Consider the following 138,134-nt stretch of genomic DNA (forward strand, 5'->3'; position numbering starts at 1 on the left):
TATGTCAAGTAATTTTTTTTACTGGATGTCAGACGTGAAATTTTTGTTTGGAATACTGAGTGTCGTTGTGTCCCTTTAAAGAGTGTTGGAGTTTTTATGGCAAGCAGTTAATTTATTTGCAGATCACTTTGATCTTTTAAGACTTGTTTTTAAGCTCTTTCAAGATTGGTCTTGCCTTTCCTTTACGGTGAATTTAACCCACTTTTACGGTGCGGCGCCTCTGGGCTCTCTACCCAACACCTTATATATTCAATGACATCTCTTCACTTTGGCTGATGGCAACACGATTCCTAGGGCTTATGAGCTTGGGGAACTGTTCAGCTTATGGCTCTGCAGTAACTATTCTTTCCCTGGAAGGTGTTTTTGTCTGGCCCCATGGCATTTCCCCCCATGCATGCACAATTAGTATTTAGCCAAAGACATGGGGGACCCTATGCAGATTTCCAGAGCTCTTCATCATCTTCTCCCTCCTCCTGCCTGCTCTGTCAGGTCAGTTCTGTCTTGACCTCCCCAAATTTCCATCTCTGGCTCTTCAACTCAGTGAGATTACTGGGTTCTGCTTGGATTTCCCTTCTTTGTGCCAGTCTGGATTTTACCTCCAGGCAAAAAGCCTGGGAGAGTGCAGGACTCACCTCATTTCTTCCCTCTTTTACTGAGCTTCCTGCTTCCCAGGGTCAGTTGAGCATTTTGTCCAGTTTTCTAGTTGTTTCTGACAGGAGTGCATGGGAGGATGGTCTGGTGCTCTCAGGGCTGGAAGCAGAAGATTCTATTCTTCACCGGAGCCTGCAGCTCCGTCTAATTGTTTTAACCTTTTAATGTAAAACAGCTTTAAAGTTACAGAAAAGTTGCAAGAACAGGACAAAGAACTCCTGTAGGTCCTCCAACTGGAGACTATTCATGTGTTACCAATTGTCCCAGTAACATTGTTTAGAGAGAAGATTCCAGTTCAGGATCACACATCACAGCCAGTTGTCTTGCCTCTGCAGTCACTTTCCATCTGAGTCAGTCCCTCAGTCTTTCTTTGACTTTCAGGACTTTGTTTTTAAGAGTCTAGGCCAGGGCTTTCTAGGTGGCACAGGGGTTAAGTATCTGCCTGCCAATGCAGGGGACACAGGTTCGATCCCTGCTCTAGGAAGATTCCACATGCCGTGGAGCAACTAAGCCTGTGTGCCACAACTATTGAGCCTGCGCTTTAGAGCCCGTGAGCCACAACTATTGAGCCCATGTGCTGCAACTACTGAAGCCAATGCGCCTAGAGCCCATGCTCCGCAACAAGAGAAGCCACGGCAATGAGGAGCCCGTGCACCACAACGAAGAGTAGCCCCCACTCACCGCAACTAAAAGAAAGCCAGCACACAGCAAAAAAAAAAAAAAAAAGACCTAACACAGCCAATTAAATAAATAAATAGATTAAAAAAAAGTCTAGGCCAATCATTTTGTAGACCGGACTTCGATTTGGATTTGTCCAATATTTCCCCGTGGTTAAACTCAGGTAACGTGTATCATAGACCCAGGTATCACATGCACTGTGTTCTCTCCCTTGCAACCGGGTGGGTGACGCCTGAGGTTTCTCGGTCGCACAGCTGGTGGCAATACCTTAGTCCCTTTGATGAAAACAATTCAGTGTCAGGTGTTTCCAATGTAAAGTTTCTTTTCTTCCTTTTGTGTTTAATAAATATTTTGTGGGGAGATGCTTTGGGACCATGTAAAACTCTGACCCTCCACCTCCTTTTACCCACTCACTTTAGCACGCCTGAGTGTTTCCTGTTAGAATTAGTTCTGTGGTGGCTGCCAAACAGTGATATTCTCATGTCTCCACCCCTGTCGCCACCATGTCATGCACTAGATTTTAATATGTACATTAAAGTTGTGGGGGGGGGGGTGCTACTTGAAGAATCATTGAAAAGTGAAAGAAATTATCGCGCAGTTAGTCAAAATTGATGTCGAGGAGTGGCGGATAAGTGGGCCAGAGATCCAGAGCAAAGCGGGGGAGGAGGTGAGCTGTGTGTAAGCCTGTTGAATTGGGGGTGACAGTGAAATCTGTGTCTAGTGGTAAGAGGAGACGAGAGCCTAGACACCCCAGGTGACACCCATGTAGCCCACGCCCTGCCTGTCCCCTCTCAGCCGGCTCCAGAGTCCGGCGCCGCTGGATAAAGGGTCCCTGGGGTCTCTAGTCCTCAACCAGCTCTCATTCTGTTCCTGCGCCGGGCGTGGGCCGAAATGTAGCAAGGCAGAAAGTGACCGCCAGAGGGCGCCGCCGCGCCCCTTACAATTCCGCCCTGTGGATCGTCCGACACAAGGGAAGATCTCCCCTCGGCATCAACGGTTGATAGCGATAGCGGCGGTCCACCGATCCCCTCCATGTCCCGGGCACTGAGCTGGCTCTTCGGGACTTTAGTTTACTTGATGCTAAGGGAACCTCACGGCATAAGAAATTCTTACTTTTCCAGAGGCGGACCCGAGGCTCAGAGAGGTCTGGTGACTTGCCTGAGGTCACACAGCTAGCAAGCAGCAAAGCTGGCCTGACCCCACAGGCTCTATGTACCCTGCGCACCTGCCCTGCACCCGCCCTCCCAGAGCTTAAATTTCCATGTTGAAGGTGTTTTTCTCGATACTCAGGAGTCCTAGACAAAAAAGCCGTGTTCCTATGGTAAAGGAGGGTGGGGGACCTTAGGGTCGTAGTCTTCAGGACTTGGTCCCTAACTCTTTAACACACCCCCAAGACTGGGGTGGGGGGCTGCAGCTCAGTGTTTGGGTGTCTGACTTCATCACCAACTGAGGAAGAAAATGGGACAAGAGACAAAAGGAGAACTGTGAGACATCCAGGGAGCTGGGACACGCCCTGGAGGGAGGGGTCTGCTGAGGACGTTAGGGTGCCTGGTGCATCCCCACCTCTTCCTAGGCTCTGCAATTAATAGATGTCCAATCTGGTAAATTACTTCCTTTCTTGGAGCCTCAGCTTCCTTATCTGTAAAATGGGATCACAATTGCCTGGCTGTCAGAGCTTGGAAGAATAGAATGAGATTATGTATTAAAGGCATAGCTACACACTGGTGTCAGTGCTGGTAAGAGAATGAATGGGTGCCAAGGGGAAAAGGCAGCCATGAGAAGCATGTCCAAGGAAACTAACATGGCCAAGAGGGGCACCAAGGTTTCTGAGTCCAATTCATGCAGGCAGAGAGGGAGTTTCTCTTTCTTGGGGAATGGTGGGAAATGGGAGATTGGTGATGAAAATGATACAGTTATCTAGCTGGAAAGACCCAAAGAAGCAACCACCCTCTAAACACACACACATCCTACAAACTCAAAAAACATTAGAACTAATAAGCTGGTTTTCAGTAAAAGGTGGTTATAAAGGAGAAATTTACAAAAACAATACCTATTCCCTCCACTATAACATCAGTTTAAAATACAATGAAAAAAAATCTATTCACAATAACAACAAGATAGAAAGTACCTTGGAATGAATTTAACAAACATGTATAGGACCTAGATTTAAAGATAAACAAAAATAAAAGTAAACAATAAAACTTTGCAGAGAGACATAACAGACTTGATTAGAGAGAGATACACATACAGCATGGCCTTGAAAATAATATATGATGTTATTAAAATATTCAGATTTTAATTCCAGACTCAGTTTAATCACAACATAAAAATAAATTCCAATACATGTATGAACATAGGCAAAAATTTTCTGAAAAAGAATTATGATAGACTTTCTTACTGTTACTAAAACATATTTTTAAATTATGGTTATTAAAACCATTTATTATAGACATAGAAATAGCCATTCAGGTCCAAGGAACTGAAAAACTGTTATTAAAATTAATGCAAAAATAAAATTAATGCCTTTGGTGACAGCAAAAAAGTTGGAAATTAACATCCAGCCACAGGGACCACTGAGTACATTATAGCAATTTACCTAAGGAATCATTACACTGACATCAAAAAGCCCACAACACTGCAGAAATGTAACCATTGACAGAAAGATGTCCATGATACATTGTTAGAGTTGATTACAAGACAAAACAGTGCAATTGTGCCAACCTTGGTTTCCTGGTTTTGATACTGTGCTATCTTTGTGAAAAATGTTACCACTGTGGGAAGCTGGGTGAAGACTGCTCCCTACCTCTCTGTACTATTTCCACAACTCCCTGTGCGTCTACAATTATTTCAAAATAATATGTGAAACCAAGAAAAAGAGGACCTACAGAATAATCCCATTTGTTTGAGATCTCTAACATGTATATGATAAAGATTTCATGCCTTGATAGTAAGAATGTTTTCCTGAATAAGTGAAATAATGGATTTTTTTTTTTTTTTTTTTGCTCTCTGCATACTTTCTATCATGGGGCAGTTTTAGATTTACAGGAAAAAATTGAGCAAAAATTACAGTGAATTACCGCCTTCCCCAATTTTCCTTATTTTTTTTTTAAAAAAAAATTATTTATTTATTGTGTTGGGTGTTCATTGCTGCGTGCTCAGGCTTTCTCTAGTTGTGGCCACTGAGGGCTACTCTTCGTTGAGGTACATGGGCTTCTCACTGTGTTGGTTTCTCTTGTTGCAGAGCACCAGCTCTAGGTGTACAGGCTTCAGTTGTGGTGCACGGGTTTAGTTGCTCTGCAGCATGTGGGATTTTCCCAGACCAGGGCTACAAACCGGTGTCCCCTGCATTGGCAGGCGGATTCATAACCACTGTACCACCATGAAAGCCCTTCCTTATTTCTTAACATCTTGTTTAGTGTAGTACATTTGTTACAATTGACAAGCCAATGTTGATACATTATTATTAAACAAAAGCCCATAGTCTACATTTGGGTTCATTCTTGGTGTTGTACATTCTATGAGTTTGGACAACTGTGTAATCTATTCACTAGTACAGCATCATACAGAATAGCAGTTTCACTGCCCTGAAAATCCTATGTGCCTCTCTCCCCTTAACCTCCCCTCCCTCTTGCAACCACTGATTTTGTTTTGTTTTGTTTTGTTTTTTGCTGCCTCCATAGTTTTACCTTTTCCAGAATGTCACGGAATCACACAAGTTGTAGCCTTTTCAGGTTGGTTTCTTTCACTTAGTAATATGCATTTGTTTCCTTCATGTCTTTTCATAGCTTGATAGTTCATTTCTTTTTATCACTGAATAACATCCCATTGTATAGATATACCAGTTTGTTTATCTAATGAGCACTTTTTAGAATAAGAAAAAAAAAACCCTTCCCTTAGAGAGGGATATAAAGCACTTTTGAGGGAGATGAGGGAGGATGAAAAGGTGTGTTCAGAGAGGCACCACATGATGGTGCTGTGCGCTGGTGAGGAGGGAGCGCAGCTGGGCATTCCAGGGTGCAGGCATCAGGTTGCCTGGACTGGAGAGGGGCCTGCGGAAGGAAGGGCACTGGCAAGAGGTACTTAGCGGGAGCCCTGGGCCTCTGGGTCCTGGGAGAGAAGGCCAAGGCATGACAGGTGCAGGAGCGGTTAGATCTTATGTTACTTCATGTTGACCTGTATCTTGAGGAATTTCCTGCCTAGCTCATGGTGGGTTTCAAACCACTCGTCTACTCCTTCCTGGCAGCTGCAGTCTGGAAAAGCTCACCACTGAGCCATCATTTTATAAATATGCCGCAAGAATTTCCCAAGAGGCCAGGGGCTCAGAGCTGGACATTTAGCACCTCTGTGGCCAAACTGGCAGGCTGCTGGTTGTTGCTGGCGCCAGGGTGTAATTCACCAGCCAACAGCTGCCTAAAAGCCTGATGCTACTGCATCCCCAGAACCAGGGTAACTGTGCGAGGCAGCAGGGTAGCTGCCCCTTCAGTTCTGAGACTCTCATATCCAGGGATGACTGTGGCCTTAAAGGCCATCTGGGCTACCCTTGGGTATGCCACTGGGATCCCTAAGGTAAATCCCCCAGGAGGTGACCTCTGGCCTATGCTTGTTCACCTTCACTGCCTGAGCCAGTGTCTCCATTTTTAGACAGCTCAAATTATTAGGAAGCTTTTCTTAAACTGAAATCCTGTCTCTATCTCGTCAGAGGTCCTGGTTTCATGGCACAAGTCTCCACAATCAGTGAGACATTTGAAGCCATTCACCTATCACTGTTCCTTTCTCCAGACTAGAGGACTTCCGTCGCCACTCTCCTTCCCCTCAGACCCTCCATCTGCATTGATTAGCCCTGAGTATAGTTAGCTGAAACCTCTCTTCTTCCAGAGAATTGAGATTAGGTTTCCTTGTCTCCTGTTTCCTGCCTGGGTTAGTGCTGGGGGAACCATGATTTCCTGGGCTCTTTTCTGCACCCATGCTACTGGGCCCAGCCTTTCCATGCTGGGGACACAATTCCATCTTCCTCTGTTGATCTCACACCAATTGCCCCTTGTTCCTTTTATGCTCTGATCATCAATTAAAAGGTCATTTCGGGACTTCCCTGATGGTACAGTGGTTAAGAATCCACCTGCCAATGCAGGAGGCATGGGTTCAAGCCCTGGTCCGGGAAGATCCCACAGGCTACGGAGCAACTAAGCCTGTGTGCTACAACTACTGAGCCTGTGCATTAGAGCCCGCAAGCCACAACTACTGAGCCCACGTGCCACAACTACTGAAGCCTGCCTGCCTAGAGCCCATGCTCCACAATAAGAGAAGCCACCACAATGAGAAGCCCACACACCACAACGAAGAATAGCCCCTGCTCGTTGCAACTAGAGAAAGCTTGCACGCAGCAGCAAAGACCCAATGCAGCCAATAAACAATTTTTTTTAAAAGGTCCTCTCTATTGCCCATGGTCATTCTGGCGAGCCTCCGCTCATTTGGAACTTACATCTTACCAATGGTTACTCTAGAGACCCAGTCTTGGTATGATCCTTTTCCCACATTTTCCCCCTGTTGTGGTTAACCTGTGACCACCTTACCAACACTTAACTTGGGAGGAGACAGTCTTACCATTGGCCCGTCAGCTGGTGGGGTGCCCTCTGTCATTTTGGACTCCAGCCTTGTGTGGACCACCCAGAGCCCACTCAAGTGCACGGGGGAGAATCATGTGGGGCTCCTTGATGGGCAAAGTGGGTTGTGCCTTCCTGCAGCTCTCACCTTGTTCCCTTTCTGCTGGTCTCTCAGGAGCCACACCTGCTCTCTGGGGCCCCTTTCTTTACCACCTGCTACTGTGGGTCTTACTGCTCCTCTTGCCCCTGGGGTTGCGGTGACAGGGGGTCCCATTCCGCTTCATAAGCATGAGCTCTTTGACCTGAGCTCATGAAAATGTTTCCCTTGTGTCAAGTGGGGCTCATGTTCATTTATTGTCAGGCCAGGAACCTAAAGCACTTGCAGACTGTGTGGTGACATAGGACAGGCACTGGGGAAGGTGGAGCCTTGTGCATGGAAAACAAGCCAAGTATCCCTGACCAACAGGCTTGCAGGCGTTCCCCTGGTGCTGGCACTGATGGAGCTTCTGGAAATTGCTCTGGGGAACAGGAACCTGGGTCCCACCTTAGAGCAAAATCTGGGCATTCAACTCAAGCATTGCCCCCTCAGGGTTTATATTTTGAAATAATTTTAGATTTATGCAAGATTTGCAAAAATAGTACACAAAGTTCCCACATAGCCTTCTCTTGGCTTCCCCTAATTTGAGTGTTTATATAACCATGGTACATTGATTAGAACTAAGAAATGAGCATTGGTACATCACTCACTCTTAACTAAACTTCAAGCTTTCTTCAGATTTCCCCAGGTTGTCCACTGGTGCCCTTTTTTCTGGTCCAGGATCCCACATTATATTTGGTAATCATGTCTCCTTCATTTCTTTCAGTCTGACAGTTTGTGGATCTTTCCTTGTCTTTCATGATGCTGACACTTTTGTGTCAAGTATTTTGGCATTTTGTAGAATAGCCCTCAGTGTGGGTTTGTCTGATTTTTCTCAAGTAGACAGGTTATGGATTTGGGGGAATAAGACCTCAGAGGTGAAGCGTCCCCATCACATATCAGGGCACATGATGTCAGCATGACCCAGTGATGCTATTAACCTTGATCACTTGGCTAAGGGGGTCTCTGCCAGATTTCTCCACCATAAAGTTACTATTTTTCCTTTTCTACACTCGCTAATTAGAAGGGAGTCTTCTTCCTTATTCCTTTTTTCTCCTTCCCCTTGAATTTTGTTTACTTATTTATTTACTTATTTTATTTGTTAGCTGCATTGGGTCTTCATTGCTGTGCTCGGGCTCTCTCTAGTTGCGATGAATGGGGGCTACTCTTTGTTGTGGTGCTCGGGCTTCTCGTGGCGGTGGCTTCTCCTGTTGTGGAGCACAGGCTCTAGGAGCACAGGCTTCAGTAGTTGCAGAGCATGGGCTCAGTAGTTGTGGCTCACGGGCTCTAGAGCACAGGCTCAGTAGTTGCGGTGCACAGGCTTAGTTGCTCTGCAGCATGTGGGATCTTCCCAGACCAGGGATTGAACCCATGTCCCCTGCCTTGGCAGGCAGATTCTTAACCACTGGGCCACCAGGGAAGCCCCTCTTTCTTCCCTCCTTTCCCTCTTTCTTTCCTTCTTTCTTTCTTTCTTCCTTCCTTCCTTCCTTCCTTCCTTCCTTTCCCTCTTTTCTTTCTTTCTTTCTTTCTTTCTTTTTCTTTCTTTCTTTCTTTCTTTCTTTCTTTCTTTCTTTCTTCCTTCCTTCCTTCCTTCCTTTCTTTCTTCCTTCCTTCCTTCCTTCCTTCCTTCCTTCCTTCCTTCCTTCCTTTCTTTCTTTCTTCTTTCTTTCTTTCTTTCTTTCTTTCTTTCTTTCTTTCTTTCTTTCTTTCTTTCTTTCTTTCTTTCTTTCTTTCTTTCTTTCTTTCTTTCTTTCTTTCTTTCTTTCTTTCTTTCTTCCGCACCTCATGGCTTGTGGGATCTTAGTTCCCTGACCAGGGATTGAACCCGGGCCCTGCCAGTGAAAGCACTGGATCCTAACCACTGGATGGCCCAGGAATTCCCGGGAGTCACTAAATTCAATCCACACTCTTGAGAAGGTGAATTAAGCTCTACCTCCTGGAGGGCAGGTAGCAAATATTTGTGGACATATGTTAAAACCATTGCTGTAATTAATACATATTTGAGGGGGTATATCCTGTTCTCAAAGTTTTGCTCTGGTTTTCACATTCATCACTGTGAATCACTATGGAGAAATGATGGCCATTTCTACTCCCCCCTTTCCTTCTATATTCATTGTTAGGAATTGTTCTGTAAGGAAGATGTCCCCTCCCCCTCATTTATTTGTATTAGTATGGAGCCATGCATATTTCTTGTACCCTTCGCATGATAGTGCAATATTACCTTATTTTGTTGCTTAAATTGTTCCAGCTTTGGCCAGTGGGATCTCTTTCAGGTGGACGCCTATGTCTTTTTTGTTTGTTTTAGTAGACTATGATTTTTAGGACAGTTTTAGATGTATTAAAAAGTTGAGGGGCTTCCCTGGTGGCGCAGTGGTTAAGAATCCACCTGCCAAGGCAGGGGACACGGGTTCGATCCCTGGTCTGGGAAGATCCCACATGCCGCGGAGCAACTAAGCCCGTGCACCACAACTACTGAGCCCACATGCCTAGACCCTGAGCTCCACAACGAAAGAAGCCACCCCAATGAGAAATCCGTGCATGGCAATGAACACCCAACACAGTTAATAAATAAATAAACGAATTAATTAATTAATTTTAATAAGACATAACCATGATTCCATTTAAAACAAAATTGAGACGATAGTAGAGAGAACTCCCATATTCTCCACACTCTGTTTTCCATGTTATTAGCATTTTACATTATGATGGTGCATTTGTCACAATTAATGAGCCAATATTGATACTTTGTTATTCACTAAGTTTATTCAGATTTCCTTAGTTTCTAGCTAACCTCCCTTTTCTGACCCAGGATCCAACCAGGGTCAGTCATTTTGTCTCCTTAGGTTCCTCTTGGCTGTGGCAGTTTCTAGACGGTCCTTATTTTTGACGACCTTGACAGCTTTGAGGAGTATTTGTCAGGTATGTTGTAGAATAAATACCTCTGTACTGGAATTTGTCTGATTTTTTTCTTAGGGTTTAACTGGAGTTCTGGGCCTTTGGGAGGAGAAACACAGAGGTAAAGGGCCATTTTCACCATAACGTATCAAGGAAACACGCTGCAACGTGACGCATCCCTGTCCTTGGTGACCTGGGTCACCTGGCTGAGGTCGTGCTTATCAGGTTTCTCTCCTGTAAAGGTTCTCTCTCCCTCTCTCTCTCTCTGTCTGTCTCTCTTTTGGGGGTGGGGGGCTGCACTGTGTGGCTTGTGGGATCCCAGTTTCCTAACCAGGGGTTGAACCCTGGGCCATGACAGTGCTGAGTCCTAACCACTGGACCACCAGGAAACTCCCTAAAGATACTGGCTTTATCCCTTTTCCATACTGTACTCTTTCGAAGGAAGTCACTATGCACAGCCTACACTTAAGAAGAGAGGAGCTGGGCTTCCCTGATGGCACAGTGGTTAAGAATCTGCCTGCCAATGCAGGGGACACGGGTTCGATCCCTGGTCCAGGAAGATCCCATATGCCGCGGAGCAACTAAGCCCATGTGCCACAACTACTGAGCCTGTGCTCTAGAGCTCGTGAGCCACAACTATTGAGCCTGAGTGCCACAACTACTGGAGCCCACGCGGCTAGAGGCTGTGCTCCCCAACCAGAGAAGCCACAGCACTGAGAAGCCCACACGCCACAACAAAGAGTAGGCCCTGCTCTCCACAACTAGAGAAAGCCCGTGTGCAGCAATGAAGACCCAATGAGGCCAATTAATTAATTAAAAAAAGAAGAGAGGAGTTATTCCATATAGTATTTGGAATTCTTCTCCACAGGGGATTTGTCTGTTGTCCTCCATTTATTTATTCATTAAATAGTGTATTTGTATGTGTGTGGACTCGGGTATTTATTTTATGCTTTGAGTTATAATCCTGTACTACTTTATTCTTGTTGCTCAAAAATAAAGTAATGCTCCCTTTAATATAAGGTTTTGTGGGGGTTTTTTTCTTCAGCTCTTTATTGGAGTATAATTGCTTTACATTGTTGTGCCAGTTTCTGCTGCATAACAAAGTGAAGCAGCTGTATTTGTATATATATCCCCATATCTCCTCCCTCTCAATCATGAACATCTTAAATCAGGCTCATCTTACCCCCTAAGCTATTGTGGGGTTTTTAAAAATGCTTTCTTACTTTCAGGCACATCAAGATGCTCCAGATTCATCTTGTATTTTTCCTGCCTCAGCCCTAGAATCAGCTATTTCTCCAAGGAGTGTGGTTCTTTTTGTTGGAGAATGGTATTTAGACACTAAGATCTGGCTATAAGGTGTGCTTGCGGCTCCTGGGGTGTCATTCCTTCTGGTCCATCTCAGAGGATAAAGCCAGGGAATACATGTGTGTTAACACATGTTTACACATGTATCTATTTTCATTTTTGTATCTATGTATGTGTGTGTATTAAACATGATTTCACACTCTTTCCTACTCTAATCCAGCACTACAGGGTTCCTTCTAGCATCTCATCTGATTTTAACAGGTTTTTTTTATGGTAGTAATACATGTTGGGTGTTGCAGGAAGGCTGTAGTGAACTGCAATCATCCCCAGTGACTTCATCTTTAGTCTTTCATCTCGACATGCCCTTTATCTGCCAGGCATTTTGCTTCCTGGCATTGGTCTCACCCATCAAGATGAGTTGGTATGCTGCCAGAATGACCCTTTTGAGCTCCAGCCCATGCCTGGATCCACTCTGAGGCTGCGCATGATGGAAGCTAAGGACTAGGGAATCAGGTCTGGCCCTACTCTGGGCTGTTAGCACTCTAAGGTTAAGGCCTCAGGCATAGGTTAGGAAACCCATGCGGTTAGGTCTCTCTCGACACTGGTGAGTATAGTACACTGTTGGGGCTGAGATATGTCAAGTTAAGAGATGCTGTGGGCAAGCTTCACTCCTGGCTTTGATCTTCTTTTGACATCAAAGCCCATGCACCTTCCCCCTCCTCCGTGGTTCCTTGGCCTCCCTGCCCCCCTCTCTTTGCCATCACCTGGGATCGCTCTCTTTCTGGAATCCTGTACCTGCAGCCCTTCCCTTTCAATCTTCTTTGACTCCTACCCCACCTGCTGTTTGGCCTCACTGGGGCCTCCAGCTCTGTCCCTGTTGCTCTGCTGTGATTCACCTTCTTCCCTGCAGGCCTTAGGTCTCTTGGCCAATCACTCCAGTTACTGGTTGCCAGCACCCTTCAAATCATCTGCAAAACTACCATAAACAGCAAAAGTGTATTGATTCCCAGTGAACAAAATTTAAAAGTAGAAGTCAACCGTCTCACCGACTGCTTCAGGATGATGCGTTGCTGGCAAGATCAGGAAACTCGAAGAGCATGAGCCCTTTGCTGCCCTGCACTTGCTGTAAAATGCTCTCTGTGTGCTGTTGGAAGCTGTGCTGTGTGGTACATCACACAATGACTATGGCATTCTGTAACTTTGCTTTTGGCAGAAGTTTTTTGGGCAGCCATCATCAGGGTGCCTGCTCTAAGCCAGCCCTGTTCAGAGATGAGGGAGTGGCTCCTGCTGTCATGGAACCCACCCCCAGTAGGAAAGACGGGCAAGGGCACTGACATGGACCCCGTGCTGTGGCAAATTAGGAAGTGCCTGTAATTCAGACAGAAGGGGACCAGGAGGGCTCCCTGGAGGAAGCAGCATCTGAAGGGTACTAAAGCGGAGTGGAGAGATGTGCACGGACCACACAGCAGGATATGAGCTGTCGGAAAGCAGGAAGAACAAGGGTGAATCTGGGGCACACCAGGAACTCAGTCTGGCCAAAATACAACCAGGAAGGGCATTAAAGAAAGAAATGCGGGCAAGCCTTCAACAGTGCCAGGCTTAGTAGAGTGAGCTACTGCATGCGGTGGACAGCAGAGCATGTTGTAGGGGGAGGTAGGAGGAGCACACTGATTAGATGAGGGGAGATGCTGGGGTGTTGAGGGGAGATGTCAGGTCATCAGAGGCCAGGGCATCTTGGGGAGCAGGAAGGAAGGGGGAAGGAGGGTCCCTCCAAGGCCATGGCCCTGACCTTGGCTGTTGCCTACAACAGGGGTCCCCAACCCCCGGGCTGCAGACTGGTACCACAGCCTGTTAGGAAACTGGCTGCACAGCAGGAGGTGAGCGAGTGAAGCTTCATCTGCCGTTCCGTCACTCGCATTACCACCTGAACTATCCCCTGCCACGCCCCCATCGGGGAAAAACTGTCTTCCAGGAAACCGGTCCCTGGTGCCAAAAGGTTGGGGACTGCTGCCCTAGAACCTCCCAAGAAGCACCAAGCTAGGGGGAGGGCAGGGATCTCTCTACTGAGGGCCTCTGGTCATTCTATCCTGTAGGGCAGACCAGTCACCTGCCCCGTGTGAGGGGTCTTGGAGGTCAAGGGGCAACGTGGGAACTGTCAGGAGGCAGAGGGTGTGTGGGGGGCGGGGAATGAGCAGAGGCAAATAGGCAGCAGGATTAGTGACACGGGGTGCCTGGCGATGGGTGAGCGGGCCAGGACTTCAGCCAGGGTGGCCAGAGTGGGTGCTGCGAGCCGGAGAGCAGGGAGGACAGACCTGAGAGAACAGACAACCCCCAGGAGCCCCATGCCAGGTGGTGCCAGGCTAGCCCAGCCACAGACGTGCTCAGCCTTTGTGGGACTCTCACCACCTTCCAGGAACTGTCCTGGGTGGGGAGTGAGTGGGGCCTGGGGAGTACAGAATGAGGCCAAGGCGGAGATGGGCCTCTGGCTGTTGGGCCACCAAGGTTAACAGTCCTCTGGTCAGTGACGGGAAGATGGACTGGCCGAGGGACATCTGAATGATCCACCTGCCTTCTTGGGCTCATGGGAAGAGCCCAAGGTCAATTCAGGTTTCTCTGTCCTTTCACGTCCCTAGTTGAGAGTGTGGCCGATGGGGGAGTTCCCCGCCCATACAGATGGAGGTCAGCGTGGGGCTCAAGTCCCGGGATACAAAACCTCACTGTCTGTGTTTATGGGCAGAGGGGCAGGGGTGGATTAGGTAGAACATTGGGCATTTGCACCCAGGGCGGGAGATGTGCTTCCCAGGCAGCTGGTGGAGGGGTCTATGAGACAATGGGCCTAGTGGACTATGGAGAGGATGATTTGGGCAGAGCGACTCTGCAGGACAATTCCTGGTTGCAGAAACAGAGAATGGAGATGCTGAGAACCTATATGGTATGGTCTGGAGTGAGTCCAGTACTCAGGCTTTCTTTTTTCTTTTCTTGTTTTGGCCACACCCTGCAGCATGTGGGATCTTAGTTCCCAACCAGGGAACGGACCCGTGCCCCCTGCATTGGAAAGTTGGAGTCCTAACAACTGGACCGCCTAGGAAAGTCCCACTTAGGTTTTCTTGATGTCAGAAGGATGCTGCAGGATGAGGAAAAGATATAAAATGTCACCTGACAAGTAAACCAGTGTGCCCTCCTGCCCCTAACAGGGACCGGATAGGAAACTATCCTGCACAGTTATTGTTGATCCTCTGTAGCCAGTTGGGTGGGGCCTCTTGCCCCTTGGGACCACCCTGAAGTAGCAGGGATCATTTTATAGCCAAAGGACCCAGGTTCACTCTGGAGACCATTGTTCTTATCCATTCAAGTAACTGCAGACTAGGTGAGCCCTCCGTTCCCTGCCCTAGAAGGTTTAGGCGTTCAGGACTCAATTGACCCAAGGTAGAACCCCATCTCTGCTCTTGAAGTGTGTGACTTTCTGCAAATTGCTTACCATCTTTCTGTCTGTTTCTTCATCTGTAAAACGGGGACCATAATAACCTACCCATAGTGCTGCTGTGAGACTAAGTGAACTATACACATAAATCTATCACAGCGCCTGGCACTGAGAGTGTTTAATAACTGGTACAATTTTCTATATGTGATACCAGTCTCACCTCCAGCATGAAGCCCACTGGTCTCACATCTGCATTTTCTTTCTTTTTTTTTTTTTTAAGCTCTTTATTGGAATATAATTGCTTCACACTGTTGTGCCAGTTTTTTTCTGTACACCAAAGTGAATCAGCTGTATTTATACATACATCCCCACATGTCCTCCCTCCTGCGACTCCCTCCCTATCCCAGCCCTCTAAGTCATCACCCATCATCGAATTGATCTCCCTGTGTTATGCAGCAACTTCCCACTAGCTATCTATTTTACATTTGGTAGTGTATCTATGTCAATGCTACTCTCTCATTTCGTCCCAGCTTCCCCTTCACCCCCCGACCCCATGTCCTCAAGTCCATTCTCTACATCTCCATCTTTATTCTTGCCCTGTCACTGGGTTCATCAGAACCATTTTTTTTTTTAGATTTCATATATATGAGTTAGCATACAGTATTTGTTTTTCTATTTCTGGCCTACTTCGCTCTGTATGACAGACTCTAGGTCCATCCACCTCGCTACAAATAACTCAATTTCATTCCTTTTTATGGCTGAGTATATATATGCCACATCTTCTTTATCCACTCATCCATTGATGGGCATTTAGGTTGCTTCCATGTCCTGGCTATTGTAAATAGTGCTGCAATGAACATTGTGGTACCTGTTTCTTTTTGGATTATGGTTTTCTTTGGGTATATACCCAGTAGTGGGATTTCTGGGTCATGTGGTAGTTCCATTTTCAGTTTTTTAAGGAAACTCCATACTGTTTTCCATAGTGGCGGCACCAACTTACATTCCCACCAGCAGTGCAGGAGGGTTCCCTTTCCTCCACACCCTCTCCAGCATTTATTGCTTCTAGATTTTTTGTCACATCTGCATTTTCAAAGTCCAGGTGCACCGACCCACTGCACTGGGCCCACACCAACTACATTTGAACCCCAGATCCTCCGGGAGGACTTTCTTCCTCCCTGGCTCCCCAGGATGTTAGAGCTCCACCCAGTTCTCCCACCACCCTCTGCACACCTCACTTGCTGTGTTCCAGAGCTTCTCCCCTCCAGCCTGAGCTCCTCCAGGGTACAGCCCCAAGCTTCCTGTTCATCTATCACCATAGCGGGAGTACTGCCCAACCCCCCATCCCCACCCCCAGAAGGCGAATGCTTGTTGGATGAACACCCTGAGGACAGCAGAAACCTCCTGTGGACGCTGTTCTCTTGGAGCTGAAACATCAGCTAGCTGTACTTCTATGAACTGTTGGAATGGAGATGGGTTATTTGTCCAGGATATTTAAGCTTGAGTCAAAATGATCTTGGAGGTGAGCTCAGTGTACGGCCACATGGAACTAGGCCTGAGGGATGTGATACTTTACACCAAACAGGACCATAGCCAAGGGAAAGTGGACCCCATGGGCAGAGATACGAGATAAGAAATACCAAAATGTGGACCATCCAGGGGCCAGAGCTCAAAGGAAAAAAGCAGGGCTGGATTCATTCCATCGCCCTTCGGCAAACCATGAAAGTAGATGCATACTCTGGATGTGGATTTGCACCCCTGCCCATGATGCTTTTCCCAGCACGACCACCTATGGACTCATGGAGCGCCTTATTCACCGGCATGGTATTCCACATATTACTTTCAATCAAGAAACTCATTTCACAACATATGAAGTGAGGCAATAGACGTGTGACCATGTGATTCACGGGTTTTAATTCACATCCCTCACCACGGCAGAAGCAGCTGGATAAACAGAAGATTTGGAATGGCCTATTGAAGACCCAGTTATGGTGCCATGTGTCCCGAAAGGACAGAGGTGTCTTAGAGGTTGCAGTACATGCTTGCACAAGTCTCTCCCATAACTGGAATCCATGTGCCCAGGAATCAAGGAATAGAGGTGGGACTGGTTCCTCTCACAGTCCCCTCAACAAGGAGGTCTGCACCTACCAGGGGACACAGAAATGGCTCCATTGGACTGCAAGTTGAGGCTCACCTGGCTATTCTGGGCTCTTCAGGACACTGAACCAACAAGCGAATAAGGGGATTAGTCTACTGCCTGGGGAGGATCCCCAAGGAGAAACTTAGGTGCTGCTACACAATAGGGGTAGGGAGGACTGGTTGGAATCCAGAGAGTCCTCTAGGGCCTCTTTTAGAAACAGCAAGAATGAATGGAAAACTGTAATGGATGGACCTAGAGACTGTCATACAGAGTGAAGTTAAGTCAGAAAGAGAAAAACAAATATCGCATAGTAATGCATATATGCAGAATACAGAAAAATGGTACAGATCAACCAGTTTGCAAGGAAGAAACAGAGACACAGATGTAGAGAACAAACACATGGACACTAAGTGGGGAAAGCGGTGTGGGGGGGATTGGGATGGGATGAATTGGGAGATTGGGATTGCCATATATACATTACTAATAAGAAAAAAGTATCAAATTGTACACAATATATGCAGTTTATTGTATGTCAATTATATCTCAGAAGTTCTAAAAAAACAATAAAAGGTAATTAAATGAATAAAATACAAGCATACCCCCCCAAAAAATACCAAGAATGAATGGAAAACTGTGATAAATAAAGGCTGGGTGATTGATTCAGATCCTCTAAGAATAAAGCTCGGATCAACCATACCAAATAAAGAATCTTGACCAGCTGAGATCCTCACTGAGATGAGCGCAAAGGAAATAGACTCGTAGAAAAGGAAGTTATAAATAAAAATCAGCTCCAGCCTCATGATGGTTACAGACTCTACATATTTGTAGACACACAATAATTTTCCTCTTTCCTCATTATTTCGTGCAAGTTTTTGGGAAGTTTTTACCCTTTAGTTTTGTTGTTCTGTGTTCTATTCAGATGAGCCTGTGGCTGAATTAGAGGAATCAACGTAGCCCAGAGACCCATGCTGACTGCTGAGCTTTACATTTCCTATTTGGGGAGAGGCTAGGAACATCTTATCATTAGTTAGTTGTACCTTGGGCAGAAACAGAGTGTTTTTGTAATACTACTAAAGCCCAAATATGCGTAGAAGGGTGTGTATGGATGCTGAGTTGGCTAAAGAGGAGGACTGTACCAGTGATTCAGCGCTTATCGCTCAGTCTCACACTCACCATTTTTAACTCTGTTTTTGTGATACTGGGCATAGAACTGCACACATTTCTACTCTGCCAGCTGGCAGACCACTGGATTTCTCCAACAGGGTGCACTTCAGTGCTGGAGGAAGAAGGGATGAGATCCAGCCTCACCTCTGCAACGACAGAATGTTCCCGCAGCTGAATCCAGCTGCAGCTCCCAACAAGCTCAGACCAACTTCCCTTCTTTTTTTTTTAATATTTATTTATTTATTTTGGCTGTGCCAGGTCTTAGCTGTGGCACACGGACTCTTAGTTGCGGGATGTGGGATCTAGTTCCCTGCCCAGGGATTGAACCCAGGCCCCCTGCACTGGGAGCACAGAGTCTTACCCACTGGACCACCAGAGAAGTTCCCCAGATCAGCTTCCTTTCGCCCTCAGACACAAGCACCAGGTGACCAGCATCCATCCTCAGAGGCACCTCCCCCTGGAGTCACTACCTCCCCATTTTTGTTTTGTTTTAAAAGAAGAGGAGTTAGATTTGACCATTTCCTTTACTTTCTTTTAAAATTTATTTATTTATTGGCTGCGTTGGGTCTTGGTTGCTGTGCGCGAGCTTTCTCTAGTTGCTGAGAGCAGGGGCTACTCTTTCGTTGTGGCACGTGGGCTTCTCATTGCAGTGGCTTCTCTTGTTGCGGACCTCGGGCTCTAGGTGCACAGGCTTCAGTAGTTGTGTCATGCGGGCTTCAGCACTTGTAGCTCATGGGCTCTAGAGCACAGGCTTAGTAGTTGTGGTGCACAGGTTTAGTTGTTCTGCAGCATGTGGGATCTTCCCGGACCAGGGATTGAACATTGGCAGGTGGATTCCTAACTACTGTGCCACCAGGGAAGTCCTCCTTGGCTTTTTAGTGTCTCCTTTAGGCCTTTTTAGTGACTGAGTCAACAATTCTATTATATTGTTAAAATAAGTTGCCCATTTCCTGTCTCCACTTGGACTGTGGCTGGTATACACAGAAAGGAAATTTCTATCTACTGAAATGAAGTCTCAAAACTACGCTGGTTTTTTTCCTTAGAAAAGAAATTGTATTTTACTAATTACAATACCAAATTACAATACCAATAAAGTAATCATAAAACTACGCTGTTTTAAACCTTTTATAAACAGTCATTGAGGCTCTGAGTAAGTTTCATTCTCCCATGGTATTTCACACGGGCAACGGTCACTGGAATGCCCCACTGCCCACCTTTGGGCTAAATAAAACATTCCAAGGTAAGGCCTGGGGTGATTTCTTACTTCCAAATCTAAATCTTGAACTCCCTTCCATTCCAGTATTCCTCATCCCAAATTTAGAAGAATTAACAACTATATTTTGATATTAAAAATGTAAAAGTTTTGGCAATGATTACTATCCATCAGAGAATAGTTTTGTGATACATTTATGTCAATGACACTGGGAGTGTCTAGACTATCCCACATATTTTGTTCTGGAATGCACTTAAAATGAAGACCCATGCAACTGAAGGCAGAAATAGTACCAACAAACTACCAGTGTCCCCATTTCTGCTGTATTAAAGAGTCCACAACCAGGTTCTTGCTGATTATTTTCCATTTATTACTGCAGTAGACAATTGCTCTGAAAGTGCAACAACCAAATCACTCTCATCACAGCCTCTGCTCCTCCACTGGCGAGTACTTGGAAATTCATTCTTGGAGCATCGTGGACCACAAGCTTCTCTCGGTGGAAAATTGTCACTGCCAATGTCACAGGGAAAACACACACACACACACACACACACACACATGAATAGAAGGATAAGATGAGAAGAGCACTGGAGAGGAGTGGGGACCAGTTTCTGAGGGGTCCTGGGAACAGCCTACCCATGCACAGTGGACAGTGATGACACCCCATCTCCCAGCAGCAACCTAACACATCTAGGTTGGCCCTGGTACATCTTTTCCCCTTTGTCTCTAGAACTGGTGATACCATAACTGTTAACTGTATCCTATCTCAGTGTAGCAGAGGCCCATGCAGTCAGAAAGAACTGAAAAGGCCTTGCAAGCTAATGTGGAAAACAGGTGGTTCGGAAAAACTGACTCTTCAGTCTCTGATTTAAAGCTGTTAGGCAGAAGATCTGGAGAGCTCTGGGGGTAAGATGCTGCCTAGCAGAAGTAATTCTTGTTCTAGCCAGCATATTTTTGATGGGAAAAAATAACCTTTGAATACTGCAAAGACAAGGGGGATGGCAGAGGACACGAGCAGATCTAGAAAACATAAGAGATTAAAAAATTTAAACAAATGAGACCAAAAAAAAAAAAAAAAGCAAAAACACAAATATGGACAATATACCTAAGCACTCGGCCTGACAAAACCCTCACTCATGAACACATTATACACATATGCACCCACACGCACACACCGATATCAGTCGGTAGATGCCCAAAGGAGGGCAAATTCAAACGTCTGCTCTCTTTGGAATTTTCATGGCAAATCTGAGTTTAGGCAAAAGTGAAGACCTCCCTGGGGTCTAAACTCAGAAGGCAGCCTTTGCTCCCGATTTTAGCCAAACCGTCTGGGCACTAGAATTTATTCTTCATGTTTCTGGAGTTTAAATCACTGCTAGATCTGGTCTAACTTCACTTGTAATGGAAGCACCTCCCTTTTGGCCCCTATACTCCTGTTCTTTTAGGAAAAAGCATCCCAAGACAGTGGTAATAAGAGGGTGTTCAGGAGCTGGAAAGTAGGAAGAGAGTAATATAAATACAATAAGGATACGCCTGCTACTCTCATATGATTTCTCTGAGACCAGGTGGCTAAGGCCCCCTGGCCTGCAAGAATAGGTTTTAGGAGAGGCCTTAATTTAAGGTACTGCGATCTCTGCTCACAAGAGCCAAGTAAGAGTGCTCCTTGGAGGTTGCCGTAGGACTGGGGTCCTCGGTACTTATTTCAACCCTAGGTGCTCTTTGACCTCTCTGACTTCAGTCCTTCTGGAGTCAGATCGCCCAGCTTCTCTGATGTATGCCTGGTCATTTTTAGAGCCTGCCTGCAGCGGCCTGTACAGTTTCTGTCCAGGAACCCTGGATCAGCACACATCTGCTAACACGTACACCAGGTGACGAGGACTGAAAGCAGACTTCTGCAACCACTGCAGACAGGCATAGCCATGCAAAGAAAGCCATCTATCATGGGTCACCTTTTCCTCAGATGTCTCAGTTTCAGGATCACAGGTTTCACCATATTAAGTGTTAATATCTGGCAACAACCAGCTTACGCTTGCCTTCCTCAATGAGGGCATGCGAGCACCCACAGAATCAGGCTGGACACACAGGTTCTGCTCAACTGGGAAAATGGTTTCAGAAATTGCCCTCAGCTCCAAATTCTGCACTTGGAACCTCTATTATAACCTAGCTCCTCATCAAACTGGATTCTGCTCCGGTTTAATTTATAAAGTTATACCTTCTAAGCCGCCTCAGTGAAACCAGTGTGGCCCACTGGATTAAATTTCTAAGTGCAGCAGTGCCTGAAAGGAAACAGTCCCACAGGAGGGAAGGCTGGAGGGCATAAGGCAGGAGACTATACAAAATCAGTAACATTTTCCGAACATGGTGGGCCTGGGGGACAGGGGGTGTGAAATAAACAAAATGTCCCAATAATTTAATGGCAAATCTAGAAGAGAGCATTTATAGCTATTCTGGGACTCTCCAACAAAAAGCTTTTCCTGCATGCACAAACATTCATAATACTGATCACTCTCAGTTGACAGCTCTAGCTTGTACACGTGGTCACGATGCCCTTCGTGCAGCAGAGGAGAGCACGACAGAGTGCCCGGGAGGCATCTCGACAGCACACAGCAAAACGAAAGGCTGAACTCCCCCCACAGAACCCCGTTAAAAAAAAAGTTTTTCTATTACAAAGTCACGTTTTCCGTTTTTTCCGCTTTATAAAGTCAGCGATGCTGGAGGGTGTCTAGCGGAATCCGTCCTCCAGGAATGAGTGCAAAAGGGGAGCACACGGCTCCGGGACGGCCCTTCAGTGAGCAGATGGAAGGGCCAGCCGGAGACCTCCCATCCATGTCGGACAACACACACATACAGAAAAGGATTATTGCCAGCTTGTGTACTTTCACAATGTAATTTTTGTATTTCGAAAGCTTGAATTGTCCCTGAAAGAAAAAATTGGAGAAAAGAGAATATTCAATACACAGGTCATCTCTAGGCAACACACACACACAGGGGGAAACCTGGCCTCGGCAGCTGCCAGGCCTTCCTGACACCCCAGGACCTTCCTTCCTTGCTCATCCAATGCCAGCGCAGCAGCCTGCCTCCCAAGTCCCTCCAAACAGTTGGACTCAACTGGTTGCAACGGCACAAGGTCAGAAACACCCAAATATATGTGAACAGGGGACTAAATATTAATGGGACACTGTGCAGCTTAAGGGAAAAAAAAAAAGGCAAAGAAGCTCTCTACTAACACAGAAAGATCTCCAAGAGAAATTGATATGTTAAGGTGCAGAACAGTGTGTGGACATGATATGCGACCTTCTGTGTAAGTGGGGGTGGAGGAAATAAGGCTTGTATTTGCCTCAAATAAGTCATACATAATAACACGCTGTTACCTGGGGCAGTGTGATGGCAGGGGAAGGGGACACTGTGGAACTGGGCAGATGGAGAAAGAGTGGGAGGGAAACCTCTTTCTCTCTTACCCACACACACAAACACATTTAAAAAAAAATTGAACCACAGATTGTATTACATATTCAAAAAATCAACCAACCAACCAAAAATCCCTTGGTTCAAAACTTATAGTTGTTTACAAAAGGATATTCCAGAAGTGAAATCTGGGTATCCTTCCCTGTAGAAACTGAACACGTGTGTGTGTGTGTGTGTGTGTGTGTGTGTGTGTGTGTGTGTGTGTGTGCGCGCGCGTGCGTGCATGTAACACATCATGTCTACTTAGTTGCCTTCTATTGGATGCAGACAGGTTTGGCCACCCACTAGTAACCTCTCCTATTCCAGCCTAGAAATCCAACAGCACCTTAGCAGTTCACATCGCCATTTTAATCCCAAAATCTCAGGGCTGGAAGGGGCTTTAAAGGTCACTGCATCTACTGCTCTAGCCCAGTGCTTCAGACTTAAATTTGTCTGAAATTCTGAGACAGAAATTCTCATTAACCTGATTTTGGAAAATTTTCTTCCATTTAATTTTTTTAAATTAATCAATTAATTGGCTATGTTGCATCTTCACTGCTGCATATGGGCTTTCTCTAGTTGCAGCGAGTGGGGGCTACTCTTCATTGTGGTGCGCGGGCTCCTCATTGCAGTGGCTTCTCTTTGTATTGGAGCATGGGCTCTAGGTGTGCGGGCTTCAGTAGTTGCGGCACATGGGCTGAATAGTGGTGGCTCACAGGCTCTAGAGCGCAGGCTCAGTAGTTGTGGCACACGGGCTTAGCTGCTCCGCAGCATGTGGGATCTTCCCAGACCAGGGATTGAACCCGTGTCCCCTGCATTGGCAGGTGGATTCTTAACCACTGCACCACCTGGGAAGTCCCTCTTTCATTTCATTTTAATGGAACATTCCAGAGGCTTTGGTTTTAACTGACCTGTCTTAAAATTGCTACAACTGATTGGGTAGCTGGCAATTGGTCCAGAGTGAATTAAAACTGATGAAAGAATATGCTCAGCACAGGCAAACAGCAGTTTCCATCCCGCTGCTGGCTAACAGATTCTCCTGCATGATGGCAGCAGGCTGACAGTAACTCATAGCTCTCACTGCAGAGAATAACTGCAGGCAAGTACACTGAGAAGGAAACTTGAGCTGGCATGGGGGAACTCTGGCTGAGAAGAAACTGATGTGATCTCAAAAGCCCACTGGTATGTTTGTAACTGACATGCATGACTACGCAGCTCAATGATCAATGCTACTGAGAATTTCAATGATTTCCATCTAAGGAGTTGAAGACTGACCACAAAGAGAAGTTAGTGGGGTAATTATCTTTTTAAAGGGTCTTTCAAAAGGGCAGACCCCACTGAGGTGCCACAAGTAGCTAGCAAAGAATAAGAATGCATCTGATTATAAAACAGACAAAAGCAGGCATAACTGAGGTGAGCTGTTTGAGTCCCCTTAGGGACGCTGTGCTGTGATAACGAGTCTGCACGACACAGGACACCTCTAAAAACTCAGAAGTGGTTAGGAAGGAAGGGTTTGCTCTGTTTCCTTCTTCCCCCTTGATGCCATCTCTATCCCTAAAGATCAACTGGATCACAGAAGTCAATCTGCAGGGAAACCAGCAAGGCAGGGGTGCAGGAAGGTAGAATCAGAGAATCTTCTGGTTATGGGAGAATTATATGTCTTATCTGGAGTAAGAGAGATGGCAGGCAAATACCTGGACTCAGCCCTTTCCTCTCTTTAGTGATGTAAAGAAGGGAATTTTCAGGATTAATCATCACTGTAAGCAGGTCATCTTATCTTTTGGAAGAACTCCAGTACTGTGCTGGGGTTGGGCCAGAAACAAATTCTCTCAGTGGCAGGTAAACTGAAGAGTTCTGTAACACTTTCCCATTCAGATACGTAATATTTATTCTAATTCTATTGTCATAGATCTCTTCATAGTCAGAAATCCTAAGAAGTCAGAATCATTCTAAAGTTTATTTGTAAAACAGAAATGGGGAGGAACAGAGTAACGGAGCCAGGAGAACCCGGCTGAGTTCTCCAGAGTCTGATATAAAGAGAAACAAAGAGCAATAAGGGTAGGCAACATTGCTCCTGACAATGACAGGCTGAAGCAGGCTGGTGGCTACTGGCGGCTCAGGTCCAGCCTTTCTAAAAAAAAAGGGGGGGGGGGCGGGAGGGTTGAGAAGAGCTTGGTGCCAAATTTAGTCTGAGGAATGTGTTCACCTCAAGCCAGCTGGGAACTAATCCTTGGTCACGTCCCTTACCCCAGGCTGCAGTGCACAGAGAGATTAGGAGACGGGGAAAGGGAGAAGGTAGACAGGAAGTGGCAGAGGCCACAAGCAACATTTTTTTTTTTTTTAAAGATGGGGCTCTGTTCTTTTAAAAGCAAACTAAAATTTAGACAATCTAGACTGAGCTCCGGAAAGCTAGACCCTCCAGGCACCCAGCAATGTGCAGACTATTGGGAAGGTTTTTTAGGTCTGGTTTTTACAATGGTTTTCAATGATATAACATTTTTACATCACAGTTTTCAGGGAAACATTCTCTGGCTACTCAGCTGTCCAGCCCATGCCAGCTCTGGATTCGTCCTCTCTCCCTCCCTGCATAGTAAATAAAACTGCAAACCTCCTAGGTTCACTAGGGCAAACTTCAATCTCTTACCTCCACCAAGTGACCAGAACTTCACTCCTCATCAAGAGAGACCACTGCTCTGTGCATGCCAGCCTAGACCTGCAGGGACCCAGAATCTCTCCCCCTTCCCCACCCACCTCCAGCAGCTAACTGGGACTTCTACTGAAGCCACGGTTAAAAGGGCAATGTTTATTTGTAATGGTAATAGAGGTCAAATGACATGGTCCTAAAATCTTAGCAGCCACATGTAATGGCACAAAATAGATAAATTGAGGGAAAATATTTGTGGTTCAAGAATTATTTAAATAGCAGTTTTTTAATTTCTTCATTGATCATGATCTACGTGGAAGGGAGAAAAGGGAAGGAGGACGAGAAGGCTAAAGTTTGGGGCCTCTAAAATGGCAGCTCAAACCACCACGTCACCACTTTCAAGGTTAAATCAATAAAGGTGAAACATGAATCCTTCTCAAGTCTGTTAAGACAATGAAGGGAGTCCGGCTTTTTCTTTCAGACTCTAATACTCCTCTCATTCTCCCAAACCTGTGCTTCAAGGAAAACACCTAACCCATGAACGCTTCCTTCAATCTGCCCTATAAAAAAGATATTGCAGGGGCGGGGTGGGGGGGAACAGGGACAAAGAGAGACTACAAAATTGCAATTATGCAAGTATACGGCTTTTCAAAGCAACTCAAAGATATTTTTCCTGGGGAATTTAGTGTTAGCTAAGGGGAGAGGGAATAATTTTAAGTTTTCTTCCATTCTATCGATTTCAATTTCATTTTAAAGCTGTTTTTTCTCCCACGGAACCTAAGATGCTGTTGAATTTTAAAGGTGCCACCACTTAATGTACTTTAAGAGGTAAACACTACCAATTAAACTATGACAAAAACCTTTCTTATTACATTCACTGTAAGCATCCCAATTTTAGGTATACCAAAAGCAAAAAAAAGGCAAAAAAAAAAAAAGGAATCTTAGAATTAAATATGGTGATGCTAGTAAAACAAATCCATTATAGCACCAGGTCTCTGGAAATTTAACTTATCGATTTATTTTGAATATCTGTTATTTTCCAGCCTACAAATCAATGTATCAATATTAGAGCTGACACAGGTTTTCTATCCTTCCTTTTATATACTAGCAATCATCTCAGAATTCTACACTGACTACACTTTACAGAGAAAACTCTTTAAATTGCAGTTTGAAAATCTAATGTTATCATCTAAAAACTGTATTTATAATAAAGGAACTAAACTATTTAAACAACAGATACGAGTGGCATGAGTGTATAGAATTCTGGGACTGTTTATTACTCAGACCCCTGGCCACCTGCTTCTGTCCCTCACAGCGTCATACCCTCTCTTTAGCCCATCTGAGGAATGTATGTCTCCTTTTCTTGAAAAAGCCTCACTTCCTTCCTGGGAGAGGGGAGTTCTGAAGCAGCTACTACAGCTGACATGTTCTTTTTCAATTTTAGAAATTCTCCATTTCTTAGGGATGGGTTTGGGGTGGGGGTGGGGGGCTGGGGAGGTGGGTGGGGATAGTTAATGTCCAGGAATGTGCTCTTGCACCAGGCAGATACTGTCCTTTTATCCATTCCTCTCATCCAGAATAAATTTACCCAAATCCTTCTGCTAAAGAGACAGACATGGACTTGGAACTCCCTTAACTTGAAATACAAATATTCTTAAAGTGAATGCTTCAATTGACCCAGCCTCCATATCCCAGGGCCACTCTCTGCCAGCAAGCATGTGATGTTCTAGCCACAATATCACCTGGAACTGTGCCTCCTGCACAGCCCTGACATCTATCCCCTGTCCACTTTAACCGCTGAAACTCGGAAGTTCCACCACTGTTTCCTCACAACAGACAAATACCACAAACAAACGAGACATACCTCACACCTAACCCATTCCGGGGCCTGTGGAACTGCCCTACTAGTCACAGGACATTGCCAGATGGCTTAAAAATGGCCACATCTGGGCAAAAGAGAAAGGATCTCTGGTCCATTTATAATCATGAGATTTCAGCATCCAGAGACGTGTAAGTTCATGGAACCTCATTTTCCAAATCAGAAAACAGAGGTGTAATGAGGCTCATCGACCTGCCCAGGGGTTCAGCAAGTAGACATGTGACCCAGGGAGGATGATAAGTCAGTGGCTTTGGACTCTGTTTTCCTCCGAGACAGTGGTATCAGTCAATGAGGAGCAGCTGGAGCAGCTCACTGCTGGCAGAGGCAAGCGTGGGGGCAAGTGGGGAGAGGGCACCCCCTCGGGAAGAGGGTCCTATGGCTGAGCGGTATGTAACAAGGTTACAGAAAAGATAGACAAGGCCCTACCCTGAGTGTGAGAGACAGAGGGGGAGCGTCCGATCAGCGGCCGCTGCTGTTCACCAGGCCATGAAACTCCTCCCAGGCCCTGGCAAACCAGAGACAAAAAACACAATAGTACATTCAGATCAAAGGCTTTTTAACAAAGAGAGAACAGACAAGATAACCCCATACCCCATTTCGGATACCCTCAAGGTCAAGTGGAGCCCACCGATACCTGGAAGCACAACAGTGAGGTTCCTCACCTAGACTTTCCTCTCAGCTTAGCAGGGTGGCTGGCACTCTTCAGGGGCCGCTGGCACCTCTCCTGGCTCCTGCTACTGGCAAAGTCTGGCCCTCACTCCTCCCTAGAGGACTTGCACATTCTTCTAGCCGCTCCCTCAACAAGTCTACCAGGGAGGCCAGTAAGGGCAGAGCTAAGCTCACCCACCCTGGGAGATACCTCCAATTCACTGAGGCGAAGGGCAGCAGTGCTTTCTGCCTTGGGGACGTGAGGACAGGTGGCAGAAACTATCTTTCTTCATCAGGCCTCACCCTGAGGGTAAAGGCAGGTACCTTACGATGTCCAAAGATGCAATGAGGAAATTACACCACTTTATCTGCTTTCATATTTCCAACCTTCTGACCTTCTAAACTCAGACCCCAAATTCATATCAGGTTCCATCTGTTTCTGATAACACCCAAATAACTATTATTTTAAAATTTAAATCGTATATGTCACAGCAGTTTGAAATATCCAAGGACCAATGCTCATCACAACTTTAATGCTTATTGACTTAATTTAGAAATTGGAGTTAAGGGATAAGAAATGTGACTGAGGGATAGAGTCTCTTGGAGTGATGCTCCACAAAGAACAGAGCTTTGGTAACTGTTGGCCAAAAACCAGGGGAAAGCTGGATTCCCCGTGTATCTGGAAGCCCTAACCCACCTCAAGTCTTCTGAGAGGAGCTGATGTCCTTCCTTTCTGCCTTAGGCATTTTTCAGCCACTCAGGGACAAAGTGTCAGGTAACTTCTCTGGGAATTATATATAAAACGGGTAATTTGGTGCCTTTAAATCTAAAATTCCTTATTGTCAATTATTCCATTCTTGGTTTAAAGGGATGAAATACCCAAGGTGACAACATATAGGGTTTAATATGTTAAATTATTAGCTCACTACAGGTTTAATACTATGGCCACTAAAATATACTTCATCAGCAGGTCTCCTACAGATAGCTTTCCTTTTTTTAAAATAGGAAGGGATTAAATACAGAGACCTGGCACTACAAATTCATTCTTCTGGGCAACATTCACATCAGTTTAATTAGAACTTCCCTCTTTTGAACAGCAGCATTTATACGTTAATGATGTCTCTCTCAGAATACGAGACTGATGGGCAGTTAATGGTTTCTTCACAGAATACTGCCAAAATACTGATACATATATGTTAACTGAATTTTGAAGGAAAATGTAAGAGCACCCAATAAGCATGCTAGTCTTTGTCAGTTCACAAACTCAATTCCCACAGAAAGACATCTGCTTCACAGCTCTTTCTGGAGAGATGGTAACACGATGAACTTTGAGAGTCCATGAGTGATGTCAGAAGGTCATTTCACTCTTCACTCCAAATGAAGATAAGGAGAAAGCAAAATCTGATGCTTGGGCAACAACCCAAGAAACCCCTCTCTTGTTCTAAAGGTGAGACTTAAATCCCATTTAAGCTATTTAGGTGTCAACAAGAAATTACATGGCTGTGTTGAAGCTTCACCTCACTTATTCTCATTTCCAGAAAGGCCTACGCTAGTCCAAACAAAGGTTCTCTGTGTCAAGAATCTACAGAAATATGGATTTCAGAGTTCCCCTCTAATCCAGTTTAGTATTAAACTGCCTTCCCATTTTCTTCAGCGGTATTCACATGTAAAACTTCAACATGAAGAATCTGGGCAAAGAAATTTCTTCACATGGATTTAGTGGAGATAAAACAGCTGATCATAGTTATTGGTACAATCGCTGGTTCTCACGGGCCAATGCCTGACTAAGAGGCAAATCAACCGCCTAAAACTAGGTGCAAATGTTCTAGCTATTTTCCATCTGGCATCCCAGGCATATTAGTAATACTGAAACTTGTTTCTTTTAAAGATAAAGAAAGAACAAGTTAAATGTTAAAACTGTCATATAAATTGAGTTTCTTAAAAAAAAAATTTTTTTTTTTAAATCACCCTAAGGTTAATATAGCCTATGGGGAATTCTAAACAGATTCAAATGACAGGATAACAATGAGTCCTTCAAAGACCACTTTTTACCAGCTCACTTACCAGAAAGCAAATTCTGAGAGCAGAGATCTCATTTCTGTGTAACTCTGTACTTGTCCCCACTCTGGCCTTCATACTCATGGATGAGCTTGGCCTCCTGCTAGTCTGGGCTTTACCTTGAACATCAGCATGGGGGAACATTTCACAAATGCAAAGCCCGGCCAGCAATTATGCTGGTATGACCCGGGGCCACCTGGCTATGACTTATCTAGCCATGGCAGGAGAACGGATGGTCATTCTTACCTACGGAGTTCAGTGTTTAACTGCAATGAAATCTAGACATGTGAAGTCCCCATGATTTGACCCATTTCTCCTCTAGAATAAGTGAATAAAGAGAAGTCACCTGCCCTCAGCTCTCTCTGCAGAGAGGCCTGGTCAGTCTTCCCAATACTGTGGTCCACCGAGTGCAGCTGGCCCTGTCTTCCCTCTCCCATTCCAGGCCAGCGGCACGACGGAACTCAACAGACTATTTCAAAAAGGAATTCCTCACAAAGGACACTGCTGCTTTCTACGGCTCTGTGCCCCAGGTCTTACCCTGATGGTCCCATGATCCTGGGTTGCAAGTCTGGCTGTGTTAGGAGGTTGTCCTCAAAATGGAGGATACAGTGGATCACTTGATGAATTCAAGGACCCAGATCTCTGAAACCTCAGCTACGATCGGCCTCATCAGAAAGAGCCACACATCTGAGCCAGTACTCAATCTGACCAGTTTCCTGTTTCTCAGTGGGACCCAGGCACCCTTGAGGGGCTGACTGCTGGCAATGAGCAAGGGTGTGAGGAGCAGGCAGCACCCCCCTGCAGCAAAGCAGCGCGTCAGGCCCTGTGCGCAGCAGCAGCAGCAGCAGCAGCAGCAGCAGCAGCGGCGGCGGCAGCTCACCGAGGAGCGCAGCCGGGAGAGGCCACAAGCAGCGTGATGAGGGGAAGGCTGGGAAAACCAGACAGCTGAAAAAGGACACCGGAGAACGGACTGAAACAGAGCAAGGTGGAGGTACGCTTGACTGAGAAACCTAAGCCACCCCTAAAAAAATTCCCCTCACCATTTCCAGGAGCCCTAATCTCCAGAGTACGTGGGGGAGAACAACTATTGGCTCTTTCTTCCTTCATTTCCCTTGAATTCTCAAGTCCAAGCAGCTGCTGTTCCTTGGCTCAAAGCCACACCTGTGGGAGAGCCACAAGGAGTAGAACAAAGCAGAACAGTTCCGGCTTCTGTTCAGATGTGGCAAAGATCAGAGGGGCCTCAAAGTCAGTTTGGTGCTTTCTGATCAACTCTTACTCTGGAAGGTGACATCAAGCTCATCCCCTGGACCAGTTACATTAGCTGGAATTAAGGTCAATACATGTAACATCACAGTGGAAGGCAAAAGGGAAAGAGCCACAGAAGGTAATTCTTTGACAAGTGCTGAAAACACAGAAATAGGCATTTCCATACATCAACAAAATCTCCATCTTCTAGGTACTTCAACCAGTTTGCAGTATGTAATAAAAAAAAGAAGCAACAACATGAACACCTCCAGAATGCTGAGCCCAGGGTGTTTGTCCCAATGTGTGTTCTGTGGGATCCCAGGCCGCGTGGAAACTGATGGTTAGTCAGGATGGTACAGCTCAGGGTGTTGCTGCCAAAATGGAACAGCACAGCCACTTTGGAAAACTCCACGTTATGCCCACAGCCACCTTCACAGATGCTATCAGGCAACCTGGCCTCGTGTGGGCAAAACTGGTTTATTTTTGGTTTTGGTGGTAGCTCCTAAGAAAACCTCAAGTAACATAAGGCTTGCTGAAATACTACATGCAGGTTAGGGTCCTGAAGGCCAAGCTGCAGCACATACACGCCAAGCCACAAAGCACGTGAGGGGCTGGTACGTGCTATGTATGGTCAGATGTCCTAAGGAGCAAATTCACACAGGACAAAGACATTTCCCCACCCCAGGTCCTGATGCACAACAACTCTGGGGACTGGCAGAAAGGGAAGGGCTAGAACCTTGAGACCTTGCAAGCAGGACAAGTTCAAAGAGGAAGATGATCTGGCTCTAAGGGGAGAGCAGAAGGGAGAAGGCTGGCAAAGAGCTTGTGGCTTGGGTGGCTTTGGCACAGTGAGAAAACCTCGATTTACACAAAGCAAGGAAGCTCTATACGTACAGCCACACACAGACGGAAGCAGGGCTTTACCTCCAAGCAAGAAATTTCTCTGAAGTAAGGCAAACGAAGTTAGCAAAGCAAAGGCCAAGGATCCCCCTTTCCAACCTTACGGACTTTCAAGCTGAATTCTAAATCAGAAATCACTCTGTTCTTGTCATCAGCATGACTAGACGGAAACTAAAATTCAAATACCAAAAAAATGGGGTCTCATTTTGAGAGCTAGATGTCACCTCATTATATCGGACCTCAGCAAAACTGGAACAAAACACCATGTAACGTTATACAATGGGCTTTTGGAAATGAGGCTGCATTCCCCGGATGGCCCTCCACAGAAAAGTCTGTGCCATTCTTTAATACGGTGACAGTCAGTCTGAAAAGCCACTTCTTTGATGCACCATAAAGAGCAAGAGCATGAGACAAGCTAGTTTAGCACCATTTATTAAGTGATCTCAGCTGTTGTTGTAGCTGCTGTGTGTCAGCCTGTTCTTAAAACATAAAATGCTCTTCCAATTCCTCTTGTCCAGGACAGAAGGATCTTCCAGGTAGCACGCCAACAGAACAAGAGACTCCGATGATGCCAGCTTCAATGATGGTGCCATCCAGAGAGGGAGAGGGTCATGGCACATTCAACCGCGGCTTCCAGAGGTTTTGAAAAAGGAGCCTTTGGGGGCCCAGTCTGCCTGGCATTCTAGTGGAAGTGCAAAAGGTTGGCACATTGGGAGAGAAAGAGAGGGAGATGCAAGGGAAAAGTAGCACCTAGGTATCAAGGAGGGTTTTCTGGTCCCAGTGGCTGCAGGACTGGAGTACTAGGCAGACCTCTGGATAAAGCAGCAAGCAGCAGACTAAGGCAATAAACCCAAAGGCTCTCCTAGACTCTAAGGACTGGTACATGTTTCTACAAAAGTCAGGAAGAACTGCTTCAGGGTATTAGAGAGGGAGAACAGTGGAGAGGGGAGAGTTGGAAAACACCTCTTTCCCTTTCCTATCCGGGTGAAAAGGTTGCTTTTGTGGGGGATCAGGGTGGGGGGGTGGGGATTTAGGAACCTTGAACACAAAAGTCCTAGAAAAGGTAGGTGTGGATCTCTCCAGCTCAGACTGAGCCTGGCTGGAGGGCAGAAACTACTTGTATTCCAGAACAAAGAATAGGAAAAATCTGCCTAGAGAAAAACAATGCTGACCCAGGACTGCAGAGGCAAGCAGTCATGGCCACGGCTGTCTAATAACTATCGGGGGCTGTGAGGAGCCACACCCAGCCGCGTGACACAGACCACCTTCTACAGCAGCTTTCCCAGTTAAAAACTGGCGCTTAGCTAGTTTAAGCCAGTTCCACCCACAACATGATCTGTAAATGGAGGGGAAAAGATTCCCCAGTGGTCTGCCTGCTGAACACCACTGCTGGGCTCATTACTAGTAATGTTTTTAATACGCATGAGGACGACGTTATTACTAATGATGATGATGAGAGCACTCATAACACTTGGCCCTGTAAGGGCATTCTCCTTCTGAGGACCGTCAGTTACAAAGATTAAATTAGCCTCACAACAACCCTGTTAGGTAAAGTGTTATTTTCCCCCATATTATCAATGGGGAAACTGAAGCAGAGTGGCAGAAACTTTTCAAAGGCACACACTGATATTAGAGTCAAAGGAGAGAACTAAACCTACAAGCCCTGACTCCTAGTTGACTCACTCTCCCTCTAGTTGCGAGAAAAGGCTAACAGCCACTCCCCACAACGTCTTCATAATAACCTGCATTTATTTATGACATGGAATCACTGAAGGAGCAACCCTAGCCAGTGATTCTCATCTGTGGATGTCCAGCTCCACATCCCCGAGTCTTAGGGAGATTGCAAAGCTTATTTCTCCTTTGGCATTCATGCTCCCCTTAGATTCTACTCTCACAAACACAGTATTCTGCTTCCTCTACAACTTCAGCTCCAGACACAAGGAAATGGAGTCATCATTCCTGATAAGAAGTCAATTTCCCAGGACAAAGAAAACAGACGGAAGCTAACAGGTTAAAAAGACATGCAGAAGTGGAGTGAGGGGCAGACAGGGAGGAGGGCCTTACTGTTGAGTAAAATTATTTTAAAAAACAGCAAGAAAAAGAAGAGCACTTTGTCTTTCACTTTAAGACAGTGGTTAGTGGAGGAAAGGCAAGACAGCCTATGCAAATAAAGCAAAGCCCAGGCAACGGGACTGGGATTCTGCAGAACGGTGCGCTCATACGAAGCGCCCCACCGTGTAGGTGGACAGGGAACCTCGCCAGCACAGAACTGCTACAAGTGGCCAGAAGCACTAAGGGAAGACTGGTCTATCCCTTCTCCTTAAGTCAGTCTCCTGTACGACCATATTCCTCTGGGCCCAACTAAGGACCTACTTTTGCTAAATTTAGGGACACACCCCCCACCAAGCCCCCACAACACGTACTTGATGCTGTCGGTGTGGGTTTTGTATTCCATAATGGTGTTGGGAGGTAGGTTAAGCACTCGCCGAAGCGTATCCCGGATTCGGGCTGTGGTGGCTTGGTCGCTAGCAGTCTTATTCCATATGGAAATAATGTCCTCCTACAGGAGGAACGACAGAAGGAATCATCTAAGCAAACTGGAGGCAGTGAGAAGAGTAAAGGAAACGTGAAAGCAGACCCGCCCACGGGGTGGCTTACCTGAAACCGGACAGAGACTACAGCCCCACAGATCTCCTCCCCAACCATGAATTGCTCCCCCAACATGGCCAGGATGAGATTCTCCCAGCAACGGGATGCCAAGCCCTTCCGCAGCCGAATAATCCACTTGCCACCATTTTTATTTGCATCATCCTGTGAAAAAAGAAAAAGCATTAAAGTTAAAATATGGTTTCACAGCTCTTTTTCTTTTGCATTAGGGCCAAGGATCCCTTGATCACTAAGAAGTCTTGCCACTTTCAAATTATTCAACTTTATAGGAAAAAATGGTGGTAGGACTATGGAGAGAAGAAACGAGAAAAAAGAAAAACAAAGTGTGGATCCTTGGGACAAGCCATTAGCAAAAAATGGCCAAACAGACCATTTAAAAATAATTCTCCTGGGCTTTCCTGGTGGTACAGTGGTTAAGAATCTGCCTGCCAACGCAGGGGACATGGAGCCTTGGTCCAGGAAGATCCCACGTGCCGTGGAGCAACTAAGCCTGTGCGCCACAACTACTGAGCCTGCACTCTAGAACCCATGAGCCACAGCTACTGAAGCCCTTGCATCTAGAGCCCTGCTCTGCAACAAGAGAAGCCACTGCAATAAGAAGCCTAAGCACTGCAATGAAGAGTAGCCCCCCACTCTCTGCAACTACAGAAAGCCCACGTGCAGCAACGAAGACGCGATGCAGCCAATAAATAAAAAATAAATAGATAAATTAAAAAATAATAATAATCCTCTTTTGGGAATTCCCTGGTGGTCTAGTGGTTAGGGCCCAACTTTCACTGCCAGGACCTGGGTTTGGTTTCTGGCTGGGGAACTAAGATCCCGCAAGCCATGGCGTGGCCAAAAATAATAATAATAAAATCCTCTTTTTTCAGAACTACACCAAAATGAAAACCAGTTCTATGGGAAGAGTAATTAAATGGAATCAGTGCCTTTTCCTAGAGGTCTCATTTCCAAAGATGGACCAAATAGTGATGTAGCTTTCAGAGAAGACTTTAAAATACTTTAAAAAAACTTTTTTAAATTTATGTTTTGGCTGCACTGCAAGGCATTCAGGATCTTAGTTTCTCAACCAGGTATCGAACCTGTGCCCCCTGCAGTGGAAGGGCAGAGTCTTAACTACTGGACTGACAGAGAAGTCCCGAGAAGACTGTAAAATACGTTTTGCCTTAATGTGGCTTTGGGAAAACAAACAAATAAACAAACACATAAAAAACCCACAACCCAAATCAAACAAACAAAAAACTTGCTCAGAAAAGCAGTCTGAGGCTTTCAGTTCTCACCTCCCACATGGGTTTAATTCCCTCTTTGAAGAGATGGAAGTCACTGTGGCCTGTCAGGTCCCCGGGACGTACCATGTGGCTATAAAACCTCCAGAACTGCTCCACCTGCAGAGAGAAGATAGCAGAGTGAAAAGATGTTTCTTATTCTTCTTTGAATGAATGTGAGATTTATTTAAGAGAAGAGCATAAACACGGAAGACACTCTGCTTGAGGCTCTACTTTTTGAAGGATAGGTTTTCACTCAGGGGATTGTATGGGAAGGAAGGCATGTTAGAGGGAAGCACACTGTATATTTTGATAAAAGAATAACGTAATATTGTTGATACAAGAATAAACTCTAGGTGAGAAATGCCAGCCTCAGCTAGGAGCCTTAGTTGCTGAATGTCAGCACATACCCTCCTGCGGAAGTCGCAGGATAATCATCACAGTGTAAGAGGACCTTGTTTTACACATAAAAACTTGAGGCAGATTAAGTGCCACATAACCTCAGCCTGAATGTATTTCTTTAGAACAAATCACTTAAAAAAAAAAAAAGTATTATTAACTGTGTGAGTTAACTAGTCATTGTGCTGTACATTACATGCCCATAACTTAATTACAGCTGCAAATTTGATCACTTCTTGATCAAAGATGCTTATTACTATCAAATATAGCATTAGCTACAATGAAATACATTTTATTTGTTTAGCTACTGAGCATTAAGTGACAAATCAACCACATATACTACTCCATACCATGGTGCCCTTGCTAAGGCCAGGATAGTCCAAAAACCAAGCTGGACTTAATCTCTCTCACTTAGGGTTTAAGTCCCTTTTCTTAGCTAGAAAATATCTCTTTCCTCCTCCTTCACAGTCCTGTTAGAAACATATTTCTCTATCAAATGTATGCTTATTTATATTCATCATGCTATTTCTGTGTCTCTTACTAGTGATTCGATGGGAGAGACTACTTTCCTATTCCTCTGCAATTCACAGAGAACACACACAAAGTACTGGCCAGTGAAGTGCACACGTTAGGAGGAAAAAGAAAATATGGAACAGTCTGAAGAAACAGGTGGTATTTGCCAGCACACTGCTGAGAAGCTCTAAATAAACATGAAGCAAGATTCCATAATGTGCAGCTGAACATGGGTACCAAGCAGAGAGAGATTCAGGTCATACTCCCAGATCTGGGTAGCAACTGAGAAACAGACCTTAGAATCTGTGAAATGGCTGTGCTTTCCATTCCTGTAGAGAACATGGGAAACGTCTTATGTTACAAAGAAATTAGGAATGAACGCCATCTGTAGGACTTCAATGCAGTGATTCATCTCAGCCATTGCCATGCTTAATTACACCCAGTGACTTGGGACAGTGCGTGGTCATACGCATACAATGGGCAATAATCCTTTCCCACCCTAACACAGCACAAAGAGAGGACGTACGCCTACTAGAAACTGTGGCTCATTGCAAATCAGGACTTGAGGGGAGCGGTGGGGACAAAGTACACCAACCACCCCCAATCCTCCACTTGAGCACTGCTTTATTACCCGTTTGGTCTCCACCAATCTTAGAGCCATCCAATACAATCTTATAGCCAGAATCCTATACCCAAACCACAAGAGAGATGAGATAATAAGCAGGTCAAGAAATAGTATTAAACATTTATTTTTCTTCCTTCTTTTAAGGGAATTTCATTTTTGAAACTTCCAGCTGAAACCAAAATATAAACGTTTAGATTCAGAATATGAAATGCAGCAAAGACCCCAGAAATCATCTCAACTACGTTCTTCATTCTATAATTGAGAAGATGCTTTCTGAATTTGCCTTAGCCCACAAAGTCAAGCAGCAGAATAGATGAGATTTATGATCCCCAAGTCCAATGCTCTTTCCACTTCAAGACACGGCCTTCTCAGTCACCTTAACGTCAAGAACTTCTAAATGTTGTCAAATACTAGGACTGAGGACCAATGGGAAATACTGCTTTGACATCACTGGTTTCACAATGTAATTATTTCTTTTGTGAGGAATTTAATATTGTGAGACATTTCCCAATGCCTTGAATTATAAGACACTGGTGAGTATAAAGAATCATTAACCCAAGATGATGCTAATGATGGACTGTTCAACTCAGCATATATGCCCAAACAAAAAACCAAAACCCTCCTCACACAAGTGGGTAAATTCATATACGCTTTTCTTAAGAGGGAAAGAAAAATGCTAGAAATAGTTATAATGATGCTAAAATAACTGCACAAATTCCTGAAGGAAAACTTACTCCCCAGTTCAGTTTCTTCTCTGATCCTCTGAGCACTTAACCGTTGTTCATAACATAATGGCTACCATTTTACCTGTAATGTCTAGCAAGCAATCAAAATTTTTGTGGATTCAGGAGTGCTGGGACTACATGGATATTTTTAAGTTTAATTCTATTGTTCTGTCTAAGAATTCCTTTCTTCTTATCACATGTTCAAATTCTTTAAATTCAATCTTAAACCCATTTCCTCCCAAACAGGCTTTCTCCAAGCTGAAATTAATTCCTTTCCTCTGAACTCCAAGAGCACTCTAGCCATGCCCTCCTTACAGCACTTCCCACTGCCTCCCTGTATTGGAGATTCCTGGGCATGTTTTATTTCCCTGAGGGCAAAGTCTTTTTTATTCATTTTAGAACCCTAATAGTGCCTTGAATTCATTCAATAAACATTTCCTGAACCAAATGTGTACCAGTGCACAAGCTATTTTTAATAATTCAAAAAAGCCTAAATTTACTAGTGAAAAGAGAGCACAGGCCAACTAAAACAAGATCTTTGCTTTTGGCTGAAATTATATCAACTCAGCACAGTAATCAAATGATCTGATTATCAGTTATATATGTGTATCTGATTAACGATAAACAGATACATAAATATAGCTTGTCTAGTAAACAAAAGTTTTTAAAAACTGGAGCCTCTTGGTATGCATTTTGATATGTGGAAGAGCAAAAGAATCTAGGCTTTGGAAGGTGGTTTTTACAGTCCACACAACCTGAGTTTCAATACTGGTTCCTCCACTTAAGTAAATTATAGCTGACGTGAGACTTCAGATCAGATACTTAAGCCAAGCCTCATTTCTCTCATTTGTAAAATACAGATAACATCACTGACCTCACAGGGCCGTCATCACGACTGAAGGAAATTATACAAAGTGCCTATTACTGTGTCCTTCCTCTTTACTGATTTATTGTAAAATTTACTTTCTATTATAGTTTCCTTTTCCAGTGTCCTATCTATCTATCTGTCTATCTATCCATCCATCCATCTGGCTGTACTGGGCCTTCGTTGTGGCATGTGGGCTCTTAGTTGAGGCATGCACGCAGGATCTAGTTCCCGGACCAGGGATCAAACCCGGGTCCCCGGCATTGGGAGAGTGGAGTCTTAACCACTGGAGCACCAGAGGAGTCCCTGCATTTTATTCCTGATGCATCTGTGGAGAGAGATGCACTGCACATCCTTCTACTTTGCCACCATCTTGCCTCCTCTGGTTCCATCATTATAAACAGGACGAATACCTCAATAATTTCAAGAAAATAACAAATCTTGCATTTGGCTCTGCCCAGAGATCAACTATGCTGCATATACAAAATATATAATAATTGGGACTTCCCTAGTGGCGCAGTGGTTAAGAATCCACCTGCCAATGCAGGGGACATGGGTTTGATCCCTGGGCTGGGAAGATCCCACATGCCTCGGAGCAACTAAGCCCGTGTGCCACAACTACTAAAGCCCACATGCCTAGAGCCTGTGCTCTGCAACAATAGAAGCCACCGCAATGAGAAGCCCGTGCACTGCAAAGAGTAGCCCCTGCTCTCCACAACTAGAGAAAGCCCGCGTGCAGCAATGAAGGTTCCAGGGCAGCCAAAAAATTAATTAATTAAAAAAAATATATATATATATATAAAATAATATTCACTGAACAAGACTGGTTTTAGTTGCAGACAGCTTCTCAGGGTTCACAGCTCTAGCTACCTGTGAGAGAAATGAGAGAGAGCATGGGCTCTACAAAAAAGAGACTTCCTTTTCTTTCTGAACACAGAAAAAAGATGCTACTTTATGCATAATCACTACCATATCTGGAACCCTAATGGGAGGTTATTAAATACAAAAACTTTCTAATTTTATTCTCAATTTTATTGTCAAGCTTCATGAGAACAGATACCACGTATGATAAAATTTTGTATCCCCCATGACACTGCGCACAGTGTCAATAAACACCTACTTAAACAAACCTGTATTTCTGTATTGTCCCCTACTGATCAATTCCACAATTCACATACTTGTTGATACCAACATATGTTACCTACACATGTGTAATGAGAAAGCGAAGAATGAGCCAATTTGACTTCAGAGACGCAGGTCAGTCAACTAAGGAAATCAGACTCCTAAGCAGGTTACCAAGAGGGTAAATAAACACAAAAATGTAAATACAGGCATGACTATACTACCAAGGCTCACTACATGAAACCACCCAGTACTCACAGAGGCAAAGGTGCCAATCTGTTTGATATTCTGTTCATAGCTCTGTGAGCTGGTGGGACGGCCGGGGGTTCTCCTGGAGTACCAGAAGGTGTAGTTATACTGCAGGGGGTGTTCTGCCGGCCCAGGGACAACAGCCTGTGAATTAAAGAAGGTGTGTTAATCTGGGCATTTTTCTCACGCTCTGAGACTGAGAAAACATTTTACAGTGTCACCCCTTAGCACCTCCACAATTAAAAAGCATACATCCTCAATTACTTGCAATGGGCTCAAGATTCTGCTTACACAGTAATAAGTGGTTAACTGACACTAAGTTCCTGTAACATTTTCTTTGTTCTTAATGCTTTCATAACTTTCTATTTCCTACCATAGGTGTTTATGTTTGTATCTTATCTCAACATACTCCCAGGCCAAGTCTGCCTCCTCTCTGACACCCTATCACTTACTGGCTAGTGATGTTGGGCAAGTTGCTTAACCAATTTGTGCCTCAACTGCTTATCTGCAAAATGGGGAAAATAATAATAACCACCTCACGGGGCTGCTGAGAGGATCAAATTAGTTGACAGATGTACAGTGCTTAGCACTGTGCCTGCCACACACTAAGTACTCAATAAATGACAGCTACTAGTATTACTGGTACTGTTAAATGTAAGCTCCTTGATCCAGTCTCATTCACCTTTGTGTCCTCTTAGCACCTAAAACACCTGCATTTGGAAGGTACTTAATATTGTGGGATCAATCAGCTCAGACTATTACTAACTAAAGAGTCGAAAATTCTAAGTGACGTGCAGGGTTTGAAATACTGAACAGCAGCTTCTGAAGCAACTAACATCCTTGTTAAACTCCAGAGTTACTCTCCCCTACCTCAGGCTAGGAGAATGTTGGAAAGTGAGGAAGCGTCTCAAGATCCTGCGGCAAGGGAAAAGTTCTAAGTCCCAAAATGAACTCCATTGATTCAACAATCTTTTCTGAGAACAAACTTAGATATAACAAAGCAGGATGCCATCAAGTTAATCTTGCACCTTCCAGATTTCACAAGATAACCAAGTCTCAAGTCCAAAGGCAACTCACCTATGCGGCACAAAACTCACCTTTCTCTTGCTGCTGCTCTGACTCTTGTCTCGTTCCGTTTTTTCCTTCTCACCATCTTTCTGTGTGCTGTTTTCTTCATTCTGATCATGGTCCCCACTGTCATCATCTTTCAATCTAAATGGGAAGGCAAAACAACGTTATCCCATGATTGAGCTGATTCCTGTTTATCTAACAAAGCCACCAGGTCAAATGAACTACTATGTAATCAACCTGAAGTCATTCAAGATACAGGTGATGAGGTGCACATGAGGTGAGAGAGGGCAAAGGAATGCAGAAAGGCAATTAGGAGGATTTAAACAAAAATGAAAATGCCCATCAGCTAACTTGTGAATTTCAGAAAGCACCATATTTTAATTTTCTAAAAGGCTGCGCAAAGAAGCAAGAGGTAAACAGTGTAAGGGACTGTTTTCTTTGCCAAAAATAGTCAATAATGAGAAGAATTTCTGGATTAAATGACTGCTTTGGCATTTCAAATGAACTTAAAAAACTTACTTTTCTTTCTTGCCACTTCTAACCATCTTTCCTACCCTCTCTGCTGCTACTGCTTTAGTTTAGGCCCTCTTCTCCTGTCATCTCAATTACACTGCCACCAGCATGATCTTCCTAAATGTAAATCTAATCATTTAACTTCCATGCTTAAAACTCCCAACTGTCCCTTTCCCTTTGATGCCCACCATGCAGGATAAAGTACAACGAAATGTAAGATCCTCTAGAATCTGACTCCTGTCAACTGGCATCCTCTTTCCCTCCCCCCACCTCCCAAAGCAACCTATATTCCCACATCTGTGCTGTCTGCAACTACCACCCCTCAGCCTAAGGCCACCACTCCTCTCACAACTGTTTTTTCCTACTAGTTAGAGGGGGCCCTTAGAACAGTGTCTTATTAATCATTCTATCTTCAGCATCTAGGACAAGAAGATGCAGCCCTAACATGCAGCACAAGAAGATGCTGAATCAATGTTAAAGGAGAAGGAAAAGAAATGAAAGAAGGTAAGATTGTCTTCTTGCCTTGTAAGTACAGTCAAATGTACTTTAGTTGCCACGCTTTTAGGAGCAGTGAAACCACCCTAAGTGTTGTATACTGGTTTGCTATGATTTCAAATTTACTTATTTATGACTTAAATGAAGATATTTTAATTCACCTGTTTATGACAAAGACAAAAAAAAAGTTTTTTTTAGAAGTAAAGCTGTTTTGATATAACAATGAAGTGTGTCAGGATGTCACCTCATCTGTTGTTGATAAGCACTAGTAGCTCAGTTGCTAAGTGACACTTGCTGGGGTCTTATCGATAAAAACAAATAAAGAAGAAACTACTGTGAGAGGACATTTAGACTATAAAGACTGAGAGCTGTGTGAGGAATATCCAAGAGTTTCCATCAGGACAAAGCTACCCTTTGCTGATCTTGGTCTCTGAAGGTCTCAAGCCACTGGCTCCTGCAGTGGCCAAGGTGACTCACTCTTTGGTCGGCAGTGGTGTTAAACCCTGCAGCAATCTCAGGAAGAGAAGGGACATAAGCGCCTGCTGTGGTAAAGGTGACTCCTTTAGCAGTGTTGACAAACTGTGTAGCGGCCCCACAAAAATCAGTCTGCCCATCAACACCAGTGCTGTGGTTTCCTAGCAATGTGCTCTAGCATCAAGTGATTTTTATTTTTGAGCTGTTAGCTGGACTTCAGCTATTGGTTGGCAAAGCCATCTCATCCAGTACCAATTCACATAAAGGTACAGTTGAACTAAATTTGGACTTTATTCCTTTCATCTCCCCTTGCATGGAACAAGTGTGTGATTAATCTACCATTGGTTTGGAGTATGTTACTTCTTTATTAGCTTAATAAGAGACATCTGCATGCTACTGGCTTATGAAATTATTGTAATTCCCACAGTGAATCTGTGTTAAACTATTGGCAGAGAAAATCTGTCTCTGAGCATAATTTGCCACCCCCCAAAACAAAATACTAAGGCTTTCAGTGAACCTAAAGTTCACTGGATCTAGACAAAAAGATAAATGGAAGGTGAATTCACAAAGATAGTAAGAACGCTGTTTAGTCTAGAGCAGGGCCATTAACTTACAGATCTTCCTTGAAATCACTTTTCCTGTCCTATCCAGTCAAATGGGATTTGGCAATTCTCAGGAAAGGTACTAGAAGCGGTCAATCTGTAACTCAGATACAGGAATACCTCAGAGATATTGTGGGTTTGGTTTCATATCACCACAATAAAACAGATATCACAATAAATTGAGTCATGCAAATTTTTTGGTTTCTTGGTGCATATAAAAGCTGTTTACACTATACTATAGTCTAGTTAAGAGGGCAATAGCATGATGTCTTTAAAAAGTATGAATCTTAATTAAAAAATACTTTATTGCTAAAAAATGCTAACCATCATCTGATTACACAGGGTTGAAATAAACCTTCAATTTGTTTAAAAAAAAAACCCCAATATCTGCAAAGCACAATAAAACAAGAGGTATGCCTGCATTAACTTATACAGATACAGAAACATGCTGCAAAGTATTTTGCACTGTTGTTTGTTATTTGTTTGTTTTGCCCATGAATCCCCAGTGTCTACCACATAAAAAGCATTCGAATGTTAGAATGGATGAGCTGGGCATGTGTCTGCCCACTTCACAGCCCTAGCTGTAGGATATACTTCCAAGGTCATGTGACCATCCCCAGCCCCACCCCTGCCAAGACACGACTATGAAGGGCACCGGACCAAAGGGTGGCCCAGCCTGGCCAATAAGCTATGCCTCTGGACCTGGCTTAAAATTATGAGCAGATTCTTCCCTCAGTTTTTATTCCAGGAGATGAAAGGTCATACAGATTCAGGAACTAGGACAGTCCTGTGAGTCTCACACAAGAAAAGACATGATGGAACAAAGACAGTAACCAAAAGCAGAGAAGAGCAGTAGGGGCAAAGGGAACAGAGCAGATGAGCAGAGAGTGGAGAGAAGAATGGTTTTGTTTGTGATGCTGCCATCTCTTTGGCTTGGTTCACCCTCCCTGAACTCCTGGGAGACCTAATGGTGCTTATAATACCCCTTCCCCTTTATTAAACTTGACTTGGTCCGGTTTCCTTTTCAAGAGGAGCCTGTCTAGCATGCAAGTCCCACAACACTTACAAGCATACTGTGTGTATCAGATACTATGGAGTACCTGACACACAGTCGGGCCTCAGCAAGGTACAACAAACTCCTTTCCCTCTAGTGGTATCAACCTACTTGCAGTTCCTGACCCCACCCCTCTGTTGTGCTCATCTCCCAGTCTCTCCTTAGACAGCTCCTCTTGCCCTACCTAACTTGTCCTTCCAGACTCAAACTAAGGTCCACGTTTTCTTGAAAATCTTTCCTGATCTCTCTCTAGGCTGAGTTGGGATTCCCTCTTCTGAACATCCCCATATAAATGTTTGTACCTCCCCCAGCTATACTGTCATGGCCAGTTTTTTGTCTCCTGATTATGAACATTTCATGAGGTTTTTTTTTTAATTGCTTAGGCCCAAGACAGCTCCCAATTCTCTCCTTTAGGGCATACCCCAGGGCCTCAAACCATCTCTCTCTTCTCAGTTCTCAACTCCCCACTATATCGTTTGGGGTCCTTTCCCTTCAATCTTGGTTAAAGAGGGGCACAATCACCCCAGCATCTCACATTTTGCTAGCCCCAAGTGAAGCACATAAGTTCTTTTCTTTTTAGTGCTTTTGCTGCTAACCACTACTAGGGAACACAAAAATAACAAAAATAATTATGCCAGAGAAGAAACAATGCTACTGTGATCCCTGGGACACCATCTCCCAACTCCCTTCTAAAATAGTAAATGGAAATCCTAATGGACCTTCATCTTATGCTGTCATTTTTTGAGGGTGGAGCTAAGTAACCACTCTGTTCTCTGAGCCTATACTTAAGGCAAGTCATTTGCATCCTGTCTTCCACAGGCTACTCTTAGCCTGAAGCTGGATTTGAGCAGATACAATCCAGATGGAAAAATCAGTGCTCAACAGACTCAGGCAGGCAATTAGCATTTGCAGCTGTCCAGGCTGGGTGGCACCTAATCAGCTTACCAAGCTTCTGCCCAGGTATGTCCTCATACTCTGACTAGACGATTCACTGCAGGTAGGAATTTGGTCTAATTCATCTTTAGATGTCCAACAGTGGCAGAAAACAAACATATTTAATGAATGGATTTCTAAAATCAAAGCAATACAAGGCAGAATTGGATGAATGCCAAATAAGTGGTTAAGAATGGGCCAAAGCTAAGAAAGAAAGAATAAAGACAAAAGTAAATATGGCATCTACATTTGAAAACCAAGCTCAACTCTGCAGGGACTATAGTATAGTGAAAGCATCTTGGCTTTTACATCTGAACAGGATCAATGGCAATGGTAGCTAATGACTTGTTGGGGGGGGCGGGGGGGAGAATTAGTTTACATCTACAGAAGTCCACACAAAAAAGGAGACTAGAGCGCCTCTTTAATTTAAGCCCAACAGACTAGACTACAGTACTCAACTCCAGGCACCAGACTTTTAGGACTCTGGCAAACTGGAACATGTCCATAGGAGCCACATGGCAAAAGCTGCAAAGATCAAATATGCAGCAGTAGTCTAAAAAAACTGCACACTTTTTTGCATGAGACTGGAAACCTAAGTCTTCGGAAAAGAAGACAGACTTACTGGACTACTGGAAGAAAGCCAAGAACGTAATCTACCTCCAGATGCAATCGTCGGAGGGAAATATGCAAAAGCATCCTGCACCTCCGAATTGTTTGATGCTGGAACTAGGAATCAAACGACAGACAGGGCACATACATAACTGCAGGAGGAGACAACAACAAGTATACCCGTTGGACAAGAAACTGAGCAGCTCCTAGAGAGTGTGTTGGAAGAAGGGAAAAGGAGGGAGAGGAGAAAGGAGTAGGAAGGAGTCTCAGAAAGATGATGAGAATTCCGTAACTAAGCAGCCACTGCGCTGAGCGCAGCAGCCACATTACCTCATTGCATTTTCGCAACTCTACGACACGGGCTCTGGTACCGTCCCCACCTCAGAAAACTGAGACTCAGGAGAGGTGACCTGCCTAGGCCAGAGGGAGTGTGTGAGAAAAGCTGGATTCAGAAGCAGGGCTGCCAAGCTGCGGAAACACCCAAACCGCCGAGGTCTCCGCCCCTCCACGCCGTTGGCAACCCGCACCCGCCGGGCGGGGCGTCCGAAAATCTCCTTCCGGGCGGCACGGCCACCTCCTCCTGCCCGGATCCCGCGCTTCGCTCAGGGTCCCTACGACCCTGGGGTCCGTGAGACCCCTGCATTCCTCCTCCCCACCCCCTCCTCCCCGCCGGCCGCCCAGGCCCGGCCGGCCCGCAGCCCGAGCCAGCGAGGAAGTCCGGTGCCGCAGTTTGCGCTGCCGGCGATACCGGCGGGGGCGGGCGGGGGAACGGTTGGGGGAAGGGGCCCCGGGGGGCGGCCACGCGCCACTCACGCGTCGAACTTGTTGTTCATCCTCTCGCCGCCGCCGTTGCCACTGCCTCACGGAGTGACTTCCGCTCCGTCAGGTCCCTCCACCTAAGGGTCCGGCCACTTCCGGTTGCACGGGGCGCAGCGGAACATCGTTCGCGCTGGCAGGGTCGGGGGCGGGTGTTCTGGGGCGCCGTCTTCGGGCGGCTGCGCCGGGGTAGTCGGATTCGGCGGCTAGGGGGCCTGCGGCTCTCCTTTCTGTTCTCGTTCCAGTCCGTGTCCTGCCTGCCGCCCGCCCGCCTGCCCTGCCCAGGGGAGCGCGTGCTGACCCCCTCCCGCGGCGGGCTCACGAGAAGGGCAGCTCCGAGTAGCTGACGGCGCAGGCTCTGGACTCACGGCTTGGTACAAATCCAGACTCCACCCGCAGTGGGGCTGCACGATCCTGGACTCTCCTAACCTCCCTGAGGCTCATCTTTGGTACTGGCCATACTATATCATAGTACCCGCCTCTTCAGGTTGCCGTGTGGATTGAACAGGATAATCAGTGTCAGGCGCCAGACACAGTAACCCTCAATACGTGGTAGCTATTGTTCATCTTTGCTTACTTGTGCCGGGAGCTACAGAGCTAATCTCCGCCTTCTGAGGAGATTAGTTGAGTCAGAGAGGTTGAGACTCAACTCCAAGTGACTAAGCTGGTAAGAGGTTTACGGGAACCGGAGATGGTCCCACCATCATCAAATTGCTTGCCGTTCCGAATACACAGCGGCGCGTGGGTACACACACACACACACACACACACACGCACACACACACACACTGGAGTAAATGAAGTGAACGTGCTGGTGATTGATCCCCAAAGCCAGCAACCCTGTACTTGGGGGAGGCCCTTACCACCACCCCCCCAACGATGTCCCATTGTCAGGTCTTTGTGTGACACTTCAACATTTTTTAATCACCTTCACCCGCACCTTCGATCCCGTGATGAGGGTAGATAGGAACTGGTACCTGTGCCCATATTTACAGATGAGGAAACAGGCTCAGGGAGCACAAATGACTTGCCCAAGTGGTCTTGTCACCAACAGAACTCAGGCCCCAGTTATACTCTCAAAGCATGGCCTTACTCCCCACCTCCCCCCACCCCCAAAGACCAGCTGGCTCTCTTGTTCCCTGAGTGGGTCAACGGGAGGCTGGTCAGGGTCTCCTCCCAGCCTCCCAGCCTCCCTGCCACCCTGCCTAGCTCTTCCTTGTCTTAATCATCCTTTGAGACCAGTGCAAATTCCCTGGCCTTTGAGAAGAGAAGGAAGAGGGGTCTATTTTCCAGGCTATAGAACTTTCTTAGAGTGTCTAAGATTGGGTCAGGGTTGGGGATTGTGGACTCCAAACCTCATTTAGCCACCATTGTTCTGGGAAGCCCCTCTTACTCTAGGCCCCAATTTTCCCATCCTAAATATGGGGCAGTGGTGACTCTTGCTTATACATGATGCTGTGAGGAGCTGTTAACAATGAAAAAAGATAATAAAACTCATAAAATGTTTGGTGATCGATGACAAAAAAAATGCATCTGAATGGAAAGGTCACTGGTGCACATGAGTATTGGGTGCTTACAGCCCCAAGAAAGCAGGCAGATGCCAGCCGGAGTGGGCTGTGGCTCCCCTTCTTTTGAGAGCATTGGCTGCTACTCTTCATTTCTTTCTTGACTTGCCTCCTTCAGGAGCCTGCAGGGAACTTGTAAAAGGAAAGGGAGGCCCAGGCCTGCAGGCATAGGACCTTGTCTAGTTGGGGACAGGATAAAACAGAGTCCTTAGGGCTTCAGAAACGATGGGTGTTGATAACACTTAGCTGAAGTGAGGGGAGTGCCAGGACCAGCAAGCCAGTGTCACGTGGATGCTGATCCCATCAGCACACCCTGCCCACATCCTGTCCCCAACCACTCAAGGCCTCCAGCTCTGTCTCTTTATTTCCCCAGCTTTTCTCAGGACCTGTTGGCTCACATGGCCCAGAAGGATGCTTCCCAAAGAGCATACTCATGACCTCAGCAGCAAAACACAGCTGATAAGACTCCACATGGCCAGCTGCAATTGGTTGGCTCAGTCAGATGCGGGTAGGTAGGAGCGGGGGTCTCCAGGGAATGGCAGGGCAGGCACCCGGTTGTAGTGGGCTGTGAGGAAGATGCCAGCAGTGCCACAGATGAAGAGTGAGAGCATGGCCAGGAAGCAGACTCGGTCCAGCACTCGGCCCACCAGGAACCACTCCTTGTTCCCCTGAGGGTGAGAGGCAGGGTATGAGATGACTGGCAGTGACCCCAAGCTGGATGGCTGTACCATCCCTGGCCATCCAGCAGGCCTCTGTTCTTCATGTCCTTGAGCCCTTCTCACCTACTTCCAGGCCTCAACCTGGCTTATTCTGTGGTCCCCTGGCCCCACTCCCAATTCCAGTTTTCCATTCTATTGTCCTATCATGGCCACCCCACTCAACCTGCGCCATCTCAGGTCCATGTCCCTTACCAGGTATTCACACCCCTACCCCACCCCTGACTGTCTTACACTGTCAAAATGACTCTGCTGGTGCCGGGCGTGGGCAATGAGGTTGCAGGCTTCTACACAGCCCTGGATGGCCGGGGCAGCCTGCCTCAGGCTGCCACACAATTCCTGGCTCTGCCCTGACTCCGGGCCTTTCTCTGTTGAAAAGAAAGGGTAAGGTTTGGGAGTAGAATGGAGGAGAAACAGTCTGAGAAAGTGCCTATCCTTAGGGACCCCAGCCCCTCTCCCCAACCTGAACACTTGCCCAACACTCATCTGCTGTGCCTGGCACCTTGGCCCACAGACAGCCCTTCCTGTCTGGAGTCCCTGGGGAGGCATGTCCCCAGTGTCACACCACCTGACTCACTCAGCTTCTCCAGCGCTGCCCTCACCAGCCCATTGCGCTGGCGCTGCCGGAAGAGGAGTTCACTGCGGGGCAGGCGATGGGCCACCTCCTCCCCAGCTGTGATCGACCACCCCGAGGAGGAGCCATTCTGTAGCTGGGGCCGGGCGTCCCGCACAGCCGCTGGGGCCAGTGGGCGAATGTGCATCCTCAACAGCTGGGGCAAGAGCCGCAGGAACACCTGGAGAGGAGATGTCGTGAGTGGCTTAGCTTAGCGGCCAGCAGACCTTCCTGGGTGATTGGGCAGCCAGACTGGGCTTCGGAGCGGAAGGTGATGGTTGGCACAAAGGGCTCATGTGCTGGGGTCCCAGAAGCAGCATTTCAGGGTCAGTGGCTTGGCCCTGGTACTGCTTACCTGTTCTGTGCTAGACACTGAGCCTGGGCCCCCAACCTTTTGTGCACATCAGAATCACCAGGGCACTTGTGATAAACACATGCTCCTGGGCCCCACCCCTGGCCCACGATGCCTGGGTGGGGCTGGGCATCTGCATTTGTAACAAGGGCCCCAGCTGACGGCTGCAGTGGGCTGCAGGTCACACAGGCACTGGAGCCAGACTGTCCGGGCAGAATCTTGCCTCCACTTTCTAGCCACGCGACCTTGGGTAAGCTACTTAACCTCTCTGTGCCTCGGTTTCCTCATTTGTAAACTGGAGATGATACCAGTACCCACTCCATGGGGATTTATGAAGGTAAGTTAGTATACGTCACGTGCCTGCCACATGCAGCACTTGATATTATTATTGATCCATTTGGGCATGAGCTTCCAGATACATATAAGACAGGTTTGCTGCTGAATGCGGTAGGTGAGGCGTTCACCCAGGGACAGGAGTGCCGAGGAAGGGGCATGTGAGCGGACAGGGCAGGAGGATGCTGGAGTGGGCAGGGGCGGGGCGCTTGCCTTGCGGACCCCTCGGGCCATGGAGTGTGTGTGGGGGGACCGCAAAGACACATTGAGCACGACCACAGCGTTGACAACAATGAGGATGGTCACCACCAGGAGGAAGGTCAGGTACCTGTGGGCGGGGTAGGCAGGAGGCGGGGCTGGCCCATCCCCAGATACCACCCCCACTCCTAGTGGCTGACTCCCCGAGATCCCTTGGTGAGGGGCTGGCATTTAGGGGGTGGGGGTGGGGTGGAGGAGGGCAGTCCCCTGAGTTCCTGAGAAGGGAGGGGAGGAGGTGAGCGCAGGCATGAGGACCGGCCTTACTTGCTGATGAGCGGAACCGCCTGGGAGGTCTCAGGCACCTTCTTGGCCACAAGGAAGAGGAAGACGGTCTGGGCCAGGAGCACGTTGATGGCGACGGTACACTTCTGACCACCCGCTGCCCGTGACCAAGAGGCCCTCAGAGCAGATCTCAACCTCCTCACCGTGGGACACCCCCCTCCCCACAAGGAGTCCATGTCCCTGGTCCCAGGTGGTGGTGCCATTCTGCCCTTCCAGCTCTCCCCTGTGCCCCGGCCGGGGCCGTGGCTCCCCTCCCCAGGCACTAAGTACCCTTGGCAGGAAGGAAGTAGATAAGCATGGCCACAGAGGAGATGAGCACACAGGGTGCGATGATGTTGATGACGTAGAAGAGGGGCTTGCGCTGGATGAGCAGGTAGAAGACGACCTTCTGGTGGCCAGCCTCCTCGGCGGGTGCCGCCTCATCCAGCAGCATCTTGGCTGGCCGGTGCCGGATGGCCCACTCCCCGTTTTCTGTGGGCAGCAGGCTGGGGTGGGCACAGGGAGTACGGGCGGGCAGCGGGCAGATCCCTGCTGCCCACGTGACCCAGCTACACGTGCCCAAAGGAGCACCATCGAGGGATGGGAACAAGTGTGGGAGGGTAGATGCTTGATCCCTCCCGCCAAAACTGGAGCAGTTATCATGGGGAAAATCAGAGCTTTGCTGGGCCTTTAAATATACTTATTTTATGGTTTACTGTAGTTTTCATCTTGAGTTACATGGAGAGGGGCATGATCTCGGTCTGGCCCTGCCCCCACAGCCAGGTCCAGCTGGGGCCTTGGGTGGAGGTTACCTGTGAAGGCCTCAGGGTCGATGAAAATCCACTCAATGGTCTGACCGTCTTCCTGGCTCAACTGCAAATTGATCTCGTTGGTGCTGTAGGTCTGGGACCTGAGAGATGGGGACAGAAAGAGGATAAATTTGAGTGTGTGTAGACCCACCCAGGAGGTCACATAGATGGTCAGTTGAGGGCTCCTGTGGGCAGTTTTGCTTCAGAAAGTGCAGCCAAGAATTTCTGAGTTCTCCAAAGAACCCTGGCATGAGATGGGGCGGGGGCAGGGAGTCAGGCTCTTTGGGGCCTGGGGAAATTTGAATTGAAGGACCAGGAGACTGCAGCTCAGTGTGCTCCCCTGGTGGCAAAAGCCCAGGGCCACCCGTGTTTCTCCCCTCCACTTCCTCCAGGGCAGGAGGGGCCAATGGTGAGAACAGAGGAGACAGTCTGTACCTCTTGGGACTGTTTACTGAGGAGTGTTTCCTGACAGGTTTTTCATTATAAGAAGACTAAACCTCTAAAATATGGGGACACCCTCACACAGACCCCCTTTCCGCCATTAAAGGATGAGAACACTGAGACAATGCCGGCCTCTCCATGAGGCTGCAGAGTGTAGTGGTCTAGTGTGTGTGCATGAGTGTCGTGGGTGTGTGTGTGCCTTCTCACCCACCCACCCCAGTCACTGACGTCTCTCCTTGGGACACAGGCAGGGAAACTCAGGCAGTGAAGGAGGTTGAGTGAGGGGACCAAGGCTTAGCAGGGAGGGACGTGGGCATCTTCAGGCATCTGGGCCTGAGATGGACACAGAGGCCCCAGGGAGGTGGAGCCAGGCCCCTGGCTGGAAACCTCAGGTCCCCACCCAGCCAGGGCCCCTCTTCGAGTGGCTCCCGAAGTCCCCACCGCAGTCAGTGGCCTCACTGGAAGATGAGGGAGCAGTTCTGCCAGTCGAAGGGGAAGTAGGTGACGGAGACGGGGCAGGAGGAGCGGAAGATGGCGGGCGGCAGCCAGTAGACGCAGCCATCGGGAGACACAAGCACGTTGCAGTAGAGGGCCACCTCGAACACGCCATCCACGCTGCACACAGGCCAGGCCATGGGGCTGGGGGCTCGCACCCCAACAGCCCCTGCTGAGACCCACACCCAGACCAGCCCTCTGCCTCGAGTGGATGGGGCCTGGGGACACCAACCCTTCCCAGCCTGCCGCACCCCTGCCTGGTCCCCACCTGGCCTCGGAGACCACTACCTCCCCACAGCCACCTTCTCGCCACACCCACCCCACCAGGCCCCCTCACCCCAGATCCTAATCACTGCCGCTTTCCCCAATGCTCTTTCGAGAATGGTCAAAACAGCGACTGACAGCAGATAAGCTCCCACGAACTGCCAGAGCCAGAGCACAGCCCTTTCCATGCCTGTCCTGTGGGCTCCCGAGAGAGCTGTCTTCGCCCCTATGGTAGGGGGAGAGCGGCCCACTCAGGCAGCCCAGCCTGGAGGTGGTGGGGCCGGGTCTGGAACGAGGTCTGCTGGCCCGGGCCCTGCCCTCAGCACCCGCGCCCCAGTGCCCGCAGGGTCGCCGAGCTGCACCCTCTGTTCACCTGTCTCTTTTTCCCAGAGCCCCCTTGTCCTACGGGCCCCACCTTATGTGCATTTGTCCCCCAACCCCGTCCGCGCCCTGTCCTCACTTATTCTCGAGCACGATGTCTGGCTGCCACACCATGGTGGACGGCACCCGAAGCACCCACAGGCCGTCGTAGTCACGTGGGTCCCAGCGCAGGCGGTAGTCACACCACTGCTGCAGGGGGAGGGGTTGCCAGGCCCCTGCTCCCTGCTACACCCCACCCCCACCTCCAGAAATGGGGGCCCAGCCCCGGGGGCAGAGGTGGTGGGAGGGAAACAGGCAGCTCTGAGTGTCTTGGGGCTCCAGGGTGGGAGCTGATAGAGGGAAGGAGGGCAGCAGGGTGGCTTCTTACCATTTCTATCCAGACATTGGTGGTGAGGGCCTCCTCTCGCTCATTCTGGGGGTGCAGAACAGAGGGCTAAGCCCCCATCACTTACCCGCCCCAGATGTTAGTCCCTGCAAGACCCCAGCCTCTTGCGCAGCCCCCATGGGCGTTTTCCAGCTCCCTGGTCTCTGCTCTGTGGGCCCCGCCTGCTCCTGGCCGCTGGAGGCAGTCCATTCCTCTCCCCCGCTGTCCTGTGGGCCCGTGCTCACCAGAGAGATGAGGTTGGTGAGGGTGAGCTTCAGGCTGACGTTGACGACGTCCGACTCGTGCTCCGCGGGCCGCAGGTGGGGGTTGTAGTTGTGCATCAGGTCCCTGAGCAGACGCTCCTCCTGGTTCCGGCCCTGGGCTCCTGCAACAGACAGCGGTGAGCCTGGGTACAGGGGCTTTGGGGCAGAACGAGGGGGTGGCCACAGGAGGGTGCGACATGGGGAAGTAGAGAGCCGGGAGTGGGACACAGGCTCCAGTAGCCCCCCAGACCCTCTGCCCCTGAGGCCTTGGACCCCTGCTCCTGGCCTCTCTGGGCCCCAGACCCCCTGTGCCCACACCCAGGCAGACAGCCAGCAGTGGCAGGAGGAGCAGCGGCCTCTGCCCGCCGTGCATGGTGCCACAGCTCTCTGCAGTGAAGGGGTGGGACTGCAGCTCCCCCGGTCTGGGGCAGAGAGATACGGACGCCGGGTCTCATGTAACAGCCCACACTGCCGCCCCGGCCAGCCCAGCCAGGCCAGCCTGGCCCCACCAGCTGTCTGACCACAGCGTCGTCAGCTGTTCTGGGATGGACACAATGCCGGGCTCAGGTTACCCAGGCCGCGGAGGACAGAGGGGCCCCGTCTGCCCCAACAGAAATGGTCCAGCCTCCGTCCCCACTCTCAGGCTCAGCGACCCCATCCTCTGACATTGTTCCAGCCTCGGGGCTGAGGACGCAGATGGGTGTGGGAGAGAAAGGCAGAGCGCTGAGGAAGGGCCCGGACCAAGACCCCCTCCTCCTGTTCCCTCCAGCAGGTCAGGATTTGAGGAGGCGTGAAGGCCTTTGGGTAGCACGTTTTGTCCCTGAGTTTCTCTGTGACATGGTTGAGGACCCCGAAGCTGTCCTTGACATCCTCATGGGTCACTCCACTAGGCCGAGACACTGGAGGGTCAAGTGCCTACAGGAGACATGCACTAGGTCCCCCAGGCAATGACGTCTCAACTCAAATGAGGGTACCAAGTCAGGGTCACCCCAGTCTCTGAGGCATGGGACTCGGGCCTGGTAAGCTTTAAAGGAAGGAGGGCCAAGGAAGATTTGGAACATGGGCTCTAGGGAACAGGACAGCCCCTGAACAGGGGCTCCTCCGTGGGCCCTCAATATTTACTAAATCATCCACAGACCTATGGAGTCCTCAGCATGTGACCTGCTCACATGAACTTACAGTCCAAGGGGGGGCAGGTCAGCAAGATCAAGGTGTGGCCCCTGTGCAGTCAGATGAGGGGACCCAGAAGGGCCAGAAAACCATCTCCATCCGTGCTGTGGTTTGTGGTCAGGGGGAGGGTGGGGCTGAGGCTGATCTAGGAACTGAGGGCCCTGCTGCCAGCTGGCCATCTGTCTTCTGACCAGCTATTCCAAGCAGACAGTTCAGTATGACCCGTACGTGGCAAGACAGAAAATGCAGGCTCCTGCATGTGCTGCCCACCCTTCAGCATCCTGGAGCACAGTGTGGTAGAGGCCTCTGCGGGCTGGGAAAGCACCATTTCAAGACGTGCCCCCTTCCCTGCAAGCGAATGGTGCCTGTGGCATTTCAACACGTGTCAGTAAACCAGAAGTCAGCCCACGTGCCCTGTCCTTGGAGATCCAAATGAGGTTGGCTCAGACCCCAGCCCCCTGCAGCGGGGCCACGCGTCCCTCCTGTCCTCGCCAGGACTTTGGGGTCAGGGCGGATGACAGTGGTGGCCCCTGCCTTCCCTGATCTACTTTGATCTTTGCATTCAGTCCTGCTCTGGGCTCCACACTCAGTTTTCCTTGCCAGCCCTGCCTCCAGCCCCCCAAGCGTCACTATCACCATGCACCAAGGTGTGTAGCTCCCTTTCCCGGGAGTTTATAAAACCAATGGCTCCTTCTTCCCACTTTGCCCTCTTGTGTCTCCCAGACTCAATCCCCTCACCCGTTTTGCAGAGCAGTATCTCTCCTCCTCCCTGCTCTCCTCCAAGACGCTTTGCCAAGGATCGGTAATGGCTTCTGCTAAATCATGGACCACCTGTTGCCCTCCCCGCTCCACACCACACCCCGCCCCCACCCCAGGCATAGGTGTCAGCTAATGCCCAACATCTCAGACTTTCCCTTTCCCTTTCTTTACAAACGTCTGGGAGGGAAAAGGAAGACTCTGGAGAGTGACTTCCCTCAGGGAGGAATTCTACCACCTTCCTCTGGATGCAGATTTTAACTCCTGTTTTCTCCCCTCTTCTCTGTTCTGAGAGGTCCCCTCGGTGTTCTCAGGGGTGGGTCATCTCTGAGGAGTGGCAGTTTCTGCCCTGGCGGGGTTAAGGGGGGAAGTATGGGACCCATCAGGAGAAAATCTCCTATAGTCCTCACACACTGTCTAACAACTTTGCTGCCTTCTACTCCAGAGGCTGAAAAATCCAAATGCTCATTTCCCAGGCTCCCTTGCACATGGGGTGGCTGTGTGATAACATCTTGACTAATGGGGTGTCTGCTGAAGTCAGCTGAGGGGTTTCAGCTTTTTCTTCCTGTTAAAAGGGTCAGAAATGGCTGGCCCATTGCCTGCCTTGAACATGATGTGACGTGTGGAGCTGTGGCAGTCAAGGTGCTACCCGAGGCAACAAGCCAGATGACAAAGCCAATACGCTAAGGAGGGAGGGCTGGGCAGAGAACACAGAGCCAAGTCCCTCATAGCTTTGTGGGGCAGCTGAGCCCATGCAGCAGCCACCGTCTTAAGATTCTTACTATGTGAGAAAGAGGACACCTTATTTGTTTTAACCACGGTTCTTTGGGTTTTTCTGTTCCTTACAGCCCTGTGCATTCCTGATGGAATCATTGCCCTTTGAAAGAGGGCGGGTGGCCCTGCTGGCCTGGGTAGAGTGTGTAGGGAATCCCTTTGGTTTCATGGGAAGCTGGCCCCAGTGTGTGTGGCTCCCTCGGGAGGGAAGGACATGGGGTTCCATGTCACCCAGAGGGTGGGCCAGTCCTGACGGCACCCTGGGGCTGGAGTGCTGGGGGAGTGGCTGCTGTTGGGGGACTCACTGTGACCCTGGGAACCTGCTCAAGAGGCAACCTTGGCATTGGGGGTTGTTTGCTCTGGGAGGTTTACAGCCACCTGAGCAGGCCTGACACTGAGGCCTATTAGGCTGTGTAAGACCTGCTGCCAACAGTGCCACTATGTGGCAAAGAGAAGTAATGACAGTGGTTGAGGGATCTGGTCTCTGCCCTCTCCGGTCTCTGCATGAGACAGGGACCCTCCCCGAGTTGGTGGCAAATTCCAGAGACGACCTGAACTACCTGCTCCTCTGAAGGGTGCAAGTCTAAGCTAGTTTTCCTACTTAGAGGGGAAAAAAAATTAAAGATCTGTACCTTGAATTTTTGGAAGATTCACATTGGAAAGCAGAGTGAGTAGGGTCAGTTTTGATTTTAACTGGTTTACCTTCCTCAGTGCCACAGGAAGACGGAACGTCTTGCCTTCTGCATGCCTGAGCTCATGAGGTCACTGCGTCCCTCTGAGGGACAAGGGTTCAGCTGTGCGACTCAAGCCTGTGCGCTAAGGAGGTGAAGAGTCAGGTTCTCCCACCTGCTCCAGTCTCCTCTCAGTCACCACTCCAGGCTTGGACACAGGAGCCCCTGTGAGGGCCCCAGAGGCCTGTCCTCAGTAACTGAGGCCTACGAATGAGAAAAGAGACAAATAACCACCCCTAAAATTTGAAGACACATGTGACTACCTTTACTCCTACTAGCAAATTTGGTCTTCAGAACACCGCATGAGCTGGACTTACACACACGTTGCAGATGAGAAAACTGAAGCTGAGAGATGAGGAGTGGTTCACCCGAGGTCACATTGCGAGTGCAACAAACCACCCCAAAGCTTTGTCTCTTAACATGACGAACATTTAATATCTCACACAGTTTCTGAGGGTCTGGAATCCGGGAGCAGCTTAGCTGGGTGGTTCTGGCTCAGAGACTTCTGTGGGGCTGTGATCTCATCTGAAGGCCCCACGGCAGCTGAAGGAGCCGCTTCCAAGGTCACTCACAAGGCCTCAGTTCCTTGCCACCTGGGCCTTCCCACAGAGCTGCTTGTCATGCCAGCCGGCTTCCCCAAAGTCAGAGAGCCAGCTGAGAGAGAATGAGGGAGTCAGAGCAAGAGAGAGAGGGAAGGAGAATATGCTGCAACATCTTTACGACCTAATCTCGTAAGTGACACACTGTCACTTCTGCCTCATTCTAGCGGTCACACAGACCAAGCTTGGTACCGCGTGGGAGACACTACACAGGGTACGAATACCCGGAGGTGGTGCTCACTGGGGCTGCCTTGAAGGTGGGCCGCACAGAACCACGTCCTCCGACTTCTGCGGCCTCAGCCTTTGGCCCTTGGGATAGGATGGCGGGCGGCTCCCTTTGGGGTGGTGTTGCCAGACTTAGCAAATGAAAATACAGGATTCCCAGTTAAATTTGAATTTCAGATAAACAATGCATCATCTTTTAGCATAAGTATGCCCCAAGTCTTACCTGGCAACCCTACTTTGGGGAGGAGGAATCGGTGCCCAAAGGGACAGTCCTGGGGGGTTGGCTGAGTTCTGGGGCTTTAGGATGGTGTGTGTGACCTGAGGTCGGCGGGCTGACCTCTGGACTCTGCAGATGCTGAATGTGACCCCTCCCCCCCCCCACACGCTCATCTTCAGCTTCCCAGAGGAACTCAGCCAGAGCAGCCAAGGCAGAAAGGGCTGGGGAAGGCCACTCTGCAATCCTAATGCTCCCACACCTGCCAAAACACTCCCTGCCTAGCAGGCCTGGAGAGAGAGACATCCTCAACATCAGGTCCAGGTGGGGCCTCAGAAGCCCAAGGCTAAGGGGTTGGCAGGAGCAAGTGGCTGGGGGAGCTGGGAAGTTAAGGCCCAGGATCCCACCTGTTCCACCCCCACCTGGGGAAGGAGAAGGCAAGAAGGTGCCTCTGTCTTTCTGACCCCTCACAGAGGGGTCCCAAAAGGCCAGCCTGAGTGGCATCCTCCTAGTCCCTGAGCCAGCCCCCTCCTTCCCCCCAAATCGTCCTGCTCCCCCCTCCCCGCTGATGTGCACTCTCAGACCTTTTCCGGTGGCTCCTGGCTTTATTTGCAAAGGAACAAGTGTTGAGAAGTGGGGCTTCCTTCTCCCTTCCTTGACCTCAGCTTATCTCTGCCCTAGCCTTGCAGGACCTACTGGGCTCAAAGTCTCAGAGCTGGGAGTTGGCCTCCCCAGGAAGAGCTGGTCACCTCTCAGATACCCCTGTCCACACAGCTAGCTACCCGCCCCACCCCACCCCCTGCAGGCCCATCCGTTTCAGGCCAACCCCGCCCCTTCACCCCCAACCCTGAAACTGCCTTGCTTGCTGGGCCAGGCTGGGCAGGGCAGGCCCACTCTAGATGAAGCGTTTGTCCTGCTTGCAGTAGGAGAAGGGGTCCCCAGGGAAAGGCTGAGGTGGAGGCTGGTTGTAGGCGCCCTGCAGGAAGATCCAGGCTGTGCCCACCACCATGATGGGCATCACCACAAACAGGCAGAGTCGGTCCACTGTGCGGGCTACCCGGTTCCAGCAGTCCTTCTCCTGGGCACAAGGGTGACACAGACAGTGGTGTAAGAAGGGCCCTAAAACCACAGACTCACGCCCCAAGCTGGGGCCCATGGCTTCACCATATCTGTGGGGGCTGCCTCGGGCTTGCAGCAGATGGAATGTGCTGGCGTGTCCCCCAGCAAGGGCCCAGGGCCCCCTCCAACCATAGGCAGGGCTGGTCATTCTGTCTGTCCAGGAGACAGACAGCAGGGCCACAGCCTCCCTTCCAGCCACTCAGTGCTGCCACTAGCCTGTATGTGAGCTGGAAAAAGTACCCCTTTCTCAAGAGAGAATGTTTTAAAGTTGTATAGTATTGAACAACCATAGAAGGCTGTCTTTTAAATGTCTGGCTTTGTCTGGAGTATCAGGCTTGGAGTTGAGCAGGGACAGAAAATGATTGGTAGCTGAGAGAAAGAAGGGACCAGAGTGTGGCCCCAACAGAGCAGAGCTGTGGCCTGTGTGTATACCTGAGTGTGTGCCTGGTCCCATGCACTGCTGTGGGGTTCTAGGCAGGAGCTCCCCCTCCCTGAGGGGCCTGGAATCTGCAACCACTGTGAACTCCTTCATTTAAGTTGGTAGGTATCTCTGAGAGGAACTGTGCCCTGCTAAGATAGGCTATGCTTGGTCAGTGCACTACTTGAACAACTGTACTAGGCAACCCTGTGGCTACTCACCTCATTGTAATTGTTCTGGTCCTTCATGTGGTTGACAATGAAGTTGGCCCCATCCACAGCTGGCTTCAGCTCACTGAAGAGCTCCTGCTGGGCCTGCTCAGAGCCTGCTGGGGGCCGACCTGTGGACACCAGGCCAGAGGTGCGCATGGGGCCTTCCCCTCCCCACGTCCCATGGATGGGCCAAACTCCAAGCCACTGGGGACCCACGTGCGGTGGTGAGGCGCTGAGCCAGCCCATGCCGCTCTGACTGCTTCTCAAACATGAGGTCACTTCGGGACTTGAGCGAGAAGTATTCCTCTGCCTTAGAGATGTAGCCCAGGGAGCTGCTTCTCCGGTTCAGGACCCCGGGGTTGGGCCCATCTTCTGCCGGACGGGACATGTGCAGGACCTCGGGCAGGGTCTCCAGGAAGAGCTGTGGCAGGTCAGAAGGGCCACTTTACAAATGTGGGTCTCATTCACACATCCAAATATCTGTGGTTCCATTCCTGGCTGCCACAAAGTGTTCCTCAGACTGATGCTGTCATTTATTCCCCCGATCCTCTACTGATGGACACTTTGCTTGCTTCCAACTCTCTGTCGTTACTCTCAGCATAGAGAAGAACTCATTTGTTGAAAATGAGTTATAGGGACTTCCCAGGTGGTGCAGTGGTTAAGAATCTGCCTGCCAATGCAGGGGACACAGGTTCCGTCCCTGGTCTGGGAAGATCCCACATGCCACGGAGCAACTTAGCCCGTGAGCCACAACTACTGAGCCTGCGCTCTAGAGCCCGGGAGACACAACTATTGACCCTGCATGCCACGACTACTGAAGCCCGCATGCCTAGAGGTCTGTGTTTCACAACAAGAGAAGCCACCTCAATAAGAAGCTTGCGCACCACAACAGAGTAGCCCCTCTTCTCCACAATTAGAGGAAGCTGCCCCGCAGCAATGAAGACACAACACAGCCAATAAATAAATAAATTTCTGTTAAAAAAAAATGAGACCAGTGAGACTTTAAAAAAAAAAAAAGAAAATGAATTATATATGAAAAACAAAAAAGAAAGAAAAATGCCCCCAATGCAGAGCTAGACCAAAAAATTGCCAAACTACCCTCAGCTGTCCCAAAACAATCGGCCGTGCAGAGGCCAAGAGGCAAGGACAGCCCCCTCCCAGGCACCCTGCCCCCACAGTTTTCACCTTCCTTTGAAGGTGAACAGCACACAACAGAATCAACAAATCATAAGGGTGTAGCTAGGTGAAATTTTACAGATGCATTCAGCTGTGTAAACACCTCTCAGATAAGAACTTTATCTCAAAAATGTTCCCTCCTGCCTCACCCCCCCAGCAATTTCTACCCACCCCCAGAGAGAACCACCATCCTGACGTCTAGCATTAAAGATTGATTTTGCCTATCCTTGAACTTCACAGAAAGGAAATCTTGCAGGCTCTTTAGTGTTTGGCTTCTTCTACGTAACATGCAGCCTGGGGCGAAGGGAGCAGCAGGGGCACTTTTGCCACCGCCGGGTAGCATATCCCCACCACCCGGTGTGTGTGTGTGTGTGTGTGTGTGTGTGTGTGAGTGAGTGAGTGTGTGAGAGAGTGTGTGTGTGTATACTGCCGTGGCTTCTCCCATTCCCCTGCAGTGAGGCACGTGGACAATCTCCAGCTTTTGGCCATTGAGCCCTCACCTTCTTGACCCCCTCCGACAGCACGTGGGTGCTGGGTGTACGGAAGTGGACGTTGAGCACGATGACACAGATCACCACGACCACGGCCACCAGCACCATGCCAAAGAGCAGGAACCTGTGGGCACAGGTGCAGCCTGCAGCCCCTGCCCAGGGCGAGGGGCGGAGGGGTGGGGCGGGCAGGGCTGGCACTCACTTGCCGATGAGGGGGATGGCCATGGACGTGGCTGGCAGCCGCTTGGAGATAAGCAGCAGGAAGACAGACTGGGCCAGGAGCACCGAGATGGCCATGGATGTCTTCTCGCCACCTGGGGAGCACATCCTTAGCTGTGCCCTCTGGCCCAGGGCCCGGAGGGTCCCACAGGGGCCCCTGAACTACTGTTCACAGTGCCATGGTGCCCCGGGCCAAGGAGCTAGAGCACCTGGGTTCAAATTCCGCTCTGCCACTTACTGCTAGGTGACCTTGGGCAAGCAGCCTAACCTCTCTGTGCCTCAGTTTCGTCACCTGTTAAATGTTGGGAGGGCAAAGTGAGAGAATGTGTGTTAAATGCTCAGACTCTGCCTGGCACTGGGTGAGAGCTCAGGGGACACCCGCTCTCATCGTTAGCCAATCCCCTGCCACTCAGCACGCCTACCACACAGATCTGCTGTGTCCTCCCCCACGCAGAAAGCCTCAGGGCTTCCTCACCCAGATAGCACTGCCACTCTCAGCCCTTTGCTCAGAGACCCCAGCCCAGCACAGCCCTGCTCGTCCCACCTGAGCTCCTGAACATGCTGTGCGGTGGCCACGGTGGTCTCCGGCCCACGGCCCCGCCCCAGCACCCCTACGCGGTCTGCAATGCACCTCATAGCCCGGCTCCAGCTCCCACGCCACCGCCCCCAGGCCGCACTCCCAGTCCTGTAGACTCTACCCTGTCTGCCAGCGTCAGGGGTTGGGCCACATTTGTCTCTGGACGTACTGTGCCCTGCTCATAGAAAATGTTCTGGAGCCAAGTGACCAGAGATGACACGTGCCCTTCTAGAACCAAGTGAGAGTAGATTGCAGGCCCCAGGCCCTGGCTTCCTAGAGACCCTGTTATCCATCCATTGGCTCTACAGCCAGGCCCACGATCACACAGTGGTGACCACACAGATCTGATCTCCTCCCTGACAGAGGGACACTCCAGTGGTTCTCCCCAGGGTCCTTGGGAGGCCCATCATGAGAGGCAGAAGTCAGGTCCAAGAGGGATGGAACCCCCGGGGGCCCTGTCCACTTGGGGGGTGTCCAACAGGGTCACTGAGCCCTCCTGCTGGCAGGCCACGTGCCCCTTGTGCCTGGAACCTGGGCAGGGAGCTCCAGGAGTGGTGACCCCCAAGGGGCTCCCAGGAGGAAGTGAGGGGCAGGGCTGGGGCAGCGGCGCTCAGGAGCCCTGGGGGCGGGGACACGGCGCGGGGCTCACAGTCAGCCGGCAGGTAGAAGACCAGGTTGATCATGAAGGAGATGAGCACGCAGGGCACCAGGATGTTGATGACGTAGAAGAGCGGCTTGCGGCGGATGATGAGGTAGAAGGTGACGTCCTGGCGGCTGGGGCTGTCCAGCGGGGCACTGGGGTCCACGTTGACCCTGGCAGGCCGGTGCACTATCTCCCACTCCCCGTTCTCTGAGGGTGGCACGTGGATGCCTTGGGGTCAGACCAGGCAAGGGGGCCGGGGGGCCCTTGGGGCAGAACCGGGGGCTGGATGGAGGGAGCCGGCCCAGAGGCGCAGCCAGGCCTGTCTGCAGTGTCCTAAGAGGGCTGGAGGTGGGGTGGGGGTACAGAGGAGGGTTCATGTTTGTGGGTGTCTTTCCCGGGGGTTGGGATGGAAGTTTCACTCTACAAGGGGGACGTTTCCTCTGGGACCAATTTTTTTTTTTCTCCTTGAAAAAATAGAAGCTGAAGCCGCATATGTTTTAAATAAAGAGTCTTAGGGATACCAAGGCAGTGGGAGGAAGAACCCCCCTCCCTATGCTGTACTAGCCTTGGGACCAGCGGGACGTGTTTCCCCTCTGACAGACGGGGCAAGCGGTAGGGCCCGGTAAAAGGTCTGAGCCTGGTTCAGAGAGGGGAGGGAGGCACTGGGAGGGGCAATAGACACCATCAGGATGACAGCCAAAGCCCCAAGCGTCCCCTGGGCCCTCTGGGGAGGGGAAGACGAACCACCCCCTCCTCTGTCAGCCACATCCATCCCAGGGACCCTGCTCCGATCAGCAAGGGTCTGTCTGTGTCTATCTGCATGTCTGTGTACCTGTGAGTCCAGGTATATGTACGCACACATGCATGTCTGGGGTAGTGGGTGTCAGTGTGACTGTATCTGTGGGTGGGTGTCTGAGGGGCCGGCCCACCCAGCAGCTGCTGCTTCCGGCACCTGTGAAGCTCTCACGGTCGATGATGATCCACTCCACGAAGTAGCTGCGGCCGTCTTCTTCATCCTGCTTCAGGCTCAGGGTGATCTCTTTGGCCGTGTACTTGAGTGAACTGGGGAAGGCAGTGGGCAGAGGGTGGTCCTCAGCCGCTGGCTGGGGCCACGGATGGGGGAGAGGCTGGCATCGTTGGTTCATGGTTGGAGAGGCCACCATGGGGATGGGAAGCTCTAACCCCGGCAGAGCAGGGGCCTCTGCCTGAGAGTGTTTACCTCCCGCGGCCCCTGGCAGGTGCCCTGGGGGGAGGGGTGGCTGGAGAAGTGGGTGCACCTGAACTTGAGGGAGCAGTTCTGCCAGTCGAAGGGGAAGTAGGTGACGGAGACGGGGCAGGAAGAGCGGAAGATGGCGGGCGGCAGCCAGTACACGTAGCCGGAGGGGTAGATGAGCACGTTGGAGGAGTAGGAAATCTGGAACGAGCCATCATTGCTGGCGGACAGAGACAAGGGCCACAATGAGTGCTGGCCAGCTTGGAACTGGCAGGGTTGGGAGAGGCAGAGGAGGGAGGGCAGTCAAAAGCTTGAGACTGGAGGCGGAGGGAGGCTCAAGACGCCTAAGGAAGGGAGGCAGAGTGGTAGAGGGGTGGCCAGGAAGGGCTGTGGCTCAACTTGTTCTCCAGCACAATCTCTGGGAGCCACACCATGTCAGGGGGCAGACGCAGGACACTGATGTTCCCAAAAGCTTCAGCATCCCACTGCAGCCGGCTGTCTGTCCAGCCCTGGAAGCCCAAAAAGAATGTCAGCAGTGGGCTCTGCTGTTGTCTGGGCTCCCCCACGCCCCCCACCCTGACCACTTCCCTGGGGAAAGACTGGACCAGGCTGGGGCTGGAACAAAAGAGGTTAGGGGAGGTGGGTACAGAGTGAGGACTCAGGTCTGCCATGTACAACCATGTAGGATGTGCACTGCACAACTAAGGGAGCGTTATTTCCATTGTGGACATAGAAGACTTACGTCTGTGTTATGAGTTTCTGACAGGTAGCAGACAGTGTCTTCAAATAAAATCAAGATACTGAGATAATTTTTCTCTAGATGAAGATCCTAATCCCCTGAAGGTTCTATCTGGGCTTGTGGGAAGCTGATAGGAAGAGCAGTTGGGCCGGGGTTTCCCTGTAGTCAGGAGCCAGTCCCTCCAGAGGACAGTGTCTGAGGCAGGTTGGGGATCCCCAAGCAGAAGTGAGCACAGGGGAACCTGGGCCCTGCACCCTCCCCCCCCCACTCTCCCGCCCCCACTTCCCTGCTCTGAGTAGGGTGTTCTCCTTACGTGCTCAATCCACACGTTAGTGGTGAGGGTCTCTTCAACTTCTTTCTGTAATCAAACAGGAGGACTGTTCCCCAGGGGCCTGCACCCATTCACCAGGCACCTACTCCCGGCAGTCACCCCAGGGAAACCATGACAATGACCTGTCCCAAGCAGTCAGAAGTGGCTGGACAGACCAGGAAGCAGGGAGGGCACACAGCCTCTCAAGTGTGTTACGGGTGCAACACAGGGGCACCCAGAACTGAAGCTGGAGGGGAAGGGGCATCCTCAGCCCGAGGTCTGCGGGCAGCATGGGGCATGGAGAGGGCCTGACCACGTTTCCCGGGGAGAGGAGCTACCAGAGGCCCAGCTGGGGCCTTGACCTTCCTCCACGGCCATCCCAGGCCAGGAGACAGTCAGGCCTCCTGGAAGCCATCCCTGCCGCCCTTCCCCAGCCCAGCCAGGATGGGCCCCTCACCAGGGAGATGAGGTTAGAGAGAGTGAGGGCCAGGGAGACCTCCACGCTCTTCTCTTTGCGCACCGCGGGCCGCACCTCCTTGTTGTAGCGCTTCTCTTCAAACAGGTGCCTGATCAGCCGCTCCTCCTCGTTCAGGCTCCAGCTGCCTGGGGAGGGTTGGGGCCAGGGGGCCAGGAAGGATGCTGCCCTGAGGTCCTGCTGGGCACGGCACGGGGCCCCGGGGGTTGGCCCCTCCATGGAGAAATGGCCAACCATTTGTGGGAGGTGGGGAGGTGGGCCTGGTGCTGAGATAGGGAGCCCCACGTAGGAGGGGGCGGGAGGGACCATGCAGTGGGGGACCTGGGTAGGGGTCCCGAGGGACCCTTCAGGGAGGGGTGATGGCCATTCTTACCACACACGACCAGGGCAGCCAGCAGTCCCAGGGTTAACACAGGCCCCTCCATCCTGTTCCTCTGACTGGGTCTTGGGTCTGGCCCTCCTGTCAGCAGGGCTGGGGAATGTGGGTGGGTGCTGAGGGGACAGGTGCAGGCGGGTGTGGGGAGGCCAAGGGAAGAGGCGGCCGGAAATGCAATCTGACACCCCTAGGCTCTGCAGCAGGGCGGAGAATCTGGGGCAGGTGATGAGGGGGTGGGAACAGGGACTGGCCAGCCGGGCAGGAGCCCAAGAACATGAGGCAAAGATCCCAGGCTGGGATTCCCCACAGCTAGTGGTGAGGGTGGGGGCTGAGTAGAGAAGCCGAACACTGGGGGCACGGGTCAGCCATGGATAGGGGAGCGGTGACAGGCAGTGGTGCTGCCATTTCTTGGGAGGTAGACTGATATGCTGAGATGGGGGGCTTTGCAGCCCCTCTGCAGTGTCTTTGTGACCTCTCTCAACTGCTTCTGGACGCTGGGCCCTACCCCCAGAGATCCAACATCCACCCACCCCAGTCCCATCCTAAGAAAGCTCTGGCGTGGTCTCCGTAGATCATAAATAATATTTATTAAAGCAGCTGTGATTTTCTGATGGTACATCTGGGAAGACACGTTGGACCCAGGACCCTTGCCCTGCCCTCCCCCCCAACTCTGGCAATGACAGCTGGTCATCATGTTCTCTGAACCCCTCTCAGGCCCTGGGAGAAGCTGGGGCTGGAGACACGGCTCAGGGCCACCTGGCTGGGGGAACCTGAGGGCTGAGTGGGTGGTGCCCCTTCCTCCCCAGCCCTTGGCCCTGCCTTGAACCCATCCAGGGTCCCCAGGGCTCTGCCTCTGCCAGGGCTGCCAAGCGGAAGGCCTGCAGGGCCTGCACCAGCAACCGGGGAAGGCTTCGTGCCAGCGTGGCTGGCTCCAGACCGACCAGGCCGCCGAAGACCACGTGCCGGCCCCCCAGGCCTGCCCAAACCCAGGCTTGGAAGAGCCCGGTCAGTGTCTTGGAGCCCAGATCTGCCAGAACCTGCAAAGGGAGGAGGCAGCTCAGAGGCCCACAACCCCATTCTCAGTGCCCCTCCTCCTTGCCCAGAAACTCACTCAGACCCACCCCTTCCCCATCCCCCTCCCCCCAATCCTGCACACTTCCTGCTCACTTGGACACCCCCACAAGCTCCTCCACTCACACCTCCACCCCCTTCACACCAACCTCACACACATCCACCCTCCCCATCCCCTTCCCCTTGGACAGCACCCCCCCCCCAACCAACCTCCAAGCCAGGCTGCTGGGGAAGGGTCTCTCCTGTCCCCCTTCCTATCAGGGCTGACCCACATTAGCCTTCCGAGGTCACCGTGAAGGAGTCTGGGAGGCCTGGGAACCCACCTCGTGAAAGTCCATGGCCAGGCGCTCCGAGGGGACCTGCAAGATCCAGGCATGGGTGCCCTGGAGGGCGGCCAATTTCTGCCGTAGGGACTCCAGCCCAGGGCAGCCTGCAGGAAGGGGAGAGGCATCGAGAATGAGAGAGCTGACACTAGCATGGAGCCGCGGTGCCTTCCCTCCAGTGCCTCTGGACACTTCCCAGTGGGCAGACCTCTCCTGCTGCAGATGGAGCCGCCGAGGGGCAGCCGAGGCTCAGAGAAGTTAAATGATAACAAAGCCCAGCATCTGTTGACACTGATGAGGGCCCCAAATCACCATTTCCCCCAAAGAATCATCCGCCCTGCTGCGAGGGAATGGGAGAGCGGGTCTGACCTTTGCCAGATGGGGTGAAAGTGCTTCCCAGCGCGCACCCCGAGAACCCCGTCCTGGCCTCGGCCAGCCCTTGGCCTACTCCACTGGCGACCGCCGGCAGAGGGCGTCATTACCGTTCGCTTCCCCGCGCTGCTCTGACCCCCGCTTCGGGAACTGAGTGCCTGCAGCCCGCGATCCTGGGGAGATGCAGGGTTAGGGGAACGCCTGGCTGCGCTGGGGTGGCGCCGGGGCTGGGCTGCGAGGGCTTGAGGTACCTGAGTGCAGCCGCTGCTCGCGGGAGGGGCGCCTGGGAGGATCCAGGAGCGACGAAGCGTGGCGAACCAGGGCCGGGGCCAGGCGCCGCACCCCTGGACGCGGGCCGAACAGCTCCTGGGCGCCCCGCAGCAGCTCCAGTAGGGTGTGCGCCAGCGAGCGCAGCTCTGCGGACGGGACAAGGGGCCGAGGGACGGTCAGGCATGGGCCAGACCCTCGGGCCCCCGGCCCAGCCCCAGGAACGTGACTGACCACATCGCCGCCGGCGCTGCAGGCACTGCTGGTGCGCCAGACGCTCACAGGCGCCCGCCGGCCCCAGGCACAAGTGGGCGTAGAAGGCACAGGGCGGGGTGCCATCTGCCAGCGGCTCCTCCGACGGGTCCCAAGCCAGAAGCTCCCTGCAGCTGGGCTCGCGGCTGAAGGGGGAGGCTGCGGGGGGCGTCAGGGGCTAGCTTACTCCACCCCCGCCCCCGTTTTAGGCCCTAGCTCCCAAAGCCCTCCTAGGGAGGAAGATAGGCTTTCCCCTTTCCGGATGCAGGAGGCTGGGCGCGGGCGGGGTGGAAACGTGCTTATCTCAGGGCAGTTAGCGGGACACTCTGGGGAGGAGGGAATAGGGATGAAGTGCTCACCGCTCATCTGTTCCCGGAGCCAGTCCTTGAACACAGCCACACGGGTGTAGACCCCAGGCTTCCCTGGCTCCCCGCATCCATCCCCCCAGGAGGTGACTCCATACAGGACCTCCCTGGGGTGGGGGCCAGGCTCAGAACAGGTCAGGGGGCCTCCAGAGTCACCCTGTGAGGACCCGAGCCAAGAGAGAGGGCACTGCATGGACCCACCCCATCCCACCCCACCCGCAATGACAGCCTTATGCCTGGCAGGGTAAGACAGCTCTGAGCTCTACTGGGCTTACCGCTCTTGTACCCATTTTAGGGAGGAGGATATAGAGGCTCAGAGAAGTTGAGTGACAGCCTGATTGTAGAAGTAAAGGAGACTGCCCCGCTCCTTGGGGAGTGGCCCACTACCACCTGTCCATCAGTTGGGGCTCATACCTGGCACGAGTCAATGCCCCCAGCCAGGTAGCCAGCACACAGCATGCTGCTGGGGCGCAGCCCTGGTCCCAGTGCCCTTCTGCAGGTGTCAGCGCTGAGCAGGGGCACACGGGCCTCCCTCACCGTCTCAGCCTCAGGTCCATCTACAGAGAAGCAGTGGAAGGGGCTCAGGCCTGGAGGGCAGAGGTCCTGCTTTGAGGGTCCCTGCCCTCCTTGATCCCCTCCCCCTCTTTGTGAGAAGAGCAGCATTTTGCGAAGACAGCTGGGTGTAGGTCAGAGTCCTTACACCCCAGTCTTCCCAAATTCCATCACCCCAGCCCACCAATCTTGCCACGCACACGCGCGGCTCCCCCAGGCCCTGCCCTGCCTAGTACCTTCGAAGAGGGCACCCCAGCCCGCGATGGCACAGGAGGTGCCTGCGGGGGGCTCCTGGGGCTCCTGGGGCAGGCACACGGGGCGCGCCGCCCCTGTCAGGCTCACCGGCGTCCACAGCTGCACGAGGGCCAGGTCGTTGTGGAAGGTCCGAGGGTCAAACTGGGGAGGGGTGGCGGCGCACTGTCAACGAGGCGTTGGGTGGAAGTGCTGTTCCCAACTCTGAGGGCCTGGGGGCTGCCCTCTCACCTTGGGGTGGGACAAGATGCGGTTCACCGGCACCTCCTCCGCCTGTTCCCCCCGCGGCCCCTCGGCCAGCGTCACCGTCCACAGAAGCTCATTCGGGGCGCTGCGGCGCGAGCGGCGGGAGACACGCAGAACAAGGATGCTGAGACGTCTCCTGGAGACCCTGCCCTCCCGCGTGCTGGATTGCTTCCAGGCTTGGGGGCAAGGAGGGCGAGCCGAGGAGAGGCCGCGGCGCCGAGAGGGCGGAATGTCTAGGACGGTGCGTCCGCAGAACCTGCGCCCCGGCTGGGCGGCCAGCGCGCCTCGAGGAGGGAAAGGGGACGGCCGCCGCCAGGGGGCAGCAGAGCCCGGCCCTCCCGCGCGCCGCCCGCCCGACGACCCCGGAACAGTGGGACCCCGCGTTGGGGATCGGGGCTGGGCCGGGGCCTTGGGCCCGACGTACCCCGCGAAGCAATGCGCCGCCGTGAGCACCCAGGACGCCGCCACCAGGACGCCACCGCACAGAGGCTGCCCGCCGACCTGCAGCCTCACCAGCCAGGGCCAGGCCCCCGGAGGTGCCGCGCTGCCCCCCACAATGCGGCCGTGGGCCCGCGTCACGTTGACAGTGCCCGGGCGCCTCTCGCCACACAGCCCTAGAAAGGCCGAAGCGGTGTCAGGAGGGATGAGTCCTGGTCGTCCTCACCATCAAGACCCTTCCAGGGTCCACCCTGCCCTCAGCCCTGCCCCCCTCGAGCCTTTTCAGCCTCACCTGGTTCAGGTGGATCCTGGAGGAGGGGGCCTCGAGGCCTGGGACGCCCAGGTGCTGCTGAGAAACAGACCTCTGAGCCTCACGGCCACCCTTCCGTTCTTCCTCCACCCCAGGCTGGGCCTGAGCCCTCTCCCCACTTCACCCAGCACCCCGCCCCCTTCCCAGCAGCACTCAGGGTCTGTTTCAGCAGCCGCAGGCTTCTCACTGTTCACTAAGTGAGAAGGGTTCCTGCCCTCCTGCCTTTGCACATGCGGTGCTCGAGCCTGGTGTGCCCTTTCCGCTTGGGGAGACCTTCCTGAGCACCGTCTTGGTTGCAGCCCCACCCAGTTTCTGTCCCCAAGAGGGGGGTCAAGTCTGAAGGGAGGGGATGGGGTGGGCAGGAGAACAGGCTCAGGGTACCAGTGCAAGCTCACCAGGGCATGGGGTGGTGCGGTTGGCGCAGCTTCGGCACTCATGCAGCCTGTGCTGGAGCTCCATCGCCACCCGATTTACTGCCCACTGGGCGCTCCTCTGGGCAGCCTGCAACACTTTCGTCCCCTGGGCTGACAGAGCTGCTGGGACATGGGGCACAAGTCATGCACTGTTGGGGAAGAGCTCCAGGCTCATCTGCCTTGCCCCAGCCCTGAGCCCCGCCCCTGGAGACCCGGTGGGGAAGCAGGTTGGGCTCCCAGAGCCCTGAGACAGAATGGGAAGGACAGAGAGCCCCAGAGCCCTAGGTCCCAGCACTCAGAACAGATGCTCTCAGATTCTCAGCCCAAGATATCTCTGTAATTTCAACTGAGCCGGGCTGGAATCTTTGAAAAGGGCCTTTCCTTAAAAACCTTGAAAAGCAGCACCCCAAAGGTATAGATATTACAGAACTCAGGCTTATTACACAAAAGAACCGTGGTTGAGTTGCCCACCTTGGGGCCCAGATAGCCAAGGAGATGCTGCCCTGGGCCCCTTCCTCCGTGCTAAACCCAGAACCATCCAGAAAGCACACCTTTTGGCAGTGCTTGCCGGCTCCCCTTTCCCTTCCACCCTCGTCCTCTCCTTTCTTCTCCCACCTGTGTCTCTGTTCCTGGCCCCTTCTCCCAGCTGGGTGGGCAGAAGGGGCCAACGGCCCTTGTGAGTGGGGGTGGCACGCTCACATCCCCCTGCGCAAGATCCACTTCCTCTGTGGTCCTCCCACCTTGGCCTCTCCCTCAGACCAGCCTGGGCTCACCTTGCAGGGTGCTGGGGGGCACGCGCATGTACAGTGGGTGCCCGTGGGCAGACCATGGGCCTGGGAGGGGCAGCAGCAGCAGCAGCACAGCCAGCAGCATGGTGACCGGGAGCCCGGGCAAGCGACCCTGCGCTCTTTCCCCCTCGGGGTCCACCCTCCAGGCGTTATCCTTTGGTGCCTGCCTCCCACTGCCTTTCTGCCCCTGGGCACTGAGTTCTCCTCCCTCAAGTCATCTGACTCTACTCTCTCACATCAAAATTACTCGCTTCCCTTGGTCCATCCCTCACCTGGCCCTTAACTCCCAGGAGCCCACAGGGGAAATGGGGCTTGGGGGGCTATATAGAGGACAGACTGGGGGGGTACACAGGAGGGGGTCAGGGTTGGGGGAGGAAACAGGGTAGTGGGCTTGACCCTCACCTTTGAAGTCTCATCTTCCAGGCTCTGAGGCCCCCCTTCTGTCAAAGGAGCCCTTGTTTCCGCGGCTCCATCAAAGGGGCCTGGACCGGCCAGAAGAGCTGACGGTTGGGCTGGGGGCCAGGCAGAGGGGGGCTGGTGGGCAGGGGCTGGCCCTGTCTCCAGAGCTCAGAACTGGGAAAGAGGGGCTTCCCATCTGCCTCTATTCCCTGAGGAGTGTACAGCTATGCTGGGGGCAGAAACTCCTAGAGGGAGGAGGCAGGGGGTGTCTGAGGGTCCTCGGCATCCCCACCCCCAAGGAGGTGCCAGAGCTCCCAGCCTCTCTGCCCCTAATTGCTTGGCAGCGTCCCTACCCAATGTGGCCATTTCTAAAGATGATCAAAGCGCCCTAATTAGCGCCGTAATTGCTGCACTGGGGGTAGTAGGGTGGGAAGAGGCAGAGGCAGGCAGACGCTGGAGCGGCCCCGAGAGGGAGGCGGGAGATGAAAGGCCCCACCAGTGGCCCAGTTCGGGAAGGACAGGCCCCAGCCGCTTCTGCCGCTCTCCCAGACCCCCTGCCCCTGCGCAGGACCCGCTCAGCCTGCCCGGCATTGTTCTCAGTTGCTATGACCCTGATTTGGCAGGAGGGAGTCTTCTGGAGTCTCACGGGAAGGGCCACAAACGGGCAGCTCTCCTGGGACCAAGTCCCCACCTGGGGCAGAGAGGAAGCACTCTTCTGCCCCACAGAGAATATCCTGGGGCCAAAACAAATCCTGGTGCCCCAATGCATGCGGGTGACCCCTGGGTGGCGTTGGTAGGCCTGGTCCTATTTCAGAATGGCTCTGTCGTGACGTCGCCTTGGTAATATTGTTCCTTCTTCTCCAGCTCTTGCTCCTTCTGCACAGGTGAACGTGCCCTGATGGGAACCTGGCTCCCTTTAAAAGACAGAACCGCAGACCTGCAGAGATAGCCTGGAGTCAGGGGTCCCACGGGGTGATGGGTGAGATGCAGAGGGGCAGCCGGATCCAGCAGCTTCTCCAAACTCTTGCTCCTGTGCCACTATGAGCAGCAGAGAATAAGTGTGACATTTTTTCCTCCCTGAAATTCTCTTCCCTCTGGATGGCTGTGAAGCCCCATCATTTTGGTTCTCCCCACTGACCACAGTGAGGCTCCCACTCCCTGGAACTTCACTGGCGTAACCCGCCCGCCCGCCCAGTGGTGTGCTGGGGTCAGCTCAGGCTGGCTTCTGAGAGCCAATCTTCAGCGTCTCTTCCCAAGTCTGCATTTGGTGACATCACGTCAGTAGCTTGAAATCAGCCATGTTGGGAGTATTTACACCACGGGAATCAGCAAACGCTACAAATCAGAGCTCTTTTTTCCCCAGAGAGCCAGTTGTTTTACGTTTACCAGCACACCACAGTACACAACCCTTTCCCCTCCACACCAATTACCACCACTCCTCATAAAGATGATACCTCTGATTCAGGAATGCCATGAAAATACTGTCTGAAAAAAAAATACTGTCTGAGTGTGGATTATTGTGAGTGAATATTATGAAGCTGGCAATTACTTGTACTCATCAGAATATCTATGCATCTAGATATATCTAGATGGGAAACCCATAGGGGAATGGGGTTTGGGGCTTTTTATCTGTAATCTCCAAATTCTTGGCAAGAGGGTGTTAGTTTAACACAACCTGTATTTGAAGCATAAGCAGAGATTTGAGAAAGTGTCCAAAGGAAAATTACCTGTGGTTCCAAGAGAGAGCCATCCAAGAGGGGCCCAGAAAGCAGAGGTGGGTAGGAAAGCCTAGTAGGCCTTGGGGTGGAGACCAGCAGCTATGAAGCATCCTCCAAGCTCTGCCCACAGGTTCTTGTGTTCAAGATGAAGAGACTGGACTTCCCTGGTGGCGCAGTGGTTAAGAATCTGCCTACCAATGCAGAGGGCATGGGTTCGATCCTTGGCCTGGGAAGATCCCACGAGCCGCAGAGCAACTAAACCCGTGGGCCACAACTACTGAGCCCATGTGCTGCAACTACTGAAGCCTGCGCCCCTTAGAGCCCGTGCTCCACAACAAGAGAAGCCACCACAATGAGACACCTGCACACCGCAATGAAGAGTAGTCGCTGCTCGCCACAACTAGAGAAAGCCTGCTTGCAGCAATGAAGACCCAACGCAGTGGAAAAAAAAAAAGAAAAGCTGAAGGGATTAAGGCCTGGAGCAAGCCTCTCATGACAGAGGACACTTCCTCTTGTGAATTCCTCGGGGAGTACACGTCTGCCCATTCAGCACCTAAGTCCCTCAGCAGCTTGGATTCTGCCAAAGCCAAGAGAAAAGGCCAGGCACTAGGAAAGAGCCTTCCCACCCTGCCTCCTGGCCTCCCTTCTGCCTCCACTGTCTGCAAGGCGGGGGGGGGGGGGGGTAGGGGGGGCGGCAAGAAAACCTGGAGCCGCTGGTATATGTACTGTTCCTTCAGCCCCAACTCCCCTCAGGGTAAAAACCCCACCACCACCAAAGAAAAATGAGGGATCTCACAGCACAGACTGCAATTCCGCTCAAGCCCAGCTCACCCTTCTCTGGCTCCTCTGCCACTTCTGTTCCCATGGCTGGGTCACGAGCCCTTGCCTCTCCTCTGTCTAGACCCTACCCCACGTCCAGGTCAACTTCACCCACTTCCAAGGGCCACCTCTTGAGAACCACGTCTAAATCCACATTTCATGAAATGATCGTGTTTACTGTTGGTGACGGGTGCACTTGTTCCATACCTGCTTCTCTCGTTGGAAAGTGATGGAGAGGCCTTCCGGCCACGGTCCCAGCAGCTCCTCTCATCTGTCACATCACCCTCTTGTACCTTCTTCGGAGTAATCACTTCTCTGTTGCAGGCTGTCCAGTGGGGCTCATGCCTGTTTAGGAGGCTCGGTCTCCACAGTCTAGTTGGGTGGGCAGCTCCCCCCTCCTCGTGCTCCACTGCAGGGCTCACTGCCGGACCCCTGTCTGAATCCACGCTCCCTCACAGCCCCTCCTCCAAGTGGATCAGGCAAAAGGAAGAGGGAAGAGGACCTTTGGGGCGGCACAGCGTTGGTGGAGAGAGCATCTTCCTTCACAGCTCCAGCCAAGTGGGAAGGAGGCGTGGAATCCCTGGAGGAATCAAGGAAACACTTGCTCAGAAATCAGGAAGCTGGGAGAGGGAGAAGCTGGCATTTCAGTGCCCAGTGGTGGTCAACTCAGCCGGAGGACTCGCTAACTAGCCGGAGCTTCTGGAAGTGCTGAGTGGGGAGGGTCCCATACCATCCTGCCCCCACCCGACCTCTGAGGTTCCTGGTTCCTAAGCATTTACAGAGGGCCTTCCACTTGTGTCCACAGGCCTGAGGGTTGGCCATGAGTGTGAATGAGACTGGTGGCATCAGATATCTGGGGACAAAGTGAATCATGGTATGATGCTGCCAGCTGTACGTTGCTATAATACATGTCTGGCAGGCAGGACCAGCTACATAGTTTGCTGGGGTCCCAGTGCAAAATGAAAATGCAGGGTCCCTTGTTCAACAATTGTTAAGAATTTCAAGATCGTGGCATGTGGAACATTAAACCAAGTGTGGGCCCTTGCTGAGCTTGGGGCCCTGTGCCCAGCGATGCCACCCTGAGATAACCTTCCGTCGGCTGGCAAGGTTGGACTCCTGTCACTGCTTGTTCTCAGGGAAAAGGAGCTACAGCAGTCTTAGGGCCTTGACTCTGGTTCTGGGGCTCCCTGGCCTAGGCCAATCAGGAGCAGGTGCCCCTTTCTTTCTCCCTACCCCAACCCTGAAGAATGGAGGGTGAGGGGAGACCCATACTCACCCTCCCACCCCACGAGAGCTCCTGAAGCTCCACCCAAGCTCAGGGAGCGGAGAAGCACTTTTATCAAGAGAAAGCCTGGAGTTTCAATGGACAATACCCAAAAGGAGAAGGCTGTAACCTGGGAGGGTGGCCAAGGCCCAGAATCTGGCCCAGTGTTGGGAAAAGAGCTGCCCCTTGCAGTGGAAAAAGGGCCTCTCCCTGGCCCAGTCAAGGGCAGTGCCTGGAAAACTTAAATTGTTTGAGATCTACATCCTGCTATGTGGAGATTCCCCAATAAGCTGGTGAGAGCCATCTGCAGCTTGGTCCCTTGACGTCTCTCCACTGAGTAGGGCTTTCCATCTCATCCCGCTGGCATCCCCAGCACCTTGAATGGAGCCTGACACACTGTATTTGCTAAACAAATGAAGAAATGAGTACTGGTCCCTCTTCTTGCTCCAGGGACTGGCATATCGACTTCAATCTGTCCAAAACAGTCCTAGGTCCTTGGGTCCCCCTCCTCCCCCTTCGGCTTCTCCCCATCAGCTCCCTTTCCACTCCGGGGGTGGGGCCTGGTCTGAGGCCCATTCTCGCTCAGGCCCACATTCACTCTGCCCAGTCCTGTCCTTCTCTCTTGGAGTGTGGGTCAGGGGGAGCGAAGCGGAGTTGGGGGCCGGTAGGAACCAGCACTTCACGTGGTTATTGGTTATCTCTGAATTCGGAAGGAAGCAGCTCAGGGAGGACACCCAGCCAGCAGGCGGCAGAGCTGGGATCTCCCCGCTCCTGCTGCTCCCCTGTTCTTTTCTCTTTGCCTCTCATTTTTTCTGGGACGGGGCAGGGTAACTGTCAGGGTGTGGAAGGATGCAGGAGGGGCTCAAGTGTCCGTTAGTGACATCTGCAGCCCCTGCTTTCTCGGCCTCCCTTCCAGGCCTTGTCTGCTGACCATCCTGCCCTGGGTGCCCTCTGAGGCCGCAGCCGCCCACCTCATCCCTCCCGCAGGTAGGGGCAAAGTCTCAGACCTAACCTCCCACTCCAAGAAAAGGGAGGGAGAGAACCTTGGACCCTTCTGTCGATTTCTCTGGAAACCCTCAGTAGGCTCTTGACGTCGGCCAGCCCCGCAGCCTCCCTGCTGACAGGTAGACCTCTCTTGTGTTCAGAGGAGGATGTGGGGGGACCCTGGACATCTGCAAATGGTGAGGAGAGACCCAGGCACTTGCCACCCTGGGGCAGAAGTTGCCTCTTCAGGGCTCTACTCTTATCCTCTGGGGAGGACATTCCCCTACCTCCCCTTTTGGGACCCTCCACTCCATGGATGTGCTTACCCCTCCTTCCACCCCCAACCACCCTGACCTCCCAGACCCCACCAGGGCGTGGACAAAAGGGCAGCCAGAGGGGGACTAACTCAAGAGCTGACCAGGCCACCTTTGAGGGCAGCGTCCCAGGACATGATAGTGGGAACTGCAGCTGTGCCGGCTCTGCTGGCCAAAAGCGGCCATGAGCTGGCTTCTAACGCATTGAAACATGGGGAAGAGGTTGAAGTCAGGCTCTTCTTGGGATGATGGGCTGCTCTGGCCTTGATCAGAACTCAGGCCTGGGTTCTGACTGTACCTCTGGGTAACTTCGGGTGAGTCACTTTCCTGTTGTGAGTTGCATGGTGTTTCCCAAAAGATATGTCGATGTCCTAAACCCCAGCACCTCAGAATGTGACCTTATTTGGAAATAGAGTTGTTGCAGATGTAATTTAAGTTAAGTGAAGGTCATACTGGAACAGGGTGGGCCCTTAATCCCCTAGGTCCTTACAGAAGAGAAGAGACGCACAGGGAGAAGGCCATGTGACAAGGGAGGCAGAGACTGGAGCAGCTGCAAGCCAAGGACTGCCGGCAACACGGAAATAAGGGGAAAGCATGGAACAGATTCTCCTAAACAGCCTTTGGAAGAGCATGACCCTGCCAGCACCTGGATTTTCTTGGCCTCCAGCCTCCAGAATTGTGAGAGGATACATTTCTACCCAGTTTGTGATAGTTTGTGCTGGCAGTCCAGGAAACTCACACACTTCCCTGTCTCTCAACCTCATGTTCCCAGTCTGGGAAATGGGATAATAACATCCATGTTGCCGGTAGGATAAGGGACACCTGTCAGGCTTCCTGCAAAGGGCTGGCGGGGATTGGCACCACTGCTCTAGAATGGCACGTTGTAAACGTTGGGAGTCCCTAGGATGCTGTGTTCCTGTGTGAACACAGCAGGGCCCGATCCTGGCAGGTAGCAAGGGAGATGTTGGCGGCTAGAGAACTGGGAGAGAATGAGACCTGGGGCAGCAGGAGGGGGAGGGGCTCCCCAGGTCCTTTGTGGCTCAGAGGGTGTCTGAGTAGGGCTGTTCCCCTTGTCCTATGGGGCCTTCCTCATGTCCCCTTCAGCTTGTCAGCTTTACTTGCTGGTCTGACTTCTCCCTCCCTGTGGACCGAACTTGACTTTTTTGGTGGGGGAGCCACACTGCGCAGCTTGTGGGATCTCAGTTCCCCAACCAGAAATTCAACCAGTGCCAGGGCAGTGAAAGCGCGGAATCCTAACCACTACCCAAGCAACGAACTCCGGGACTGGACTTGACTTTAAAAGGGAAAGGTGGGACTTTCCTGGTGGCACAGAGGTTAAGAATCTGCCTACAAATGCAAGGGACACAGGTTCCATCTCTGGTCCGGGAAGATCCCACATGCTGCGGAGCAACTAAGCCCGTGTGCCACAAATACTGAGCCTGTGCTCTAGAGCCCACAAGCCACAACTATTGAGCCCGAGTGCCACAACTACTGAAGCCCATGCGCCTAGAGCACGTGCTCTGCAACAAGAGAAGCCACTGCAATGAGACGGCTGTGCACCACAACCGCGTGCGGCAACCGCGCACCACAACAAAGAGTAGCCCCTGGCTCACCGCAACTAGAGGAAGCCTGCGCACAGCAACAAAGACCCAACACAGCCAATAGTAAGTAAGTAACTAACTAACTAACTAAATAAAAGTAAACAAGGGAGAGGCAAGGGTGCTGCCTGGGGGTGGGGTGCTGAGTCAGGGGCTGCCCCCGTGTGCTCCATGGGTCTCTGAGAATGGATTGGTCCTGGAAACTGCATGCAGCGCTCTCTGTGGTTGGCCAGACACCTGACTTCTCACCCAATATTCTTGGCAGGGGCCACAGGCATGGAAGCATCCAGACCACATTCTACACACCCCCAAAGCAGAATCCAACCTGTTGTATACATCCCATAATCCTTTCAGTCTCCATCCTTTCCCAGCACCCTTTCCTCACAGCCTCTCTTGAAGTGCTTGGGAGGAGAAGGGGGTCATCCCCACCACCTACCCTCCCCCAAGCTCAGTCCAGCTACTCCGGCCACTGGTATCCTGTGGTGGGGGGAGGGGGCTCTGCTTTTCCATTTTAATCATAGACTCCAACTTCTTTTTTCTTCATTTAGTGAGATAAATTGGAGAGTTAGGGGGAATTTCATGAAAAATACCAGGAAAACAGAACAAAGAAAATACAAAAGCTCAAGTCCAGATGAGCTTGTAGAGCATGAGGTCTTGTGCTATGGACAGCCTCTGCTGGGATGAGTGCCACTCTGGGCCAGCTGTGGGCCTGGCGGTTCACCTTTTAGGTTGAACCATGTGAAATCCATCAACACGGTCCGATACATTCAGAAGAGCTGCAGCAGCTTTATTTTCAAATGTCAGTATTTACAACATGCCAGAAATTACATCTTTCTCACCAGTTAAACACGATAGAAACCTTTAGGTAAGGAGGGCACATGGAGGCAAAATTCTTTTAAGTTAAATATGTGTGAAATTTTGAATACCATGTTCAATCTTGTGATTAAAAGAATGCAAACCATTCCACAATTCTGCCTGTTTCCTCTCCTTTTTTTTTTTTTTTTTGGTCTTTTTCTTTCTTGTGATCTCTCTCCATAGTTTTCTTTTTCTTTTCTGTCTTGCTGTCAGCTGTGTTTCCTTGAAATTTGCTAACTTAACACCTTCAATTTCTACTATAATGTTCACTTTTCTCCCCCTCCTACATGAGTCTCCCTAATCAATATTTTTATTCCTATTGCTTTCAAATCTTTTAGTTTTGTTTTTTTCTTGTTTATTTATTTATTTATTTGGCTGTGTTGGGTCTTCGTTGCTGTACAGGCTTTCTCTAGTTGTGGCAAGTGGGGGCTACTCTTCATTGTGGTGTGCAGGCTTCTCATTGAGATGGCTTCTCTTATTGAGGAGCACGGGCTCTAGGCGTGTGGGCTTCAGTAGTTGTGGCACATGGGCTCAGTAGTTGTGGCCCACAGGCTTAGTTGCTCCAAGGCATGTGGGATCCTCCCAGACCAGAGATTGAAACCGTGTCCCCTGTATTGGCAGGCAGATTCTTAACCACTGTGCTATCAGGGAATTCCCTCAAATCTTTTGTTCATATGAGATGATCTTTTTAGAAAATACTGTGTCTCTGATGAAGACACATTTTCTGGAGTTATGTGGTTTCTTTCAGTTTCCTTCCATTTATTTTCTTTTGTTAAAATAAACTAAAATTTAATAAATTACATATAAATATTCAATCAAATCCCTTCTCAAAGCAATATTTCTATCCATTTAGCTCTCTAAACTTCTACCTGTATCTATGCAAAAAGAGATTTTTGGAAATGGTTCTTATTCATTAATTATGGCTATTTCTGATAGAAAGATTTATTTTTATTTTTTTTAATAAATTTATTTATTTATTTATTTAATTGACTGTGTTGGGTCTTCGTTGCTACACACGGGCTTTCTCTAGTTGCGGTGAGCGGGGGCTACTCTTCATTGTGGTGCACGGGCTTCTTATTGCGGTGGCCTCTCTTGTTGCAGAGCACAGGCTCTAGGTGTGTGGGCTTCAGTAGTTGTGGCGCATGGGCTCAATAGTTGTGGCTCACGGGCTCTAGAGTGCAGGCTCAACAGTTGTGGCACACGGGCTTAGTTGCTCCGCGGCATGTGGTACCTTCCTGGGGCAGGGATCGAACCCATGTCCTCTGCATTGGCAGGCAGATTCTTATCCACTGTGCCACCTAGGAAGTCCAGGAAGATTTATTTTTATTTTGTTTTGCTTCTTACCTTCTTCTTTGTGCTTTCCCACTTAGCTTGAATTCTTTAAGCATTTGTACAAAAGTAAAATATGAAGAGTATAAAAGCAAAATGCAGGACACCAAGTAGACACCTTATCAATGATACAAAGTTTGTTGGTGCAGTATTTCACCCTCCAAATATTAATATGGAAAACCGGTCAACCAGAAGCAATTTCTTGGGGTTCAGTGTATTATAATGTAAAAAACCTTTAGTAATAACTGTTTGAGGCAGGTGTTATCAGATCCAATTTACAGATAAGGCCACTAAGGCTCAGAGAAAGTAAGTGACGTGGCCAAGACCACATCACCAGAAACTGGAGGAGCAGAGATTAAAAGCAGTTCCACCTGCTGCTGAAGGCCACTCCCTTGACCACTGCCTCCTGAGTCCACGGGTACCTCCCGGCTGTGTCAGCATGTCAGGGTTTGCCGAAGGTTCCTAACACAAAGGTCAAAGGTTCTTCTGGGAAGCGTGGAGGGTTTGCCCCCCCCGGGGGAGACCTGGCTGTGCTGAGGCAGAAGGGGCTGAGGTGGAGCAGCTGTGATGGCACCTGGGGGTAATGGTAGGGGTCTACAAATGGCAGACAAAAAAGAGGGTGGGAGGCCAGGAGCCTGGAGGGGTTGGAGCAAGGAGGAAGACTAGAAGCCAGGGTCTCAAATGTCACCAAAGTTCTTCCAGCATCCATCTTGCACCCCTAGGTTGGTTCTACTCCCCAGAGCCCCTGAGGTCTGGGATACCAAGTGGGAGATGGCTCTGCCACTCTCTGAGTCTGGCTGCCCCCCATGGAGAAGAAGGGAGAGCACACATTCACCGGGACCCCTCTGCAAGGCTTCACCACCCTCCAGTTGGGCATATCCGGCCCCCTGCCCAGAGCTCCAGGCTCCATCACCCAGGGTCCAGCGGAGGCTGGCAGCCAGGGCAGGGGACCAGAGGTGGGGGTGGCGTAAATCCCCCAAGGCAATGATGGCAGTGAGCAAGGCATAAGCAAGGCGCTTTGCCTGCCACAGCCCCCTCCCCTGCACACACACACACACACACACACATACACACACATGCTGAAGTGCAGCCCGTTTGCAGGGTAATGGCTTTGTGACAGCAGGAATTATCTGCAGTATTAGCGGCAGCCAGGTTGGGGGGCGGGGTAGGGTAGGCTGGGGGCAGGGGTCCTATGCTGAGACTGGGGGATACCAAGGGAGGAAGCAGGCCCTCAGGGATGGGACCTGGGCCCCTGGAGATGCTGCAGAGGAGGGAGGCATGGGTGGGATGCAAAGGGCTTGGTAAGGGCCAGGGCCAGATGGATGGCCCCTGCCCACTACTGCCCAGTCCTTTCCTTCCTGTGTCCAAGGCCTGTAAGTGGATAGATAACCAGGGGCACTAACTCAGGACCTGAAATCACAGCCAAGCAGCCGCTGTCTCCTGTCCTGGCCTCAGGATCATGTCCGCTACTCAGTCCTGGGCTGCTGCATCCTGCTGACAGATGAGAGAGAGGGGCCGAGGGTGATGAAGGAAACAAAGGGACCCCCAGGAAGGAGGACACGTGATGTGGGTGTGGCAAGAGGGTAGCAGAGCTGGCATTAGTTGTTTCCCTCCATGACTGTCATGGGAATCAGGGCCAGGTTGCCCAGAAGTGCCAGGAAGGACAGGGTTTGGGAGGGAGGACCCCTTCCTTCCCCAGATCAGGAAACTGAAAAGCACCCCCACCTGGGTCTTCAGAAAAAGTCTCTGAGTGGCTGTTTCAGGGTGAGGACATCGGGGCTAATCTTGAGCCAGTTGATCTTGGCAGGGGCAGCAAAGCCCCAAGTAAAAAAAAAGTGGGGCACGCTGGACCATCCAGACTGCTTGGGATGCTGAGGTTGTGGTGATGTGGGGGTGGGGCTGGTCCCTGGGTACCTAGTGTCCCACCCTAGGGCTCAGGCAAGCCTGGCATCTGCCGTGGGGTTGCTGGTGAGTCATGCCTGTCAGCCTGGCAGTAAAGCCGAGCTCCGTGACGCTGGCAGCAACGGAGCATGCTGCCCACCTGTGGGCACACCCAGATTGCATTCGCTGAAATAAACTGCTGCAGAAAATAAATCCTGCACACATGATTAATGGGAGGCAGGGAGGCAGGCAGCCGCCACAAAGAGCCACTGGGGAGCAGAGTGACAGTTGGGCACAAAGCCAGCTGAGCCATGGGGCCTCGGGGAAGGGGCTCTGGTGACTGCACAGCCACCGGGGTCACCTGGCATTGCCACCAAATAGGGGTTGTGAAGCTGCAAGCTGACAAGCCCCAGGGGCTCAGACAAGCCCTCGGCTTGGCTCTCCACCATTGCAGGCAGTGTTAGGGGTGCCGATTCTGGGCTTGGAGCCCCCCGTGACCTGGACCTGACTATTCCTGGTGATTGGGGGCCCCCACGGGCCACAGTAGGGAAGAAGTAAAGCCAAGGTCTCAGGGAGAGAGACAAGGGCTGTGGAAAAAGGACATCCCTACTGGCCAGCTTGAGTCCTTGAGCGAGTCACCTCCAGTCTGAGCCTCAGTCTCCTCATCTGCTCAATGGAGCCAGTACCTGTGCCCCCCACATAAGGTGGTTGTGAGTGGCAGCTGAGGCCATCCACGCAAAGCACCTGCTAAGATATGGGGCACACAGGGGACCATACAAGACAACAAAGGGGTGGTTAGCATCTCTGATGCTGTGCTGGGGACTGGGGTACAGTCCCTGCCCACATGGAGCTTATAGGCTGGTGGTAGGCAAATGTTGAAAAAATAATAATGGCATAACATATATAATTTCAAATGCACAAAGTGCTGTGAAGGAAAAAGCCTGTGTGCTGGGGGGACACAGGCAGTGGAGTTACAGTCTGAAGGTAAAGGCAGGCTTCTTGGGGACACTGAACACAAGTGAATTTGTGGCAAAAATCCAAAAGTTCAGCAGTTCACTCTGTTGGTGAGGCTGCTGAAAAACAGTCTGGTCACTGCTTGGGGAGGGCATGATGGTCCAAGCCCCATGCAGGGCAAGTGGCAATGCCTGCTCAAGTACATACCCAAGTTACACACACTCTCATTGTGCAACTAGTACTCTCACTCAGGGCATTTTATCCTCCCTGTCTGTACAAAAGCACACTTACAAAACTATGGATGTACAAGGATGTTCACTGCAATGTTGTCAGTAAGGGCCAAAAAGGAGCAACCACCCAGGTACTCATCAAGAAAGGACTGGATTAAATAGACTGTGTACAGCCCACACAATGGAATACTATGCAACTGTAAAAAAGGAGCAAGGAATCTATCCATGTGGAAAGAATGTCAAAATAGATTTAGTGAAAACAAAGAGCAAAACAGAGTGAATGTAATATGCTTCCTTTTGTATAAGAATGGGAGAAAAATAAGAGCACAGATTTTAATTTTCTTCAGAAGACTACGTAAGAAATTAATAAAATCCCTGGCAGCTATGTAGGGGTTGGAATCTGCTGCTTGGGGATAGGGTTGCAGGAAGGCTTTTTACTTTGTACTGCTTTGATTTGTGAATCAATTGGATGCATTATTTACTAAAAAACAATTTTTAAAAATAATATTTAAGGGACTTTGTTTCTTCCTGGTGGGCAGAGGGCTCCCTGGCGGAATCGTGGAGCAGGACTGAAGGAGCCAGAGTGCAGAGGTGGGGGGGATGGAGGGGGGAGCTGGTCCCTGGATAAACTTACAGATTCTAGGCACACCCTCAAGCTAGAGAATATGTATTTAAGCTCTGGCCGATTCTTAACAAGCCAGGTTTGGGAACAGTTAATCCATCCAACCTTCAGAGAGGGATGGGGGCTCAGAGGAAGGGGGACGGCAGCACGGGAGGCCCCAGCCAGGCCCCGGACTGTGGGTCCTGTGCTCGCAGGAAGGCCCAGGACTCCGTGGGTGGGGCCTGCAGGAGCGACCGGGGCCCTGGACCGAGAATGCCCGCGGCTGCAGGTGGAGCAGCATGGGGGAGAGAGCGTCGGGTGGGACGTCGGCCACTCCATGCGAGTTCTAGAGAGAGAAAGGGGGCGGGACCCCGCTGGGCACGCGCTAGCTCGGAGGAGGCACCGCAGGGCTCCGAGAGACCCGCAGACCCTCCCCACCCGGACCGGAGGAGGCCCCTCCTCCCGACCCACCAGCCCGGCGGGTCCCGGGCCAAGGGGGGCCGAGCAGGTGTGGGGCGCCTCCTGGTGGCGCTCCGTGAGAGACGCAGGCCTTGAAGAACCGGAAAGCACTGGACCAAATTCCAGCACCCCAGCATCCCCAGGGAGGGATCGGGCTAAGGAAAACCAAGGGGTCTCACACCTGGGACAAGCGATTCGATCTGGGGAGACTCACGGGGAGATCTTGGGGCGGTTGAAGGAAGACCTCAGTGACTGTGGCTACCCCAGTTACCCCAACAGCGGATGGCTCCTGGGAGTCAGTTTCAGAGGCACCGTCCCAGATGGCGACCCCCGCCCCTGTTCCCCTCCTCAGGCCTCCCCAGCAAAAGGGCACAGCTGCCTGCTTTGTGTTCTTCTGAGTTTCAGGGAGTGTGCCTCCTGTGTTTTCTGCCCTTGCTATGCATTTCCACCCTGCCCCTCTCCTCCCCCTTTTCCCCAAGGCAGCTGCTCTCTGCTCTCTGGACCGTCCTTTACTTGCTTAAGCCACAGACCCGGGCAGATTTGCCCATCTGTGAAATCCCTCGTGAGCAAAGTGTAGGACCAGCCGGGACGTATGGGGCTGAGTGGGACAAGAGGACAGCGCGGCGGGTGAAGGTGGTGCTGGAGGGAGGGAGCACAGAAAGCGGAGGTAGATGGGCTCCTGACCCCTATGCCCTGACACATGGGGCCCTGGGCGTGGGATTTGGGGCGCCCCCTCACCTCATTATTGTGTCTGAACATTTCCCCTCTGGGAGGCTCCCAGACCTTCCCTGTTTCCCAACCAGTGCGCACGCGCGCGCACACACACACCCGGCTATGATGGTCCTCTAAGCAGGAGTCTCGGGCATCTGAACCAGGCCACTTCGGGCTTTATTAAGTGCTTATATGCACTGGCTCCACTAAGCCTACAGGTATACCCATACTGCAGATGAGGAAACTGAGGCATGGAGAGGTCGACGGCTTACTAAGGTGAGCCAGGATGATTCCCAGGTCTGGGCACCAACCCCTCTGAGGATATAGGGGTGTGGGGACGTGCTCCAGGTGTCATCTTGTTTACATGGTCATGGCTGGGGCCTGGGGGGAAATATTGCAATTAATAGCAATTTTGAAGTTCGCTGAACCTTTAGGATGTGTCAGACCCCATTCTAGACATCCTGCAGGTACTGACTCAGGGATCCCTCACAGAAGCTTCATGCTGTAAGGGCTAGAATAGCAGAAAGGATGGAGCTAGGATTTGAACCCAGGCAGGCAAGGTCTGCTGTCTGGGCCAGTACTCAACGCACCTCTGAGGTGGTGACAGAGGGAAAAGCTGTCCCAGGGTCTGTCTGGAGTCCATCTCTGCCCCGTTTCACTCTCTCTGGACCCCTTGTCTCTGACCCACACTGTCTCTAAGTTCTACTCTGGACCTGGCCCCATATTCTCCTCCTCCAGAGGCCCCTGAACCCAGCAAATGCTGCATCGTGGGACCTGGGCTATGGTGGACTGGGGGTTCGATGAGGGAGGGGCTCCTTGAGCAGTGCAGGAACTTGGAGCTGGAACTTACCCTTTGTATTGGCCCCCCTCCTCCATGAAACAGGCTGTCCCTGTGGCTGGAGGCCCTGCCCATTGGCCAAGGCCAGTTCTGACTGGGCAGTGACCCCACCCAGTGCCCTCCCAGCCCAGGAGGCTCAGCATCAAGTAGAGGGACATCAAAGACCAAGGCCAGTCTTGATTCCAGGCCTCCAGCCTGGCCCTCCCTGGAGGCTGAATCCCCCTGGGTGGCTGACCCACCCAGCTTGACCATGGCCCTGACTAAGGTATCCTTGCCCTGTGTGAGTAAGGCATCTCCTGTCTTTACACACACACACACACACACACACACACACACCAAGACCTTGACTGTCTCTCTGTCTCCCTCTCTCTCTGTTTCTTCTCTCCCTGCTGTGTCTCTGTTTCTGGATATCTCTGTGGCCTGTCTGTCTCTCTCTGCCACCCCCACACCTTCGCAGCCCTCCCGGAGCCCTCTCTCAAACCCCCCAGCATCCCCCACCTTCCCAGGGCTTAGTCTTCAGGAAGCCTCCTTCTCTCCCCTAAGCTCTCTTCCTGGCCTTGTTGGGGGTGGAGCACATTTCTTGTCGTCCAGGCCTAATATCTTAATGCAAAGCCATTACTCACTCAGAGCCCAGGCAGGGCAGGCCTCTCCCCTCCTCATTTGTCATCGAGAGTGAAGCCTCCGTGTTGTTCCTCGGGGATCAGATTAAGGGACTGACAGGCCGGATGAACAAATTTAGCTGCCAGCACCACCTCCTCACTCCCTCCCACCCCAGCCTCCCAGGCTCCCGGCCCCTGAACTTTCAGTAGGGGAGGTCTGAGGCCTCAGAGAGTCCTGTTTCTCAGTTCTGCTCCTCCTCACTTGGCAAGGGGTGAGGGGTGTTGGGAGATTTTCTCCTAAGAGAGCAAGAGAGAATAGGAGCTGGGTCCAGAATGACCAGGACCCCTGGGAGCTATTTAGCAGTTACTATAAAAATAGGACGGCCAACACTATGTATAGCCCTTAAAGCCTGTCAGGCCTGTTGGAAGCCCTTTACCTGTATTCACTCATTTAATCCTTACAACAACCCTATGAAGCAGGTAATATTATTATCTTCATTTGCAAAGGCTCAGAGAGGCTAAGTGACTTGTTCAAGCTCACACAGCTAGTGAAGTCCATGCGTCAGTTAGGGTGCTTTGTATTTTTGTTAGTTTTTTTTTGTTTGCTTGTTTGGTTTTTTTTTTGCGATGCACAGCATGTGGGATCTTAGTTCCCTGAACAGGGATTGAACCTGTGCCTCCTGCAATGGAAGCTCAAGTTTTAACCACTTGACTGCCAGGGAAGTCCCCATTTATTTTTGTTAATTTTCTCAGCACCATATCTGTGGAAACCAACAAGGACCTACTGTATAGCACAGGGGAATCTGCTCAACAGTCTGTAATAATCTAAATGAGAAAAGAATCTCAAAAAGAATAGATACTTGTATATGTAAGAAAAAAATCTATTAATACTACGACTCAAGGAGAGCTATCTAATCTGGCACTATCACGAATAGAATAAGTATTTATGTAAAAATCTTGATTATAATAACAATAATTTCACTGAAATAAAGGCAAGAAAAAAATATCTGTGGAGAGGGGTTAGTATCATTCCCCTTTTACAGATGAGAAAACTGAGGTGTTTGCCCAGCTCTGTGCCCCATCATGGTCCTGCCCTCCCTTTCTCTTGTTTCCCAGGGGCAGGCTCAGCTCTGCACTCAGCCAATGTGGGGGAAGCAGTAGTGTGAGGCTCCCTGGCTTGGGTTGGCTGCCCCTCAGCCCCATCTTTGGGGCCACATCCTCCACCAAGGCTCTTGGTTCGCAGGGGCAGTGCTCAGAGTAACCCGTCATCATTGCACCTGTGTCTGGCCTTCTCACTGAGCATCTGCTGCCTGGAACCCAAGTCCCAGAGCTGAAAGCCAAGAGCGGCTTCCATGGGAGGAGCAGAGACAGGGCTGTGGAGCCCACCTGGAGCCTTCTTGCTGCTGCCTGGACACAAACTCTTTCCCCTTTCCACATCAGCCTGGTTCCCATAGTAACCGCTGGCTTGCTGTCTCCTAGCAACTGAGTGGTCCTCAGAGTGGGAGGCAGAGCAGTGGAGACTGGTTGTCATTTGAGGCCAAAGAAGTTGGGTTCAAATCCCAGCTATGCCATGTCATAGCTGTGAGGTCTTTGGCAAGTCACTTAACCTCTCTGAGACGCTGCTTTCTCATTTGTGAATGGGATGATATTGTTCAAGGATTAAGCATTTACGATTAAGTTGACAATCTGTGAAACTGCAAAGCTAGGCAAAGGTGTGGAATGAATGAGAGAGGGCCAGAGGGTCACTGCTGGGCCTGGGTAGGAGCAGAGGGAGGCGGAGCCTGGGTTCCAGGTGGGAGTCTGGTGTGGGTGGGCCTCCCTATCATGAAGGACCCCCACCTGGCAGCCCCACCCAAACTCTCTGGCCCTTCAGGTCACCACAATCCAAAATGTGATGCTTTCTTTCATCAATTGCCCAGGGACATTTCTAGAGAAACCACACCCCCATGACAGTTCTGCCTCCCTCCTAAAACTACAATGTAGAGGCTACCAGAATTGGATAAGTTGTAAGCCCTTTACATATATTTTTTAATTTTACCCAATAAGACAGGCTCTTTTTACTTATCCTAGTGTCAAATGTGGAAACTGGGGGCTCAGAGAGGTTAAGTGACATGCCAAGGTCTGGAAGCTCACAAGAGACACACCGGAAGACTGGAACCGGGTCTCTCTGAGAGCCTCACTTCCTAACGTCCTTCCGGTGCTGCCTCTTGTGAATTAGCAGGGAAAGAGTGGGGGAGAGAGGGGTCATCTAAGGATGGAGGTGCAGGGAGAGGGAGGGAGGGAGATCCGGGACAGGCCCAGGAGCGCCCGAGGTTAGGGACACAGGGTCAGGGGACGGGACAAGGAAATCTCCCGGGCGCTTAAACAGTTCGGACAAATTGCATGGCGGCGGCGGCTGCTCATCCCGAAGTGCCAGGGGGAAGCGGGTTGGGGGAGGCGGGGCCGCTGCGCTGGCGGGCTCGGGAATTAGCAGCATTTCTCGGCACTCTTGGGCGGAGGCGAGGGTAGAAGGGAGGGGGTCAAGCACAAGGGGCAGGTGGACCCGGCAGCCCGAGTGCCCTGGGGCAGGGGAGAGCCCCTGGGCGGTGTCCGCAGAGGTCTGGCCCGGAGCCAGCCCCTCAGCTCCCCTGGCAGGCGCCAGGCCCTCGGTCTCTGCCCTGGATGGATTGGGAGGGGGTGGGGGGGCGGAGCGGGACATCGACCGATATTCCCAAGAGAGCTTGGTCTCCCCGCCCCTGTCTAGGTGAGCATCCCCCACCCCACGCCGCCTTCCAGGCTGAGCGTCCCCCATGCGCCCGCCCAGCCCCCATGCCGGGCCAAGGCCGAGGTCGCTGCGGCAGCTCGGGCCCCTGGATTCAATTAACTAATTCCCGGCAAGACAGATGTGCAATTCCGCGTCGCCTGCCATTAGGAGAAGAAGGAGCTCTCCGCGGGCGGGGGCTGGGTGGTGACGTCACGGCTCGGCAGCTGACGTCGTGGGTGCTCGGCCAGGAGTCCCACAGCAAGAGGGACTCCCTGGGTCTCTGCAGTGAGTGCGTGCTTGCCTATCTATCTGTGTGTCCGCCCGGGTGTGTGTGTGCACATCTGTGACTCCACGCACCTCCTCCACCCCCCACCCCGGGGGGACGCCCTGGCCCTCCGAGGTCTCTGCTGGGTCCACGATTTGGTCCAACTAGGCCGACTCCTAAGGGTCCGACCTCCTCCTCCTCTCCTCTCCTCCCTCCTCTTTGCCCTCTGAATTTGCTGCCCTCCCCGGCCTCGCTCCCGTGTCTCTTACCTTGGTGGAGCTTTCTGGCGGGTGCGTTCACCGTGAGGCCCATGCGTGTGCACACACACGCAAGCATGCACACACGTGTGCACACAGGGTTTTCCCGGGGGGCCGTAGGTGTGAGCCCACAGGCGCATACTTCCAGACATGCACACAGGGGTGCTAAGGTGCACAAAAAGGGACACAGGGACCAGAGCAATCTCCCAGCTGCACGTGCACACACGTCCACCCACATGTGCACACACACAGGGCCCCAGGTCTGGCTGGGAGGTCCCTGAAGGCCCTTCAGCCCGGGAGCCCCTGGCCTCTTGTGGCAGAGGGGCGTAGCGGAAGGGGTGGCAGAGGGGGAAGGGAGGTTTTGTCAAGGACACCAGCAAGGAAAGGGGAAAAAAAATGAAGTGGAAGAAATAAAATCAAAAGGCTTTTAAGGCTGCTCTCCCCAAGTAGTTGATGTCTTGGCTGGGATTGCCGGCAATGAAATATTGTGCTCTCTGATGGCTTAATGCAGAGCCCCCTCCCCCAGCCCAGAGGCAGTCTCCTCCCCTCTCCTCCTCTCCCTCGGCTTCCCTCCTCTCCCATCCTCCCTGGCAGATCTGCCTCCTTGCTCCCAGAAGGGCCCAGAGTGTGTGGTGGAGGGCGCAGCTGATGCCCACTTCCAGCCTGGCACTGACCCCAGGACGTTCTCAAGAAGCCAAAGCTGTGTCCCAGCCCACAGTCTGGGCAGGAGAGGAGAGCCCAGCTCTGGGCTGGGACCCCTGCTCGTGCCTAGCAGTTGTGGTGCTCAGGGCTCTCCCTGCAGAGATGCTGGGTCTGGGGACTTCAGGCCGAGGCACCGTCAGCCAGAAAGGGAAGGACGTGGAGATCCCTGCCTGATAGGAATCCCAGCAGCCTGAAGAGGCCGAGGGTCTTGGAGATGTGTGTGTGTGTGTTCTGTGTGTGCATGGCTGGGGTGGGGTGGGGGGGACAGGTGGGGGTGGGTGGATGGGTGAAGGGAGTCCTGGCCTAATTCTCAGCCTTTAGTTACAAACCAAGCTCAGGAATGGTTAAAAGTCCTGGCTTTCAGCCTCAGCTCACATTCCAGCTCGATCACTTCCTGGCTCTGTGACCTTGGGCCAGCTCTGAGCCTCCTATGCCCGAGTTCCACACCGGGGAGGATGGAGCAAATAATAGAACCGGCCTCAGAGGGTTAGTGGAGGATTAGAAGAGAAAATATATGCAAAGTGCTCAGCACAGGGCCCGTGCACAGGGAGGGGGTGCATAAGCGGGGCTAATTATCTCTGTAATCTCCCCACTGGCTCCACCCTCCTTGCCCAGTACTTAGAGGGGCCTGGCTGGGAGCAGCCTGAGAGGTGGTGCAGCCCTCCACCCCCTTCTCCTTCTCCTAGTCCTTCTCCTCTCTCACCCTTGCTGCCACACCCCACCCCGCCCCCAGGCAACTGATCACTGCGCCTTTCTGTCAGGGCAGCCAAATTGGCCAAATCTCCGTAATGCTAAAAAATTGGTCCATTAGCCGACAAAGAACATTGACAGAAGGGGAGAGTGGTGTGCATCGCTGCCACAGATGTGCGGGGTGCAGGAAGGGGGAGTGTGGGGTAGGGTGGGGCTCCGGGTCTCCCCGGGGAGCCAGCAAGCCCCGGGGAATGGGCAGCTGCAAGGGGTGTGTGCATGTGTGTGTGTGTGTGTGTGTGTGTGTGTGTGTGTGTGTGGTTGGGGCCCCACTGTATACCAGACATGCTACTGAGGCTTTTCACAGCATCACTTCCTATAAACTCAGCAACGGCCCTGAGACTTTGACCCTGTAATTATTCCCATGTTACAGATGAGGAAACTGAGGCTCAGAGACAAAAAGGACTCAAGCAAGGTAGCTCAGCAGGGATCAGGGAGAGGACTTACCCCCCGGTTTGAGATTCCACTGGCCTCCATGGAACCTCCTTCCCAGATGTCCCAGTGACCCCCCAAGCCCCTAGGAGCCTGGCTCCTGAAGTCTCTGACCTCTGTCCCGCCTCCTAGCCCTGCCCCATGGGGGTTTCTCACTGCACTGGGGCAGCTGACCAGGGAGTTCATCTTGCTGGCATCAGCTATGCCCAGATGCTCCTCAGTGGAGAGAAATGAGGTGTGGGAGGAGGTCCCGGGTGCCCCAAAGAGGATGGGGGAGGGAGGCTGAGGGATTCTGGCTGGTCCCAGCCTTCCCTCCAGGAGGTGCTTACACGAGGACTGCCCACCTTTGCATGATCTCAGATAGACATTATCGTCCCCATGTTTGGATGAGGAAACAGGGACTTAAAGAGGCCAAGTAATCTGTCCACAACTAGGAAATGGTTATGCTGGAATTAATCCATATTCGTCTGACCCCGGCGCCTGAGATTTTTAATCCTTTGGCTCCAGTGTTGGAAAGCTACCTCACTGGGTGTTGTGTCCTATTCAAGGACAGTTTTAATCCTGAAATTGTTTTCATTCATTCTTTCATTCTGTAAGTGTTAAGTACCTCCTAGTGCCAACACTGTGCGCTGGGGACGCATGATGGGTAAGACCTTTCCCTGCTCTGGGGCCTGGCTGCTGCATGCAGCTCCCTCACTCCTGCAGACCCCGGGGGACCCTGGGGACCTCTGCGCTACTCGACATCCCTTGCCTTTTCCCTTCCTCTCTTGCTTCCTTGATCTGCTAACACACAGATGCCAGTGAACCGAGCTATATGCTGAGGCGGCTGCTAGTGGGTCCTTCCTCTGCAGTCCCCAGCCCCCATCTCCCACTCCCATCAGACCTCAGGCTAGGTGGCAGGTACCTGGCTGGTCCCTGAGGATATGACTGCCCTCTTGGCCACCCTGAATGACCAATAAAACATGGCCAATGCCCTGAAGAGACAAAGCCTGGCAGGCTTGGGAGGAGCCTTCTCTTCTGGCTACAATCCTAGTCCTGTGTCCTGAGATATCACCAAGGGCCCTGCTGGGCTGCTATATGCCCTGCCCCCCTGGGCAACCACCTGCCGGCCCCACCCCCAGGCCTGACCATTCATCCCCAACTGGGCCACCATGTGCAAAGAGTTCTCAGAGCTGTGGCACAAAAAGAGAGAGGATGCTGTGGGAGATGGGACACTCTGGCTTCTGTCTGGCGGGAGATGAAATTAGAATCCAGCTTCTCAAATCATAGGGCTCCTTTTGACATTTTCCTACCTCCAGCCCTAGCCAAGTTCAGCCAGAGGGAGGGTTAGTGTAGGATTACCAGTGTCCAGCAGTGCAACAAGGTGGCTGGCTGCACTGGGGCTGGGCCAGGAAGCTCAAGCCAGGACGAGGGGATGCTTCTCATTGCTAATCCTGAGCAAACCAAATGTCTCTCCCCCCATTGTATTTTCCCCTTGTCCTCTGGCTTGTCCCTAGGCTTCTCGACTGAGAGGTGGTGATGTATATTGGTTATGACTTTGGGCTCTAGTATCAGGCAGTTTCAGTTCAAGTCCTTCCTTTGCTACTTTCTGGCTCTGTTACTTTATGCAAGCACCTTCATTGTAAGCCTTGGTTTCCCCAACTGTAAAATGGGAGGATAATACTGGCACCTACTTCTTGAGTGTTATGAGGACTCAATAAGATAAAATACCCATTATTAGAACAGTGCCTGGTACAGTGTGAGCCCTGATAGCAACGATGGTGGTGGTGATTTTGATGGAAATAATGATGATAATGATAATTGAAAAAGTGATGGTGATGGTGGTCATGATTGTAATGGTGATGGTGGTGATGGCAATGATGGTGGATGGAGGTATTGATGGTGAATTTGGCAAAAATTATGATGGCAATAGAGAAGGTGATGGTGAGGATGATCATAGTTGTCATGGTGATGATCACAGTGATGATGCTGGTGATGATGATGATGATTTTGGTGAAAACGAATATGATGGTGATGGTGACAGTGGTGATGATGGTGATGGTGATGGTGGTGATGGTGATGATGGTGGTGGTGGTGATGGTGGTGATGATGGTGATGGTGATGGTGGTGATGATGGTGGTGGAGATGGCAATGATGAAAAGGATGTGGTGATGCAATTCCTGGCCCACATGAAGCAGAGAACAGGCAGAGAGAACAGGGATTATGAAACAGACAGGTGCTGATCAATGAGCTTTTACCTGCCCCACCCAGCAAGTCCCAGCTGCTCTTAGCCTACCTCCTCCAGCCAACCTAGGAGAAAGCAGGAGCCTTGCTTCTTTCCAGCCTGACACTGACTGCGCATTAGTCTGGGCTCTGATCTGGCCATGGCCTCTTGGCCCCACCCAGGCCTCTGGGGAGTGTCCACAGGGCCTGATGGACAGGGCAAGCCCTGGCTCTCTTGCCCCAAGGGACTTGTCAGTAGTGCCCATGGTGTCCAGCGTGGCAGGCATGGTGCTGGGTACGGGCCTTGGGCAGCGGTCCTAAGGCTGTGGCCCTTCCCTCTGGGCTGTGAGGAGGCTTAGGGTAGGGCTGTGGAATTCTGGCAGGCTCTTATGTGGCTTGGAGGGTCAGGTTGACATCGTGATTCTGAGTCAGACCACTTCCAATCCCGCTCCACCTCTGAGAAGCTGTGGGTCCTGGCTGTCTCTTAATCTCTGAGTCTCAGCTTTGACACATGGGATAATAATGGTGTCTACTTGGTAGTAGTTATTTTTGTAATAATCCTATGAGTTAGGAGCTCAGCAAAGTGCCTGGCACCTAGGAGACACTCGGGAGATGTGGCTTTTGTTGTCGCTGATGGGCTGCACAGATCCTGGCCAGGGCCAGACCCTGGGTGCTCATGGGCTGGGCCAGGGGCCAGGCTGGGCTTCCTGGCAGGCAGACTGGGCTGGCAGTCTAGGCTCAGATGCCCTACCTCCCTGTCCCCTCCCTGTGCCAGGCGGCGGCCGGCCCTCGGTGGCCCCCACCTCGCAGCCTCCCCCTGTGCCCTCTCCACAGGCTGGTGAGGGCTCTGACGTGTGAAATAAAAAGGGATTTTAATTACCTCTCAGCAAAACAGCAATTAGAGAGAATCACAGCACAACAGCATTCCCCTCCCCCACTCCCTCCCCCTGCCAGGTCTGCCTTCTCCCCTTTTTCTCCAGCCCCCACCCAAGCTCTGAGGCTGGATGGAACAGGAAGTCCTCCAATTCAGCTCAGGCCCCCTGTGCCCTAGTGCTGGGGTGGGGGAGCCAAAGGACAGGAGGTCGCCTGTGCTTGGGACGGGGCAGGGGTGCAAAGGGTCCCTCAGGTGGGGCCTCCCTGTGCCTCCATACCTTGGAGGCAGCCAGTGCCCACCTATTTGGGGTCTGTGTGGGTCCCCACCCAGGGCTATGCATCCACTGCGTGTGCCCTGGTACACACCTTCCGTGTGTGTGTGTGTGTGTGTGTGGCTAGCACGTGTGAACACCCGTGTGTGCATGCAAGCGTGTCAGCAACCTGGGGCAGTGCAACCCTCAGGATGAGCCTGCCACGCTGGGAAAGCAGTGCAGTTTCCAACAGGCTTTTAAAATAATTGCCTGTGACCCTGAGCGGTCGCTCTCTGTCCTCTGTCCGTTGGCTGCCCCCGCCCCTCCAGCCCCCGCTGCCAGGGGTCACTTATCTGTCCATCTGCAGAGCCTGGGGCACCTGTGCTGCATTTGGGGAGGGGGCCAGGGAGGGTGGGCCGGGGTGTCCCCACAAGTGGCCTGAGGCTGGGGGCGGCGGGCGGTGGGCGGCTGATTGAAGCTGTAATTGCAGGCAGCAGGCCCTAGATAATGCGTGTGATGATTAAGCCCCATTACTGAGGAGGCCGCTCAAGCATGGGGGTGGGGGTGGGGGCGGGGGCGGGAGGCGGGAGGAGGCCGACTGTGTGGGGGCCTGCGCTAGGGCTGACTGACAGTCTTTCTCATGGGGGGTTGCCCCCGCAGCGGCGGGGCGGCGGCTGCAGCCACTGCCTCCGCCGTGGTTCCCTCCCCCTCCAGAGCTGTAGCCTGCCCAGCTGAGACGGGAGAGCCAGAGTCTAGAGGTGGGAAAGGCATCCTCCAAACACACAGGGCAAAGGTCTGAAAGCCCCTACTCAGTTCTCTAAGGGGCCCAGGCTGCTTGTGAGCAGTGATTTCCTGGCCATCAATCCTGGGGTTCCTGTGGCTGTCAGGAGCCCCCTGGTAACCATAAGCCCCAGTGCCTGGGAACACCATGTCCCTGGATTGCAGAAGCCAGAATGGCTGCATTTGGACAGCTGACATCAGGGACCCCAGCCCCACCCCATTTCACTGGGTGCCCTGGTGCTAATCAGGGACCCCTCGTGACCACTGGGATGAGGACAGCGCAGGCCAGAGCCCACCCGTCCCCTGCAATGTGGGCCCTGAAGTCTGGCCTACTTCTCCATGGAGAATGGGCTGCATCCCCCTTCTTTCACAGAGGGCCAGAGAGGTTATACAACTTTTCCAAGAACGCACAGTAAAGGCCGGGTCAGACTTTGTGTTAACCTAATAATTCAGCGTGGCCACTCACCAGCTGTGTGACTTTGTGAAAATCACTTAACCTCTCAGGGCCTCAGTTGCTGCCTCTATAAAATGGTGATATTAGTAGCACCTACTCATAGAATTCTGAGGATTAAAGGAGATAAGTTAGCACTTAAAGGCCAGGACCTGGCCCAGAAGTCAGCTGTTAATATTCTTACACAAACTTTGCTCTTTTACCCATATCTTCTGTGGTAGGCAAAATTCTAAGATTCCCCTGCAAGATTCCTGGACCCTGGTACACACATACTTCTCCCTGTTATTCAATCAAACATAAATCTAGGTACTATTATGAAGGGATTTTGCAGATATAATTAAGATTCCAAATCAGTTGACCTTAAGATAGGGAGATTATCAAACCTAATTACTTGGACCTTTTAATTGCAGTTTCTCTGGCTGGTGATTGAGAGGAAGACAAATTCGAAGCACGAGAAGAATTCAATGTAGGGGAGATTTTCCATGGTGACTTTGGAGTTGGAGGGGCCACAAGGTAGGGGACGCAGTGGCCTCTAGAAGCTGAGAGCAGCCCCTGGGTGATAGCCAGCGAAGAAGGGACACCTTGATTCTCCAGCTGAAGGAACAGATTCTGCCACCACCAATGAGCTGGGAAGAGGAGCCGGCTCCCCAGAGCCCAGCCCCATTGGAGCCAGACTTCAGCCCTGTGAGGCCCTGGGCAGAGAATCCACCCATGTTGTGACTGGACTTCTGACCTACAGAAATGGAGACAATAAATACCTGTTGTTTTAAGTTGCTACATGTAGGGATTTCCCTGGTGGTCCAGTGGGTTTGACTGTGCACTCCCAATGCAGGGGTCCTGGGTTCGATCCTTGGTTGGGGAATTAGATCACGCATGCATGCCACACTAAGAAGCCTGCATGCTGCAACTAAGAAAACTGTGTGCTGCAACTAAGAAGTATGTGGCAGCTAAACCTGGCACAGCCAAAATAAATAATAAATAAATAAAGGTTTTTTAAAAATTAAAAAAAAAAGTTTGTAGTAATTTGTTACACAGCAAGAGAAAACCAACAACCCGCTTTGGCAGTCCTGCCAGAAGGCCTGGGCCATCCTGCGAGGAGGGAGCTTGGTGCCAGGCTGAGGGCAGCTCCGGCTGCGGCTGGCACCTGGCACCTCTGGACGTGCACCCACTGCTGGTACCGCTGTGAGACCAGAGCCCCTGCCTTGGGCCACAGGGGGTGGAGGGGAGGCAGGCACTTGGCAGCTGGCCTTCCTGCTTGGGGGTCAGCCTGGGGCTGGGGACCCTGGCCTCCTGCTGCCTGTCCTCCAATCTGACCTCTCACTGCGTCCAGAGAATGTCTGTGGGAGCCCCTCGCCAGGCACCCTCAGCCCACAACCCGGGGTGGGAGGCTTCAGGCAGAGGTGGGCATGGATGTTCTCTGCAGAGGTGTCGGATGGGAGCTCTGGTTCCAGGCTCTTGTCCTCTGTCCCAAGGCTCCTCATCAAGGACGACCACCCCCCCCCAAAAAAAAAAACCACACACACACAGCTGAGAGGGAGGCCCCTGTGCCCAGCCCCCCTGAGTCCTCTGAGCCCTGCTGTCTCCTCCCCTCTGCAGCCCTGCTTTCTCTCCTACAAGGGACAATTAGGGGCCTTGCCTTTATTTAGCTAATGATTCCCTTCAGGTCCAATCACTTGAAATGATGAAGGGGTGCTGGGGGAGGGGACCTCAGCCCAGAGACCCTGTGAGGCCAGGAACAGGCCCTTCAGGTACCGCTGGCTCCTCTGGGCTCTGCCCATCCCAAGCCCCCTCCTTGCCATCACAGGCAACGGGCTGTGGTGACCCTGACAGGAAGATGTGTCGCAGGCTCTGGAGTCCACTCGCCTATTCCCCACCCCCAGCCCATGTGACCTTATATGCATCTTGCGGCAGGAGCTGAGCCACCTGTTGTGGCCTGTTCATCAGACAGTGAGCCCAAGGGGCCTGACTGTCAGAGCTGGAGGCCTACAGACCTCAGACTCTCCACCCCTTCTCCTCCCCACCCCCCTTAATCACCACCCCACTTGGGCTCTGTCCATCTGGCCCACACCCACAATGGCCTTTGGCCAAGGCCCTGTCCCTCAGGCTGGGCAGGGAGGACAGGGTGATGGGAAGATATGGAGTCCCAACAGAGCTGAGGACAAGAGACCATGAACATGCAAAGTCGCAAGATAACCTTAGGTTGGGGGCTTCCCAGGTGGCGCAGTGGTTAAGAATCTGCCTGCCAATGCAGAGGACATGGGTTCGATCCCTGCTCCAGGAAGATCCCACATGCCATGGAGCAACTAAGCCCATGTGCCAAAAAACAAACAAACAAACAAACCTTAGGTTGGGACAAATGCAGTACAGGTTGTACCCAGGGCAACAGACAGAAACAACTGGGCACATCAGACAGGGAGACCCAGGAAGGGCCCTTGGAGGTGGGGTGTGGAGGGGAGGTCAGGACCCAGGTGTGGGCCCTGAGAGTCCTCCTGAGTCTCTGGGTAAAGCCAGCCTTGGCACCTGCCTGGTCCCCCACATTCAGCTCTCCCAACACAGTTCCTGAGCTGAGATCACAGTTGGGCCCCTGACTCTGTGCTGCCTTCCTTTGGGCCCTTGCTTGCTTGCTTGCTTGCTTTCCTTCCTTCTTACTTTCAATATTTATTTATTTATTTATTTATTTATTTATTTTGGTTGTGCAGGGTCTTAGTTGTGGCAGGCGGGCTCCTTAGTTGTGGCATGTGGGATCTAGTTCCCTGACCAGGGATCAAATTCAGGACCCCTGCATTGGGAGCACAGAGTCTTAACCACTGTGCCATCAGGGAAGTCCCTTCCTTTGGGTTCTGAGTGCCCTGCCCATCCCCCTGAAGAGCTTTCATCTCCCAGCTTGGGGTATGCATGTCCCCCAGACCCCAAAGGCAGCGGACATGGGTTCAAATCTCAGTTTCAGTGCTTGTGAGTTGGGTGAACCCGGGCCACTTTCTTTCTTCCCTGGGCCTTGGTTTCCTCCCTGTAAACTGGGGCCCATGACAGATGGGGGATACAGGGACTCGGTGTGGTGAAGCAGGCAGAGCGCTTGGACACAGCGTGTGCACAGGAGCTGCTCCACACGTGTTATTGCGGGGGCTCCACCACGGCTGTTGCGGGGGGGGAGCGGTCCAGGTCCGAGCAGGGGCCTGGTCCGAACATCCCAGGCCAAGCACCAGGCTCCAGGGTGGCCACGCAGGTCGGGCTGTGCCCTCAGGCAGCCTCCCTCAGGTGGGGACCCGCTTAGCCCTGGGGACTAGCAGGGGATCTGGGAAGCTTGAATCGGACCTAAAGGAGGACAGGCGGGCTGGGGACGGGGCACTCGGGCAGAGGGGACGCCAGGACAAAGACGCTGAGGTGGGGGTACAATTCCCTAAGGAGGCAGCACATCTGGGGGGCTTGAGTGAGGCGGTTGGAAAGGGGGCTGGAGCCGGACCAAGGGAGCCATGACGGAGGGTGTGGGGCGGGCATGGGCAAGGGGAGGAGACCCCTTCCTCCAGGAAGGAGGGGAGAACGAAGGGCCGGACTGAGCCAGGATGGGAGGGGAAGGAGGGGAGCGAGAAGCCTTTCCAAAGCGAGGTGCTGCCGGGACTCGGCCCTGCAGTAAGGAAGGAGGAAGAGGAGAAAAGTTAAAGAGCTGACTTGGAATGCGGGGAGCCTCCCCAGCCTGCAGGTCCAGGGCGCACCTGAGACCAGAGGGCAGAGCTGGGAGGCTGGGACACCAGCTGGGTGTGAACAAGGGAAACTGTGTCCCTCTGTTGGGGATGGTGACACTGGGGGCTCCTGTGTGGGGAACACGGTGTAAGCCTTTGGGTAGAGAGCACTAAATCACACAGCTCATAGTGTCCATTTACTTTAAAAAATAGAGCAATGGTGGCATGGGCCTGGCTGCTCATACTGAAGTGGGCATCAGCACCCAGGCCTCACCTTACCATGCAGAGGGCTGGGAGGAGGGCGTGTGTGAAGGAGGGCCTTCTGCCCCTAGCATGCTTGCGTTATTAGTCTTATAAAACAAGAACATACTTATATATATTTCTTGTATGAAATAAAAACTGATCTAGAGGTTGGGTCGTGACCCCAGAGAAGAATCTGTGCATAGTGGGGATGGAAGCCTCCCTTGGGGGGTAGGGGAGGGAGGAACGGCCTCCCTCTTGCCATCTGATGGGCCCCAGAGCCAAGGAGACATATGTGTAGGGACTGAGAGCCTGGGCAGGTTTGTAGGTGGGGGTGCTGCCCTGGGTGTGAGACCTGGCCCTGGGAGATACTTCACACAGGTTGTTCCACGAGCTGACTATAGCTGTGTAAGAACGTTCCATGTCTATCAAATACGTCATCTGTGCCAGGCTCTGGGTTGCATAGCTGAGTAAGATGCAGGAAGTAAAGTGGGTGCCCCCACTCATGGAGGTAGCATGGGACCAGAGGAGAAAAGCTGGCATCCCAAGAAAGATGAGTGGCAATCCGCCAGTGGAAGAGGTGCTGGGAAAAGGATGTTCCAGGCAGCCAGAACAGCAAGTGCTAAGGCCCTGAGGTGAGCGAGAGCCAGCTAAGGTCTGGGAAATGACAATAGATCAGAGTGACCCGGGGAAGAGACGCAGAAGGTTGGGAGACAGAGAGAGGGAGAAGAGCAGAGAAGGATGGGAAGAGGTCATTGCCTCGGAGCCACTTAGCTGTGAGTTCTATCCCGGGGTGAGGAGGGGCACTGGGAGCTGGAGGCCGGTGGGGGGACTGGGACAGCTGTTCAGGCTGGGGTGGGCATAACAAGGTGTTGGGACCTAGCAGAGGAGCTCAGCTGGGGGTCTGCACTGGGGAGACTCTGGAGCCCAGCCCAATGAAGGCCTGGAAGTTTGGGGAGGAGATGGAACAGGCCAGGAAGCCCAAGGGATGCCCTCCCTCCAGGCCCAGGAATCTGAAAACAAGTGGAGATCAAGGTCCCTAGCCCCTTGCCTGGCCAGGAGCACACCTCACTGGGAGCTCAGGCAGGACTGGCAGGCACCTCTAACCCCAGCTGGTGATAGCAACAGAGCAGAATGAAGCTGCAGGCTGGATGGTGAGGTACATGGGCCCTTGGGGTCCCCCAGGGCTGCTGTGGGCACCCAGCTTTCCAACAGGAGTCTGAGTCAACACAGTGGTGGCCGCCCGGCAGCTCTGGCCTTTCCTCACCCCCTCCCTGCCACCCCAGCCACTTGGGAGAGTCATTTCATTTCTCAAATTAAAAATCCATTTTGTGGTGTGAATAATAGATGGGATGAGCCCTGGGAGGCTGGGTGGAGGACAGGAAACTGGTTGGGGGAGATGTTTTCCAGGGCAAGGAAGAGCCTGTAGCATTGTTGGGGGAGGGGTGGGCGCGGACTGGTGGGGTGGCGTGGAGACAGGGAGGCCTCTCGAAGAGAAGAGGTGGGCCTAGGCGGTTCAGGTTTGAGCAGCAGGCAAATAAAGGCCCAGTCTGTCCCCCCAAACACAGGCCAGAGAGGTGCAGAAACGGGTCTGATCATGATGGGCTCTAAGTCCCCAGAAGCACTTAGCACCGCACTTGGGAGAAGCTGAATAGATTGAGTCAGCGTGGGGCCTGCTGTATCTATAGACTGGGGCATAGAAGGGGCTGCCCTGTACCCCTTCCCTAGAATCCAGACCCTGGGATGCCCCACCCTGCAGGATGGGCTAGAATCTGGGAAGGAAGAGGCAGAGGGTCCCCTCACCTCGGCCCCCCTTTCTCCCTCCGGCCAGCTCTGGTCAATGCTGCCCTGCTCTCCGCGCCCCACACCAGGCGCCCAGCTGCCTCCTCAGGGCCTGGCTGTGTCCTGTCATTCTCCTGCTCCTCAGTCGGGGGTTATTCTGACAACTAGAGGGGACACTGGGAGCCTCAAAAGGAGAGCGAGGGAGCTGGAGGCCAGGTGCCTCGTGCCCTCCACTCACCTCCACTCAGCTCCCCTTTCTGAGCAGGCACAGAAGCACACAGCAGGCAGGGCCTGGTCCCTCTTTAATGGTGGGCAGTGCAGGGGGGACTAGGACCGAGCGGCCACGCGCCCAGTCCCCAGTCAGCTCCCATGGGCCCTGGTTGCTGCGCTCAGGCCTGGGGGAGCCTCTGGGCTGGGGGTGGGGTGGGCTGGGGGATGAGGTGCTGTACAGACAGGCGAGATGGAGCCAGGCAGGCAGACAGGTGGCCTGGCTGGGAGCTGGGAGGCAGAGGAACCCATCAATGGCAGCTGGGAGTCTGGGAGAGGGATGGCCAGGAGGGGGGGTCCTACAGCTGACCCGGGAGGGAGGGCGGATGGATGAGGAGCTGAGGGCCTGGGTCCCCCAACTCCAGTGGCTGAAGCAGCAGAGTCCCTGGGGAAGCATGTTTGCCTTTGTGCCTTTCTGTCGGAAGAGAGTCGGCTCCCTGAGACAATATCCATTTTTATATTTCTTGGAAATTTCACGGCATTCATTTCAGGGAAAATAAAAGCTGTCATTGCTGGAGAAATGATACCAATCAGGGCCTGAAAAGGCTGGAAAATTATCCTCCTGGAGACAAAACGTTGAGGGAAAAATGCAGATTAAAAGCACAAAGAGCCACTTTGCCACCGCCCTGCCCTCCCCTCCCCTCCCCCTTTATGGAATCACCGCAGTTTACATAATTCCACCTCCCCTAGGGAGAATTAACTGGACCCAAGAAAAACTCATGGGTCAAAGGAGGACCCTGAGACAGCCAGAGATGGAGGCACAGAGCATCCAGAGCAGTAGCTCAGAGGTGGACAGATGGAGAGGCAAGGGACAGGCAGGATGGGGCAGAGGTGGCCGCTCAGGGCCAGTGGCCAGTAGCCAGGCTGATGAGCAGCCCCAGGGAGAGGACAGGACAATGGGTCCTTTAGTCCCTGTCTCATTGTGGTTTTTATCACATGGGCCTCCATGGCAGTCTTGGGCTGTCTCTAACACTGTTTATGTCAGTCCAGCAAGCTGGAGCCATCAGGCCTGGGAATGCTGCTTCTCTGTGGCGTCCCCTGCTAGGGACACTGGAAGCAGAGGGGGTGGTTAGCTCAGGGCAGAGAAAACAGAGACTCCAGAAACAGTCATTCATCCAAGAAGCCCTGAGATCCCTATGTGGCACATGGGCCAGGCCCTGTGGGTGAGTGAGTGAGCCAGGCAGAAGTAGGCCCTGTGTCCAGGGGCTGGGAGTCGTGGGAGGGAAGTCCCACCTGAAAAAAGCAAGTTGAGGGACTTCCCTGGTAGTCCAGAGGTTAAGCCTCCAAGCTTCCACTGCAGGGGACATGGGCTCAATCCCTGGTCGGGGAACTAAGATCCTGCATGCCATGCAGCGCAGCCAAAACAAAACAAAACAAAACAAAGCAAACAAAAGCAAAAGCAAGTTGAACCAGAAGAAGGGACTGGGTGGATAAATTCATAGTCCTCCTCTACCTGGCCTCTCCTCCCACCAGTCCAAATACCAGGGTCCTGAGGACCAAGGGCCTGTTTGAGGACAGGGACTGCTGGGCAGAGCAGGCTCCCTCCCTCCCTGGCTCCTGGAGGGTGGGCTCTTTCATTACTCTCCAGTCGTTTTCTCCCCACCTGGGCCAGGGGCTTTCCAAGCTGTGGGTACCAGGGCCACTCAAGGTTTGGGGGAGGGGCTCAGTCTCAGAGCTGTGGTCCCTTCCTGAAGCAGCCTCTGCGGCTCTTCCACCACTGCCAACCCACACCCCAGGCGCCCGCGGGGCAGGACTGGGTTTGGGCAGGAGCTGAGGGAAGGACCAGGGGGTTCCTTATTGAAGGCCGCTCTGGTCCAGGAGCTGTGCCGGGCGGTACAGGCACTGTTTCAGCGCACCGCTCAGTCTTTCCGCGAGTCCTCCATGGACGGTGCTCCAGTCCTGTGAGCGGGGCTGGGTTGGGTCACTAGCCCCTTCATCTTCGGCTTGAGCCTCTTTCAGGCGGGCTGGTAGGCATCCCTGAGTGCGGACAACGGAGCGGCGGGGACCTGGGGCCCTCACTCCTCTCGGGACTGGAATCCCGGAGCCGAGAACCAGTGCCAGACCCTCGGGAGCGTGTTCCCGCAGCCGCCTTCCCCCAGCCCCCGCCCCGAGCTGCCACCGAGCTGCCAGGTAGCCAAGATCCAGGCAGGAAGGAGGGGGCGCGGGGAGCGGGCGGAGGAGGGTGGAGCCGCCGGCGCGCCCCCTCCCTCGGGGCCGGCGGGCGGCGCAGCGCGGCAAGGCGGCAGAGGAGGCGGCGGGCGCACGGTGAGAGCGGCCGCCCGCCCCGCTGCGCCCCGGCTCCGGCCCCGGCTCCATCAGCTCTGTTTCCGCTCCGCCCGGGCGCGCACCTGCCGGGTAAGCGGCTCCCGAGCCCGCTGCCGCCGCGGCCACCATCAGCCACCTCCGCCGCCGCCGCCGCCGCTGCGCCGAGCCTCCAGGCTTTGTCTGGGTCTTCACAGCTCCGGCTCCGGCTGCGACTGCGACTCCCGGGCTCGGTTCTCTGGCTCCGAGGGCTGCCCGGCGCGGCGCGGGAGGCTCGGCAGCCAGGGCTCGGGGCGCGCGGGGCCAGCTCGCTCCGCGCCGGGGATGCAACTTCGTCCAAGTTTGGGTTCCGGGGAGAACCTGTTGAAGCCGGGAGGGGCCCGGGGCGAAGATGGGGGAGGGGACTGCTTGCGGGTCCTTTAGGGCCGTCGGGGGTTTCTCCGTGATCCCGGGCGGGATGGCGCGCCGGCGCGGGCTGCTTGGGAGAGGGACTGGCGGGCGTTCTGGCCACTGAATAGAGAAGATGGGCCTGGGGCTGGCTCTGCGGACATTCTCGGGGACAAAGTTTGGTTCTTTAGTCGCTTTCTTGAGCGTCTAGTTCCAGCGCGGAAAGCTGAGGGCGGCTTCAGGGTCGGCATGGAAGCGGCACTGACCACACCTCCTTTCCCTGCCTCCGCTTTCCCCTTCCCCCTATCTGGCCTTGGCTGTAGCAGGTCGGGGACAAGAAATGCAAAAAGAAGAGAAACAGCCTCTCATTGAAGGCCTACTACGTGTCAAGCCCCGTGCCTGGTGCTCCCCTGCTTTATTACAGGGGCCTCCCAAACCTGCAGCGGGCATAAGTGTGCGGGGAGAGGGGAGGTTAAAGGACTCCACTGTGCAGTGCGGTAGGTGGTGGGCACTCGGAGTCTTCCCCTTCCATCTCCGAGTGGCTCAGGGATGCCAGATCCCAGGCCCATTCGCTGTTGGAGACTCGGGGTGGCCGCCAGCCTTTGGACCTAGGCCTGTGCCCTTCCTCGTCGTGCTTGTGGGCCCCGTCGGGCCCCAGTACCCTGCTGAGCCTGTGTCTGTTTCCCGCAGCTGCGGCCCGGGGGCCATGCGGAGACCCGCTAGGACCCCGGCGGCTGGGAGCATCCTGTAGAGGAGATCGCCAAGGGTTGCGCGGTGGTGCCAGAGGCGCCATGGAGGCCCCATATTCGATGACAGCACACTACGACGAGTTCCAGGAGGTCAAGTACGTGAGCCGGTGCGGTGGGGGAGGCGCGCGGGGAACTTCGCTGCCCCCCGGCTTCCCGCTGGGTGCGGGGCGCAGCGCCACCGGGGCCCGAGCCGGGTTGCCGCGCTGGAACCGGCGCGAGGTATGCCTGCTCTCGGGGCTGGTGTTCGCCGCGGGCCTCTGTGCCATCCTGGCCGCCATGCTGGCTCTCAAGTACCTGGGCCCGGGAGCGGCGGGCGGCGCCACCTGCCCCGAGGGCTGCCCGGAGCGAAAGGCCTTCGCGCGCGCCGCCCGCTTCTTGGCCGCCAACCTGGACGCCAGCATAGACCCGTGCCAGGACTTCTACTCCTTCGCGTGCGGTGGCTGGCTGCGGCGCCACGCCATCCCGGACGACAAGCTCACCTACGGCACCATCGCGGCCATCGGCGAGCAGAACGAGGAGCGCCTGCGGCGCTTGCTGGCGCGGCCCGGGGGTGGGCCGGGTGGCGCGGCCCAGCGCAAGGTGCGCGCTTTCTTTCGCTCCTGCCTGGACATGCATGAAATCGAACGGCTCGGCCCGCGGCCCATGCTCGAGGTCATCGAGGACTGTGGGGGCTGGGACCTGGGTGGCGCGGCGGAGCGCCCGGGGGCGGCTGCGCGCTGGGACCTCAACCGGCTGCTGTACAAGGCTCAGGGCGTGTACAGCGCCGCCGCGCTCTTCTCGCTCACCGTCAGCCTGGATGACAGGAACTCCTCGCGCTACGTCATCCGCGTGAGTGCGACCCCCCTCCCCGCACCGGGCACCCCACAAGCGGCTGGGAACTAGGGATGCCGCGGCCTGGCACTCCTGCCCCGCGCGCCCTGTGCGCCCAGAGGACAGATGCAGAAGGGGAGGGAAGAGGAACGGAGGAGAGCGCGCACCGGCAGAGCGCGGGAGGAGGGCGCAAGTAATTTCCCTCGAGTAATTGCGGTGTTTAGCGGAAACGCGGGAGCCGCAATTTCCCAGCCCTCTGGCAGGCGGTGAGAGCTCGGAGGGAGGGCTGTACTGATGCGCTGTGGTGACAGACCTGTCGGGCTGGGACTGGCTGGAATGCCTGGGGGGCCGGCGGCCGGGGACCAGCTGCCAATGCGCCTCGAGAGTGCCCCTCACAGGTGGGGAAAGGAAAGGATTACACTGAGGAAGGATGGGGGCGCCCCTCCTCAGTCCCCAGGCTAGGCCAACCGGGCCTGGGGGCCTAGACCAGCTTCTCTGGAATGAGGGAGGGGTTATTGTCCTTATGCTCCTGGGCTGTGACGGTGGAATTCTGGCATGTCTTCAGTTTGCCCCTTTGAATGGGAATTCAGTCTGTTCCAGGAACCTGTAGTGGTGACCTCTGACCCCCATCTCTCTCCCCAGATTGATCAGGATGGGCTTACCCTGCCAGAGAGGACATTGTATCTCGCTCAGGATGAGGAGAGCGAGAAGGTGTGGAAGCATGGGATGGGGTTCAGGGAAGGCCTGGGACTCTGGGAGGTATGGACCAGGGCCTGGCACTGGCCTGCATCCTTGCCCTGCCCCCTCCTGGTGCAGATCCTGGCGGCATACCGGGTGTTCATGGAGCGCCTGCTGAGCCTCTTGGGTGCCGAGGCTGTGGAGCAGAAGGCCCAGGAGATCCTGCAGCTGGAGCAGCGGCTGGCCAACGTGAGCAGGCAGCCGCTGTGTGCTGGGGGCGGGAAGCATCGGGCAGGGCTGGGTCAACTCTGCGCTGCATCCTCAGATCACAGTGTCAGAGTATGATGACCTCCGGCGAGACCTCAGCTCCATGTACAACAAGGTGACACTGGGGCAGCTGCAGAGGATCACCCCCCACGTGAGTGGGACCCAGCCTTGGTGGGGGAGGTGCTGATCTTGGGACTCCTGGGCTGTCACCTCCCCAGGGACAAGCAAGGCCTCCCATGGCCATGGACTTCCTTATCCTCTTGTTGCCTCTCTCTGGCCCCCTCCCTGGTTTTCTGTGGTCCCTACCACACCCGGCCCCACTGTCCCCATCCCTGGCCCCACAGCTGCGGTGGAAGTGGCTGCTGGACCAGATCTTCCAGGAGGACTTCTCAGAGGATGAGGAGGTGGTGCTGCTGGCCACAGACTATATGCAGCAGGTGTCCCAGCTCATCCACTCTACACCCCGCAGGTACAGTGCCAGTCACCCACCTGCTACCCACCCGCCCCCCATGACCCTCCCCTCTACCCTAGACCTGTCTGCTTGCAGAGCTGTGAATTTCTGCCTCCACCTCTGTGCAGTATCCGCGCTGGGGAGGTGGGCGAGGAGCACTGGAAAAGGAGTCCAAATCCCTAGGTTCAGACTGGCTGTCCCACCTGCTCTGTGGGACCCTGGGCAGGGCTGTGAGCTTCCTGAGGTGCAGTTTCCTCATGTGGGGATGGTGAGGCTTGAGTGAGCCTGAAGTCAGAAGAGGAAATTGTGGCCAGAGCTCTGCTCCCCCAGGGCCACCGTAAGGAAAGCCTCCCTGGTATCTGCCCAGCTTGGGAGGGAGCCAAGGCCTCTCAAGGCCAGCTCTGAGGCAGGCAGTCACCCCAAGTGCCCACCCTCCCACCCCATGGCAAGCAGGAACACAGGGCTGGCCCGTGCCCCATCGGCGTCAGGTGCTCTGTTCCGTGGCCCAAGGTGTGTCTGCTGTGGGGGCCCAGCCCTCCTCCCTGGCTGGGGCTGGGAGTACCTGGAATGACCCTAGTCCCCTGCAGGTGCTTGGTACCCACCCCAGGCTGGGAGCTGGGGGCTGGGACCCCCATGCACGTGACCCTGTCGGGACACCCAGCTGCTTCACCTGGCCCTCAGGATCCTGCACAACTACCTGGTGTGGCGCGTGGTGGTGGTCCTGAGTGAGCACCTGTCACCACCGTTCCGGGAGGCACTGCACGAGCTGGCACGGGAGATGGAGGGCAGCGACAAGCCACAGGAGTTGGCCCGTGTCTGCCTGGGCCAGGCCAACCGTCACTTTGGCATGGCGCTTGGTGCCCTCTTTGTACACGAGCACTTTTCAGCTACCAGCAAGGCCAAGGTAAGGCTGCCCTGGCCTTGAGGGTGGGGTTGGGGGTGCGGGTGCTGAGCTGGGCATAAAGTTCTTGCATGGCCTTGGTCGAAGCATGAGGAACATGGGGAGACCCGCACATTCCCCTGCAGCCAGGGGCACCGGCTCAGTTGAAGGCTCAGCCCTCTCTGAGCCTCCAGGCTACTCCTCACCAGGCCTCCTCCCCCAGGAAGCCTACCTGGTTTGTCAGCGCGGGATGCTCTCTCCACCAAGCTCCTGCCTGCCCTGCTCTGCCATGCTCAGTGGGATGGCCTTAGGAATGTACGTGATCTTTGCTGGCCTTCCAGATTGAGCTTTTTTCCAGGGTTCAGAGCCTGAATCCCTACCTCCAAGGTCTCCCCTTGGTGCTGAGCACCAAGTCCTAGGCTTAGGAAGTGGTGCTGAATGATTACGGGGCACCCCTTGCTCCAGGTTCTGAGGCCTCCTGGGCTGACCCTTGATCCCTGACCCCTGACCCTGCAGGTACAGCAGCTGGTAGAAGACATCAAGTACATCTTGGGCCAGCGCCTGGAGGAGCTGGACTGGATGGATGCTGAGACCAAGGCGGCCGCTCGGGCCAAGGTGAAGTGGGACTCTGTTCCCGTTTGTTGGTTCTGCAAACACGTATAGAGTGCCTATTGTGTACTGGGATAACAAAAGTGCTGGGATAACAAAAGAGACAAAGATGCCTCTTGTGGAGTTGGCATCACCCAGCCTGCTCTCCCCCTTCCTTGAGTCCCACCCCTATGCTGGCCCTGGAGCTTTCTCCCTTGGGGGGTAGGGGGCTATCTCCTGAGGCCCTAGCCCACTCACCATCCTCTGGCCTGCAGCTCCAGTACATGATGGTGATGGTGGGCTACCCAGACTTCCTGCTCAAACCCGAGGCAGTGGACAAGGAGTATGAGGTGGGCCTGGCCCCTGCCCCTGCCCCTACCCAGCTTGGCCAGTCAGGCTTCTCAGGCCCATGGCCAAGACCCCCATGGAGACCAAACACCACTGCAGAGAAGGAGCCACAGCGCCTCAGCTGACAGAGGGTGGGAGGGCATGGGACCTGCTGGGTGCTGGTCAGACCCTGCCCCCAGGCCGTCGCTGAGTGCTGCCCATGCCCCGTGCAGTTTGAGGTCCATGAGAAGACCTACTTCAAGAACATCTTGAACAGCATCCGCTTCAGCATCCAGCTCTCAGTCAAGAAGATCCGGCAGGAGGTGGACAAGTCCACGTGGGTACCTGGCCTGGAGCTGGGGGGTCAGGGGTGTCATGGGGACAGGGTGCCAGGAGGTTGGTGGAGCAAACCGCCTCACAGACATGCTGTGCATGGGCGGGGGTGGGGGGTATGATGGGAGCTGCACAGGCTGTGGGTGGGGGCTGTCAGGGGGTGGGATCAGCCACGGGGCGGGGGATGGGGGGATGCGGCGCCCAGGACATAGCTGTAGGCTAGCACACCAAGGCATCCTTTAAGGGGTGGCAGCGAGGTGGGTCTCCCCGGTTGACCCCAGCCTCCCTCCACAGGTGGCTGCTCCCCCCACAGGCGCTCAATGCTTACTATCTACCCAACAAGAACCAGATGGGTAAGGGGGTGTGTCTGGACAGGGGGCAGGGCCTGGAGGTGGGGCGGGTCTCCCGCTGACTGTGCCCTCCCTGCAGTGTTCCCCGCTGGAATCCTGCAGCCTACACTGTACGACCCTGACTTTCCGCAGTGAGTGTGGAACCTGGCGTGAGCCAGAGCCACGGCTGTGGCCTTGTCTGCAGGGTGGGTGGGGACTGCTCAGACTGTCCCAGGCTCGGGCTGGGCACGGGAGTCGTGACAGCTGCCACCCTGGGTCCTCATAATCCCACTTTATCTTTGGTTAATTAGAAAAAGGTGTAGGGTTTGTTTGTTTGTTTTTTCATTCTTTTAAATGCCCTGAGTCCCCCTTACCTGATTGGAGGCTTCTTTGGGTGTTTCAAAGCTGGAATAATCCTAGTGATGAGGAGAAAGGCCAAGTCGCATGTGGGGTGCCTCAGTTTCCCTCCTGTCTCCCTCCAGCCCTGTCTCTGTTAGATGTTATTTCCCTAAAGGCAGTTGCACAGGTATCACGGGCTCCTTTTACATACCCCAGGAGGAAGCTGAGGCACCAGTGTCCTGGGACCATGCAGACACTGGCCTCCCTGGGCTACCGTGCGGCCTGGCCAGGGCCTCCTGAGGCCTGGGCAGCAGCTCCGCGTGGCTCTCAGAGTGTGGGTGAGGCTGGGTCCTGACGCTGCTGCCTTGGGCCCAGGTCTCTGAACTACGGGGGCATCGGTACCATCATCGGGCATGAGCTGACCCATGGCTATGACGACTGGGGTGAGGCCTGTGGGTGGTCTGAGGGGGTGGCTGAGGACAGGCAGTAGGGGGCAGGGTGGTGAGGGCTCGTGGAGGCCCTGCAGCTCCCCTGTGCCTGCTGGCTGGTGCGTGGGTGGAGAGGGCTCTGGGGTGAAGGCCAGTCCCAGCCTGCCCCGCCCGCTGCCCACAGGGGGCCAGTATGACCGCTCAGGCAACCTGCTGCACTGGTGGACAGAGGCCTCCTACAGCCGCTTCCTGCACAAGGCCGAGTGCATCGTCCATCTCTACGACAACTTCACCGTCTACAACCAGCGGGTGAGACCCCCTCGCTGGCTCTCGGGCCCCTCCGGCCTGGCCAGCACCGACTAGGAGTGTACATACTCCCATGCACTGTCGGGTGCTTGAACAAGCCGGTGCCCAGGTCAGTGCACACCTGCCGGGGTCTGCGTGCACACTGACTCGGGCGTGTGAATGAGCTCACAGAGACGCGCATGCATGTGGGGTACAAAGTGGGGGAGCCCTACCCAAACCTTCTGGGAAAGCAAAGCACGGTAGGGGCAGGGCCCAGGGAGGCAAGGCCCGAAGCAGGCCAGAGGGCCTCAGGCAGCCTCCAACCTCTTCCCTTCTCACCAGGTGAATGGGAAGCACACACTTGGAGAGAACATCGCGGACATGGGCGGCCTCAAGCTCGCCTACTATGTGAGCTGCCCCTGCCTGGTTGTCAGTCCCTGCGGGGGGAGTGGTGTGGGATGCTGAGCACTGGGCTAGAGACCTGGGCACCCCTCCCTCCCCATCCTGTTGAGCTCTGGTCTTGGAGGGGAGGTGCTGTGCTGGGCACAGGGTCCACTGAAAGAGGGACTCCTAGGCCTCCCCGCCTTCTGGGAGAGCAAAGAGGGCTGCCTGGAGGGGGTGGCATCTGCCTGGGGTTAGCCTCCTGGGGTGGGAAGAAGGCAGGGGTCCGGAGGCTCAGCATGGTGGGTGGTGTGCGGAGTTGGGGTGGGTGAGGGGCTGACTGGGTGGAGGGTGTCAGGTGGCCCCGTCGCAGGCACCACAGCTCCGTGCTCTGTGCCCCCAGGCCTATCAGAAGTGGGTGCGTGAGCACGGTCCTGAGCACCCACTGCACCGGCTCAAGTACACGCACAACCAGCTCTTCTTCATCGCCTTCGCCCAGGTGCGCCAGGTGGGGGCCGGTAGGGGAAGGGGGCTCAGGGGGCACAGTTTCCAGCCTGTCTCCCATCAGCCTCCCTCAGAGGCAATGGCCCCATGGGCTCTGATGGGGGATGAAGGCCTAGTGTGCAGAGGGGATGGTTGCAGGGCTTCGTCAGTGGACGCCTGGCCTCATGTCCCCACTCCTCCCCTCTACCCCGATCTGGGCCCAGAACTGGTGCATCAAGAGGCGGTCGCAGTCCATCTACCTGCAGGTGCTGACTGACAAGCACGCACCTGAGCACTACAGGTACGCCCACCTGCCTGCCTGGGCCTTACCCCCTCCTTGTGTCTGGGGTGGGAGCGGGTGGGGGTGGGAAGGGACAGCTGGGGCACGGTGGCCGCTGGGACCCACACTCTGTGGGTCTCTCCCCTGCCCCAGGGTGCTGGGCAGTGTGTCCCAGTTCGAGGAGTTTGGCCGGGCCTTCCATTGTCCCAAGGACTCGCCAATGAACCCTACCCACAAGTGCTCCGTGTGGTGAGCCTGGATGCCGCCCACACGCCCCTACCTTCCTGCACGAACTGCTCCCGCCGGCTGCCGGGAAAGGCATGGACCCGGCTCTGGTCCACTGGGGGCGCCACCCGCCTCCCCAGTCCCTCCAGGACCTGGCACCCCTTGCTATCCCTCACTTCAGGAGGGGCTCAGAGCAGGGATGAGGCTGGGCTCCAGGAGGGCATAGGGGAGAGACGCTAAGGTCCCCAGACGGGGCTCTTGGGAGCCAGACCCCCAACCAGGCTGGATTGTACAGGCCCCACCTTCGCTGTGTTCTTGCTGCTAAGTCAGGTCAATAAAGCTGCTCTACTGTCGCCTCGGCCTCCTCAGGGGCCCCCAGAGCAGGTGGGGCTGCATGAACTCCCCGGGGGAGGCTCAGGCCCTTCACAGGATGGGACCCTCGAGAAGACCTGCTTGTCCTCTCCTGGTGGCCTCGGCTGGGCCGCCCTGTCCCACCTCCCTGGCTCTTGTCTTTCCCACCAAACGCCCACTCCAGCCTCCCCCAGAGTCCTGCCGAGGCCCCTGTGTGGTTCTCAGGGGGCCCCTGGACCAGCGTCGCAGGGGCCAGAACACCGAGCCCAGGGACCTACACCCCGGCGTGGTTGCTGGGACGTAACTTCTGAATGCCCAGAGTGGTGCCCCCATCCCCCCGCAGGAGCTTCTGCAGAGCCCCGTAACCGGTCATCAAGCCCAGGCCAGGCCTTGGCTCAGCTTCTTGGAGAAAGGGGACTGGTGACACATGGCCTTAAGGTGTCCCCTCCAGCCTGGAGCAGGAGCTCCTGAGACGAGAGAAGGAAAGGCGTGGTCGGGGGCTGGGTGCCGCGTGCGGCTCCAGGGCGGCCCAGGGTGGGAGGGGAGAAGTGCCACTCTGTCATCTTGGGCAGGAGGGCCGGGAAAGAGAGCAGCCCCACTGGGGGACCTCAGGCGTCTACAGAGATGAGGCTGCCCGCCCTTCCTGCTCTGGTCTGTTTCTCTTACTTCAGGGGTGGCCTAGAGGGGGCAGCCCCTCCCTGAGCCCTGCCCGGTGTGTGTGGCCTGTCCCCCTCTCCCACTGCAGGGGTGGACCCCTTGCCAGTCCAGCTCCTGTCTTTATGCTCAGAGAATGTCTGTCTACCTCTCAGCCTCGAGTGATGTTTAAAAAGTCCCTGTTATCTGAGCCTTGGATTCACCCGCCTCGGGGAGTGGGGACAGAAAACGCACCTGCCACACTGACGGAACCGCAGCGGAGGGTGGGGCTCCACAGAGAAGGGGCAGGAACGAAGAGGGACCCCACAGGAGGGGGAGTGGTCGAGTCCCGAGGGGCGGGGGCTCTTCCTCGGGAAAGACGGCAGAGGCTGCACTAATCAGTCCAGGGCACAGAGCCCGGCTCAGAGCTGCCTGTCGGGGGGCGGGGTGGGGGGGGAGGAGGGGGGGATGGAGGTGGGAGGGGGGCGGGGGGGATGGAGGTGGGGCCCTCGTGTTCAGGGCTCCTTAGAGGCGCTGTGTTCATGGATTTCCTTGCTTTCCTCTCGAGCCTCTTTCCGCCTCGGCTGGGCACATACGAACCATGTCCTTCCGGCAGGGAGGGCAGAAAGACAGTCCAGCTCTCTGCCTCCACCTGCCACCCACCTTCTTGTCTAGGACTTCCTGCATCTCTTGCCTCACCCCCTGCCTCTGGTCTGTGATCCTGGCTGGAATCGGAGCCCCGGGCCCAGCCCTCTTGCCCCCGCCCCAGCTCCCTGCGTTGTCCAGCTCCACGCAAGACTGATCCCTCCCGTCTCCCTGCCAGCCTCGGGGAGGGCGTGGGGTTGGGGGGCCCTGTGGGGTGAGACTCCAGCAGGAGGTGCAGCGAAGCTCACATACTCCTGGGGCCAATTTCCTCCCCCTTCCGTCTGTGCCCGGCTGAGGGGGCCAGGAGGGTTGGGCGTGTGGGGGAAGGTGGGCCCCTGGGATAGGCCATGGGGTTCCTGGCCTTGAGGCTGGTCCCGAGCTGGAAGCTGGGAAGCCTGAGGGCCTTCGCTGCTCACCAGGGGCCTGATGGCTCCTCCACCTGCCAGCTTCCTGCTGGGCTCACAGTGGTGATGTCACTGCTACCCGGGGCTGCAGGGCTTCTCACAGCTCTGGGGAGGACTAAGGGAGATCAGCCAGTCAGAGGGAGTACAAGCCAAGAGCATCCCAAGGACAGAGTCCCGGCCCTTAGGGCCCACGAAGTTCAGACAGCCAAGGAACCCGGAGCCACTGGGTGGCCCTGCAGAGCGTGACTGTGACGTGTGTGTCGCCCGGTGGTTTCCAGAATGCTTCTCCAGAGAGATCCAGAGAGCATCCTCACTGCAACCCAGTGAGGTGGACAGAAGAGAGATAGCCCGTTTTACAGACAGGGAACTCAGGGGAGTCACATGCCCTGCCCAGGGTCACACTGCTCATGTCAGCTGATGGGCACATCTTGGCTGCCAGGTCCTCTGGAGCTCCGGGTGTCCATACTGCACTCAGCATCCCCTCTCAACAAGTTCTGTCAGGAAACCAAGCATGTAGCATAGACGCCAGCCATACCATTGTCTACTAGGCCCTGTACTTGCAGCCGAACTGAGGACCCGCTGACTCTGATGCTGCCGAGATGAGGAGTTGACCCAGCTCAACACAGCTGCCCCCTCAGCCTCAGTTTCCCTTGTGTTGGGTGAGGGGCCCTGAGCACGGTGGTGAAGGCCCTTCCGGTTGTGCAGTGATTCTAGAAGCAGCCTCAGGGCAGGTTGTGGCAGGGCTGTCTCCATCCATCCCCGGACGGCTCACCTGCACAGCAGGAATCCTCTGAGCAGAGCTTTTTGTGATGACAGAAAGCAATCTTCAACTAAGCATTTAACAGCAGGGAAATAAAGGAGCTTGGGGATGGATTACAACTGCACTTACACGTCCAAGCGTCCACCCGTGTGCCCTTGTGCACAGGCCTTACAGTTCTGCCATCCACAGCTTTAGGCCCAAGCCTGGAGCCCAGGGGTCACTGCTGGGTGACCTTGGCAAGCGACTCACGCTCGCACCCTCTCTGGACCTCAGGAGCATCCCTGGCAGACCCGGGGTTGTGTCTGAGGGGTGAGTCCACCTGTAGTTGATGGATGTGAGCCCTGCCAGGACTGCGTAGCTGCTGCCTCAGCAGTGAGAGCCCCCATCCGCGTCCTCAGTGCCATTGAAGTGTCACCGAGCGGCCCCGTCCCCCAGGCCTTTCTAACCAGTTCAATGGAGCTCAGATTCAAGTTTTGCCACACACGTGGTTGCCTCTATGCTGACCAGATACCCAGCACCCTGGGGGCCCCAAGCCCCCCAGCTTGTGAGGAGCCCTAGAGGCAATATTTTTTTTTTTTTTTTTTTTTTTTTGGCACACGGGCTTAGTTGCTCTGTGGCATGTGGGATCTTCCTGGAGCAGGGATCAAACCTGTGTCTCCTGCATTGGCAGGCGGATTCTTAACCACTGCACCACCTAGGAAGCCCGAGGCAATATTTTTAAATGGCTTGAGCCCCCACTCCAGACATGCAAGTTATTCCAAGCCCTCCATGAGGAAATATCTCTGAGGGGCAGGTTCTCGGGGGGGCTTGGGTTCCTCCTCATGCCCCTTTGGGTGGACTGGCCCTTCCCCACACCCATAGCCCTCATGCTGGGCAGCACCCTGATTCCTTCCCTCCCCAGGGGCTGGGGGCTCAGAGACTGCGCTGCAGGTCCGCTTGCTGGAAGGCCCCGTTTACTGCCTCCTTCTCTCCCCTTTAGGGCGCCTCACCCCTCCCCTAAACTGGCTTGAGAGACCCACTTTCCCCGGATTTAATAAAAAGAGCCATTTCCCATTCCCCCTGCCAGCTCCAGGCCCGTCCAGTGGCTGAGCCCTGTGCCCTCAAGTCTGCCCTTTGGCCCACCCTGCCGCAGGACAGGGCAGGAGAGGACAGGACAGCAGGCAGAGCAGAGAGTTCAGCTTTCTTGCTTGTCTCCACAGCCTGTGTAGGAGCTTGGACTCGAATTTGGACGGCACATCTAAGGGCAGGACCTTGGCATTCATGCCTCCCCGCCCCACAGCCTCCTGCTGCCCCACCCCACGTCCCAGGAGACTGCAGAAGGGGGCTGCCTTTATGGGTGTGAGTTACGCCACGTCCCACCCTTAGAATCCATTTTGTTTCAATGGCGTTGCCCCTTCCTGCTTCCCTTGCAAGGGCCCACAGACACCTGTCACCATCCAGCCTGCAGGGGTCCTGGGGTTTCTGGAGAAACCAAGACACTTTCAGCTTTGGAGCCAGGCAGCCTCCAGGGTATCTGTAACTGTGCAGCAGATGACCACGTGAGACAGTCCTTGGGAACATTTTACAGAAAGATGCAGGCCTCCGAGCACGTTATTTATAATTCCTTCATAGGATTATTGAAGGTTTCAGAACAATATGAAACTCAGCTCATCTTCTCCAAAGAAGTCCTTGCTCTTTAGCCTTCCTTTTCCTGGAGGAGACCCCAAATTTGGATGGCAGGTTGCTGAGCGGGACCTCAGGGGCTGGGATCCCATGTGCCGAGGCCCCCTTGCCTTTGGGGGAAAGCTAGTCCCACCCTGGCCTGGCCTTTCCTGTAGATCCCTCATGTGTGCGGGCTTCCACCCCTGATGTCCAGCCCTGTGTGGTCAAAGGGGACCCCAGGCTCCTGACCCTGCAGATGGTTTCCCCTCCAAGCCTTTGTCCCCTACGCTGTTCACAGGACACGGCTTGCGGCTCATTTGGGGGCCTCCTTGTTGGCCCCGGGTGGGGTTCTCAGCCCTCACTTGTTTACAGCCCACCTTTGAGCTGCCGCCCCACAGGTTCCGCCGGCCATGGTCCACCCCCACCGGTATGGGGGTGTCCCTCATTTTGCCCAGGGTCTCCGGCTTAGTCGCCCTCCGCCCTGTGGTCTGCTGTCCTAAACAAAGACCCATCCCATCCAGGCCCGCAGATGGCTCCTCCTCTCCGCCCTCCCTGCTTTACTGCACAGGGTGGGAGGCGCCCCCTGCAGGGGGCTGCGGGGACGCACTGCTCATCTCTCCGGTCCAGCCCTTTGAGTGCCCCTGCCAGCCGGGCTGCTGGCCAGCATGAGCTCATCGGGTCAGAGGGGAAAGAGGCGGCACCTGCTCCCCGACCTCAGCCGCGCCCGGACCCGGGAGCCTCTGGCTGCGCTCAGGCTGATTCACTGGGCGGCAGGCAGCTCAGATCCCCCAGCCGCTGTCACATGGTGCTGAGAAGCCGCACCTCTCCCTCGTCTACTTTGCATAAATAATCATAGAAACCCTCCTACCTTCCTGCGGGACCAAAACGTCACGGGCGCTGCTGACAGGTCTGCATGGAGAGCTCTGCAGGTGGCTATTTCCCTCTCGTCTGGGGAGCCCACGCTGGGGTGGGAGCGGAGGGGCTGCCCTGCTGGCTGATAACGAGGGACTTGCAAAGCTGGTGAGGGAAGAAAGGGCCAGAACAGGGCACAGGGCCTGGATGCCCCCTATTGAGGGTGGGCGGTGGCCTCACCATCTGGGACAGGGGTTGGCTGTTTCCTCCCTGAGGGGCAGCTCCAGAGACACACAACTAGTTCCCAGGCACTGTGCCAGGCATGTTGGCACAGGCTGAGTAGCCCTGGAGGCAAGGTCATATCAAGGGGACCCTGGGTTGTGGCCTGGTGTGTGTGCCTGGAGCAAACCCTGAAGCTCTGTTCAGCTGGAGTAAGCAGGCTCTGGGGCCACCTTAGATCAGAGGGTGCAATTTAAAATAGAGCACATGGGACTTCCAAGGAGGACTGGTGGTTAAGAATGCAGGGGACATGGGTTGGATCCCCGCATTCGATCCCTGCTCTAGGAAGATCCCACATGCCACGGAGCAACTAAACCCTTGCGCCAAGACTACTGAGCCTGCGCTCTAGAGCCCATGAGTCACAACTATTGACCGGTGTGCCGCAACTACTGAAGCTCGTGCTCCACAGCAAGAGAAACCACCGTGTTGAGGAGCCTGTGCACCATAATGAAGAGTAGCCCCCGCTCACAACAACTAGAGAAAGCCCATGTGCAGCAACGAAGACCCAATGCAGCCAATAAATAAATAAATAATAAAAATGTTAATTAATTAATTAAAAAATGCTTTAAAAAATAATGTACTTCATTAAGAAAAAAATACTGCACAGCTTCCTGCAGGTCTCTGGACCCTGCCCCCACCACCACCGGAGATGGGATTGAGGGAGACATCCTCAAAGGGGCAATGGCCTGTTATGCAGGCACTGACCAGGTAGTGAGACCTGTTTCTGGAAGCAGGGGAGTAACAGCCTCAGATGGTAGTGTCAGCCCCAAGGTCAGGGCGAGGGCACATCTGGCATCTCATCTGAGGCCTCCTGAGGCTTCAAGGCAGTGCGCCTGTTTTTCCCCGTTATGAAGCATCCTGTGGAGCCACCAGAGCTATGCTGGGCTAGGTGCAGGGATGGGGGTCACAAGGGCTCCAGGTCTGACTGGGACTGAACCAGGAGCGCCCCCTAGGGCCCAGTCTGAACTCTGCAGGGAGTGATGCACCTGTGGTCACAGGGAGTTAGTTGTTCGGCTTAAGAGTCCTGTCTGGGGCCCAAGGACTCCTGGTCTCCCATCTGAGTCTCAGGGGGTTGGTTGAAGGGACATCGGGCCTTCCAAGTGCCTACTGTGTGCCAGGCTTTCCCAAGCTCTATCTCATTTGCAGCCTTCACACAACCCTGGGCAATCAGTGTTACTCCTTTTTAATATCCAGCTCCATGCTGGCACCTGACGGAATAAAATTTATGTTTTGGGGCAGGAGAAGACAATTTAAGCATAATGCACTCTCTGCCCATATTGGGCCCTCCTTAACGTGCAGTGTGCCCCTGCATTATACATGAAGCCAACCTTCTCAAAGGTGCAAATGCCTGCTCTATCATGAAGATCTGTGTTGTTTTTCATCTTTTCTGACACCAGCGATGTAACATCTTAGAATGTTACATTTCTTTGCCAGTCCTGTAAGGGGTCATGGTGACCTGTTGCTTGTTTTTGGTTTTTTGTTTTTTTTTTTAAATTATTTATTTATTTATTTATTTATTTATTTATCTGGCTGCGCCATGTCTTAGCTGTGGCGTGTTGGATCTAGTTCCCTGATTAGGGGCTGAACCCGGGCTCCCTGCGTTGGAAGCATGGAGTCTTAGCTACTGGACCACCAGGGAAGTCCCTGTTTGTGTGTGTGTGTGTGTGTGTGTGTGTTTTGCTCGCTTTGTATGTGCTTGTCTGGACTATTATCTTAGGTGAACTTTGTGTAAAACACCAGTGCATCATTTTAATGTAAGATCCTTTATCTCAAAGATGTGTATGAACAGTCCTTCCTCAGAGTTTTCCGAAAGACTTTCTCCTGGGTTATAATCCTCAGTTAGCTCAGGTAAAATTCTCTGTTTCTTCTTTAGGTCACTATTGATTAATTTTTCATCAGTATCGTTTTTGACCAGGCACCCACCCTCCAGCATGGTTCTCAGGGGTCCTGGACAAGAGAATGTGGGCCCTGCAGGCAGGGGGCTGACACAGCGTCCCCTCCCCGTTCGCTCACTTCCGAAGGATTGGGACTGAGTAGAGTTGAGTGTGTCAGGCTAAGTAGATTTATGGATTATATGATCTACTTTTAAACAAACTAAATCTCCCAATCGAGTGGCTTACAAAAAATTCCTGTAAAGAAACGACAAATAATACCCGTAATCCACACCAGGTGAACAACCGCAAAAGTGGCAGTTGTGACACCTCCTCGCTCCTGACACATGCTCCTCATCACCCACGGTGCAGACCTGACAAGAAGTCAGCCCCAGATAGAAAACATTAAACAAAACCAGCCTGTCTGAAGAACCCTCACCTCCACTGTAATTAGTGAAGCTTGCTTTGGGTGCCTTGAGATATTCTCAATAACAGCATGAAACCCCCCTGGTTAGCAAGGCATTTAAAAACTAAGCTTTCAGAACCTGAGGACAACCCCCCGCAGTTTTTTTCCCAGTGATGTTTAAAGTGATGTGCTCTTCTACCTAGTACTTTTTGATATTTCTCTAAGCAATGATAAATATTTGGAAGGCTCTTTTAAAGTTTCTTGCATAATAGCGTAAGACAAAAAACACCTACCACCAGGCAAACATTTATTCTTTCTGCTGCAGTAAAAATGGCAGAAACAATGAAAGAAAATGATCTGTCGACAAACCGAAAGGCATTTCTTTGTCAGCAAATACCTTTGGAAGATGTAGAGAAAACACTGCTGTAGATTGAAAAAAAAAGTGTTCGAGCAGATTACCCAGTGTGGGAGGATTGCTATACAGTTGGCTGAAAGTACAGATGTTTCTACACATCTCAGCTTAAGGTATTTGCTGGATTCCATTCCAATAATGAAATACACAAACCACTTTTTTGTGTGTGAGCCACTAAAGGAAAGATATGGCAGGGAAGATATATTTCCAATGGTTCATACTTTGTTTAGTAAAAACAATGTCATGTGGGGAAAACAGTGGAAGTGCACCCATGGATGGAACACCTACTCCGAAAGGATTTGATTTTAAAGGATTCTGGATGAAAAAAGTTGCAGAGGCAGCAGAACCTGCAACACTCACTCACTGGCCCATCCATGGTCACCCATGGCAGGGAAGAACTAGAAACCCCAAGGGCACATAAAATGCTGTAGGAGCCGTCAATGGTGCTAACTTTCTGAAACCAAGATTGTCCGAGTGGAGAAGCTTTATGATAGATACGTGGTAATGAGACTGGGTGTGACCATGAGCGCTTGCCGCCCCAGCCCCACAGAATGAGCCGTGTTCATGGCAGGGTATTGAAGAGGGCTGTCATCAGTCCTCCTGCCCTGTTTCTTCCCAACTTCCTTTCCTTCTTAAAGACCAACATGCTGAGATTTCTCTAGGCGACAAGCATGTCAACAAAAATAATCAATGAACAATCCATAATAGGAATTGCAGAGAGTTTTATTTGAGCCAAACTGAGGCCTGTGCCCTAGAAGCCAGCCTTCAGATGACTCTGCTCTGGAGAAGCATGGATTTCAGCACAGATCTACATCTCGTCAGAACAAAGAACACCCAACAAGTCAGGGATATATTCCTTCAAGGTTTCAAAACAACCAGATCATTGTGTACACAGAGAGTCAGTATGGCCTTGGCACCTGGGAAGGGAGTCTTATCATGGAAGGAGGACCAGCACTGGCGTCCCAGGAGGGGAGGAATTTAATTTTTATTTCTAACTTGGACATTCTTTACACCTGGTCAATGCACCCTTTTCTTCATAATTAAAGTAGATGTACAATGTATGTTTGACAGGTCACAGACAGGCTGTTATAGTAAGCATACAATTCAAGTTAACTCATGTATAAGCCAGAATGACTTCCCTATACCTCAATATGTGAAAACTTCTTTTATCAACAGCTATCAGTCTTAAGCAGCCAATAAAAACTTGAAAAAAATTAACACACTTTCTCTGCATCTGCCCTTTCAAGGTCAAGATGTTAAAACTGATGCTTGAGAATGTGTCCTTCAAGGACATAATTTTGTGCCTGACACTGTGTATGACTGATAAAAAACCTCATACCTACACATTTTTTAAAAACTTGGAAACAGAAACTGTTTGTAATTTAGGTTTCATTTACATACCATAAAATTCACCCTTTTTTTTTCATTTTATTTATTTATATATTTTTTGAGGTACATCGAGTTCAATCATCTGTATTTACACACATATCCCTGTATTCCCTCCCTCCCTCGACTCCCCCCCACCCTCCCCGTCCCAGTCCTCTAAGGCATCATCCATCCTCGAGTTGAACTCCCTTTGTTATACAGCAACTTCCCACTGGCTATCTATTTTACAGTTGGTAGTATATATATGTCAGTGCTACTCTCTCACTTCGTCTCAGCTTCCCCTTCAACCCCTGCCCCCCCAAACCTCGAGTTCTCCAGTGCATTCTCTGCATCTCCGTCCTTGTTCTTGTCTTGTCACTGAGTTCATCAGTACCATTTTTAGATTCCGTATATATGAGTTAGCATACAATATTTGTCTTTCTCTTTCTGACTTACTTCATGCTGTATGACAGACTCTAGGTCTATCCACCTCATTACATATAGCTCCATCTCATTCCTTTTTATAGCTGAGTAATATTCCATTGTATATATGTGCCACATCTTCTTTATCCATTCATTTGTTGATGGGCATTTCGGTTGCTTCCATGTCCTGGCTATTGTAAATAGTCCTGCAATAAACATTATGGTACATGTTTCTTTTGGGATTATGGTTTTCTCTGGGTATATGCCCAGGAGTGGGATTACTGGATCATATGGTAGTTCTATTTGTAGTTCTTTAAGGAAACGCCAATCTGTTTTCCATAGTGGCTGTACCAACTTACATTCCCACCAACAGTGCAGGAGGGTTCCCTTTTCTCCACACCCTCTCCAACATTTGTTGTTTCCAGATTTTGTGAAGATGGCCATTCTGACTGGTGTGAGGTGATACTTCATTGTGGCTTTGACTTGCATTTCTCTAATGATTAGTGATGTTGAGCATCTTTTCATGTGTTTGTTGGCCATCTGTATGTCTTCTTTGGAGAAATGTCTATTTAGGTCTTCCGCCCATTTGTGGATTGGGGTATTTGCTTTTTTGGTATTAAGCTTCATGAGCTGCTTGTATATTTTGGAGGTTAATCCTTTGTCTGTTGTTTCGTTGGCAACTATTTTTTCCCATTCTGAGGGCTGTCTTCTTGTCTTGTTTATGGTTTCTTTTGCTGTGCAAAAGCTTTTAAGTTTCATGAGGTCCCATTTGTTTATTTTTGATTTTATTTCCATGATTCCAGGAGGTGGGTCAAAAAGGATCTTGCTTTGATGGATGTCATAGAGTGTTCTGCCTATGTTTTCCTCTCGGAGTTTTATAGTGTCTGGCCTTACATTTAGGTCTTCAATCCATTTTGAGCTTAAAATTCACCCTTTTAAAGTGTACACTACAGTGGGTTTTTTTAGAATACTCAGAGTTGTGCAACCATAACCACTAATTCCAGAATAATCTGTTTTTAAACCTGTAGTTTTAAAATGCAGAGTTCCCTTGGGTTTTGAACCCATTTATGAAACATAAAGAAGCAGCACCTTCCCTTTGGTTTTTTACACCAACTAACTAATGACAGGGAAGGCAAACTGGGAAGGCAGAACCGGGAAGGCAGAACCATGCTAGCTGCACTGTAACAAAATTGTGCCTTTGCACAGTCGATGGATGGAGTTTAAACAGGAGTCAGATGGTTTAGTAAGTGCAGCTGCCGATGCCCTTCTTCCACTCAGCTCCATAGCTTTGTGACAGCCACTAAAACCCAGAGTTCAAGTAAGCTGCCCTGAGAGCCTGGCCTTCAAATTGACATTTTACAGTGTTAAATTCAAATTTTAGTAAATAAGGAAGCATATTCAGTCATATTAACATTTCTAGTGGGAGCAAAATAATTTTTCACACCTTTGTAAAAGTACACAGAAATTTGTAATTTTGTAAAATGTATTGGAAAATATGGCTGACTTCACCCGTAAAAACTTCCTTGTAATATTCCCTCTGGGGTGGGTTAGATACTCAGTCAGTGTCGTTCCATTGGCGTAGGTGCTCTGGAAGGTTTGCAGACAGAGGTCAGCCATGCAAGGCATCTGCACTTGCTCTCTAGTATCTCAGCTCCCACCTCTGCTGCATGCCTGCCCCACCCCAACAACTCAAAAAGAAGGAGAAGACACTCCTCCCCCTCAGGGGCCAGCAGGATATTTTCTTAGAGTCAGGACCTGTTCTGCCCCTGCTCAGAGCCTTCCAATCAGATCCCACACTCTGGATAAAGTTCAAGCTCCTCCCCTTCTCCCCCTCCCGGCCCTACCCGTCCCCCCATCCCTCAGCTCTTACCTTTTCTATCTGCCCCACTGCCCCCACCTCTGGTCCTGCTATGGCCTCAGCTGCACCTGCCTCAGGGCCCCTGCACCACTGCCTTCTGCATTGCTCCAGCCCTCACGTCCTTTGGTCTTTGCTCAACTGTCAGCTCCTCAGGCAGCCGCTTCCTGACTCCTGACCCGAATCACCCCCCACCCCTCACACACACATACACACACACACACACTCTGTGCCCCCACTTGTTCAGGATATTTCTTCCTAGAACATATCACTCCTGGCATCACGCTGTAAAACGGTTTATTTGACAATTGCTTGGTCCCCCCCAGGAGGCTCCCCCGCAGCTCCCTGGCTCTCCCAGCGTGGAACGGCCCCTGGGGGCCGTGGGGCAGGGGCAGTGGGGGCACCATCACAGCAGCTGAGTGCCTAGGGATAAGTCTCCTCTCCTTTCTGTGTTGCCATCGCCTCTCTGTCATGGTGCTGCTGGGTTCCTAGGAGGGGCCGCTGAAGGCTTTGTGTCAAAGCCACCCTGGCTGTCCTGGCCCCAGCAGCCTCCTTGGCCAGCAAGGTGCATACAGAGTAGGCTCCAGGACAGGAAGCCACGCCTCTCCAGGAGCCCCTAAGTCCTCGGGTCTCCAGGAAAGGTGAGGCGTGGCTTCCAGCCGGGCCTGGGGACACCTCTGGGAGAGCGCCCGCCTGGTTCTCAGGCAGAGCTATGGGCAGTGGGGGGAGACTGGGTCATCCAAGCCCCCACCTTTCCTGGGGTCCTGGGTGGCACAGCACAAAATCTCAGGCCATCGAGGTTGTGGATGGTGGGGACAACTATGGGTGTCACAGGAGAATCAAGACCTCAGCCTCCAGGGTGGTCTGGGTCCACGAATGTCTGTGGGCTGAGGCTCCTTTGCTGCTGGGAGGTGAAGGTCTGGCAGAGGTGCCGGGTGGTGGCTCCGGGAGTGGCAGCTAGGATGGAACCCCGGGGTGGGGACTCCAAGATGGCAGCTCAGGTAGGTCCTGGACTGGCTGCTTTTGGGCGCGGGAGCAGGAAACCCCGAGGCCCGGGCGGGTGGGGCTCAGTGCAGGGCGGGCTCCAGCAGCAGCAGCAGCAGCAGCGCCACGGCCAGCAGCGCCAGCGAGGGCGGGCCGACGGCCGGACCCGGGTGCGCGGCGCTGGGGCGGCCGGCCGCGGCGGGCAGGCTGCAGTTGGTGTAGGGCTCCAAGCAGGCGGCGAAGGCCATGACATGCGCCACGAAGCTCTGCTCCTGCACGCCGTGCACCAGGTGCGCCTGCGGGCCGCGCGCGAACACCGCCACATCCTCGCCGCCGTGGGTCTCGCTCGACAGGGGCACGGCCGCCTGCTGCCGGTACAGGGGGTCCCCTGGCCCGAGGATGGGGGTTCAGGACTGGAGGCGAGGCAGCCTTCCTTTCCCCCGAGTTCCCGGCCGGGGCCCCGCCCCCAATGCCCCGCCCCCAATGCGCCACCCCCAATGCCCCACCCTATACACTCACTGCTTTCACTGTCGTTGACCTCTGGCCTTGAGCCCTCACCAAGCACGTATCCAGGGCCATTGCCATAGAGGATGGAGGTGTAGGACTTGTTGTCAGAGGCCTTGCTGGGGGCCAACCCTGGAGGGACAAGGGAGCCCGGTGATGACACTGTCCACAGCCTCAGTGCACCTCCTATGTGCTGAGCCCAGGCACTTCCTGCCTATTCACTTGCCTTACTCCTCGCCAGAGCTGTTCAGGGCAGTTGCTCTTATTACCCCATTTGGCAGATGAGGAAACTGGCTCAGAGCAGTTTCTGCCATATACTTAGGAAAAAGCAGCTGCCACTCTCCCTGAGCTTACCGAAAATGGAAGTCCCACGCAGTGTGTAGCCACCAAAAGAGAAGACATGGGAGTGGTCAGCAGTGACAAGGATCAGTGTGTCCGCTTCACTAGTGAGCTGGCTAGCCTTGGCAATGGCAGTGTCGAACATGACGGCCTCGTTCAGCGCCATATAAGCTATGCTGTCATGGTGACCGTGGTCAATGCGGCCTCCTGCAAGAAGGTCACATATAAGATGCCAAATCTACACTGACTGCCCCAGTCCCTCCTCTGCTCACCAAGGGGCTGCCACTCACCCTCCACGAAGAGGTAGAAGCCACGGGGGTTCCTGCTCAGCACCCGTAGGGCCGCCTCTGTCATCTCCTCCAGGGATGGGTCCTTGGTGTGGTCTCGCTGGACGTCATACTTCATGTCTGCCGGCTCAAAGAGGCCTGTGGGAAAGGGGACCAGTGGTGACCGGCAAGCTGGGGAGTGGGGAGGACCGATGGCACCCATCCCAAGGGAGGACCGTGGGGGTGGGTGGGGTCCTTACCCATGAGGTGTGTTACACTGGGGTCCGTCGACGCCTGAACGAGCGCCGTGCGGTTCCACACGTACTGGGCACCCTGGGAGGGGCAGAACCAGGCCTCAGCCCATAGCCTGACACCCTGCAGCCCCTGCCCTGCTGTACCCCTGCGCCCACGAGCCCCCATCACCTGGTGCTTGGCCTGCCATTCCTGCACCAGGTTCTGTTTGTCCTTCCGCATTCCATTCTGACTGGCATCGTCTGGGTATTCAGGGTCTGGGGTCCCCTCAGGAAACATGTACTTCCGGCCTCCACCCAGGATCACCTGGGACCAGGGATTAGGGCAGGGGGCTTTGGAGCCAGGCCGGCCCTTTGCTCCCTCCTCAGACAGCACCTAGCTCCCCACACCAGGTCTGTGGGATTGGCTTGTCCCCACGGATCACTTTCACATGGAGGCCCTGCCACACACACCCCCCGGAGACCCTGCCAGGCCCGAGGGCTGTGGGATGCCTGGGACGGTGGCGGGTGTGTGTCCCACCCCCTCTGCCCAGCCCAGCCCCTTGCCCCTCACGTCTCACGTCAATGTCCATGTTGTGGACGAGCTGCGTGGCGATGTCCTGGCAGCCCTGCGTCAGCGCCTGGGCAGGCATGTCGGCGTCTGAGTACCAGTTACGATTCACCGTGTGTGCATAGGTGCCGGCTGGCGAGGCATGCTGCACCCTCGTGGTGGTCACCACTCCCACTGACTTCCCTGGGGGTGGCAGAGGTCAGGATGGGCCCCTGAGGTCTCTGAGCCTGTCCCTACCCACAAAGCTGGCCCCAAGCCCACCTGCTTTCTTGGCCCGGCTCATCACAGACGTGACCTCATTGCCACGTGTCGTGTTGCACTGGTTGTAGCGGGCGGCTGCACTTACACCAATGGTCCTATAGTTGGCCTTGACCCCACACAGGTAAGCAGTGGCCGTGGCTGCACTGTCTGGCACCTGTCTGTCCACGTTGTATGTCTGGGGGCAGAGATGCTTTCAGCTCTGCTGGGGTGGATGTCTAGATCCTGACCCAGGCCCTAGGGCCCATCCTCCCTGCCACCAGGCCATACCTTAGCCCCCTGGGGCCTTCCGTCCTGCCGTGCTCCCTGGCCCCACCACCACCCCTCCGGGGTAGAGCACCCTGAGGCCACTCGGCCCTTACCTTGGACAGAGCCAGGTATGGGAATTGGTCCATGGCCAGGGGTGTCTCAGGTCCTAGCTTGCCATTCATCTGCCCCTTTAGGATTCGAGTGGCTGTCACCGTGGGCACCCCCATCCCTGAAGGTACACACACTGTCAGGCCTCAGTCCACAGAACCGGCCAGTATCTCCCGGCAGACTAGGGCTTGAGGGTTGTGGGGGCGACAGGGGATGGACAGGCCTAGCACACTCACCGTCCCCCAAGAAGAGAATGAGGTTCTTGGCAGCTGTCTGGATGGGCTGCATCTTCTTAGCGACATCCAGGGCCTGGGCTGCCTGGCGGTTCCAGAAGGCAGGGTCTTCCTCCTCAACTGGCCAAGGGGAGAGTGGAGTCAGGTCAGCCCTGGGCTAGCACCCGGTCTGTAGGAGGGCAGCTTGGAGGCCCCTCGTTACCTGGGATGAAGCCGAGGGAGAGCCGCAGCCGCAGGCCCAGCAGCAGCAGCACCCGGGCCCCCCGCATGCCTGTGATGGTGGAGGGCCGCACGGCTGGGATCCGTGGGAGGCAGATCTCGGGCGAGGCTGGGACACCAGGGTACCAGCTACAGTACAAGCTGCCGGGGCTTAGGTCAGGGGAGGACTTTGTCCCTGCGGTAAAAGGCTCCATGTCCCTCCCAGTGCCTGAGGTGGCCACACCCTGCCCCTGCCCCTGCCCTGTGACTTTAAGCCATGTTGCCAGAGGGAAGAGGCAGGTGTGGCTGAGCTTGCAGGGGTCCTGAAGGAGGCAGGTCCTTGCCTTACAGGATGGTCCCCAGCTGGCTCCTCAGGGCGGGCTGGGGATTAGGGGGCAGATACTCTTTGGGTGAGGGGTATTTGTAAGGCCCTCCTGGGCCACTCCCATCTCTCTGTGCTCACCACGTCCCGTGGGAGAACCATCTCTCCTGTATTCACCTCCTGGTTCAGTATTTTCTGGAAGTCCACCTTGGCCTGGTTTGGTTCTGGGCGCGGAGGGAGGTGGGGTTGGAAGAGCACAGCCGGGGCCAGGGGCCTGGGTGTGGCTCCCTGATGCCCTGAGGCACAGAGACACATGGGGGGCCTGGCTGCCCTGCCACCCACTCAGCGGCTCCCGAGGCTTGGCCGGGGCAGGTGGGGGTGGGCACTGGGCTGGAGGGGGCACCTGGGAGCCTGGGCCCAAAGTTCTCCTGCTGTGGAAAAGGTTGGGGCTGGAGGTGACAGCCGAGGGGGGGCCTTGTTTGTGTCTCCAAGTACGGAGGGCTGAGCTGGGTCAGCATCGTTATAGTGTGTGTGTGTGTGTGTGTGTGTGTGTGTGTGTGTGTGTGTAAGTGCCTGTAAAGGGCCGGCAGAGATGGGACCAGTGCCCCGTACGTGAATTTGACCTCTGCTCCCTCGGACAGGTAGATGGAATCCAGGGGTTAGTCTGTTCTCCCCACAGGCCAGGCACACTCACAGGTACAACTCCTGATAAGGAACTAAGAGATTTCAGTGTCCCCAGGTTGGGTTCAAAAGTACTCCTCCATCCAGCCATCCCACGGCTGGGTGTGTGTCCCCTGCTTCTTGCAAGCAGGTTCTAGAAGAGGTATTCGCACACCCACGTGTGTAGCAGCGTTAATCCCATTAGCCAGGATAAGCCTGTCCCCAAAAGACAGATACTGTGTGGTGCTACCTCACTAGGTGTCTCAAGTTGTCAAATGCATAGAAAATAGAAAGTTGGGTGGTGGCTGCCGGGAGCTGGTGGGAGGCGGACTGGGGACTTGTTCCATGGATCCAGACGTCCAGTTTTGCAAAATGCCAGAGCTCTGGAGATCTGTGGCCAACCATGGGAATAGACATTAACACTACTGAACTGGACACTTAAAAATGGTTAAGATGGGAACTTTTATCTCGTGCTTTTTACCACAATGAAGAGATTTTTTCAAAGAAAAAGTCTTCCTCCTAGCCCCGGCCACCCCAGTGGACCACCGTAACCCCCTCTGCACTCGGGCCTCCCCACCCTGAGCTAATCTGCACTGGCTACCCGCATCTCCCTGCCCAGCCCCGCTCTCAGCACGCCCTCCCCTCAGGCAGAGCTCCCGGGCTCCTCCTCCCTCGACCTGCTGTTCCACCTGCTCCCCACCCTGACCCAGGGGACCCTCTAGCTCTCAGAGGACATGCCAGCTCGGGGGCATCCTTCCTGGCCTCTGCGCGTTGCCCCCACAGCTCCCTCTGTCCCCTGCATATCTTGTGCTCGGAAAATTCTGGCCAAAGGTCAGGAGAGATTAACTCCTGGGCGGGCCCTTAATTAATTAATTGGTTCCTTTGACCAGACCGTAGGTTAAAGGTTTGTTACTCCAAGATTAGTTTTCAGTCCAGTGAATTCCCAGTCCCCTTTCTTAATCTGAATTTTTGACATAACTGTAGATTCCCTTGTGGGTGTAAGCAGTAATACAGAGAGCCCTCGTATGCTTTGTCCAATCTTCTCCAATGATATAATACACAAGTTTTACATTTGTATTCATAGTCTTTTACAGGTACTCACTTCTCACTTGTGTGTGTGGGGGGGGTTCTGTACCATCTTATCACATGTGTGGGTTCATGTAAACACCATATAGTCAAGATACTGAACAGCTCCGACCCCCGGGGCCCCTTTTATAACCACTCTGCCCTCCATCCCTAACCCCTGTCTCGTATTTCTAAAATTTTGTCTTTTCAAATAAGTTACATGAATGGAATCATGAGCTCTTTGGGGATTGGCCTTTTTTCACTCAGCCGCATTCCCTGGTGATTCACCCCAGCAAGGCTCAGCAGTTGACCCCTGTGTGGTGCAGAGCAGTGTCCAGGGTGAGTGGACCCCACAGCGTGTTTAACCATTCCCGTGTGCAAGGACCTCTGCACTGATTCCAGGTTTGGCTGTTATAAATAAAGCTGCCACGAATTTTCTCGGACAGGTTTTTGTGTGAACATTTGATTTCATTTCATTTCTCTGGGATGTGGGCCCAAGAGTGCAAGTGCTAGGTCATATGGTTGTTGCATGTGTAGTTTTTGTTTTGTTTTACTAAGAAATTTCCCCTCCCTCAAAAAAACAAAAACAAAAGCTGCCAAACTGTTATGCAGAGTGGCCGCACCACTTTGCATTCCACCAGCAATGTATGAGGGATCTGGTTTCTCTGCATTCACAGCACTATTTGGTGTTGTCACTGTTTTGTTTTAACTTTGCCTGCACTGGATCTTAGTTGCATGTGGGATCTTCACTGTGGTATTCAGACTTCTTAGTTGAGTCATGCTGGATCCTAGCTATGACATGCATGCGGGATCTAGTTCTTCGACCAGGGATGGAACCTTGGCCCCCTGCACTGGGAGCTCAGAGTCTTACCCACTGGACCACCAAGGAAGTCCCACTGTCACTGTTTTTAATTTTAGCCATTCTGATAGGTATGGAGTGCAAAGTCTCTTTTAGTGCTTTTCTTATGATATTAAGTGATCATCAGCTATGACCCCTCTTGGTTTCTTGTGAATTTTCTCTTGTACCTTAGCAGGGACCGGAGACCAGGTACAAACCACGTGCCACTTACAGTAAACAAAGGGTGTCTGGCCATGTCCCCACCAGGGCACCCTACCTCCCTCATCTGGGCCTGAGTCACCTGACCGGGATGAGATGCTGCCATACACCTTCCCCTGGGGCCCAGGGATGACAAGGCAGCAGGCAGCAGTGCTTTCTGCTCTGGAGTGAGAGAGAACAACTCCAGTCCTGCACTCTGGGGTTATGGACACCTCGGGCCAGGGGATGGCCAGCTGCATGGAGCCTGCTCTCTGGGGGACGGCTGTCCTGGTCTCTCTGTTCTCTGGGAAGGAAGGCCTTGTCCTGTGGGGTCTCATCGAGGCCCCAGCAGCCTCCACCGTTGTCCCCATGCACCACCCTGGGGTCTCTGGGCTGTGTCCCCGCCCCCAGTAGCCTGCCCACTGTGGCACGGCCAGCCATGGGGGCACGAGGCCGAGCCCCCTGCAGCGCCAGCTGCTCCTAGGGGGATGCCTTCTGCCTGCCTCCTGGCCCCCCACTCTCAGGATGTCCCCTGGGGATGTAGTGACAGTCCTGCCCCTCAGGGGAGAGCAGGGCGGCAGCTGGAAACAGAAAGGTTATCGATCATCAATAGGCCACACCTTGACTCCCACCCCCAGCACTTTTCCCCTAGAAACAGAGGCCTCCCTTTCTAGGGGCAAGTGCTCCCCGGGCCCTTGTCCCTAGCTCTCATTTCTGCCTTCCACCGGTAATGTAGGAATGGTATGAATGTCCCCACTTGTGCTGGGATGCGGGAAGTAAACACAAGTTTTATTTTGCCCTCTTTTCCTTGGGGGCCATGAGGGATCAGAGAGGTGTCGAGCCTCCTGAGGCCACCTGGGCATCTGGCAGGGAGGTAGGAGGACACACGGTGAGCACTGGGGCTGTTTCGTATGAAAGGCAGCTCTGGGGCTGAAAGGTGGTTTGGGCATCAATGCATCACATGTGGAAATGAAAGCCGAAGAAAGTCAAGAGCCTCCTGTAACTCAGGAGTGAAAGTAATTTCACTTTCATTTTGTATCATAAGAATGAGGAGAATAATTTTATTCCAAAAGTACCTTAGTTAGTTTGAAAATCTATTAAGGTGAAATATGCCAAAGGAGAGTTTTTGTTTCATGTTCTATTTTGCACTTCAGTTTCTGTTGCTTTTTCAATATTTGACTGACTGCTTTGTAGAACTGAGCAGGGTACAATTTAAGAACATTAAAGAATCAATGCAATTCATGAACCTGGTTAAGTAAAATAACTTTTTAAAGTATTTAAATGCACTCTCCCCCCAAGACGGCTTTCTACATATTAAAAAACAAACAAAAAACCCTCAAACCATAAAAACCCATAAAAAGGCAATGTTCAAAGAGATTATCTTGCCATACTAACTCAGTCATATGCAAGTGCTGAAAGCACCCTCCTCCACCTCCAGAACCTTCTTTGTTGTGAAAGGCATCTTCCTCCTCCCATTCACCAGGCCTCAGATCTTCAATCAGCTTCAACACCTACCCTACCCCCACCCCCCAACTCCAGTTAACCCTGAAATCTGTGATTCCCACCCATGAATTCCTCCAGCAACGGCCTGAGGCACAGCCCTTCTGCGGAGCAGCCACACCTGGGCCGGCACCTCACCTGCAGGACCGCCCTCCCCTGGGCCAGGTGGCTGCTTCCTGCCTGACTCGCCCTCACCCTGGATGTCCAGGCCTGGGCTCAGACACAAAATAAACAAGGCCCCTAGGGGCTCCACTGAGGCAACCAGGACTTGTCACCATCCAGACTGCTACCTGATTCTTCAAGTAAAAGACCTTAGGCAGCATTTTAGCTGAGAGGGAATATCAGGTTGCCTGTCAGCAGGAATTTTATCTTCGTTACTGGAATAATGGACTGTTTAATACACCCGCTGCTGAGTATACAAGAAACCTTTTAAACCAATTGTAGATCCATTCCTGCTAAGGAAAAAGAAAGAGAAAGGAAGAGAAATTTTGAGTTTTAGTTTTAGTTTTTATTTTTATCCAAGTTCTACATTAATGTAGTTTAAAGTATCATATAGATTCATAAGGTTTGTTACAACAAAACAAAAAAGTTCTCTGTCTCCCTCACTGCAATTTCCCATCTCTGAGACAACTATTTTCCTCTCTTTTGGATTTTAAGTTGATATTTACCACTGTTTCTAAATCATATACTTCTTCATTTTTCAGTTTTAAACTATATTTATTGTTATATTCTACTGATATTCTGCAATTTATGGTTGTGAAATGAACCATCCCAAAACAATCTTAAAGAACCACAGTCGTTTATTTGATCGCAAATTCTCAATCTGGGCAGGGCTTGAAGGGAACACCTTGTGTTTACCCTGGGACATTTCAGCCAGGGTGGCTGGACGGGAGCTGGGGGGGTCCTCTTCCAAGATGCCTCGGTCCTCTGGTGGACAAACTGGTCCTTCTCCACGTAGGCTTCTCCACAGAGCTGCTTGATCTTCCCCACAGCACAATGTGGATTCTAAGAGACAGGACGTGGCTGCCAGTTTCTTAAGGCCTGGGCCTGGAAACCGGCAGTGTCACTTTGGCCACATTTCTGCCAAGTTGCAGCCTCAAAGCCTGTCCAGATTCAAAGGGAGGGACATAGACTCCATTTCTATGTAATCAGTTAATTTATTTATTTAGCGTCTTTATTGAGGTATAATGACAGGAGAATTGTGTACATTTAAGGTGTACAACTTGATGTTTTCGTATATGTACACATCATGAAATGATCGCCACAGTCCAGCTAATTAACTCATCCTTCGCCTCATGGTTACCTTTTTTTTTTCTTTTTGTGGTGAGAACACTTAAGATTTACCCTCTTAAGGACTTCCCTGGTGTCCAGTGGGTAGGACTCCACGCTCCCAATGCAGAGCGCCCAGGTTTGATCCCTGGTCAGGGAACTGGATCCTGCATGCATGCTGCAACTAAGACCCGGAGCAGCCAAAATAAATAAACAAACATTAAAAAAAAAAAAAAAAGATCTACCCTCTTAGCAAATTTGAAGCATACAACATAATATTACTAACTAGATCCACCATGCTGTACATTGGATCCCCAGAACTTATTCATCTTAAATGAAACTTTGCACCTTTTCACCAATATCTCTGCATTCTTTCCCCCTTGTCCCACCTTTGGAAACCACCATTCTACTCTCTGCTTTTGAGTCTGACATTTCAGAGTCCACATATCAGTGAGAACATGCAGTATTTGTCTTTCTGTGCCTGGTTTATTTCACGTAGCATAATCTCCAGGCTCATCTGTGCTGTCAAACATGCAGGATTTCTTTCTTTCTCATGGCCGAATGATACTCCATTGTATGTAGGTACCACATCTTTTTATCCATTCATCTGTGAGCAGATACTTCGGGTGTTTCCACTTCGCAGCTGCTGTGGTCATTGGTGTTTTCCCAACCCCACTGGGAGGCTCAGACTTATTCTCTGAACTCCCGACAGCAGCATTTGAGGCTCTTTTCCCCAGGAGGAGTCCAACCTCTGGTCTGTCTCCAGCCCCTCCCCTGCCCTGGCCTTTCCTCAACCACTCCCTCAGGCTCCCCTCCCTGCCTCCTGTGTTGAAAGCCCACCCCTGTCTGTGACATCAGCACCTGGCCTTGCAAGGGTCTGGATTCGCTCCCTCTCTTAGGCCTTCATCTCACCTGGATTATTGCAGCTCCTCTGACCTGGCCTCCAGCCTCCTGCCTCATGGCCCATCACTGCTCTGTGGTATGAGCAGCTGCAGTGGGTGCCTGGGACTGTCTCCCCAGTGGCTTCTTCTCTTTATGGGACCTGCTCCCCAGCTTCTAGCCCCTCCCTCCCACCTGCTTGGGTCCCCAGGAGCCACCGTTCTGTACCACAACACCTCTGATGGGACCCAAGGTGGGCACCTGGCCCATTCTTTCCTGGGGCCTCTCCTAACTAGAATTGGGAGAGGGTGTCAGTCTCTCCCCAGGACGGTAGGTTGCAAGATATAGAAGCTCATGTTTCCAGAAAGTCACTGTGAAGGAAGCAGTGTACACCAGGAGGAAGGGAAGGGGACTTAGAGAAGGGAGATGGAGAGCCACGGAGGCACTGGGTTCCCCACGCCCCAGGAGACCCAGAGGCGCCTCCGCGTGGTAGGCTTTTCTGCCTTCCGGTAATTCGCATACCATCAAGTCCCTCTCCCCTAAAGCTACTCACTCTTGGCTTCTTTCCTTTGCACCCAAGATGGGAATATTCCTGAAGCCTCAGGATGTTACCAAAGGGAACGTGGGTTCTCTACCCTGGGGAGCAGCAAAGCCCATCTACTGACATGCTTGTGGTGAAGGAAAGGTTTTTGCAGGTGCCAAGCAAGGAGAATGGTGGCTTTCAGGGACGGGGTTTCAAAGGCAACACTAGGGGTGAGGGTTGGAGGTGCGCGATCAGCTAGAGGACTTCCTTCTGATTGGTGGGTGGTCCAGGTGCTATTTTGAGAATCTGAATCATGAACCTTCGGGTTCCAGCCAGTCTGGGGTCTCAGGGCTTGGGGTCAGCATGTAGTCACCATCCTCCACCTGGGTGGTGGGAGGGTCTTCATTCCTGCAGAACAACTCAAAGATTTGTGCCTGATTGTTGTGTGCAGCCCTTGAGGAGGAACTAAGTGTCCTGAGACTCTCCTGTTGAAGCTCCTCTTACTTTTCTGGCTCGACTGCTTTCCTCTGTTTCCGCATTCCCTCACTTCTGATTCGTCACTACGCGCGTCTGTTCTTCGGAACTCAGGGAGGGCCCGGGAGACTTCTTCCTACAAACAAGAAACGGGGGGCAGGGTGGGGCTTCTGTACCCGGAGAGGCCCCGCAGGCTCCTGCTCAGTGTCAGCGCCCCCTTTCCTCTGCTCCTCCTCAGTCCTGAGGGCAGCAGGGACGGGACGCGAAAGGGGGTAAAGGATTGGATAGAGAGGTTCAGCAGAAACTCGGCCGTGGAATTCCGTTTCGGGGGGACTTGGTTTCAAGGACCCTATCCTTTCTGGGCTCTTCCTTCTCATCTTCCTGACCTCAGATGTTCAGTCTTCTGAGCCTTCTCCTCACTCTTCCCACCTTCCCTCCCCTGCTGAACTCCCTGTCCCAGGCTTCCGATCCCAGCTCCCCTGGCGCTCAGACCCCTCTTGTTATTCCCACCCCTGCTCCTTCAGCAAATCCCGTCACGTTCCCGTCACGACGCCCCCAGCTTGACTTCTTGCCAGCCCAACTGCTTCCCCCACACGCCTCTCCACCCTGGCCTGGCCTTGGCCTGACCTCCCCACTGAGCCCCTAGGTC

The 138,134-nt window shown here is 52.8% G+C and overlaps 6 protein-coding genes across 10 annotated transcripts; 1 reads left to right on the plus strand and 5 right to left on the minus strand.

The window, feature by feature from the left end:
- Window positions 1-21,621: 21,621 nt before the first annotated feature.
- On the minus strand, window positions 21,622-47,142 carry EIF4E2 (eukaryotic translation initiation factor 4E family member 2). Of its 3 annotated transcripts, XM_057746040.1 has the most exons (8): window positions 47,013-47,060; window positions 41,546-41,660; window positions 40,458-40,592; window positions 35,966-36,070; window positions 34,677-34,829; window positions 34,442-34,578; window positions 27,594-27,672; window positions 21,622-22,118 (listed from the first exon to the last, which is right to left on the minus strand). In XM_057746040.1, the coding sequence occupies exons 1-7, from the start codon at window positions 47,030-47,032 to the stop codon at window positions 27,627-27,629; spliced, it is 711 nt and encodes a 236-aa protein (XP_057602023.1). In that variant the 5' UTR covers window positions 47,033-47,060; the 3' UTR covers window positions 21,622-22,118; window positions 27,594-27,626. The 3 variants fall into 3 exon arrangements, with proteins under 3 accessions (XP_057602023.1, XP_057602024.1, XP_057602022.1); XM_057746041.1 differs by lacking the exon at window positions 27,594-27,672 and having other exon boundaries at window positions 47,013-47,062; XM_057746039.1 differs by lacking the exons at window positions 21,622-22,118; window positions 27,594-27,672 and adding an exon at window positions 32,434-32,700 and having other exon boundaries at window positions 47,013-47,142.
- Window positions 47,143-48,927: 1,785 nt separating this feature from the next.
- On the minus strand, window positions 48,928-54,536 carry CHRNG (cholinergic receptor nicotinic gamma subunit). The gene is made up of 12 exons (XM_057746272.1): window positions 54,449-54,536; window positions 54,113-54,252; window positions 53,871-53,915; window positions 53,583-53,692; window positions 52,823-52,978; window positions 51,926-52,023; window positions 51,405-51,605; window positions 51,117-51,231; window positions 50,808-50,922; window positions 49,874-50,090; window positions 49,531-49,664; window positions 48,928-49,248 (listed from the first exon to the last, which is right to left on the minus strand). The coding sequence occupies exons 1-12, from the start codon at window positions 54,501-54,503 to the stop codon at window positions 49,075-49,077; spliced, it is 1,560 nt and encodes a 519-aa protein (XP_057602255.1). The 5' UTR covers window positions 54,504-54,536; the 3' UTR covers window positions 48,928-49,074.
- A 4,657-nt stretch (window positions 54,537-59,193) lies between these two features.
- Window positions 59,194-66,616, minus strand: CHRND (cholinergic receptor nicotinic delta subunit). Of its 2 annotated transcripts, XM_057746265.1 has the most exons (12): window positions 66,565-66,616; window positions 66,174-66,319; window positions 65,720-65,764; window positions 65,067-65,176; window positions 64,732-64,887; window positions 64,407-64,516; window positions 63,461-63,661; window positions 62,218-62,329; window positions 62,025-62,139; window positions 60,565-60,769; window positions 60,358-60,476; window positions 59,194-59,677 (listed from the first exon to the last, which is right to left on the minus strand). In XM_057746265.1, the coding sequence occupies exons 1-12, from the start codon at window positions 66,614-66,616 to the stop codon at window positions 59,495-59,497; spliced, it is 1,554 nt and encodes a 517-aa protein (XP_057602248.1). In that variant the 3' UTR covers window positions 59,194-59,494. The 2 variants fall into 2 exon arrangements, with proteins under 2 accessions (XP_057602248.1, XP_057602249.1); XM_057746266.1 differs by lacking the exon at window positions 65,720-65,764 and having other exon boundaries at window positions 59,495-59,677.
- A 697-nt stretch (window positions 66,617-67,313) lies between these two features.
- Window positions 67,314-72,301, minus strand: PRSS56 (serine protease 56). Its single transcript, XM_057747182.1, has 13 exons — window positions 72,202-72,301; window positions 71,441-71,548; window positions 70,998-71,051; window positions 70,692-70,881; window positions 70,253-70,352; window positions 70,006-70,165; window positions 69,632-69,774; window positions 69,212-69,374; window positions 68,835-69,011; window positions 68,585-68,749; window positions 68,444-68,506; window positions 67,962-68,068; window positions 67,314-67,604 (listed from the first exon to the last, which is right to left on the minus strand). The coding sequence occupies exons 1-13, from the start codon at window positions 72,299-72,301 to the stop codon at window positions 67,314-67,316; spliced, it is 1,821 nt and encodes a 606-aa protein (XP_057603165.1).
- A 34,577-nt stretch (window positions 72,302-106,878) lies between these two features.
- On the plus strand, window positions 106,879-113,948 carry ECEL1 (endothelin converting enzyme like 1). Of its 2 annotated transcripts, none has more exons than XM_057746312.1 (17): window positions 106,879-107,664; window positions 108,289-108,357; window positions 108,463-108,573; window positions 108,650-108,742; window positions 108,936-109,060; window positions 109,724-109,946; window positions 110,439-110,537; window positions 110,786-110,860; window positions 111,071-111,174; window positions 111,465-111,523; window positions 111,600-111,651; window positions 112,214-112,281; window positions 112,451-112,575; window positions 112,894-112,959; window positions 113,336-113,431; window positions 113,640-113,716; window positions 113,849-113,948. In XM_057746312.1, the coding sequence occupies exons 1-17, from the start codon at window positions 106,879-106,881 to the stop codon at window positions 113,946-113,948; spliced, it is 2,328 nt and encodes a 775-aa protein (XP_057602295.1). The 2 variants fall into 2 exon arrangements, with proteins under 2 accessions (XP_057602295.1, XP_057602296.1); XM_057746313.1 differs by having other exon boundaries at window positions 111,071-111,168.
- Window positions 113,949-126,884: 12,936 nt separating this feature from the next.
- On the minus strand, window positions 126,885-129,886 carry ALPI (alkaline phosphatase, intestinal). Its single transcript, XM_057745534.1, has 11 exons — window positions 129,762-129,886; window positions 129,563-129,679; window positions 129,332-129,447; window positions 128,973-129,147; window positions 128,722-128,894; window positions 128,334-128,468; window positions 128,171-128,243; window positions 127,935-128,069; window positions 127,660-127,851; window positions 127,321-127,437; window positions 126,885-127,189 (listed from the first exon to the last, which is right to left on the minus strand). The coding sequence occupies exons 1-11, from the start codon at window positions 129,826-129,828 to the stop codon at window positions 126,885-126,887; spliced, it is 1,605 nt and encodes a 534-aa protein (XP_057601517.1). The 5' UTR covers window positions 129,829-129,886.
- Between the last annotated feature and the right edge of the window lie 8,248 nt (window positions 129,887-138,134).

This window comes from Hippopotamus amphibius, chromosome 8, assembly GCF_030028045.1.
Source record: "Hippopotamus amphibius kiboko isolate mHipAmp2 chromosome 8, mHipAmp2.hap2, whole genome shotgun sequence".
Taxonomy (NCBI): Eukaryota; Metazoa; Chordata; class Mammalia; order Artiodactyla; family Hippopotamidae; genus Hippopotamus; species Hippopotamus amphibius.

Coding starts and splice junctions, on each gene's coding strand:
- CHRNG (XM_057746272.1), bottom strand. CDS start 54,503: ATGCACGGCGGGCAGAGGCCGCTGCTCCTCCTGCCACTGCTGGCTGTC. Junction 53,693..53,870: donor CCAATGTCTGGATAGAAATG/GTAAGAAGCCAC, acceptor CTCCCCCTGCAG/CAGTGGTGTGACTACCGCCT. Junction 50,091..50,807: donor TGGCCCGAGGGGTCCGCAAG/GCAAGCGCCCCG, acceptor TCTCCTCTCCAG/GTGTTCCTGCGGCTCTTGCC.
- ALPI (XM_057745534.1), bottom strand. CDS start 129,828: ATGCGGGGGGCCCGGGTGCTGCTGCTGCTGGGCCTGCGGCTGCGGCTC. Junction 129,148..129,331: donor CATACCTGGCTCTGTCCAAG/GTAAGGGCCGAG, acceptor CTCTGCCCCCAG/ACATACAACGTGGACAGACA. Junction 128,469..128,721: donor TCCACAACATGGACATTGAC/GTGAGACGTGAG, acceptor CCCTGGTCCCAG/GTGATCCTGGGTGGAGGCCG.
- PRSS56 (XM_057747182.1), bottom strand. CDS start 72,301: ATGCTGCTGGCTGTGCTGCTGCTGCTGCTGCCCCTCCCAGGCCCATGG. Junction 71,052..71,440: donor CAGGCTGCATGAGTGCCGAA/GCTGCGCCAACC, acceptor GTTTCTCAGCAG/CACCTGGGCGTCCCAGGCCT. Junction 67,605..67,961: donor TGGCCATGGACTTTCACGAG/GTGGGTTCCCAG, acceptor CTCCCTTTGCAG/GTTCTGGCAGATCTGGGCTC.
- CHRND (XM_057746265.1), bottom strand. CDS start 66,616: ATGGAGGGGCCTGTGTTAACCCTGGGACTGCTGGCTGCCCTGGTCGTG. Junction 63,662..64,406: donor CGACCGTGAGAGCTTCACAG/GTGCCGGAAGCA, acceptor TGCCACCCTCAG/AGAACGGGGAGTGGGAGATA. Junction 62,140..62,217: donor GCCATCCCCCTCATCGGCAA/GTGAGTGCCAGC, acceptor CTGTGCCCACAG/GTTCCTGCTCTTTGGCATGG.
- EIF4E2 (XM_057746039.1), bottom strand. CDS start 47,032: ATGAACAACAAGTTCGACGC. Junction 36,071..40,457: donor AGATTGGCACCTTTGCCTCT/GTGAGTACTGGG, acceptor TTCTCTCTGCAG/GTGGAGCAGTTCTGGAGGTT. Junction 32,701..34,441: donor ACCCACACCGACAGCATCAA/GTACGTGTTGTG, acceptor CACTTCCACTAG/AATGCCAGGCAGACTGGGCC.
- ECEL1 (XM_057746312.1), top strand. CDS start 106,879: ATGGAGGCCCCATATTCGATGACAGCACACTACGACGAGTTCCAGGAG. Junction 110,538..110,785: donor AGGCGGCCGCTCGGGCCAAG/GTGAAGTGGGAC, acceptor TCTGGCCTGCAG/CTCCAGTACATGATGGTGAT. Junction 112,576..112,893: donor TCACCGTCTACAACCAGCGG/GTGAGACCCCCT, acceptor CCTTCTCACCAG/GTGAATGGGAAGCACACACT.